This window comes from Engraulis encrasicolus, chromosome 5 (genome assembly GCF_034702125.1).
Source record: "Engraulis encrasicolus isolate BLACKSEA-1 chromosome 5, IST_EnEncr_1.0, whole genome shotgun sequence".
Classification (NCBI taxonomy): domain Eukaryota; kingdom Metazoa; phylum Chordata; class Actinopteri; order Clupeiformes; family Engraulidae; genus Engraulis; species Engraulis encrasicolus.
In genome coordinates, this window is record NC_085861.1 from 2424724 (window position 1) to 2568902 (window position 144179).

Genomic DNA, 144179 nt, shown 5'->3' on the forward strand with positions numbered 1-144179 from the left:
TAAGCACCGAGTACTAATAGTAATGCATTGGTGTACCGGTGTTCTCGTTGTCTAGTCTGTACTTGATGACTGATTGTGGCCATGTTCTGGGTTTAGCTCGCTCCGTTGCTGGTAGCTCGCTCCATGGCTGATCTCTCCCATTATGTGGTTCTTTGGTGAAAACTGGCTGGAATGTTACTGACTTTTGCTGAAGGTAGGCTGTTTCATTGGTGCTCTTGCATAAATGACCATTTTTGCATTAGTGACTGACATTGCCTTCACTCTTTTTAGTGGGCAGTTTGAGTTGGCCTTGTCGAGCAGTGAGCTCGCTACTCATTATCATCCTACAGTTGCAGTAAGTATGAGTTTCCATCCTCCGTCTCGATGATTTCCCAATGCCAATTAGTAATGGGTTATTGTATTACAGGTGGATTTATTCACAGTTCCACTGGTCAAGGGAGAGTCGCTGTTCTGCTGCAACTGGGTTAGCACCCGCCCATGCTCCATATGCTCTTTGCTATATGTGCTATGTGATTTAGATGGTAACCAGATGTGCTAAATGATGATTAGATGTGACAACTAGTATTTATCTGTGCTGTACAAGATTTTGGTCCAATAGTACGTAGGCTATCTTTGAGGGGAACCAATCCAGTGTGTGTGTGCAGTGTAAGAAGATTCTGTAAACACAGAAAAACAGCTTCAAAGGAACAGCAACTTTGTTTACTTTTTTTTTTCTTTTGTGAGTTGCATGTGCTTGTTTTATTCATTTCTTTTGTGATTGCTTGCTGTGTAGTACTCTTGCTTGCCCTCATTGAGGCCCTGTATTTGTACATTTGAAATTATTGCTATGTGCACAGATCATTGCATGGTTGCTAACTCATGTGCATGTCATGCATTTGCCATCTAAATGTAAAAATGAGATGCATTTCAAAAGAGAATACTGAAAATAAATACAAAGCACATGGGACTCCTTTTTTCTCTGTCTGTTCTTACCTGATCCTGAGTGGGGAACTTGGTTGAAATGTTTACTGAAAGGGCTGTCTCACCCTCAACAGAGACTGGCGTAGTCGTAAAACTAATTTCTGTAACACCACCCTGTTACATATGGAAGTTGTATTAGAAGTGAAGTTAAAAGTTCCTGACATGGCTTTGTTCTCCCAAAGACGTGTTAGTTTTGTCCTGCAACACGCTAGCATTCGGCTAATACCTGCTGGCTGAGGAATCTCTGCGACTATTCACGACCAGAGCTGACGAGAGACGTACTCTGACTGATCCTAGCAGACATCTACGGTCACACACACCTCAAAACCCCCCACCGCCGTCCAACATGTTAATTGAAGGTGCCCAAATTCTTAAGGATGAGCGCAGTCATTTCCTTTACCCCATGTACACATGCCGCTTTTCCACCACCTTAAATGCAATAAATAATAGGTGTCCGCAACAATCCTAACATAACTTTAAACACATCGACATCTGAAGTCAGACTTAAAACTACAAAACAAATGGCGTTGTGCCGTAAAGTCGATTGTCACGTGTTATGTCATTGCTATAGTTGAAAAAAAGGGTAATTTTCACGAATCTAACACTTGACAAGATGCAAACGTGTCGGCAAATGCTTTCACTTACTCATATCTATCGAACGCGACTCCATTGTTTCCAGGGAAAAAATCACACGGGCAGATAGTTCTATGAGAAGCGTACAGCCCCATTGGCACCCATTCATTATTTACTTGGCTGCGATAACATAGCTGCAGTGCCACTCCTGGCCACACCAGCTAGTGGTCGTTCTTGTACAATATTCCATTTTCTTTGGTAGTCTTTACTTGTCGCAAAATGGAGAAGCTAACTTTCACTTCCTTCTTTCACTTGCCTGACATGCCTTTCCCCCCAACACAGTTCTGACATGTCATTTTTTGTCTTTCTTTTTTGTTCTTTTTTTCTTTATTTTATTTTTGTAAGTTTTTGACTGAATGTTCAGTTGCAGCTATATTTATTATGGAACCAAAGGCTTACTGTACTGTTACCAGAAAGTAAGTGTGTGTGTGTCTGTGTGCGTGCATCCGTGCGTGTAGCCGTGCGTGTATCCAGTACAGAATGAGTTAAGGAGCTCATTAGCATGGCACAGGGAAGGCTCGGAAATATTCCAGTTCTTTTTTTTTTCTTAGAATGTTTCGTAGTCAGTCTTAGTTACAAAACGAATAGGTCCGACAGGATATTGTTGATAGGGCAGCAGTAATAAACTTGAAATTAAACTCTGCACTAATCTCTGCTGAAACACAACATGTAAATGTCATATCAGTTTTCCACCATCCACAGCACGTAAATGGTAGTGTTACACCGTCCACAGCATGTAAATGTCAGTGTTGCACCGTCCACAACCAGACACATACAGTTAGAGAAGGCTATCGAAGTAGGGGGGGAAAACAAAAACAAAAAAACCCTACACTTTCACAGACCATATCTTTCCATGAACAGTGGCTTTGAGTACCAAGAAAATATAAATCTATTACTATTATTATTACCAGGCCAAGCACAGTTCAATTTTCTTTTTTGACAGGGAAGAGGAAATAGAGCAACACACTGTGTTACACGGACCGTTGCAAATGACACAGAGCCAACAATCATACACATTTGCCAAGTGGGAAATTAAAATGGCAAGATTGCCAAAGACCCATAAAGTCTTTTGTTTCCAAACAAGTTAAGTCAAGTAAGATGTACTTACACAAAACGTTTTTTTAACTGCAGACTGTCGAAGGAAGCACAGCAGTGAAGTGATTGAAGTTCTTTACTCATCGCAAAATGGAGAACTTTCACTTCCTCCTTTCACTTCCTTGACGTGCCTTTTCCCCCAACATGTCAATTTTTGTCTTTCTTTTTTGTTCTTTTTTTCTTTATTTTATTTTTGTAAGTTTTTGACTGAAGGTTCAGTTGCAGCCATATTTATTATGGAACCAAAGGCTTACTGTACTGTTACCAGAAAGTAAGTGTGTGTGTGTGTGTGTGTGCGTGCGTGCGTGTTTGTTTGTGTGTGCGCGCGCACGAAAATTATGTTGGCATCACGGATGCATAGAAATCGAGCACTGCTCAATCATCCACATCTGCAAAAAGGTACAAAGGTGCAAACGTGTCAAAAACAACTAGCACATACGTACACATCCAGACAGAGAATTGTCTCCGGGTTGCCTAAGCCGGTCTCGTAGCAGGGCAACCGCGGCCCATCAGAGAGCGCCTATGATCAATCATTTCTGCAGCTCAGAATGGAATGATGAGAAATGAAATAAAACTCCAGTGAGCAATAATAGCTAGGCTATTTGTTTACCTTTCACTTGGGCGAAAATGCACAGCCTGCTTCCCAACAGTTTAGTAGCCTATTTTAACTTCCATTAGATGTGTAAAATAGCCTAAACTATGAACCAAAATTATTTTAAATACTACAATCATGTGCCGCCACTTCTTCACGCCTCTAACTTAAATCCTGGAGGTGCTCGAGCATACTGCACAGTTGGATTATCTGCTGAATCAGCGTGTGCTGGTGAATATCAACCTTATAAATTATATTAATCTTAATTATTATTAATAGCATTACCAGACGGCCAGTCTCCACCAGTAAAAAAAAAAAACCAACAACTTTACATTGACAGTTTCTATACAAAGTAGGCTATAAAGTGACAAAGTGACATCTATCATATTGTGGCCCTCACTAATTTTGTATGAGTAGTCTAATTGTAGAACGTATACAGTAGGTTACATGTAAACATGATTAGTCAGGCTACTTTCGTGTCTGTAGCTCTTTGAGTGCCATGGACTTGAAAACACGTCTTTTCAGAATGTATGGCAGAGTGCCAAAGACTTGATATCAAGTCAACTGCGTTTTTTTTTATGGGGGGTGGGGCCCAACACGTTGATCTGGTATGTTTGTTGTTGACATGAACAAAGAGCTCAATATTTTATGGCTCTTAAAAAAACACTCAGATGTTGAAAAAAGCCTGGCAACCCCCAAGTCTGATTTTGAAAATGGCTGGCACTCAATGAGTTAAGGATGGCACAGGGAAGGCTCTAAAATATTCCAGTTCTTTTTTTTTTCTTAGAATGTTTCGTAGTCAGTCTTAGTTACAAAACGAATAGGTCCGACAGGATATTGTTGATAGGGCAGCAGTAATAAACTTGAAATTAAACTCTGCACTAATCTCTGCTGAAACACAACATGTAAATGTCAGTGTTACACCGTCCACAGCATGTAAATGTCAGTGTTGCACCGTCCATAACACGTAAATGCCACCATCCACAGCACGTAAATGGTAGTGTTACACCGTCCACAGCATGTAAATGTCAGTGTTGCACCGTCCACAACCAGACACATACAGTTAGAGAAGGCTATCGAAGTAGGGGGGGAAAACAAAAACAAAAAAACCCTACACTTTCACAGACCATATCTTTCCATGAACAGTGGCTTTGAGTACCAAGACAATATAAATCCGATCTATTATTATTATTATTATTATTATTATTATTATTACCAGCCCAAGCAGATTTCTTTTTTGACAGGGTAGAGGAAATAGAGCAACACACTGTGTTACACGGACCGTTGCAAATGACACAGAGCCAACAATCATACACATTTAACAAGTCTGAAATTAAAAGGGGATGTGAACACTACAAGACTGTCAAAGACCCATAAACTCTTTTGTTTCCAAACAAGTTAAGTCAAGTAAGATGTACTTACACAAAACGTTTCTAAACTGCAGACTGTCGAAGGAAACACAGCAGTGAAGAGATAGGAGTTGGTAGTCTTAGCTCGTCTCAAAATGGAGAAATAGACTTTCACTTCCTTCTTTCACTTGCCTGACATGCCTTTCCCCCCAACATGTCATTTTTTGTCTTTCTTTTTTGTTCTTTTTTTCTTTATTTTATTTTTGTAAGTTTTTGACTGAAGGTTCAGTTGCAGCCATATTTATTATGGAACCAAAGGCTTACTGTACTGTTACCAGAAAGTAAGTGTGTGTGTGTCTGTGTTTGTGTGTGTGTGTGTGTGAGTGTGTGTGTGTGTGTGTGTGTGTGTGTGTGTGTGTGTGTGTGTGTGTGTGTGTGTGTGTGTGTGTGTGTGTGTGTGTGTGTGAGTGTGTGTGTGAAAGAGAGAGAGAGAGAGAGAGTAGGTGGGTTTGTGTAAGGGAGAGTGGTGAGGATACACACACACACACACACACACACACACACACACACACACACACACACACACACACACACACACACAGGGTATTTCTCAAAACCTAGTGGGCACACTTTCAAGTGTATCAGCCTAATTAATCATGCACAGTGATTGGGTACTCTTTGGTGAACTCTATGGAGCATCCAATCACTGGGTGTGAATAATTAGGCTGAATACACTTGAATACGCGTGCACTAGGTTTTGAGAAATGCCCACTGTGATGTCAGGAGGTGTGTGTGTGTGTGTGTGTGTGTGTGTGTGTGTGTGTGTGTGTGTGTGTGTGTGTGTGTGTGTGTGTGTGTGTGTGTGTGTGTGTGTGTGTGTGTGTGTGTGTGTGTGTGTGTGTGTGTGTGTGTGAGTGTGTGTGTGAGAGTGTGAGTGTGAGTGAAAGAGAGAGAGCGAGAGAGAGTAGGTGGTTTTGTGTAAGGTAGAGAGTGGAGAGGATACACACACACACACACACACATGTGATGTCAGGAGAGGCTGTGTCCTAGAGGGGCGCTACTTCCCCTTACTCCTATTAGCCTACGATTACGACATCCAGTACAGAAGATCCAGAGTGCAGTCCAATATGTTAGCCTACGATTACGACATCCAGTACAGAAGATCCAGAGTGCAGTCCAATATGTTAGCTTACGATTACGACATCCAGTACAGAAGATCCAGAGTGCAGTCCAATATGTTAGCTTACGATTACGACATCCAGTACAGAAGATCCAGAGTGGAGTCCAATATGTTAGCTTACGATTACGACATCCAGTACAGAAGATCCAGAGTGCAGTCCAATATGTTAGCTTACGATTACGACATCCAGTACAGAAAATCCAGAGTGGAGTCCAATATGTTAGCTTACGATTACGACATCCAGTACAGAAGATCCAGAGTGCAGTCCAATATGTTAGCTTACGATTACGACATCCAGTACAGAAGATCCAGAGTGCAGTCCAATATGTTAGCCTACGATTACGACATCCAGTACAGAAGATCCAGAGTGCAGTCCAATATGTTAGCCTACGATTACGACATCCAGTACAGAAGATCCAGAAGCTGTTATAATGTTCAGGTATTACTTCCTGGTACGAGGCCACAAGCACAAGTGGAGGATGCAAGGTCGCCTATTGGAATGCACTCTGGATCTTCTGTTATCGTTATGTTATGAGGATTTGAGAACTGCCTACGATTACGACATCTAGTACAGAAGATCCAGAGTGCATTCCAATAGACGACCTTGCGTCCTCCACTTGTGCTTGTGGTCTGACGTTTCGCTGATGCCCCGTGGAGAAAACAACTAAGTGTTCCCGCTGTCAGCCTAGCCAAAACAACTTCTGGGGAACTATTCTTCATTCACCATTCTCCAGTTTGCAAATGAGAAAAGGACTTTACAATTGAGGTTTTTCGAGAGCACAAGTGGAGGACTCAAGGTCGCATATTGGAACGCACTCACAGTCAACATGACAGCCATATGCTACAGTGATGCATTGACTTTCACTAGCTTAGCTACATAATCCCTCTTTTAACTTGTCTTAAAGCAAGACATTGCTTAACATGAAAATTAAGACACTTTACCACCTTTTATACACCCTGACCAACGATTTTAACTGTATTAAGCCTCAAAATAGTGGCATACCCCTTTAACAGACACCAACAATCAATGATTGGAGCAGCTGAGTAGTTTGAGCGAGTTAGAAACTCTTCCAGATCACCCTGGAGAGGAAGAGCATAACAGAGGAGTGTCTTCGGAGCAGAGAGTTGTGTGAGTTTGGAGAGAGTTCTACTCACCGCACCTGTGAATAATACTTACCTGAGGAACATTGACATGGAACTTTCCTCTCCAGTCAGAAGTGTGATGGAGAAAACGGACTGAACTTGTATGTGAGAAGTTTACTGAACTATTAACCTGGAAAATTAATTAGACTGAGGTCAACACACACACACACACACACACACACACACACACACACACACGTCTGTGTGTGTGTGTGTGTGTGTGTTTGTGTCTGTGTCTGTGTGTGCGTGCGTTTGTGCGTGCGTGCGTGTCTGTGGGCATGCATGTGTGTGTGTGCATGTGTGTGTGGGCATGCATGTGTGTGTGCGTGTGTGCATGCGTGTGTGTGTGTGTGTGCACATATCAAGTCAAGTCAAGTCAGCTTTTATTATCACTTTCTCCATATGCACAAGACATACAAGGAAAATGAAATTACGTTTTCGCTCTATACCATGCCAGGACATAGACATATACAAGTTTGATATTTTACAGACTGACATTAAGTGCAAGACATGACATATGGCTCCCCAAACCGTAAAATTACGTTTTTTTTTTTTTAATGGATTTTGAATCATTCTAATGCACTTTCTGTGTGATCTTCTTAATTATGTGATGAACAGAACTGACATAGATCATGAAAAGACCTACAAAGTCAAAACTCGTAGGATTAGGATATTTCATCATCTCTGCAATTTATTACACACAGTATTTTATAGCGAATCAAACCACTTCCTGATCACGTCACGTCACGTCTCCATTTACTTCATCAAAACACCTTGCTAGCCTGTTCCTAAACATAATTATGATGGAAGGGTAAGGAGTTTTGCTGTCATCAAGTTAGGTGTCAAAATGGAAGGTTGGAATGAAAAACAGCATAACACAGCATGAAGTAACCTAATTTTGGGTGAGTACTTTGACACATCTAGGCCTACTTTTATCTACAGAACAAAAACTGCCAGTCAAGTGACATTAGCTAGCTAGCATTTCAATAATAATAATAATAATAATAATACATGGGACTTGTATAGCGCTTTTCAAGACACCCAAAGCGCTTTACAGAGCAACATAAAAACAAAAACACATACATTCAGACATACAAAACTCGACAAAAGTACAACAGAAAGACACAACAAAAATAGACGGTATGGAGGGTTTTCTGTCCATGATGTAGGCCTATGGAAACGGTGGTGGAGAGTTGAGCAAAACCACGGTGGGAGTGGCGATTAAAGGTCGTGGGGATATGAAAATCCAGAAGCTCCTGTCGTGGAGGTGAATTTAGCCACGGGAGGTGGCCAAACAAGTCAGTGAAGTTTTATTGAGGGACGGCGAAAGGTTCCGTACGGAACCGCGGAGACGCTCGTTGAGGAAGGCGATGAACAGCAAGCAGCAGGAGGCATCGAGCTGCAAGACGCGACGGGCGATGCGACGACTACGAGACCGTGGACAGAGGTAGCACAATGTGTGGTGGCTGGCGAAGCCAACAGCCAGGCTGGATCACCAATAGTCAAAACCTCCAGGTGCAGCGATCGATGGAACGGGCGGCGGAAGCAGCAATGGAGGCCATCCCTCCCAGCCGCAGGTGTTGAGGAACGCAACCGCAGGTGTTGAGAGGAAAGCAGCCAGCCACATCAACGGGCCAGCGCACGTGTTGCTGAAAGGCCGTCCATGCTCGTCCACAACCAGACATCGGTGGCAAGTAGTTCATCCGACCGTCCAAATAAGTCACATTGTCCGAAGCTTTTGTAATTTTGAGTGGGTGGAAGAGTTTAAATGAGTGGAAGAGAACGAGCAGTGGCTGCTAAAACGTGCCAGCGTCCACTCGCCCTATTATAGGCCTATTTGTTGTCAGGTTGCCATCTCTAGTTGCTAGGCAGGTGTAATAGTGTTAGGAATAAAACCTTTCTTTCCGAGTGAACTTCACAAATAACCAATGGTGTGTTTGTCGACTTCACTTGGCAAGCGTTTTTTGAGTTGCTTCCGTGCAAAAAATATATAATTATTTGGACTACACAACAGAAGTCGCATGTCCGACGTGCAGCCACTTCAGTCGCGGTGCAGCGGCAGGGTTGGCTGTGCCTTGGTTCACATCAAATATATGAGGCGCACGTTGTAGTCTCTTACCCAGTTTTGCACAAAAACTAAAATAACCTTTCTTATGTGCCGAAAATGAGTGGTCTTACGGTGCAAATACAAACCTTTTAAATTCATTGCCATCATATAAGAAATCCGGAGCACATGCCAAACGGGATGAGGATTTAGCTTGACTCGCTCCATTAACTTAACCCTTTTACTTTCGTCGTCGCGAAATTGCGACAGGTCGCGGTATTGAAATAGGTGGGCTATCACGTCGAATAGAGTGTAAAATCTTGCCCATACTCCTTTCCACTGGGTGGCAGACATGTGGTACTTCAATCCTTTCTAAGAATTTCGACCCCTCTTAGTGCTTTTTTTTCCGAGTAATTTCCATCTGAAAACCCAGATGCGGAAGTGCGTTGCAAGTCACTATTTCAAAAAAAGGAGGATCGGATTGTGCACATAATTTCCTCTAATTCAAGCCCAAATACATTCCAAATGCAAATTGTCTTGGTGGTTTATGTTTAGTGACATTATATTTTCCCACAAGTTGATTGTATATGTGTAGACATTTATAATATGGCCTTAGGCAATGCGTCTCCTATTGCTAGCTTAGCCGTGGCTACAGAGAAGAACAGCCAATTCGAATAGGCAGTGAAATAGATCCCCTTGCCAAACACAGGGAAACATGGCGTCAGTTTTACATACATAAACAGTTTCATAAACATAACTGATCCTAACCACAACTCAATGGAAAGTTTCGGGATTGAGAGAAGTGGTTTGTTTGAAGACTTCATTACGAGTTCCCATTTGAACACACGCGACGCGAAGGCAAATTCCTGTTCCAGGCGAGCTGAACCCATGCGACTGGTTTCATTCACTGAATAAATCTGAAGCAAGTTGGCCTGCCCCCAGACGACAACTTGTCATGATGTTTTGTGTGCAATGCAATTGCGTATTTCGCCCCTCAAGTAATTGCAGCCATTATTATAAGAAAAAAGATGTTGCTGCTGAGATTGCAACACAGACGATCAATCGGCTGTTTAGGACCTCCCCTGTCAAACACAGAAACACGGTGTAGACCTAGGAAATCCTGAACACAAACTAATGATAATTTATCATAGTGTTGATCATATATCAATTTTCATCATAGATAAATTTCACAAAAAAATACAGAGGACATGACCTCTGTGTCCTCAATGGTAGTTACGGCCATGGCCTGGGGTAAGATGGCGCTGCTGAGTCTGATTTTCTGCTACTGCTTGGAAACGCCCACTGCCAGTCTAGTTTAATATAGGTCTGTGTTCCTCACACTTTGGAAGGCTTGGAGATGTGTTTATTTTTACTCTGTGTACTGAACTGGTAAATGTTGTCTATGCACTATATTGTTATTTTACTAGATTTTGATGGAAGTATATCCTGTAACNTTTTGTTTTCATTTTCGTTGTAAATGCCGTGGTAAATGTGCAAATTAGCAATATGAATGCCCACAATTGTTTTTCTAGTCTAGTGCGTACTAATGAGTGCTTGTAATATCACACAATTACGGCTTTATGAATTTAGCTGTCTTTTTGAGCAGTAGAAAAACTGTCACCCATTCTTTATATACTGACGGTGTGTAAGGTATGTCGGGCAACAAAAAAAACCCATTCCCTTGGTTTTGTTCACTCACTGAACGAGTAGCCTATACCATAAATGTGTGTGTGTGTGTGTGTGTGTGTGTGTGTGTGTGTGTGTGTGTGTGTGTGTGTGTGTGTGTGTGTGTGTGTGTGTATGTGTGTTTGAGCAAACAATGAGCACACAGTCAGTGATGACGTAACTTCTAACGGGGTCAATACAGTATCTGTGCAGCTAGATGGCACGCATGGCAGTGTTAAATGAGAATAAAGGACACCCTTGTTAGGTCGACCGTGCCTAGTCAACATGGACATCAGGCCGATCATCTACAATCAGAAAATGTGGAAATTGGAAACACTGAACATTATTACTGTGAAATGTGAAAACACTGACCATTATTACTGAACATTATTACTGTGAAATGTGGCAAGCTATGGAAAAGTAAAGAAAGCTCCCGCACACTGTTCACATTTGCATGGTTTAATGCAACGTTTCGGTCTACTGACCTTCTTCAAGCAATTCAAAAACCTGCGAGCTTTGGAAACAAAGTAGGAAAGTCACAATTAAGTCTGTAAATTAAACTTGCCTTACACACATCATTGTTTGGAACGGTGTCTCTTTCAAGAGAGCAAGACATTTAGGCAGGCAGACAAAATCTTAACACCAACTGGGCATAAAAAGTATATACCATACCAATCTAACATAGTATGGTATGGTATCCATAGTATGGTATCTACTTTTTAAACCCAGTTGGTGTTAGATTTTGTCTGTTTTCCAAAACCTTCTCCATTAAAAACAACTGAAGGATGAAAGCTCTGTTTTGTGTTTTAACTGACTCACTAGCAAAAATAAAATAAGATTGATTAAGTCGTAATTAAAAGGGTCAATCAGGATCAAATTTATTGTAGATAAAAAGGGATTAGAAAAATTATTGAAGAAAATAAAATTAATGAAAGTGAGAAAACTAAAAGAAATAAAAGTAAAATAAAAATAAAAGTTAAAAGAAAATGACAAATGTGACAAAGTCTCACAGCATCAAAAAATGACCAAACCATATCTGCTCAGGGGCAGCGTGTCTCTTTCCTTGACTCGACCACATGGCCACATGGCCAAAGGTTTTATACCCAAAGCCATACCACACCTCAGGAGATAAAGACTTAAAGGTGCACTTTGAAGGATGGTGGCCAGAGTAGGTGTTGCAACTATGCTGCTCATTGAAATTGAGCTGTCTATTGCCGAATCTGATCTTTTCATGAATATTAACTAAGTAATGAATAATATTCAATATTATGACCAAAGTAAAGCAAGATCTGCAGCTAAAAATATATATTTCTGGAAATTCAAAATGGCGGACATGGAGCTAACCCCCCTGTTCATGTATGAAAAGCTTCTGAAATACTTAGAATGTGGTGGTAGTAAGTATGTGTTAAAAGATAACATTTTTGAATGGGCAGCATGGATTCTGGAAATGAACTAAGCTACTAAAAATATTACACAGTGCACCTTTAAGTTACAAAATATGGAAAAATTAGATAGGCAGTATTGACTACAATGAAGACACATATCATGATTAGACCTATCATGTATGGATAGGCGGTATGGGCAGTTTGATCTCTGGAGGGTCAAAAGACTCTGGCACACAGCGTCCACATGTCCTTCAGAAACCCAGTGCAAAGACACACAGAGAGACACTAATCTCTGCGAATAGCATGTGGTCAAAAACAAGTAGGAAAAAAACACCCCCAATTTAACATTTGTCTCCATCATGAGAGCAGGTTCTGGCTGACTGCATCTGTCTTTATCTTGCAGCCCACAAATCGTCCACTAGGTGGGGCAGCTGTTCCTGTAGTATCGTGTAGAAGGCCAGTTTGCCCTGAACCCCAGCTGAGTGCAGGCCCTCAAACAGCAACCTCATTTTGTCCTGACTGGTGGCAGCAGCCTGGATGTTGGCGTAGGTCTCCTGGCCAATGACGCCCTTGGAGAGGAGTTGGTCTGCTATGGGCATCACCTCTGTGACCCTCTGTATGAGCTTCGGCCTCTTCTCCTCCAGAAAGGCAGCGGCCATCAGACTGCCCACCTGACCAGGTATCCTGCTGGGCTGTGGTGGCTCATCTTTGAAAAAAAGAGCACGAGGAGTTAAATGTCTTTCTAGACTGGTATGCAATATTCATTACTGTGGTTAAAATACAAACACTAATAAGGTCTTGTTTAGTTTCCACTGTGATAGTGTGTGTGGATCAATGGTGTGAGCATTTTTTTGTGTTCCATGATTGTTTTTTGGTAGAAAGCCTTTCAAATTGGACAAAACTTTTATCACTTACTTGGGCACTAAGCATCAGTAGGCAGTGGTGTAGTCTACGTAGAACGCAGGTATACAGAGTATACCCACTTCTAAATTTTAGGGGCTTCAGTATACCCACTTAAAATTGATTGATCCATTATTTAGAATAGCATAAGTATAGAGTATACCCAATTCAAAAATGCTCAAATATACAGTAAACCCACTTCAAAAAAGTAGACTACACCGCTGTCAGTAGGCACCCCGACAGTACCAGGCGCATGCAGCTGGGGTTTGCAGCTGCATGTGTAACACCCAGCTGCTGCTGCCAGCTAAGGGCCAGTGATTACAACCGCCCGCGGTCTCAATTAACAATCAATGAGCCCCGCGGCCAGAGAACCTCTAACAGGGAGAAGGCTCAGTCTCATTGGTTCCCATTGTAGCCAGTTAGCTTTGCATGCATAATGCAGTAACGAGCGTGGGCCAGTCCTTCATGTGGGAAAATGTATGGAATGGAAAGGGGAACCCATGCTAAATACATTGCTACTGCGATTTCCAGTCACAAATATCATCAACAAAACATTCCTGGTAAGCACTATGACTGTTGTTTAACAATAGGCTGTATTGACAAATCGCACAGGTGTGTAGTTTTACAGCAGGTTAGAAGATTTCAACCTGTACTCGCTAGCATCGCGCTAATGTTTATGGGTTTGGCCCCATAAAAATTGAGCTTTGTGACCCAGTATATAATAATCTAGTGGCGCAAAATAATCGAAACGCTACTCAAATGGGGTCTTATTATTTCTAGCTTCAAACTTAATATTAATATTTCAGGACAAAAAATTATAAAAAATCACAAAAATGATAATGGTAAAAAACTCCATTGACACCCATTCATTTTGCACTGTCCCGTGGTTGGGGTTAGCCAATTGTGGCTAACAGGAAGTTCCGTGAGTGAACAGCCCCTGCCGCGGCCGGGATGAGCACCATCCGCGGGTAATTAACAATCAATGAGCCCCGCGACCGGGATGAGCACCATCCGTGGGTTCCAATTACCAATCAATGAGCCCCGCGCCCGGGTTGGTGCAACATCCAATCAGCATGCAGTTCTGTACTGCACAGGTGCAGCTTGTTATTGAAGCTGAAGTGTAAAAGTGTACATGCTGTCCAATATTCGCCATTGGAACAAGTCGACTAATTTCTGCATAATGTCACAAAATCCTCGGAAAAGAATATGCAACACGGCTGAGGCGAGCGCTGAACCAACAGAGGAAGAAAGGGTAGAGGCAGAGGTGGAGGCAGAGGACGAGGAGTCGGCCGCCCGCCAGGAGGAAGGGGGAGAGACTTGCCGCAAACTGAAGATGGACGTGGATGGCAGGACACAGAGGTACAAGATGTAATTCCACAACAACCAGTGTTTAGACCAACTCGTACTCCTGGTCCGCAAGCTATTACTGGGGGAAATTATTCCATATTGGATCTCTTTCGCCTATTCATCTCCGATGCAGTTTTACAAAAGGTCCTCAGTAACACAAACAAATTTGGGAGACGGAGGCATGCACATCTTTGGGAAGAACTGACCATGGCAGACATGTTCAGCTATCTATCTCTGATCATTTACATGGGTCTTGTTCACGCCCCAGCTCTTACAGACTACTGGCGAAGGGCAGAATTGTATAGCTTTCCGTGGGCTGGGTCAACCATGTCTGGCCGTAAATTCAGACGAATCTCCACCAATATCCATATGCCTGACCCTGATGATGACGAGCTGAATGCAGCTTGAAGAGGCACCCCTGAGTTTGACCGCCTTCAGAAGATTAAACCCCTGTACACTGATATCCTGCATTTCCAACTTCCAGCCAGGCCAGAACATTGCTACTGACAAACGAATGGTCGCCTCCCGTGCCAGGATAGGAATCCGGCAATACTGCAAAGATAAGCCATCGAAATGAGGGTACAAATTCTTTGTGCTAGCAGACTCACATTCTGGGTACACCATCATTTTTCTGTGAGGGGAAAAGCAGGGTCTCCCCAGTTTTGGGGACTGGCTGCAAGCTCTTTGTGGACATTTTTTATACAAGCCCAATGCTGTTCCAGCAACTGCTGGATGAGAACAAGATATGGGCATGCGGTAACATTTGCAAACACAGGATCGGGTTCCCAAAAGACACATCCGATGCCATTAACAATTGCCACCCAAGGGGTACGATACGTTGGATACGGGAGGGAAATCTGCTGTTCATACAATGGAAAGACACTTGTCTAGTTCGGATGTGTTCCAGCATTCATTAAGCCCACAGCGAAGGCAGCACGATACAGGGGGGCGGGTGGTGTAGTCTCCGGGCTGTAGTCATTTATGATCGGAAAAAAAAAAAAATCACACGTGTCCACAGGGTGCCCCAGCGAAAAGCACATTGCCTGGGCTTGAAGAGTCACAACACGCACAATAGCTCCAGCTCTGATGACCGCTACAGCCAGGACCAGGTATTCGAGGACCGTCAGTCCGAAAATGTGTGCTATAGATCGGCCTTGTGATGTGACTGGTCTCGGTAGGATGCAAGACATCCACATTTTTGCTGTTTTTACGTGTTTTCAGTTGATCCTTTGTCCTGGACTTTTAATAAGACTTGAGGCAAGGGTTTTTTTCCTGTTTCATCGGGAGAACTGCTTTCAGAGTTACATTTATTTGGATTAACATTTGTTTTCTCCTTTTTTCAAGAAAAGTTGTGTTTTATTCCAAGTAGATTTGTAACAAAACATAAGAGTGCTCTTTTGACTATATAGTGACAAACAAGAGCACGGGTGTTAGTGTAGCACAAACAGGGATATGACTGCAACCCCTGGCGTAAAAGAAGCCAAAAATGTATAAAATGTGTGTGACGGTTAAGTGGTTAAGGCTGTTATTAAAGGGCACTGTGCAGGAAATGGTCAAAAAAAGTACTGCAACTATGCTGCTCATTGAAACTGGGCTGCCTATTGCCAAATTTGATCTTTACATGAAAGTTTGCTAAGTAATAAACAGATATGTTCTAGCATGGTCCAAGTAGAGTAATTTTTGCAGCTAAAAATGGCTGTTTTTGGAAATTCAAAATGGCGGACCAGGGAGAAGATCCCCCTTTTCATGTATGAAAAGTGTATATTTTCCAGTCATAATGAATACTTTGAATTTGACGGTGGTGGTAAGTATTCATGAAAAAGGTAACATTATTGAATGGGCAGCATGAATTCTGGAAATAGACAACTAAAAATCTCACACAGTGTCCCTTTAATGCACAGAGTTCGAAACATTTGTATTTACAAACTTAATATTTTGTTTTACAACCATGAGGGAAACACCTGAAGTGGTTAAGACACATTATGGTATAGATCTAATCATGGGTGCCGCTAGGGGGGGGAAAGGTGTTACAGATTTTAAGGGCCCAACAGCACTGGCAGGCCCCTGGAAGGATGCTGATAACACAATTTGTCATTTTGGGGGCCCAAAATTTGAATCTTTCATGGGGCCCAACATTTTTATCGGCGCCCCTGGATCTAATGACCCTTTATTGCCTAAGCAAAAAACAATATGAAAGAATTTACTTTTTCTACAAAATATTACAAAAACACCTGAAAGTGCTGAGAAAAATCAAACTGCTTGACAAACTGCTCTGATTTTGGAACCTAGTTAGTGCTAAATGTTTTTTCTCAGTTTATTTTGTAGTTAATTTGTTTTGAGTGAAACTTTTGTTTTAACTTTTTTAGTCCATATAGTGAAAAATGATGTAGTTGCATAGGTTAAATGTACATTAATATGTATATAACATCCTACAATAACATTTCCTTCTGTTTCTACATAAAAGAGTATCATATGAGTATATTAAGCCGTTTTTGGTGAATTTGTCAACTCCATACGATTTTATTATGGAGTTGACTTGTAAAATCTTATGGAGTTGACTCTTATGGAGTTGACAAAACAACCTACTTTTCATAGTAACTAGGGCTGGGCAACGTTAACGCGTTAACGGTGCGTTAACTATTGAAGTCAATATCGCCCGACAATTTTGTTAACGTTATAACGCAGCAGGGTTTTTTTTCGTGTTTTTTTTGCCTTTTATGACCGTCGTTCGTGGCTTTTATTTTGAAAGCGTCAGAGCGCTTGTTGCTGCTTCCAGTGACTGCTGACAGAGGAGAAGAATAATGTCTAGAAAAGTAGTCAAAACAAAACAAACAAACAAAACAATTAGCCTACAGAAGGACTTCAACTTCTGAATGAACATGTTCGGTACACAGTTCTGGTCCTCCTTGCACAACTCTCGAGCAGCATGTGGCTCGCCTTTGCAGCTCGCAAGGTTAGTCTATTGTACGGTCGGTCAGCATGAAAAGGGTAGCCTACTGTTGTGCTGGCTGTCTATCAGCTGTCAATAACGCCACGCGGACTTACTAAAGCCCTGATCAAAAAGCGAACCGCGAGATATTACATTCCTCACGCAACGTTTTGGTATCTATGGCGCTGCGCGTGCATAGTAGGCTGTATCAACATGGTAGGCTAACTTCGTCAGCATTTAAGATAGTGTTAGTCATGTCAACGTTATTGTTTTGAAAGATGTAATTGCTGTCAATGCCAACAGACAGTCAATTAGTTTCTAGTCGCTGAGACACCTTAAAAATAGCGACAGATAAGAGAGAAGGTGGGAGTCTTTGACAGTGAGAGAAGACGGGACATATCTCACAGACGCACGCCTATGGCAAGCCGTTTTAACATAGTTTTTTTAAGTGAAAGTTTTTTTTCTTTTTTTCTTGTAGGCCCATGTAGACCATCCTAATTTGAGTTAATAATTTCTAATATGTCAGTTTCAGTAGCATACAATCTTAAATAGCCCTAGTGTAATATTGTATGCAATAATTTGTTTCATTAGTAGGCCTACATTGGATAGGCATATAGCCTACTACATTTAGACTGATAGGTTGGCAAATAGCCTACATTTCCATTGTGGAATATTATATTAGACCTACATAGGTTATCTACACAGTACATATGCAAATTATTATTAATTATTTTATTTTATTAATTAAAACATATTTTTATTTTATTTATTATTTATTTTATTTATGATTTATTATTATTATTTTTGGGTTTCGCGCGCTATGCGATTAATCGCGATTAATCACAGAAAGTCATTGAGTTAATGCGATTAAAGATTTTCATGTTTGCCCACCCCTAATAATAACACATAATTTTCTAAAAGAAATCATCTGGTTCATCATCAGTCGCTTAAGGACTTGCCAATAAAGTTATTCTAAGCTTTTATTATACAAAATACTGAAATAACCCTTATTTTTATGCATTATGGTGTTGACACATTATGGTTGTGATAGGTGGTCTTCCTCAATAAGCATTGATAGAATCATATTTAACAGAACAGTCTCCCTATGGTATGTAAGGACCCAAAACGTAATAACTGCCCATAACGTAATAACTGCCCATAACGTAATAATTTGGGCCCATTTGAAACGTAATAAAACCCATAACGTAATAACTTGCGCATAACGTAATAACACTTCCCTATCCATAACGTAATAACGTTCTGCCCATAACGTAATAACTTATTACGTTATGAGCAGGTTATTACATAATGGGCCTTACTCTAAAAAAAAAGCGTTGATGATGTAATAACGATGCCCATAACGTAATAACTGCCAGTAATGTAGTAATTGGGCCGATTTGAAACATAATTTCTTTGTACAGGTAGATGTCATCCTGCTATGCTCTTGGCATGCCGCACCTCCGCCGGTGCCTATATTGCTAGCTGCAGGGTCATCAGCTGGGGACCACCTATCTTAGATGTTTCGCCCCTTATTCCAGAACATCTCCTGGTGGCGGGGCAGTGAACAGGGACGTCTCCCTGCCACTCCCTGCAGCTAGCATCCCTATGTTGTGCCTGCTCCCCACGCAACATCCCTCCGTCTCAGCCAGAGCCAGAAACTTGCTTTCTCTGCCTCCTCTGAGAGCCCCCTGGTTGCTCTCTGCAGACTGGTGCCTCGCAGGCCTAGGTCTCTCAGCAGTCGTGTCGTAGAGTCTGCCACAAACCCTCTTGCTCCTACCTCCACAGGGTATAGTCTCGCGCTCCACCCTGCTTCCCTGCACTCTGCCAGCAGGTCTACATACTTCGCCCTCTTCCGCTGATGGGCAGCCTCCAACCCCTCCTCCCAAGGCACAGTCAGCAGCGCCTTTTTCTCCACTGTGGTCCACAAGACCATGTCGGGGCGCAGGGTGGTACTGCAGATCTCTTTGGGGAAATGGAGTTGTCTGCCCACATCCACGCCCAGCCTCCACTCTGCACCTTGATTGAGGAGCTTAGGTGGTGGTCTCCTTCCTGTTCCAGCTGGCAGTTCCCCCTGCCTGAGGAATTGGATGTCTTGTTGGGATCCACCTGACTCTCCTCTGTTCGCCTCGCTCCTTGCTGTTTCAACAATCTCGGCCAGCTTGCGGAGGATCTGGTCGTGACGCCATCTCAATCTCCCTTGCGTTAGGGCAGTCTTGCATCCTGATAAGACATGTTGCAGTGAGGCGTTGCTGGTACCGCATAGGTTGCAGGCTTGTTCTGTTCCCAGCCACTGGTGTAGGTTGCGAGGGCAGGGTAGGGTGTCGTAGGTTGCTCGGATGAGGAAACTGAGGCGGGCCTGTGGAGTTTTCCACAGGTCCGCCCAGCTGACAGTTCTTGTTGTCATCCCCTCCCATGTTGTCCAGCGGCCCTGCTGGCCCTGAGCGATGGCTTTGACTTTGAGCTCCTCCTGCTCCGTCCTGGCCATCTCAGCCACCACCAGGTCCTTCCTTTCCTTTCCTTTCTTGCTCTGGACCACAGGCAGGGTGGATCCCTCCATCCAAGTCCTGCCCTCCCAAGCTGGACCATGCCCACCACTTCCTGGTGTTGAAGTCTGCTTGCTGCTCTCTGCACCTCCTCCTTCGCCTTCCACTTCCTCCCTGTCTTGATCCGTGCGTCTTGATCTTTCACCACTATGTCAGAGGACTCCCTCAACTCCATGACAGGTCTGGCCTTCTCCTGCCTATACCCAAGGGTAATGGACTTGAGGGGCAGTTGGAGCGCATTCCATCCATACAGGCCTGTTGACGAGAAGCACCTTGGGAGCCCCAGCCATTTACGGATGAAAGCATTGGCTTTTGCCTCCATCCGAGTTACCGCTGAGGAGGTGACTTCACACAGCTTCAATGGCCACATTACCCTTGGGTACAAGGTGAAATGATAGCACCACACCTTGTACTTTCCAGGCAACTGGCTGGCGTCGATCTTTTCCAGGCCTGCTGATAGTTGTTGGAGAATGGTCCTCCCCATTGCCTTGTCTGAGAGACTAGATGTATATTGTCTTCCTAGACTGCGGATTGGTTGGTCCGCAATGAGGGAGATGTCTTCTCCCCCTATGGTGAAGATAGCCCTGTCGTTCCGTTCTCCCTTGCGCATAGAGAGGCTCCTTGACTTGCCTGGTTTGAATTTCATCCTAGCCCAGCTGATCAGCTCGTCCAGCCTCCTGAGCAGTCTTGACACGCATGGAGCTTGACTCCTCCCACCACCTGCTTTGCTCCTGTTAGGATGACCTCAAACGCAGCCACTAAGAGGATGGGAGAGATGGAACACCCCATTGCAATTCCTACTTCCAGTTGCTGCCACTTGGTGGTGAAGTTCTGCAGCCTAACACAGATGTGCATATCCTGGAAGTAGTTGTCAATCATGTCCTTGATGTTCTTTGGGACGTAGAAGAAGTCCAATGCAAATGCTATGAGCTGGTGAGGCACTGACCCATATGCATTTGCTAGGTCTAGCCACACTACGTGCAGGTCCTTCTTCTCCCTCTTTGCAGTCTGGATTTGATCCCATATCATCGAAGCATGCTCAACGCACCCTGGGAATCCGGGAATCCCTGCCTTCTGACAGCTGGTGTCGATGTATCCATTGGACATGAGGTATGCAGTCATCCTTCTTGCCATCACTGAAAAGAAGATTTTGCCCTCCACATTCAGCAAGGCTATGCTTCGGAACTGTTCGAGAGTTCTGGAGTTTTGTTCTTTAGGGATAGGAACTGCTACTGCCCTCTGCCACTCAGCGGGGATGGTCTGCTTAGTCCAGGCAGTTTTCATTAGTGTCCACAGGATCTTCAGCACTGTTGGGCAGTTCCTGTAGAGCTTGTATGGAATTCCATTTGGCCCTGGTGCTGATGATGATCTTGCCTTGAGGACAACTTGCCTTACTTCGCTGAGTTTAGGGGGCAATACATCGAATTCTGCTGTTGGTTCAGCTGGCTTGGGCAGGTAGCCCAGGTAGCCCAGTTGTTCACTCCTGGCTGGGTCGCTATACTGGGCCTGGATGTGTTCTTCAAGGTCCTCCTCGGAGACTTCCAAGGAACCGATGGTTTTCTCCTCCAGAAGCCCTCTTGCATTAGTACAGCAATTACCTCAAACAATCTTTCACTTGGTGATACAAGCATCAAATTTGGTTCAGAGGTGCTTCAGAGCCTACTCTTTTAGAAAAGGTTGCTATCCAGGTGAAAAAATAAAATAGTGGCCATTTTCCAAGATGGCCGCCATGCAGCTATGAATTAGCAACTGAAACAACTGTTCAAATGGTGATACAAGCACTGGAATTGTCATAGATACTCCTTAGACACACTTCTTTTGAAAAGGCATGCAGGCCACTTGAAATCCAAGATGGCCGTCCATTTTCCTAGATGGCCACAATGCATATTATTGGAATCGGTTATGGGACAAAAAGGGCACTACTGTTACGGAGCTGACAAAAGCGTGAAACTTTGCACGATGCTTCCTTAGGACCCCCTCAATGATTTAAGCTTAGGAGCCCAAGTGAAATGCTCAATTTTCATATCAATCAAGTGAATAATACATGTACATATCATGTGTCAGCTTGGATTATCTACCTCTATAAGGTCATTACAAAATAAAATATATATATTGATTTGTGTTCAGATATGTATATCTCAAGTCCTAAGTGTACTGTGGAGTGATAGGGGCCTTTATGCTTGGGAAATTATGAATAATCAATGTGCAATACACCATACAGTATATTGACAAATACTTTATGTATTGTACGTATTAGCAAAATGGTTTTCTGGTCTACTTTGTGCTTAAACTTAGATGACATGTTGGCTACCTAACCACTTAATGTATTGATTGCTTGTTATTTTTTATTTGTGCGTGTGGTCCTTTGTTTAAAACATATCTGCCTGCCTTCCCTCTCTCACACACTCAAGTCTTTCAAAAACTTTAAACAACAGCATGTGGAAATGCCATTGGCTTTGGAGGGATACAGCTGTCAAAGTAGCCTACAAGTCATCAAGACTATACTGTACTGTTCTGTGGCGTAGTGTACTCTGCTATACTGTATTGTACTGTACTGTACTGTACTGTACTATAATGTACTGCACCGTACTATATGCTACTGTACTTTTACTTTACTATACTGCACCGTAGGCTACTGTTGTATGCTACTGTACTGTACTGTACTGCACCGTACTGTATGCTACTGTACTGTGCTGTACTGTAGTGTACTGTAATGTACTGTACTATACTCTACTGTATTGTAATGTACTTTACTATACTGCACCATACTGTATGTTACTGTACTGTGCTGTACTGTACTGTACTACACTCTACTGTACTGTATGCTACTGTACTTTACTGTACTGCACCATACTGTATGTTACTGTACTGTGCTGTACTGTACCGTACTGTATGCTACCTAACTTTACTGTACTGTACCGTACTGTATGCCACTGTACTGTGCTGTAGTGTACTATACTCTACTGTATTATACTCTACTGTACTGTACTTTGCTATACGGCACCATACTGTATGCTACTGTAAGTATATACCATATATAAAGTATATACTATATGAGAATTGTTTTTTAACATAGATATTTCTCTTAAAGGTGGCAAAGACCTACGGTAGGTAACATGTTGTCCATCAGCTGTCATTTTTGAAGTAGCAATTGAAATACTCAATGATTACTGAGTTTATTGTAATGCAACTTGTGACACAAGTACTAGGTGAGGACTTGTTTGCAAATTCAGGAGGAAAAAAAACAATTCGCACACCTCTGCCTACTTACTCAACACCTACTTAGAAATCATTCCCATTTGATTTGAACTGAAGATATAGCCTACATGTACTGTATATTGAGTGATCTGTAATGCCATTCTTAAAGACTGAAATGCAGTCACTATAGACATAATGCTACTTGTGAAAATTTAGAATTAGGTGATCTTATGGGTTATTCATACACATGGAGAGGTATTGTCCTTTACCCTCTCTCATACACATAAAAAATATCTGTTATGGAAATTAGAGGATGGCGAACCTGCTACCTTGGACATCATCTTGACACTTTCCAATTCAGATGCAGCTGAGCGAGCATTAGCAGCAGTCTATTCTCACCATAGTTTTAGTGTGGGAAATGCTCATTTTAATTCAGACCAAGAATCTTCTCAACATTTTCACAATGTTACATTTGCTGTCAAACATGTAAGCACAGACTCACCCATACTTTCACACTATGAACATTTTTGTAGTTGCAGCAATCTGGTCAAGCAGGCTACCCCTGCCCTTGCTTCATCTCTGCTGAGTTCGGGACTATATTAACATTGTCAGCTAAGTAAAATGTCATGTAATAACAAGGTAATGCATGACATATTGTATATGACATGGTAGAATGTTTTTCTTTTTCCAAGGGCTCCGAGGCTAGAATTACAGCATATACCCTAAAGAAACACCATGCAAAGTTTGGTGCTTTTGTCACTTCCGTAACGGTATCTGTATTATATCTGTATTGCGGCCATCTTGAAAAATGGCCGCCATCTTGTTTTTCCACCTGGATAGCGACCTTTTCTGGGAAAGTAGCTCCTGAAGCACCTGTGAACCAAATTTGGTGCTTGTATCACCAAGTGAAAGATTCTCATGGAATATTGACTTAACATCCTCCACTACATGGCGGAAAGGATTCTTGCAGAAGTTCGCCCTCTCCTTCTCCTTCCTTTTCCTCCGTCGGTGGATGCGCCCAACCCTCCGCAAGGCAGCCAGCCTCCTCCTGATGTCACCCCAGAGGGCCTTTAGCCCCTCCTTCTCAGCATCTTCTGCCTTCCTCCACTGCTTCAGGAGACGCCTTCTGTCTGCCACCAGGTCCTCGATTTCCTTCTCCCTCCTTCCTTTGGCCCTTTTGCCAGCTTTACGGCTGACGGCTTCACCAAGCCTGCTGTTGCATTCTTCATACACAATCTCACCAACCAGGTTCAGCCTTGATTCTACTGGTCCAGGTAGAGCCTTCTGAAGCAGCTCGCTCAGATGTTCATCAAGCCCTCTCCACTTCCCTGTCTCATTGGACCTTGGCCATTTTATCCTATTCTTCTGCGCTAGGGGTTTAAGACTTCTGGCTTGTGAGGATAGTCTTGTTCCTGGGCCGCTTGGGGGTGCTGATGGGATGGTTTCATGGGGACCATTGCTTTCCCACTCTTCCTCCTCCCTTCTCCTCTGGTGCTGCTCTTCCTCTGCGACACTGGGCCCAATAGCACTGTGGTTTTCGACCTGGCCTTGGATCCCACTTGTCTGACCTGCCTGAGCAGTGCAAGGTCGCTCGAGGCTCTCTCCTCTACACTTCTTCTTCCCCATGTGGATGTTAAGACCCCTAAGGGTTGTTACCTTTTCCCATCCGCACCTGCACTTCCTAAGGATCTTCGTCTCGTTTGTCTTCATGCTGTTGTCCGTAACCGTGTGATCCGTCCTGGTAGGCCCTTCTTCCATCCCGCCTCTTGGAGGGCCTTCGGGCTGTTTCTTCTTTCGTGTTTTCGTGGTATGTTTTGAGTGAAACATAAAAAAGCCAATAGCGTCAAATAGCAACAATGGTAAATGTGTAGCCAAGTGTTTTAACCCTATCCAGACCGGGCTTTTTTGGCATACCTGGGACCGGGGGGGGGCCTCTTTTGAGCCTCATAACTTAGGAACCAAATGGCGTATGACCACCAAACTTGGAGGGGATGATCTTCAGCCAAAGATCTATGAATGGCATCAGTTTGGTGTCATTATTGGATATTATGACGTCATTACGACATCATTTCCTGATTTTATTGCCCAAAATGTCACCTTAATGTATTTTCCATATAACTTGGGTAATGCATATCAATTTTCGTTATTATGTGCATCAGACCACTTCAGATGTTCACAAGGGTGTCTGATGCTAATGAAAATGTAAAGACTTAGATCAGTGATTTTTGGGCGGGTGTACCCGTCAGAAAACTGTTGCCACGGCAACAACAAAAATGATAGACCTAATCTGTTGGTATCACATTGTAGCCAACTTCATTTTAGGAAAAGTCACAAAGTTTCGTAGTCATAGCTTTAGTCATTCAAGAGTTACACAACATCAAACTTGGTGCGGGCACTTTTACCCCCCCCCCCGGTCTGGATAGGGTTAAGTTAACATTAGATAAGGTTGGTTGACAGGTATTGCTAACCATGCTAATAATACTAGATTGTTAACTATCTAAATTTTATTCAGTATATAAAATGTAACTAGAAGCACTCAGAGAGCGCAGACTTCCGCCAAGGATGCTGCTTGATACATTTGACCATGTTACACCCTAAGTCTTTCTGCCTTGTTTTAGTGCTGTTCTCGCAATTCAATTTCTGGTCACTAGGGGGCGTCTAGATAGTGAAGAATCTTTTGAAAAGTCCTGGTTCCGGTTCGTGATCCGGATCACCACTAGAATGTAATCACTTGTTCCTTGGGTCATTACTAACAGCTCCACAAAGTTTCGTCCAAATCAGTTGATTCGTTTTTGAGTTGTCCTGCTGACAGAATCTTTTAAAAAATCCTGATTCCGGTTCGTTATCCGGATCACCACCAGAATTTAGTCCAAAAGTTTTGTCCAAAAATGTTTAGATTTTGAGTTATCCTGCAGAAAGACAGACAAACAGACAGACAAACCAACGCGACCGAAAACATTACCTCCCTGGCGGAGGTAATTATATCCCCGAAACGTGGAGCGTCGGGATGTAATGGTTTTGCGTGCGCCGCCGCGTCCGCCGCCGCGTAAGGTCTTTCGTGTTAACGCGATAACTTTTGAACGGATGTTTGGATTTGTCCCAGATTTTTTGGGTGAATGCTCTAGGGCAGGTTCATGAACTGATTCGAGTTTGGAGGTCAACACTTTCAAGATGGCTGAATTCAAGATGGGCGAATTTTTGTTTGGCCCATAACTTCTGACTGGGTGGATGGATGTCTCCCAGATTTGGTGTGTTAATGCTCTAGGGTAGGTTCATGAACTTATTCGAGTTTGGAGGCCAACACTGTCAAGATGACTGAATTCAAGATGGCTGAATTTTGGTTTGGCCCATACCTTCTGACCAGTGGGATGGATTTGTCCCAGATTTGGTGTTTCAATGTTCTAGGGTAGATTCATGAACTGATTAGATTTTGGAGGCCAATAATTCCAAAATGCCGGAATTTTCATTTGGCACATAACTTCTGACTGGGTGGATTAATTTGCCCTGTAACACTTTATTTTAAAGGTTCACCCTTTCAGTGGATCTACCACATTAGGTACAGTGTAATAACCAGCGTAATGTATTTAATACCATGTAATAACAGTGTAATACCAGTGTAACAATATGCAATACCTGTTTTGCTCTCATGTATTTTGTTGGCTTTGTGAAGCACACAATGATGCGGTCCATTATCTATTGAAGGGTGTTCTATTACATAGGCCCTAGCATGGAGAAGAAATACAGTATGAATGTTGGGGGCTTTGAAGCATCGCGTTTCGCGGATATACCTTTAGCAGTCGAAGACGACTGCATAGGTCTAATTAGCTAATGTTGTTTTTATGCCCTGATGGAACAGATATCTAGGGGCTGTGCCAATGCAGTTTAATGATGATATTAAACTACCAATTATGGTAATATTGCTTATTATGTTATGTTAATGTGATATAATTAAATATATATTTTTATATTGTTTCTAAACTGAAGCAGGTTAGCTGATATGATTACTATACAAACTATCTTAAAAATGCTAATTATGGTACAAAATGAACTGATCAACTACGACTCTAGTCTTACTCAACAAAAGTAGGTTAACAAAGATACTAATAAGGTTAATTATTGAATGTGAAGATGTTTTCTTGGACTGTCTGTTAGGCTATTTCACTGTTTTCAATGCTATATGCAGTAGCTCAGAGTAGATGGTTTATGCTAACTATGCTAGCACTCAGCACACACAGCATTTTTAGCATTTTCTGTGGGAATGCAGTCTAGTTATAACTTGGGAAATTCCATGCTGCCTTGTCCAATCGTTCCAATGTGAAAGACCTCATGGAAACACTATACTTGTGAGCAGTTTGTACCATTTTACCAAATTAAATTAACTCATGACACCATCTGAACATCAAATATTATCTTATTGCGATGCATTGTAAAATACATTTCCTGTAGATTTATTTATTTGAAATAGGCCTATATTTTACATTTGAGATTGAAGTGGATTAAGAGAATAGATTCATTAGAATTGAGGGGGCTGTTTTCCAGCAGGGGCCATTTTACTATTTTGCTTGAAAATAAAAATAGAACACACTGAAAAGAGTCCTCACAGGAAGCACAAGAGTCCTCATAGGAAGCACAAGTCCCTTTTCAGTTTTTGTGGGTATATCAAACAGTTCGGTCCGGTCCGACGTATTCAGACCTAAAGGTCTTGGCCGGGGTTCCTGTCACTGTGATTGTTCTCATTGTTTTTGAAATGAGTGTTTCCTATTTCACCATTTGTCCAAGCTGATGGATGAAGAATGTTTATGCAGGTATTTTTTATATACTGTATACTGCTTTATCATTGCGTCATTGCGCCAGGAGATAGTGGCTGATCTATCTGTTCATCCACTACATATGGATTGGAAGGGGCACATCTCTCTGAGTTTATTGAGGAGACCTGGGAGGGATACCTACTGAGAATGGCACAAAACGGCAAATATGGGATCACTTAACTCTCCAGAGAGCATCCCAATTGTTTAACTCATTGGCTGCCAGCCATTTTCATAAAAGAGTACCTCGGAGTGCCAGAGATTTTTCAGCATTTTGGGCGTTTTTTGGAGGCTCAAAGAAAATTGAGTTCTGTGTCTATGTCAACACCATACCTATCAAAACACAGATTAGACGCTCATCTGTCATCAGAAAAAACGGTGTCTCTCTACCCCTTTCCGTTCTTTCATTATCATCTGTTGAAATTAAGTGGAATTCGCCAAAATGCTGCTTTCTAGCCAAAAAGCTGAGAAAACGCCATTTGAAGTAGAACTATAACTGCAAACGTTTTTGCCCATAATGGCATCGTCCTAACAACTCCAAACCTATCAGATGCTATTACAGAGTCTTCTGTCATCTGTAGCCTGAACAAAAGATCGTTTGTATGACCTTTTCAAACTAATATACTGAAATATAACGGGGGTGGACTCGAAAACAAGGGTGTTTTGGTTTAGTTGCTGGCGCGCAGAATGGATCATGACAGGTGCCCCTAACTCCGGGAACTCCCTCCCTCTCCCTCTCCCTCTGATTGTGCTCTCTCTCCCCTCGTTGGAGAACGAATCACAGCTGGTTTATTTCCTCCAGAAATAGTACCGTGTTGTGTCTTGTGGGGGAGGGAGGCAGGTAGGCAGGCAGCTCCGCTTAGCGTAGCTTACTGCAGCTTCTTTGGCAGAGCGGACAATTTGCAGATTGATGATTACTGTCATCATGGTTCTGCTATAGTGATCTTGTCATATATTGTTCAATGAATTTTCTTTTGATAAAGTACTGATCACATATCCAACATAGCCGATTGGAGTGGTGGAGGCTAGCTCTGAGGCTAAGTGCAATGCTTTCTCATGTGAGCTGACTGCATCTGACCAGACACAAAGGCTATTCTGTTCCAATAATCTGCAACCCCACTGTCTTTTTTGATGATACAGCAAGCTGATCATACTATACAGATCCATAAAAAATAACTGTAGAATGAGTAAAAATAGTTGACTTACCAAGGCTCCTTTATTTAGGCTTAGTTGTAAGTTGTTAGCGATTTCGTGCTAGCTAGCTAGCGTAGCTAAATTTATAACCAAGCATTCCCAACATCACCACTAGTCCCGTGCATTCTCCTGTTAGATGATATTTTGTAAGCATCATCCTGATGTTGTGTAGGCTGATCACATTATCCAAAATGAAAGGTTGCCACACAGATCATCTCATGGTGTATTTTGGGCAAGCTAGCTACAATGCCTTCTAGCTAGATAGCAACAAGGGGTTGTATTTTGGTCATGAGAGGAAGGGTTTTTTGGTCAGGCTCTGACACTAAACACAGTAGCCTACCTGTGTTAAAATCAGAGGGCAAGAAGGTAGACTACTGTCACAGGTGCTTTACTTTCAAAAATGATTTTGCTATGCTACTTTTGTGATTATAATAGTAAAAAAGGGGTGTTTTTGTCTTGACATTTCCTCCTGGTCTGAACTAATTTCCTTGACTGTTCCTAAGGACACTGCTGCCACCTACAGGAACAGTTAGAAAATGCCTAGAGGCTTGAAATTTATACAGAAGATAGGTCAGACCGTCCTCGAGGCCTGGCTGTAAAAAAACGCAATTATCGGCGAATGACGTCGAAGGCAGGGGGCGTCACTATTCAAAATGACGTCATTCGAGGCCCAAGGCAGCCAATGAGTTAATGTTAAATTTGTTATAGTGTTGAGTCTTGGTTTAGATGCCACCTCTGTAATATCACCATCTGGTATTTCTGTGAAGACTTGCCCAGTTTAACTCTTGGACATTTTGCTGAGGGACAGAGTGAGCATTATGTCAGTTTAGATGGTAGTATTCACCCTTATTCAGTCCTTCAGGACGCATAAATGCAAAGACTGAATGGTCAGCTGCCTTAAGGGCCGTACACACACGTCGCTACTAGTTACTCGCTCAGCGAATGAAGTCAATAGAATGTCCATGTGTTCCAGCGAGACTCGCAGGCAAGTACCGTACAAGCGATGCGATGTGGGCGGAAAAAATATTTTATCTTCGAGCGAGGCGAGTAACCAATTGGAATGCAGAGTTCGGTACTTCTCGCCTGTTCATTGGCAGTTAAAGCCGCGGGAACTTTCAGCGAACATTCCATGAAAGAGTGGCGAGTAGGCGAGCAAGCGAAAAGCTAGCTTTGTGTGTGTACGCCGCTTTATGTTCATGGTGCTGAAGCTGCCTCCTTGTCTGATGGTGACTCTGCCTATGTCTCTGATATTGATCCTGCCCCTGTCCCTGATGGTGACCCTGCCTCTGTCCCTGATGGTAACCCTGCCTCTGCCCCTGATGGTGACCCTGCCTCTGTTCCTGATGGTGACCCTGTCTCTGTCTCTGATGTTGATCCTGCCCCTGTCCCTGATGGTGACCCTATCTCTGTCTCTGATGTTGATGATGACTCTGCCCCTGGTGCTGAAAAACCCATTGTCATGGCGCTCCCTATTAACCTTCAGAGGTTTTACAGAAAAGTATTGGTTTTGTCCTTGAACAAGATATGGCCATGCTTGGGGCATTTAAAGTGATGGTTCGGAGTAGTTTTCTGCCTTGTCTGATGGTGACTCAGTCTATGTCCCTGATGTAGATCCTGCCTCTGCCCCTGATGGCGAAGCTTTAGCAGGACAGAATCTATTCAGCTTGAGTTGATAATAATAAACTCCTGCACTATTTCCAAACTTCCAAATGCTTAGTTTGGTGAATAGAGACCATATTTGTACTACTGTAGAAGTTTGGTGTCATGACATGTTAATTTTCTGAGGTAAGTTTGGAGATGTATGTGAATGCCCAATAGCACTTAAAGCGATGGTTCGGAGTAGAATCACCCTAATGCCATTTGAACCGTGACACCCATCCACCTTTACACCCGAAGTGTTTTCTGTCACAGGCTTACATCAACAGAGTTGCCGTGTTATTCAATGTTTATTCCGGATAGCTTGACTCAAGCGCATATGGATCCTGGGCACCGTCTCCAAACTTTCCCCACAAAAATAACATGTCATGACACCAAACTTCTACAGTATAACAAATGTGGTTTGTACTCACAAAAAGATGAATTTGAAACTTTGTACATAGTCCAGGAGTTTATTAGTAACAACACACGAGACGATTAGCTTTTCTGCTGCTAAACATCCGTCGACGTCACTTCCTCCAGCTGGGACTGTCCACAGCATGGCATAATATTGCCGGAAGCGATTGCCGACACATAGCCAGATAGCTAAGGACTGGACCATTTTTTGCTGCCATTAAAATACACAAGAATGGAAGAATACACTGTAAACGTGGTAAAATTTAAATCCGAAGTGGTTAATTTCTAGTTGTAGCGCAAGCTGTCTTTTTGAGTTTTCCGCCTTCCGGACTCACGTGTATTTGTTTCCATCAACAAAGTCCCAGCTGGAGGAAGTGACGTCGACGGATGTTTAGCAGCAGAAAAGCTAATCGTCTCGTGTGTTGTTACTAATAAACTCCTGGACTATGTACAAAGTTGGCATGTTGCGCGTGAACAACGCTAGTCTACAGGACTGTATCTTTCGTTTATTAAACCCCAACATCACCAATTGACTTGCATGAGTATGTCCGGCTTTCACATTGGCTGTGGCGGCTGTCATTTGCATAATATTCACGTGAATCCAACTACAAACTGTCGCTCAAATCACCTCTAGTCGCCCAAATGGCTTTTGTGACTTCTCTCACCAGCACTAGGGTTGCCACCTATCCCAGATTTTCCTGATTGTCCTGGATTTTTACGGTCTGTCCCGGAAAGAAAAAATAAAAGTCCGGGACACCGAATGTCCCGGAATTTGTACATAGGCCTAATGGGAAAAATCTGTATTTCAATCGTCAGTACTAAATTGCAGCGTGCATACGTCCATAAATGTATGCACCGATCTCATTGGCTCAAGTTCTAGACAAATTACGCAGCAAGCTCGTCTGGTGGGGCTGGCGCGCGGTTCATTCGGATTTCGGAGTGTTGATGATGAGGTGGAGAGACCGAGAGAATGTTGAACTCTGCGAGACAACGAAAGAATCCAGTGACTTAAAGCAGAAAGTTTTAATTAACGTGAAATGGGTAGAAAGACGATAGTTCTAGGAGGCGATGACTGTGACAGGCTAATGAAGGGGGGAAAAACGTAAAGGGTCGACGTGATGCAGGAGAAATATGCGATGGCTGTGACGTGATGTGAGTAAAAACATGCCCACTTTCTGCTAGCTGCTCCCTGTGCCCAGCAAAAATGTTCTATGAATGTCTGCTGTTGCGCAATTTTGCACTTTATATGTCTGTATGGGTATTGTATAGGTACTCTAGGTCTAATGTCTAGGTCTAATTGTCTATGTCCACACCTAGAGTCTATGTCTGTCTGCATGAGAAAGTAAGAAACGTAATTTCAATTCTTTGTATGACCAGCACATGTAAAGAAATTGACAATAAAACCGACTTGACTTGATTTAGCATAGCTTAGCATAATCACTGGAAGTAAATGGGAGCATTAGCATTAAGCCACAAATGATCACAGGACGGCATTAAATAGTTGTTCTGTCAGAACCATTTCAGTCAAGAAACACAAGAGAAGATTCTGAATGAATGAATATTTATTTGAAATTGTGAATTACATTTGGCGGTATAGCTCTGTTCGGAGGAACCCCCCTATTTCCATGAGCAGCATGGAAAAGCATTTAGTCAGGGGGCAGCTGCAGCTTAGGGAATTCTCACCCCAGCAGGACATGGCGAGAGATAACCCCACAGCCCTTATAAGAACAGCCTAGCCACTCGCTATTAAGCCCTATTGGACCAGTTGTTTGTATTAGTTTGTATTAGTTCTATGGTTCGGAGACCAGAATGAATGGGACCCAATGGAGCTAGATGCTAAAAATCTTAATTTTCACCCAGGTCTCATCAACAAAGCTCAGATTTGAATGTCGTTCTGGATTTACACTCAACAGTATAATAAAAAAGCACATATGTCCGTTTGATTTGTTACAGGAGGCGTTTTTGTTGCTCACTACTCGCTAGCATTTTGCTAAGGATGTGACATCATAGACACTTAAAAATCACTTTTTAAGCATATGCGTGGCTCAAAAGATCTAAAACTCAGCCATGGGTATTTTCTATATATAGTCTTTCGAAAGCAACATCCGAATTACACAAGGAAAAATCATATACTGAGATTAAGGCACCATGAGGGGTTTTGCTCCATAGGACTCCATTCATTCTGGTCTCCGGGCCACCACGTGGACAAGGGTGGAACTGCCCCTTCAGTTCTAAATCTGCCATAGAACTAATACAAACCTGCCTCGTTTCGGCAACCGGAAATACACCGTGAAATCAACCAGTGGGATATCTGGTCTTCCTAGAAAGTATCTGTGATAACCCCCCAAACAGACTATACCTGGTAATCCTCTCTCGAATACGATAAGAGGATGTCATGCTATAGAGATAAGCCCCCCAAACCAAATATCTAAAACTAAATTTGGAACTAAATTTAGTAAAGGCAGGGGGTGGCATAGGGGGAGCGTACCAATGTTCCCACGCCCCATTGGTCCCACAGCCCATTGGTCCCACGGCCCACTGGTCCCACAGCCCATTGGTCCCACAGCCCATTGGTCCCACAGCCCATTGGTCCCACATCACTAAGACTTTTTTTCATTTTTTAGGCCCATTGGTCCCACAGCCCATTGGTCCCACAGTCCATTGGTCCCACAGCCCATTGGTCCCACAGCCCATTGGTCCCACGTTGCTTTTTTATTTGAATTTCTAGGCCCATTGGTCCCACGGGACTCACTAGTTCAAGGCTCTTTCGGTACTTACCGCTTACGTCATACGACCCTAACCCTAACCTTAACCCTAAACCTAACCCTAACCTTAACCATAACCTTAACCCTAAACCTAACCCTAACCCTAAATCGCTTGTTTGAAATGTTTGATTATCATGTGAAGTACCGAGAGGGCATCAAACTAGTGGGTCCCTTGGTCCCACAGCCCATTGAAGTGTTTGTGATGTGGGACCAATGGACTGTGGGACCAATGGGCTGTGGGACCAACGGACCTAAAAATAAATTTAAAAATCTTAGTGATGTGGGACCAATGGGCTGTGGGACCAATGGGCTGTGGGACCATTGGGCCTAATTTTGAAAAAACGCAAAAGTCTTAGCAATGTGGGACCAATGGGCTGTGGGACCAATGGGCCGTGGGAACATTGGGCTGACCCCGGCATAGGAGCAGCAGATGGCAGCACAATGCATAGATGCAGACACTTAATGGTTACCACCAGGGGCAGCCGGGGACTAGCACTAGAACTACCACGGAGGGGTCAATTGACCTTTTTACCTAAAAGCCCCACAAGAGGGTCATTTGACCCTTTGGACCCCCTGCGGACACTCCTTTTGTTGTGGAAATGTGGCTGTTAGCACCTCACAGCTGTCACTTGAGACACAGTGTGTGTGTGTGTGTGTGTGTGTGTGTGTGTGTGTGTGCGTGTGTGGATCATTTCCAATGCCTGTTGAGTGCTGTATCTCTGCATCTTCGTTCCTTGGAGAGGAGCTTCTTTCACCACAAAATTCTTGAGGGAAGTGAAGCAGTAGTCCACATGCACTGGTATTTATCCATCTAACAATTGCCAGGTTGCATTCGCATGAGTCGTTATGGTCACATGGCATGGGAGATTCACACGTTACAGTTTTTCTCGATTGGTTTGCCTAATTTTTCGAAACTGAGATGACATTCTCAAAACAACACGGACAAATCCCCAAACCAACTTGCAATTTCCCTAAACAGAATGGCATTTTTCATTGCTTTCATCAGATATCAAATGCTTTGTACATGTCTCAAATGTTTAGTACATCTCTTCAGATGGATATGTACAAATACCCTTCAGTTGACACATTCAGCATAGATTCAGCACATTTTCCAAATAAATTGACCTTGCTTATCTAAACGAATTAGACAATTCTCAGTCTAATGGTTGCCCTCTCCAAAACACGTCAGCATTATTTCATTGTGAAAGTCATCATATGCAAAGTGGTCTACGCAATTCCCAAAACAGTCAAGGACATCATATTTTAAGAATTTCATTACATAGTAAATGTTCAACAGGTCAGATGGTATTGTAACTTTACTAGTTTGTAGAAAACAATTTTACAACCGTGTATACTACAGTTTCCTCAGTTATTTGGCTAATTTCATTACATTTTTTCAAACGACATTCTGTTTTGAACAATTGCTAGTTGCTTTGGCATTTGTCCATGTTATTTTGTGAATGTTATCTCTGTTTTGAGAAATGAGCCAAACCCATGAGAAACCTGTGATATATGGGCATTACTTTCTGTATATGAATTTACAGTAAAGAAAGTTACTGATAAATGTCCTTGGTAAATTATCTGTGTTGTCAAACTTCAATGGTTTCACTCACTTTTTCATTTTTATACGTAGTCGAAATCTGTTAGCTGAACATAGATAAAACACCTAACCGTTTTGACTGGCAGTGCTTACACAATGGCAAAGGGACCATTTATTTTGGGGGTACTGATGATATATGTGGGGAAGAAATTTAGTTTTTGGGGTGATATGAGCGAGTGATGAGGATCCATGTAGTTATGCTGAACCATCCAGTTTATTTTGACAGAAGGACTAAATGAATGCAAATGAGCCAAAGCAATTGAGAAGGATCTATGCCATTTTGATGGTATTGACTATTTATATGTGAGACGGTTTAGTGCTGATGCAAGAATGAGGTGTTTTGGGAGGTATATGACATTTTGCTAGTTATCTGAACTGTTGTGCAGAAGTGTAAGAATGTTTGGCCAAATGACCCAATGGTTATAGGAATGTCATCTCAGTTTCAAGAAATGAGCCAAACCAATCGAGAAAAATTGTAATTCAACCATTATCTGGTTGCAGTCATATGATACGTTCATTGATGACTTACTGTATATGAAGAAAATGTGCTGACATGTTTTCAGGACAACCATTACACTGAGAATCAACCAATTGGGATAGATCAGCAAGGTACATTCATTTGAAAATTCTACTACAGTTTTTCTCGATTGGTTTGGCTAATTTCTTGAAACCGAGATGACATTTCTATACATTTTGGGTCATTTGGCAAAACATTCTTACACTTCTGCACAACAGTTCAGATAACTAGCAAAATGTCATATACCTCCCAAAACAGCTCATTCTTGCATCAGCACTAAACCTTCTCCCACATAAATAGTCAGTACCATAAAAATTGCATATATCCTTCTCAATTGGTTTGGCGCATTTGCATTCATTTAGTCATTCTGTCAAAATAAACCGGATGGTTCAGCATAACACCATGGATCCTCATCACTTGCTCATATCACTCCAAAAACAGTTTACCCGTGTGTCGAAACTAAATTCCTTCCACAGAATGCTGTTTGAAAAAATGTCAAGAAATTAGCCAAATAACAGAGGAAACTGTAGTATACACGGTTGTAAAATTATTTTCTACAAACTAGTAAAGTTACAATACCATCTGGCCTGTTGAACACTGTCATGAATTTACTGTTTACAGTAAAGAAATTCTTAAAATATTATGTCCTTGACTGTTTTGACAATTGTGTAGACTACTTTGCATATGATGACTCACACAATGAAATCATGCTGACATGTTTTGGAGAGGGCAACCATTAGACTGAGAATTGTCTAATTCGTTTAGATAAGACAGGTGAATTTATTTGGAAAATGTGCTAAATGTATGCTCAATGTGTCAACTGTAGGGTACTTGTATATAGCCATCCACTGAGCTGTACTAAACATTTGAGACATGTACAAAGCATTTGAAATTTGATGAAAGCAATGAAAAATGCCATTCTGTTGTGGGAAATTGTAAGTTGGTTTGGAGATTCGTCCGTGTTGTTTTGAGAATGTCATCTCAGTTTTGAGAAATTAGCCAAACCAACCAAGAAAAACTGTAAATGTAAGCTGATTGTGTTAACTGTAGGATACTTGTACATAGCCATTTGCAAGGATGTACTAAATGATTGAGACATGTACAAAAGCATTTGAAATTTGATGAAAGCAATGATAAATGTCATTCTGTTGTGAGGAACTGCAAATTAGTTTTGGGATTTGTCCATGTTTTGAGAATGACATCTCAGTTTCAAGAAATGAGCCAAACTAATGGAGAAAAACTGTAACACACTGTCCGCCAAACTGTGCTATCTGTCTTTGCTGCTGATATCTTCATGCAAGTTGCTATTTACCTGTGGTGATTTTGGAGGCTGACAGCCCTTGGGAAGAAGCTGTCTGTCCCTGTTTGTCTTGGCTGTTAGCACTGTAAGGTGTGACCCCCTCACCCCTCACCCCACACTCGGCCCCTAACAGCCTCATTACCATAACAAAATGAGTGATTAGTGTATTAGGTAAAAGCTGCAGGGTCAAATGACCCCTCTCTGGTACTTCTAGGTAGGCAGAAAAATCCTGGTAGTTCTAGTGCTAGAGACCTGCAGCAGGACCCAACACAAATCTCGCGGGAGTGGGCGGTCTGGGCAAAGGCGGAGAATTCAAATAGAGTGGAGTTGTGCGGGCGGCACGGGACTCGACTCACTAGTTTCACGCCGTGTCGGCCGAGAGGACCACAGTCTACTTGCGCCTCATGTCATTCAGAATGACAATTGCCCCACGTTGCAGAAGATAGCTGGTAGGCCTACGTGTTTTCAGTTGAAGTACACCATCAAATTAACTTTAGTAGCCAAAACATATTAGTTATTTAAGCAACAAATTTAACACAAGTCATTTTGCAAACGACACCCTGATAAAGCCGGATTTATCTTGGCAAGTAGGCCTAATTGCACTGTTAAAGCTGGCATTTGGTCACCGCTTTCCAGTAGAAAAGGGGGCCGATATTGAAAAAAAAGTAGTCTATTGGCCTAGACCTGTTAGGCCTAGTTGTTAATTGAACCATTTATTTTACTCATGTCAAAATAATGCATACAAATAATGTAAACCACTGCAGAATTAGCCTATATATCGCAAATTCATTGCAATCTTGACTACACCCTTATTATAATAGCTCGCAGTGGTCAATGCTGGAGGCCGAGTTGGTCCCGTTATTGAGGCTATAAGAAGAAGTATATTGTTTATCCACATTATTTGGTAAATTGCAATGTAGGCTATCAGCATATTGCATATACCCTACCCTACCCCGATGGGTCCATGTAACGCTTTGCAGTGCTTAGATCCAATTTTTTAAATCCATTGTAAGTAGTGCCATATGTGTTCGCCAAATCGCGTGCCTTCAGGCATGTAGGCCTACTTAAATTAACACTAGCATCATATCCCGTATTGACGAAGTGTTCGTAGATATTTTGGCCTGCGTTTCAATCTGTGCTGCAAGTTCTATGGACGCGCAAGAATTGACAATAAGGTAAACGTTTTGCCATAGAGGGCGGATGGTGGCCACGTGCGTTAAGAGGCTATTTCCATCTGCCACATTGCGATAAACCGACATATTGCAGAACAGATGACGAATTTGAGACTCAGGCCAAAATAGTCTAGAGCACTTGGTCAATGTGATGCTGGTAGCCTAATTTAAATGCCTGGAGAGAAGTACCCTGTTGGAGAAACAAGTGCGCAACCAAGACGAACCACGACTGGCCATGGCTAATAGGCTATATTTTCACTCATCTAATGACATCAAACACAGTAGGTCTAAACAAACAGTGGCACATCTTATCTAATGACCCTAGCCTAGAAGTCTAGACGCCCCTAGCGACCGCAAATTGAATTTGTTCCCGGGGGCAGTCTAGCGGACCCCGGTTGTTTTGCGAGGCTGAAAGTTATCAGATGACAGGGCCAATCAAATCGCGAGGGGGGCCGGGCTACTTAGTAAACAGGAAACTTTCTAAGAAGAAGCATGGTGTCCGTCCGTGCTACGTACAGCACGAAAGTGTTCACTTAATTTAAAAAGCCTGGATGATAATACATTTCGTGTCTGACATGGATTGATGTAATAATACACCATGAACTTATCGGACACAAATAGATCACAACACATTACCATTTGATCATTCGATGTTTTAAACTAGCTCGGTAAGCTAAGTTGAGCATTTTACAGAACCAGATAGTCACACGCTATTATCAGACCACTACTGTAGGTGTAGAATGAAATTGCTGCCCCAATTTCTAATAAGACACATGCCATTAAAAACGAGACATTTGGGAGCTTTGAAAGTCTTTGAGTAGCTTACTAAATAGATGGGAATTACATAGTCTACCAAGCTAGTGGCTAGCTAACCTGTCGTCAATAACAGCCTTGTATTATATGCCTGCCCCAAATTCTAGTAAGATCCATGTCATTAAAAACGAGACATTTGGGAGCTTTGGAAGTCTGTAAGTCGCTTACTAAATAGATGGGAATGACACCTAGTCTACCGAGCTAGCGGCTAGCCAATCTGTCGTCAATTACACAGAGCTAGGTATCCGTGTATTAGTTATGGGTATACAGCTAGCTAGCTAACACCGAACATGCCATGTTGACAACAATCATAAATATAACCATTTAACAAGCCCCAAATGGCTCAACATTTCGCTGGTTGATCAAGGAGGGCCATGTGGTTGAAAACTAGGCATTTTTGAACTGTATAAGTGAAAACACGATTTATTGGGACACTTGTTTGTGGCTGTGGTCATCACACGCAGATTCCCTGATTGTCGCTCCCAACGTAGGACGCTCCCCGGTCGGCTGGGTATACAGCTAGCTAGCTAACACCGAACATGCCATGTTGACAACAATCATAAATATGACCATTTAACAAGCCCCAAATTGCTCAACATTTCGCTGGTTGATCAAGGAGGGCTGTGTGGTTGAAAACGAGGCATTTTTGAACTATGTAAGTGAAAACACGATTTATTAGGAAACTTGTTTGTGGCTGTGGTGATCACACGTATTCACTGCTACGACGCCTCGGAGTTGCCGCTTCACAAGACAGCTGTGACGTTACACAGAAGTGTGTGGGGATTGGTTGTTTGCCATCCAATTGCGTGGCGTTGAGTGCTGAAGCAACCGTTTATCCCGCCCACACTGCCGCCCAGCCCTCCTAGACCCTGGTACAGCTTTTTGCTGTACGGCGTCTAGATTTCTAGGCTATAATGACCCAACATTTGGACAATCATTTTCTAAACCCCGAGAGTTGCCTATGAAAGATAGAGTAGGCTACCCGACTCAGCAGACACATAGCCTACTCCACCCCCATAACTGGCTATGTAACCTCCCCTCAGGTATTTTCCCCTGCCGTAATTGTGTCAACTGCAACGCTATGAAAAGGCGAAACGTTCTCCCACCCTCGCACTGGCAAAGTTTCTTCAGTGAATGGAAGGATCACACGCTGATGCCGCACGTCTTCAGTTGTTTGTGTGCTGAAATGTCCCTGCGGCTGTGCTGCGTTAAACATGACAATATGAAATCACTGTACTGGGAAGTTTACCTGTTTTCTAAGTTAGGCTATCTGGAAAATTGAAGTTATGAACCCATCTTTTTCATAGGCCGATTAATTCCGAAAATGGAGCAAAGCACCAAAGCGTTAGGCTACACGGACCCGGTCGTCGCGATGATGCCAGATGTTGCCGACAGAATTTGTCACCTTTTTTTCAAGCAGAATAGGCCTACCTGCAAAATCTGAAGAATAATTGGGTTGGGCTGCCATGTGACTGCAAGTTTAGATTTTTGACGAAATCAAATTTGATTCCATTGGGTTGTCATGCATTGACATTGCCCTGTTTAAATATTTAATTAGCCTGCATTCGAAGAAAAATATAAAAAGCTGCAGTTATTTCGCTTGTGAAAATGAACGTAGCCTAAACAAAACAGAAGCGCGAAGCCTATTACAATGCACCAAGAGACCAGTATGCGGGAGAGGGAGTGGACAACACCGCAGGATTGGGTGGGCACGGTGCGCAAGCCCTGCGGTAGCAGCTGCGGTAGTAGTCTAATACTCAGCGGGAGCGGGCTGGAGAGAAATGAGAAATGAGAACCCGCCCAATGCAGTTCTCTACCGGGGACATGGCTTTCTGGGCATCGAGAATGGTGCATAGGCAGCAGAATTCCATCCTGGGTAATCCTCTCAAAGTCAGTTAAAAATTAGACATGCACAGGATTCAAGATCCGGTTCCGGATCCGGCAGGATAATAGGGTTTTTCAAACGATCCGGATCTGGCAGGATCTGAAGCAGTGGATTCGGTATCCGGCAGTTACCTAAAAATCAAGATCTGGGGCATCTCTACTTTTTACGTAGCCTAGGCCTTACAGTCAGTCTTTGACAACCCCAATCGCTGCATGGAGTGAAAGCCCTTCAGAAGCGGCCTTTGAAGGCAGTGTGGCAGTAAGCCCATGAGTCTTTAAAAATAGTTTGCGCCAACATAAATAAAAGGGCCCACGTTTCAACCCTTTCGTAGGATCCGGTATCCGGCAGTGAATCCGGTATCCGGCAGGATCCTAAAAATCAGGATCCGGTGTATCTCTAGTTAAAATGAGAGGATAGGTTGAGCAGTCAAATTTAGATATCCTCCCAAAACATCATGCATTGGTACCAAGTAAATCATGCATTGACGAGCGATCCCTCCGGGTTTTTACGTCAGTTTCGTCCACTTCTAATGCTATTAGCCATTCCCGTAATATGGCTGGTTTAGACAGTGGCAGTCGGTGAAAACGGTCGGGGTTCCAGCTTTTCATTTTACGGTCGCAGCCGGTGTAAGAACCGCGGACCATGTTTAGCCTACCTAGCCACCTGATTGAGTAGCCTGCAGCCGGGTCAGAGAGTTGCAACAGTGAGACACCTCTGAAAACACTGGCCAGTGAAAGACTGTGTGGTCCGATGACCGTCTCTGTGCCTCGGTTTGATTGACAAGACCTTTGTGATGAAGTGTGTAGCGTTTTTGAAGTTGTTTATAGCGGGGAAACATCAGAAAACAATAGACTTATATTTGGCCCCGCCGTGATGCATTGGCTGCGTTTTTCACCAAAAAGCTTAAAATTAGCTAACTCCATAACGGCGCGGCATTGCCCGGAATGGCTCATCATTAGGGGTCTTACACACCAAGGCGGTAAAGCATCGCGGAACGGCCACGTTTTTTACCGGCGTCTGTGAAAATACATGGAAACATATCTGTTCTTCCACACCAACTGGCGGTAGTAGGGCGCCAGCGGCGCGGGAGCCAGCGGCGCGGGAGCCAGCTCCGCTCCGTGCTGCATTTGAAAAATAGAACTCCAGCGGATTTTGGACAGCACCGACCGGCGATGTCCCATTCAAATGAATGGCAAAGTAGCATGTTAGCTTTTGGCTGTGGGGAGGGTTTTGAATAGGACTGGCCGCGCACGCCGACGCTGTCAGTGTGCAAGGCAGAGAAAAGCACGCCGGCCAAAACTAAGCAGAAAGACCGCGTCCGTCCTGCGACCGTTCCGTTCCGCCTTGGTATGTTTTGGCCCTTAGATACATTGTGTGGCATGGGAAAGCGATGGTGAAACTTTCATTTTACGCCGGAACTATCCTTTAATAAATAAATGGGCTAGGTGGGCGGGCAGCAGCAAAATGGGCTAGGTAGCGGGCAGCAACAAAATGGGCTAGGTAGACAGGCAGCAGCAGAAATGGACTAGGTCAGTGGTTCCCAAACTATGGTACGCGTACCCCTAGGGGTACGCAACGTCATTGCAAGGGGTACGGGAAAAGATTTGGAATTTAAAAGAAAAAAAATGCAGGAAGGAAAAAAAAATTAAATGGCAAAGAATAGTGGCAACGTAGGCCTAATACAATAAAAAGGTAATCTAGCAATCAGTCCCAGCACTTTACTGTGCATGTACAAAGTTGCAGGTGAGGGGGAAAAAACGAATAAATACGAATGTGGGAAACGCCGTGTTCTCATTGCGCGTCTGCTCGCATGGTCATAGGAGGGAAAATGTATGCCTAGTCTGGCATAACCAATAGGCCTACATTTTTTAAATGTGCTAGGCCTACATAAATATATAAATAACACTTCTGACAGTCATCTACATTGGTGACTTGTGCGCGTACAGAAGGCAACATTCTCCCTCCGAATTGAGATGCGGGAATGTCTTGTCCACAACAAAGGAGTAATTATATACCCGAAACGCGGAGCGTCGGGGATGTAATGGTTTTGCGTCCGCCGCCGCCGCGTCCGCCGCCGCCGCGTAAGGTCTTTCGTGTTAACGCGATAACTTTTGAACGGATGTTTGGATTTGTCCCAGATTTTTTGGGTGAATGCTCTAGGGCAGGTTCATGAACTGATTCGAGTTTGGAGGTCAACACTTTCAAGATGGCTGAATTCAAGATGGCCGAATTTTTGTTTGGTCCATAACTTCTGACCGGGTGGATGGATTTGTCCCAGATTTGGTGTGTGAATGCTCTAGGGTAGGTTCATGAACTGATTCGAGTTTGGAGGTCAACACTTTCAAGATGGCTGAATTCAAGATGGCCGAATTATTGTTTGGCCCATAACTACTGAACGGGTGGATGGATTTGTCCCAGATTTTGTGTGTGAATGCTCTAGGGTAGGTTCATGAACTGATTCCAGTTTGGAAGACAACACTTTCAAAATGGCGGAATTTTCATTTGGCCCATAACTTCTGACTGGGTGGATTGATTTGCCCGGTAACACCTTATTTTAATGGTTCACCATTTCAGTGAATCTACCATATTAGGTACAGTGTAATAATAACCAATGTAACAATATTTAATACCATGTAATACTAGTGTAATACCAGTGTAACAATATGCAATATCAGGTACAGTGTAATAACGAGTGTAACAGTATGCAATACCATGTAGCCTAATATAGTGTAATACCAGTGTAACAATATGCAATACCATATAATACCACTTGCGCACACACATGATGTAAGTAAAAAAAATTGGTGGTGTTACACTGGTATTACATTGTATTAAATATTGTTACACTGGTTATTACACTGTACCTAATGTGGTATATCCACTGAACCATTAAAACAGTATTACCATTTGCTCCATTTTTTGCTTCATTTTCACAATAGTCGTTTGGTTTTAAGCCTATGCACGTCATGTCACGTCTGTATGTATCATATACGTTTACGAAATGGTGGACGGGAGTGGTAGGAATGATGGGGGACTTGATGAGTCGCGTTTCGGGGATATACCTTAAGCAGTCGAAGGCGACTGCACAGGCAGTCTAGTTTCCATCCTTCATTGTGAATGCTGCGTACGTGCCTGGCCGCTATACTGGACTACAATTTCAGAACGCAGTATAATTCAAAATGGCAAACTGAGAAAAAAGGATTTAAAGTCTCCTTTCTGGCCACGCAACTGTGTTGGAGGTCAAGTGATGATGACACTTCCATATAATACTTTTTTATGGTGGAAATTTATGCAAGCAAAAAAACAACACTCTCATTACTTTTTAGCTGAAAAGTCATTATACTGTGTTCTGTTGTGGTATTACTGTCTACACCAAAATCACGGTGTCAATGGAGAAGTGCAGTATAATGCGCATTATAATGCGCGTTATACTGCGTTCTTGGCTAGCATGACGTAACCTCCTAAAACCAAAAAGCACAGTATAATCGTTTTGTATCGATTTTTTTCTGAAATGGAGTTGGACCAAAAAAAATTTAACACAAGAAAAAGAAGGTATTTTAAAACCAATTTCCGGTCTAAACCCATTGTCGACCATTTTCAAGATACTGCGTTCTGATATTGTAGGGCAGTATAGCTATAGTACTCTTTCGCGCAAATTGGGCTATGGCTGGATAAGAGCACTTGGTGACCGTGGTGAGTGACTGTGTCGTCAAATCACCTTCGTTTAACCTGGCCCGGTCAAATGGGCAAGGAACACTGAACATGAATAAAAGCAGAGCAGTCACGTTGGAAAGCTGTAGGACTAAGTTGGAAAACTACTTCTGTCTCTCCCCTTCCTTCTCTCTTCTTTGCGCGATTGACTGTATTGATTGACAGCTCAGCTGAGACCTCTGTTCTGCAGACGTGGTGTTTTATAGATAACAATCTCTTCGTCTTTTATATTCACAAGAGCACCAATATTAATATAATTTCTGAGCATTATTCAGCAAGCACCCTTCACAACAGGAAATCTGTGAAGTCCATCCTCGTTACATTGAATGCTGATCATCAGCCGTTAATATTAAAGCCGGCTGACGGCGTAGGAGGGAGAAAAAAAAAAATATTTCGAAAGCGACCCCTCCCTCTGCTTTTATTTGTGTTGCTTTTGACAAGCTTGAAAATTAAACGCAGACACAGGCAGGCTATGTGTAGCAGACGACTCACATTAACCAGGATTTCAGTCACAAGAGTTCCTGTCACGCACCCTCTTCAACTGGATGGATGAAGTGCTCCAAGGGGTACGTCATTTGAAAAAGTTTGGGAAGCACTGGACTAGGCGGCCGGGAGGCAGCTAATAGGCGCATCAACAGTGGTTAAATAGACTTGTCCGAGCGTCATTAGGATTAAGTAAACTAGACCGGGGCTAGTATGGCAAAATAAAGAAATAAATAAAAACGGTGAATGGGCTAAGTGGACAGGAAGCAGCAAAATGGGCTAGGCGGGCAGCAGCAAAATGGACTAGGCGGACAGGCAACAGCGAAATGGAGTAGGAGAGATGATTGGATAAGTAACAGCGCAGCTCAGCAAGCAATTGGCTCTCGTTTCCGGACAGGTGGGAGGGACGCCGGCAAGCGCCGTGTTCGCGTAGCCAAATGCTCTCGTTCATTCCCATGGAAGGTTTTTTGAGTGTTCCGTCTATTATACAGGCTGTCTCTGGTAGCGGGCAGCAGCAAATAGACTAGGCACACAAGCAGCATCAAAAATTGACTACGTGGACGGGCAGCAGCAAATGGGCTGATTCTTTAGGATCAGTGCCGCTCTCCAGGGCCCAAAACAGCAGCTGAATGACAAGGACTGTAGAATATGCAGTTGGCAGCACAAGGTGACAGCGAAATCACTACATCATCTATACACGTCAACATAGAGAACACAGCCAACATGGCCTGAACACCAACACGGCCTGCACCAGCCAACAATAACGAGGCCCGAATGTGCCAATAAGAACAGACCACTGACTTACAGACAGCTAAACTACACCAGCATGACACATGAATGGTATAATACAAGAAGCATTACAGTGTAGGCTACGGAGCTAGCCTAGTACTTGGTCAAATAGGCAGTCAAGGACTACTATTAATAATCCCTTATCGCGCAGTCACATCGCCGACATTGAACACGAGGAAAGATGCAGAAGTAATTGACTTTGTATGGGAGAGCAGGCGGCAGAAGCATTAAAAGCCGCAAAGCCTGTCTTAAGTCAAAAGCGTCAAAAGCCGAGGGCGTCAAAAGTTGAACTTCATCTAAAAATATGTAGCCTAATGAGCTCGGCGGTGGCAGGCATCAGCCAATGGAATGTTCACATTTTTACCTTCGCCAGAAGGTTATGTTTTGCCCGCCGTGTATTTATTTATTTATTTGTGAATATGTTTGTTTGTTTGTACTTCGTATAACTCAGTCAGAACTGAGCCGATTTTTATGAAATTTAGTGGGATGATTGGTCATGACCCAAGGAACAATCGATTAGTTTTTGGGAGTGATTGGGTCAAAGGTCAAAGGTCAAGGTCAAAATGTTTGTTTGTACTTTGTATAACTCAAACAGAACTGAGCTGATTTTTATGAAATTTAGTGGGATGATTGGTCATGACCCAAGGAACAATCGATTTGTTTTTTGGGAGTGATTGGGTCAAAGGTCAAGGTCACGAAAAGGTCAAAAAACGTAAATTGAGCCGATTTTTATGAAATTTAGTGGGATGATTGGTCATGACCCAAGGAACAATCGATTACTTTTTGGGAGTGATTGGGTCAAAGGTCAAAGGTCAAGGTCAAGGTCACGAAAAGGTCAAAAATGTAAATTGAGCCGATTTTTCTGCAATTTAGTGGGATGATTGGTCATGACCCAAGGAACAATCGATTACTTTTTGGGAATGATTGGGTCAAATGTCAGGGTCAAGGTCACGAAAAGGTCAAAAACGTACATTGAGGCGATTTTTATGAAATTTACTGGGATGATTGGTCATGACCCAAGGAACAATCGATTACTTTTTGGGAGTGATTGGGTCAAAGGTCAAGGTCACGAAAAGGTCAAAAACGTTTTTCTTTGCCAAGCACTACGGTATATGCCAGAACAACGTGTGCATGCTGAATTGAATAAGAGGTCAAGACTGGGCCAAAAATGTAATATTACGATATTCCGGTCCGATTTAAATGAAACTAACACCAAAATTTGGAGAATGTTATGCCCCACACTCTTAAGATGGCCAGAAAAAAATAAGTGGCGTAGGCGAAGGTTTGCGCTCTACCGAGTGCCCATTCTAGTTATAAACGTGAGCTTCAGTTGGTCAAACGCTTAAGGTTGAATCTTTTGCCTCGTCCAACTCCCCTGACCTGTGCTTTCCAGGCAGAAGTCAGCAGCGTTTTAGCTTTTTCAACGCCGTTGGTGTGACAGCAGCAACTCAGTGACAACTCAGAACTATGATAATTGCAATGCCCCAAAAACTAACAGATGAATAGCCAGGAAATAGCAGTTACAAGGAGCATGTCGATCTAGGCTATAGAGCTAGCAAACTTGGCCAAACAGGCCATCTAGAACTAGGCATACTACCAACAATCTACTACTAGGCCTATGACTACTACCACCACCCCCCCCCCCCCCCCCCCCCCCCCCGCCTCCCAAACCGAGATGATTGGTGCCTACGAAAAGCAAGTAGGCTAGGCCTACATAGTGTAGTCTACCATTGAAAATGCTGGGCCCGTCATTGCAGCCTATGCCCGACAACTGTCTGCAAGAGAATGTGCGTGGCAAAAATCCAGTTGAAATGGTCGCAGGGGGTGCAAGGGAAATGCGTTGAACACCAAGAATATCAAAAACAAGACAGATAAGCAGCAGTCACCAGCATATAAACAGCTAGAGTCACAGAATAAAAAGAATGCAAAAAAATTAATAACCACAGGTCCCGAAAGCACGGTTTCCAGCAACAATCAATTCACGTCAGCCCGATTAAAGATACACCTGTGGTTTTGTTACAACGTGTCAGGTGACCGGCGAGGACGGTGGAGCAGACATATTACTGTAATTAAAAATTCACATCGTGTGACGCCTCCCTTACGTGACATGTGACAAGGGAAGCATAGGCTATTAAGTCCAACCATTTCAGAGCACGAGGCACAAACGCACAGGCTCGCCAGATTTCTATAGGCTACACTGTACTGTCATGCGACTCAAAGCGCAAAATAGACATGGCCTACTCCATGCGACAACCTTCACGTGAATGTTAAATGAATATGGATTTATCATCCCACGGCAAAGGTCAATTAAGCACCTACACCAAACGCCTGCAGACGGCAAATGCGACAAGTTAACCATCAAATCTTCAACCTCCGCTGAGAACTATGAATTCATATTGTAAGCAACTGAAACGTGTGGTGAAAAAGCAGCAAGCCAAAATACGTTTTAACATCAAGGTGGACAATGACAAGAAACCAAAAGCGATTCAAAAACGGTGTGCGAGGTATTTAAACACTGATTCTTGAGAAAGTGGCTAAACAGGTTGTAATCTTGAAAGAAACATTACATTACATCTTGAAAGATTACAAAATAATATGATATATCGTCGTAGACAAGGGTCTTGGCTTTTCAGAAATGCACAAGGTCAATCTCCCCATTTTGATTTTTTTTTCAGAAATCAGGTTTTTCTCCGATCATACCTTGTTTTTTGTCAACACCGTCAGACACAATTAAAAGCAATAAAAAGTGTATTGATTTGGTTGCATATGTATCTTGAGTTGACGCCGCTGACGCTCGACTACCGCTGGTTGGTGTGTAAGGACAAATATGTTTCAATGTATTTTCACCGACGACGGTAAAAAAACGCGGCCATTCCGCGACACTTTACCGCCCTGGTGTGGAAGACCCCTAAAGGGGCGTAAGGCATATTTAGGAGTAAAGTACCCGGATGGCCGTTCATGAGTATGGCCTGCTAGAACTGACGTTAGTACTTTAATTTTTGCACTCTGGTGAATTTCACATTTCTGAGTAGTTTAGAAGTACAGACTAGGGACGGGAAGATTCACCGATACGTATCGGAAAATCGATACGACCTGTACGGTACGGTTGCATCGATTTGCAAACGTCTGCATCGGTAAGAAACGCAAATAAAATCGAGATACATCGTACCTTGACTGTCCGCATCGGTACAAATCGGAAAATATCTCTTAAAACTTTTTAGAAACTGTCAATTTCAGGATTTGTTCTCGTGCGCAACGCACATCATCTTGCTCTGATTCAGACCGCCTTTCCATCTCTATTGCGAGGAGGCGTGACCAAGCAATCAGTATTTTCCTTTGAGTCAAAGCGGCGGGTTACCAGCAATGTGGAGCACATTTTGTTGTTACATACAGCGAGTTTTCTGATCATCCGGTGACTTTTTAAATGAAAGTTTCTAGCGACCATCTTCTGCGAGTCTGGAAGACGTGTGGAGAGAGTACTCGCTTCACTATTTGAGATGATAGGGTAGTCTACCGTGCGGCACAAACAACAAGAGAAAGTTGTCTGCCAACATGCTGCAGTTTCCGAATGACAGCAGCATAAGCATAGTCAGCGCACGAGATACAAAAAAACATAACCGTGTTGGGAAACGTTACAGAGCCTGTGCATTCGTGTTAAGTCCATTGTTCATGCAGTAAAAAAGAAGTGAAGTCGCTAAGTTGGCATCATTGCTTAGGAGCCTGTTATATTTAGCTCTCGTGCTGGACACACACAGTCTGATTTGCTGCTCGTGTAGATTGTCTATGAAGTTTAAAAAGTCCCGTTGAAAAGTAGGCTACACTATTCCAACACCTCAGTCCAGTACGCACGTTATTTCCCCCTCCTGATATTAACCCCATTCCCAACATCTACTTAGTAAATTGTTCTAATTTGGATCAATTGTGGTTGATAAGTTGTTCAGAGCTTACCTGTAAATGTAGTTAGCCTATAACATGTCCAGGTCAATATTCCAACATGATCAGAAGCTCTGTGGTTTTCTCATTTTTATTTAAAAAAGAGATATAGCCTACTGTAATTGGCATGGTATTCATTGTATTGTGTATTTTTTTTCATTTTCTCTGCTCAAAGCAATGTGCCCAAGCCAAAATGAGTTCTCACTGCTCTCTGTATGTTTTCCAGTATAGGCTATTTCAAAAGTAATATGCACAGCCAGGGCCGCTGCTAAGGTTTTGTGGGCCTAGGCATAACTGGTTAGGAGGCCCCCTCATAAGTAAATACTACTACTGCTACTAATAATAATGCTAATTACTGTATTCACAATTACAGTTTGTCTGAAAAATGATGGCCCTTTTGATAACTAACAAAAATGTTTTCAAATGTAATGAAATTTTCCATGATGTTTTTAGTCAGTCTCAATTTAGGAGGTCACAATTTTGGGGGCAAAGTGGTTGAGGTTCTAAAAGCGCTCTGTTTACTCTGCTTATGCCTAACGGCAGCCTTGTGCACAGCCTTTAATATCAATTTGATATTTTAATCTGTTCTGTATCGCATCGTATCGTACCGAATCGCACTGCATCGCATGGCATTATAATTGTATCGCGCCATATCGAACTGCATCGCAGTAGGTAGGAGAATCGTATCGTATCTTACCACTGGTAATTTCATGAATCGTGAATGTATCGTATCGTTGCCATGTGTATCGAGATGCATATCGTATCGCTTTGATGATGAAGATTCCCATCCCTAGTACAAACCCCAACTCCGGTGAAGTTGGGACGTTTGGTAAACAGTGAATAAAATCAAAATGCTATCAACCCACCAACTTATTTGAGACGTGTTGGATTTATCAAATTAGAAATGAGTACATATGTCCCCCAAAACAATATTTTTTCTCGGTTTTAACACTTAATATGTTGTCTTTTCACTATTCTCCATCTAATGAATAGATTGGATGTTTTGAAAATGATAGCATTTTGATTTTATTCACTGTTTACCAAACGTCCCAACTTCACCGGAGTTGGGGTTTGTACATTTGATGATATTTTGTTTGCTCCCATAGACTTGCATCGGTACGCTTAATTTAGCTTTACTGTTAAACTAGGCAATGCAAACACAAAGACGAAAACTCATATGTATTCTCATATTTGAATGGGACTTAACCAGAGGCGATTCCTTTATACATAATGAGTACTCCCTTGTACTCATGAGTACAAGGGAGGCGGAGCCTCCTGTACGAAACCACGGTGAACAGTGTTATTTTTGAGTAATGCTTTAGCCAACTTCATAACATTGCTATTTCATATCCGGCTCCATAGATATACATGTGCTCAACTTCATAAAACCAGGCAGTAATACGATTCTGCGGTTCATCTAACGTCTGCTTGAAGTTTTCCCCCTCATGACAATGGTAGTGAGTGGAGTCTCACTGGACTTCAATGGCATGTGTGAATATGTGCTTAGTCGATGGCAAAATGCTAAACGCTCATTGCTTATTGTCCAGATATTTTTTTGATTTGGAGGACTGAGCCTCGGTGGGAATGAAGGGAGAGCGTGAGAGCGATCGAGACAGGAGACTGAAGCTCCGACTTGTGATTGGGTGAACCCTGAAAAAAAAAATCTGCGTCAATAGTTGACATGCGGATATGTTATTAATTTGACTGAGAAGTCTCGTCGTGGTAAACAGTGAGGAAGCTATTCATTGCGGTATATTCCAGTTTTGTGTATAAACGTAGTCTTGTAAACATAGTGTTGCGAATAAAGTCTTAATAGTGGCACGCCCGTATTCTTTTTAATCTCCCAATTCCAAAATTTGAGGTTGCCTACTTTTCAAGGGGGCTAGGTTGCAAGAAAGCTAGAGAGCTATGCAAAATGCCAAGCATTGTGGACTAAATCCTGGCGAATTCCAGACGTCCTTATGAGGAGAAAATGAATATCAAGGAGCAGAGCAGAGCAATGCCTAATATTGACTTGGTGAAAAAGGTAGGGAAGAACAACCATTTCTTTTGAGCTTTCGTGGTATTAGTGTCTGATCAACTGGTTAACCGCAAAGTCCCGTGAGTGACGAGTCCTTGCCTACATGGCAATGTTAAATAATTAAAGATTTGGCACCCCTTAGTGGTAAACTGTGCAGTGTGCACCCAGTAATGAACAAAGACAACAAAGACAAACTCAAATCACATCATCATTACATTTTTTAAAGCATTTCCATATGAATATAAGAGGGGTACTGATTAATTGAATTAGATAATGTGATAGTAGCACCAGCTCTCTGTTAGAATCCCACAGGTCAGTTCCCATATTTATTCCAGAACAGACTGCATGCAAGATTTCTCACAAAGAGCTACACTCAGATAATTAAGAACAATATGTGTAGTAAAATAACACCAGCTTTCCGACAAATTTGTTTCAACAAGAGTCCTTTAGTATGTGGGTCCATTTGTTGATCGAAACCAATGTAAGATGTGTGTAAACCCCCCCCCCCCACCCCTTTTTTTTGCGCTCTGGACATATTGTAATTGACCAGCCTCCCCTGTTTGACAGACTGCCAGCTGCCACTGGACTTAACTACATGATAAGAGTAGTTAGAAATGTGTGTTACCACTAGTTGCCTCTAGATAGAAGTAGTGATTGAGATTTAGTTAAGTACTGTGTGTTCGAAGGTAATTCACATTAGGCACGTTCAGGAGACAATTCATGCGTTTTTTTGTTGATGGATCCTCACCTTTTCAGACCGCAGTTTTAGGTCTCAAGAATGAAGATAAGTAACTAGTTTCAGTCTATAAGCATTTATTGAGCCTTTTTGAAGAAGTTTTTCACAAGCACACTTTGACACGGTGAGGTTGAAAATAAATTACAAATATTTCACCTTTTAGTTCCATTGTACCATTTGACATTATCAGGGCCAACCGGTTTTACATTTTCTGTTAAAATGCTATTTCAAGTTAGTCTGGCAAGCCAGCCTAAATGTGAGATTAAATATGAATATTTAATCTGGCCCCGATCAATGAGACATCAGAAGATTGTTGATGGGAACAACCCGTTGTTTCTCAAACCATGTCTGTGCCTATTGACCAACGCTTTGTCATCATTCCGTCAAAACTCTGTCTGCTTTGCATGCAAAGATTCAAAACAGATGACCTGCGTTGTGATTGGTCCGTCAGTTTCAGGGCCTGTGGCATTGTCCGAGGCTCGACCCACTCGCAGGCAAAAATAATTTTGTCGCTAATGGGTGGGGCTAGTTTACTACGCAAATTTGAGGTTGCATGAAACGCACAGAAATCCAAAATGTAAATTTCTGCAAACCGGAAGAAAGTTTTTATAGTAACATATTGAAACATTTTATAATTCCTCATTGTGCTGACTTGTATTCGTCACTGATATTTGTAGGTAGAGCTACAAATACACACACACACACAGATACAATCATACCTGTGTTGGACTCTGTGACGTGCGCTGTGTCAGCGGGCTCTTGTGTCCTGTAGTAGTCAATTCCCTGCCTCAGCACTGCTTCCCAAACGGTGTGCTTCTCCACAGTCTTGATCTCCATCTTGAAGTCCGGCAGTGAGTTCCCTAGATACACCTCGAAGAAGGTTGGAGGATTTCTGTACGAAAGGGTTACCTCTGAGGGCGTGACCTCAAGGGAATCTGAGGAGGTGTGCAGCTGGACTGTGGAGCCAACCAAGATGGCATGGTCGGGGGAAGGCTTGATGATGCCCCTGCCCCTCCACCTCTCCTTTACCTTCTGCCTGGCTGAGGAAGGCAAGGGCAGGAGGAAGGTGTGCAGGACCAGTGGTCGGGGACAGTGCTCGTAGATCAGAACCTCGCAGTGGCTCTTCACCGGGAAGCCCAACTTCACAGCCAACTGCCAAAGAGAGAAGTGCGGCGCCAAGAGCCTGCAGTGAAAGCGACTCAACTTGCAAGTCTCCAGGGAAACGCCGCTGTCGTTGCCATGCAGGGCCCTGACTGCATCACCTAGCACAGCCGGGTCAGAACCACCGAGGCAGAGGGCGTGGGGCAGGTGCACCTCCTCCAGCTCTCCTGACAGGAGCTTGAGTTCCATCAGAGGACCTGCAGGTTGGTACCGTAACATCTTCATCTGGGCCCAGAAGAGCTCCTCCTTGCTGATGAGGTACTGCAGGGTGACTGGAACAGCACACGACCAGCGAAGACCAGACTCTGAGCACTCATAGCTCCCTGCAGCAGAACTTACAGTATACTGACACCCTCCATTTTCCAATGAGATGAAGGGCTGTAACACACACCAGTCGCCAGGTTCCTGGATGTGGGCACAGGTTTGACAGCTTCGCCTATTTGCGCACACACACACACACACACACACACACACTGGGTGTGAATTCCATGTGTATTCCTGCACAAATACCAATACCAATATGGGACACTCATAGGGTTGCCACATCTGAGTTCTGAGACAATGCTACGTGGCCACAGCTGTGCACTGGCGCTACGACGATATCAAACCCAAGTGTTTGATTATCACATCTGCATGACTCACCTACATTGATAGAGGTTGCAAAGATAACAAATAACTGTCCTCCTGGCAAACCACTTCATTTAATCCTTTCGATGGATAATGGTTGGCATTGCTGTATGTTCTTTCGCGCTAATGTTTGAACTTTGAAGTTCAGTCCCTCCGGTCAATCAAAAAAATAAGCAGAGCTTTTGCTCCCCCATAAACTTTCATGTGTGCCCCGCCTTCCAGCGGCACTCTGCATGGAACACTGAAGCAGCGTTCTCTGGTCGAAGTCAGCGAAAGCAAAGGCGACCAGAGCCTAACCTGGCTTTCAGAATGCCAGGCAAAGGTTGCATATGTGCCCACGGCAGCCTGGCTTACTTTGCGTCTGTCTGCTACGCTTAGCAAAATAATTTGGAGAGACCAGTTGACTTACATAATGGGAAATAATGTGAGGAAGTAAAAAACCGGGACAAAACGTGTCCCGGATAGGTTATTCCATTTTCCTGGACAGACCACAAAAAAACGACACTCAGCAGTAGGTGTGTGTGTGCATGTGTGATATCTAGACTCACCTGACTCAAGTGCCCAGAGAGAGCAGCTGTGCTCCTGTATGATGCTGGCTGCTTTGTTTGACATGCAACTCTGCAGGGTCTGAAGAAAGAGAGCTGCTAGCGGAGGCTAAGGTATCTGCAGCTGTGTGTGTGAGAGAGCTGCTAGTGGAGGCTAAGGTATCTGCAGCTGTGTGTGTGAGAGAGCTGCTAGTGGAGGCTAACTTTTGAATAGATGGATAGATTTGTCCCAGATTCAGTGTATTAATGCTCTAGGTTAGGTACATGAACTGATTAGATTTTGGAGGCCACTTTCAAGATGGCTGAATTCAAGATGGCCGAATTTTTGTTTGGCCCATAACTTCTGACCGGGTGTATGGATTTGTCCCAGATTCGGTGTGTTAATGCTAGGGTAGGTACATGAGCTGATTAGATTTTGGAGACCAATATCAAGATGGCTGAATTCAAGATGGTCGATTTTTTGTTTGGCGCATAACTTCTGATTGGGTGGATGGATTAGGTTTCCACAGTGATATCCAGTAAAGGGTACCAGTGACTCCTGGAGCTTTACTTGGGTATTTAGGCATAATAATTCCCAGAGCACATGAATGCACCATTAAACCTCAAGGGTGCCAATACTAATAGGCGGGGCTGTACATGGCAGGTGGAAATCCTGCAATTTAACCACACAAAACAGCACACGTCCTCCTTTAATCATTTTATTAGAAAAAAAAGAAAAGCAAAAATGACTCTGTACAATGGCCAGGGGATGCCAGCTGTGCCTCATAGGAAAATACATTCAGACAAAGAATAAAAAACCTCAGCAACTCAGCACTGTGGTATGTCATTGAGTCAAAAACAAAAGTAAGAAAAAGAAACACACCAACAACTTGTCTAAGTAGACCAGAAAACTTGTGTACTTGTCTTACAATTCGTTGGGACTGCGCTGGTTGGATCAGGTTTGTAGTGAGTTCTTGTTAGGTTTTTAGTGTTTTTGAGTAACAACACAGTGTACCTTAAGTACAGTAATATAACAGCCATGTAATACATGTGCTATCGCTTTACATACCACTGATTCTTGAAAGTTTGGCAAAAACATGTTACAGCAATAAACATGCTAATTCTGTTGAAAATCAACAAAATTTTCATCAACAAAATGAATTCAGGTAATGACCAAGGGGTCTGTTACACAAATGCACAGTTGTTTGAGATATGTAAGAGTAATTTTAGTACTTTTCATGGCTCCAAGCCTGCCCACACCCTGTAACAATGGCTGTAAAAATGGCTGATCCCTTTTCAAACCTTTAGCTCTACTGTATACTTCACCATCACTGAAGCTGGTACTGTGGTACTGTCCCAATCATAAACTATCAACACAGTCGTTTTTTTATAGTATTATATTAAATTAATGTTAATTAATATAAACTTTCTCAGAGGAGGTATGAAGCACCTAAGAAACAATGAAAATAAATGGCTAATGTGAACAAACAATGCATAATATTTGAAAGAGGTTTTTTGGTCTCTCACCGTCAGATGTCACCACCGTCAGATTTTGTTCCGCTCGTCACATTGTTCCATATTTTACCAAATTTAGCTGGTTAATGAAACATTACCAGACATGTTAGTAATAATGGTGATACAAAATTAGACTCTAGCCTCCTCTGAGGTGCATTTGGAGGTTTTTTTTTTGCAACAAAACCTGACGGTGGTGACATCTGATGGAGGTCACAAAAAACATGTGTTTTACGTATTTTTGATACGTTTTACGGAAGTGCTTTAAAGTATCTACAATTGTGTTGAATTGTTGAAGTAATGCTTCACTTTAATACAGTAAACATAGGCTATCTTTTTACTTCTGATTCTGTCTGACTCTGTTGACAAAACCAAATAAGAGCTTTTTTTATGCAAAATGTAAAACGTGTTGAGTTTGGCCAATACGTTCGCTGCACATCCAAAGCCTTTGTCTATGATAATACACCTCTATATTTTGGATTTCAACAACTTAGAACCTGTTTTTGTCACATTCTCAAGAATCAGTGACCTACTTCCCAGAGAATCTAACTGATGAAGAAAAAACACACACACAAACATACTGTACACACACATAAATAAAGTGTTCATGCAAGATGCCATTGACCAGTGAGAGTGCTATTTATTTTGTTAAATGTAGGTAATAATGAGGCCACTGTCACCACCCTCAGATTACTGCCACCATTGTCAATTCTTAAGTCACCACCGTAAGGACTTTTGGATATTTTAAATGAATGTGCTTACACAATTGTCCTTAGGAGTTGTTGAATTATTAAAGTAATAGCAAATTTAAGCCTACATGAATATTTGTGAAATATAAAAAAAAAAAAGTTTGGTCTACAGGTATTTAGGCATTAAGTAAGCACTGTACGATGGAATATATTTTAAAATTAGTCCTCATGAAACAGTATTAGAATAGAACAAAAGTGATTTTTTTAAACATCTAACGACAATCATTTTTCCTGTCATTGAAAGGGGAGATATAGATATATATATTGTACTTCTGGCTTCTAAATTGAAAAGAAATGGCAAATGTCACTGCTGTCTGGACTGCTTCTAATTGTCATCACACACAAAAAAACAACACCCACAGCTCTCTCTCTTTACATCTAACAAGAGCAAAGACAAACACTTATGCATCCCATTTGTACAGTCACAGACACAATACAGAAATCAAATTAAGTTGCTATTAAAGCTTCTGATACATAGTTGCCAAATACAGTATTGTATTTTCTGGCACACTTACAGAGGTCCATGGAATGGAGAAGCTGCTGTAGCTTCAGATGCTCACTGAATAATACAACCTAATCTAATGTAATATGAAATCTTGGCTGTAACTTAAGATCTTAGCTGGCATTTTTTCTGGCATGCCAAACTAAAACATTCTAAAACTATTAATTCTTAAATCTCTTACTGTTGTTTATAATAGCATATGCAGATTAGTCTTGAGGTGCCCATTCTTGACCCATCACTGGTGATATGCATCAGGAAATGAATATTTTATCTCCATGGGTCGACGGTTTCACTGGTTTCAGTTCCTTTATAAATGTATCTTTTTCAATTATCCCCTTTTTTTTAAAACAGTATTTAAGACACCATGATCATGTTTTCTTTTCTGTTCCAAGAATATCAAAAGAGATTGGACAGCATGCTTTTACTGTACGTTTAAGGCCCCTTCTGATTGGAACAGCCTACCATGTTCTTTAACCCATTGTGTCCTGGAGACACATATACGCTGCATTTCGGGTTCTTAAGATTTGAACTGTTTCATACAAATGTGGGTAAGCTGAATGAACACATTCTCAGGCAAAACGAGGGTCCTTGCTTTTAAATGCAACTCAATTCACGTTTGTATGTGCTTCGGAGGCTGAGATATTTAGGACTTAAAAGGACCACTTCAGTCAATTTCAATATGCTTTTGTATTGCTCACGCTACCCTTGTCAGTACCCGGTGATGCCACATTTTTCGGCTCAGCCCTTTCCGAGATATGAGCTATTCTAATGGGGGTAGCATATGTTTACATTTATAAAAAAAGAACATAGCCCTATTCCAAATATTTTCCCAAAAGGTACCACTATTTGCTGGTTGTCTGCTGATGTTGTATAACCTTTTGGATGTTTTTGGGAATAAATAAAAATGTTTGTTTTTTTAAATGTAAACAAAGCGCTGCCCCCATTACCTTATGTTTTATCTTAATGTTTTAAATGTTCTTTGACTCTAATTTATTTATTTATTTCTTCCCTGTTTCCTTTCTTTTTGCATTTGTTAACTTTGTGAAGCACATTGAGTTGCACCTGTGTATGAAATGCGCTATACAAATAAACTTGCCTTGCCTTGTTCTTTCGCATCACGTTTGCAGATCAGTAAAAAGCACCTTGAAATTACGGTCAGTAGCCTACAATCATAAAAATCGCAAACTTACAGCTGTCACGCAAACTTAAAGCTGTTGGAGAGGCATTCAAATGTGTGGATGACTCAGGTTTGCTACACGGTGAATGGATTTGATGAGTGAGAAAGTACTTCACTAATAGCCTACTTTTATTGATTGATTTATTTATGGATTTATGATTACAGTGTTTGTTTTTATATTGATATGAATAGGCCTGTGTGTGTGTGTGTGTGTGTGTGTGTGTGTGTGTGTGTGTGTGTGTGTGTGTGTGTGTGTGTGTGTGTGTGTGTGTGTGTGTGTGTGCACATAGCCTATATATATTGTATAATATCTATACATAGGCCTTTATATACGTATATAGACCTATAATATACAAACCCCAACTCCGGTGAAGTTGGGACGTTTGGTTAACAGTGAATAAAATCAAAATGCTATCATTTTCAAAACATTCAATCTATTCATTAGATGGAGAATAGTGAAAAGACAACATATTAAGTGTTGTTTTGAGGGACATATGTACTAATTTCTAATTTGATAAATCCAACACGTCTCAAATAAGTTGGGACGGGGATCAGTGAAATTTAGTAAACATCCAAATAAGATAAAATAACAAAGAAGAACATTTCAAAATGAATTGTACTGACGGACAATATAGGTGTCCAGGTATGAGATCATCACAGAGAGGCTGAGTCACTCAGAATTAAAGATGCAAAGGGAATAATTACCATAGTTATTACATACATTTTTGAATTCCCTTTGATTTATTGAGTGTATATAATACATATTTTTGTTACTAAAATCATTGTATAGGTTCATGACATCATGAAATATATATTGGCTGTAGTCTCACTCTAGCACTCCAGGAATTAGAGCTATTGAAAATTGACCATATTAAGAATGCTTAATGCGTGCAATGATACAGGGGTGATACAGGGGTGTAACATTCTCCTAAGCACCTGAGCTCACTTGAAATAGACCCAGAAGACATGGGAAACTGTCCTTTGCTTACAGAAGTCAGCAGAAGTTGTAGAAGTCCATTCTTTTTGACAATAATAGAGCATTGAACATCCTGTGCTACAGTGAAAATGGACCATCCAACTTGTGTTAGTGCTAACTTCAAAAGTCAGCCTCCAGGGGGTCATTTCTCGACAGTGCCTTTGCTAACGACGTTCTTAAGACCAACGTTGTAACCAAGGTCTTAAGTCGCTCGTAAGACAGTCTTCTGACTTGGTCTTGAGTTGGTCTTAAGTTGTTCTTAAGTTGGTCTTGCTCCTGACATTTCAGCGTCTTGGGGCAGGTTCAGGCAGAGTTCAAGTGACAGTGATTGATTACTGCCACCAAGTGCACAAGCGTCTAACTTTTACCACACAAAATGTCCAATGATTAGACAATTTTAAATATATTTGGTTGTGTATGCCGTCTTCCTGCCAGCAAGTCCTTACGTCCAACGTAGGCCACAAGAAAAATAATTGCCATTAAGAGCATTGTGCCTGAAGATGTGCAGGAAGATTGAAAGGTGCGTCAAACACAGTAGGCTACACATGACATCTTTATGAAAGTCGTTAAATACCTGTGAAGACAATCATGCCCCCAAAATCCACCCCAATAACCAAATGTCGCTGTACATATCACTGCACAATAAAATCTCGCCAAATAACTTCGCAATGGCGTCAGCCACACGGTCCACTGTCACTGCGCACGAGGGAGAGGAGGCAGAGAGTTGCGAATATGCCCGAATTGCGCACGCGCCAGCCTGGATGAGCGCGCGCGCGCACACACACACACACACACACACACACACACACACACACACACACACACACACACACACACACACACACACACACAGAGAGAGAGAGAGAGAGAGAGAGAGAGAGAGAGAGAGAGAGAGAGAGATGAGTGGAAGTGGATATACTGGATATACTGTTATGCAGATAAGGCACCTGCGCTTAATTTAAAATTCAGCTGAAATGGATATGTTACCAGTTACCACCAGCAAGTGAGAATTAGGATAGTATACATGCCATCACGCTTTCACCGGCCATTTCTGTGTAGTTATTTGGAGTGATTAAGCTACAGTGTAGACCGACATTTGGTTATTGGGGATGGATTTCGGTGACATGATTGCGTTGACAAGTATTTAACGACTTTCATGGAGATGTCATGTGTACTGTGTTTGACGGACCCTCCGTGCATCATCCCTTCCTGCACATCTTTACGCGTAAAGGTCATAATGGCAATTCTTTTTCTTGTAGCCTATTTTGCGCGTAACGGCGTGCAGGCAGGAAGACGACATAAACAACCAAATATATATTTTAGAATGATCGATTCCTTTCAGTTATCATTTCAAACATCATTGAACTGTCCACTCTGCGTGGGGAAGGACCTCGCTGTTGTCTCGCACTTAGAGTTCTTCTACATGCGTTCGGGTGTTGGCAGTGTCAGAGGCCAGCCCGAAGGCATCCCTTGGGGTTTACAGAGTTTAAGCTTAAAAAAATAGCCTACATCTGATCAACTACAGTAAGACTGAGCTTTCTCCAGCAAGCGCCTTGAGTCTCTTCAAGTTAGAGATATGGGTAACAACGGTTAGACATATATTTGACCCACAACAGAGACCCAAAGACAGCGCGACGCGTGTGCGTGTGTGCGCGCGCGTGTGGGTGTGTCCATATTCTCAACCCTCTGCCTCCCGCAGAGTAACCAGGTGGCCGCGTAAAGTAGGCTAAATGTGCAAAGTAAAATGATCCCAATGTGATGTCGCATGCCTTTCAGAGTAGGCTATCCTCACATTATTTCATTAAGCTGCATTTTTTTTCCCAGGGTTGCGATGGGTTGGAGTTCGTGTAGCGTAGTCTATAGACAACAATGACATAGTAGAAATGTTCACAATGTGTGCGCAATCCGACCACGTTGTGCGCGCGTGGGTATTTGTTTCCCACTGCGACAACATATTGTGAAAATTAGAACTCAAGCGGACTCAGAGGAGAATATTATGGATGTTAGAGATTTAAAAGTCCATGCATACATTTATCCCTTCGGGTCTAGAATCATTGCTATTACCCACCGGTTTCTGAGAGAAGTTACTGAAGACTTATCGTAAATTGATTTAGCAAAACCGGAATAAAATATAAGACATTGTGACATGTAATGCATTATTTGGTTTCTGCTGTCGAAGAGGGATGGTTTTGAGGGCACGGTTGTGTTGACAAAGATTTGTGGACTTTGATAGCGTTGTAATTATTGTATCTGACAGCCACGTGAATCATGACGCCGTCACTACTTTGATTGCGACCAATGCAGCCGAGCTGAGGCGAGACACTCCGAGCATGTCCGAAGACTTCCTCGTGTCTGAGAACGTACGTACGTACGTCCAAAGGTTGATCGCGTCTTGCGTCTAAAGACCAACTGAAGACCAACTTAAGATCAACTCAAGAGCAACTTAAGACCAACTCAAGAGCAACTTACGACCAACTCAAGACCGACTTAAGACGGTTAGCAACGACAAGAATCGAGAAACGGAGTCCAGGGGGTCGTTTCTCGACAGTGCCTTTGCTAACGACGTTAGCCATTTTGTTCGTTCTTAAGACCAACGTTGTAACCAAGGTCTTGAGTTGGTCTTAAGTTGTTCTTAAGTTGTTCTTAAGTTGGTCTTGCGTCTAAAGACCAACTTAAGACCAACTCAAGAGCAACTTACGACCAACTCAAGACCGACTTAAGACGGTTAGCAACGACAAGAATCGAGAAACGGAGTCCATGATGGCATGCGGGTGCAGTAGTGCATTGGTTAAGTTGTTCTCACTCATCTGCAGACTTAAATACAGTGCCATTAAATGAATGGGTTTTAAACAGCACGAAAAGCCACTCATGCATTGTATTTTGAAAGGATATCTTCAATTACTGCCACATAGTAAGGGCAAATTGTATTCTCTACTATGTTTTAACAGTTTGGCTCCATCATAAGGACCAGCAGGTGATAAAATGGTGGGCTTTTGGTCAAGACCTGTCACACTGTAAGCACTACAGAAAGGAAAATGTTGCAAAAAATGACAAGGAATACACCCACCATTTAAGCTGGTGAAATCATGTCCAAGATAGGAATTAACACTGTTTTTTATATAAAATCATCTCATCGGTTAATTTATTTAACTGTTAAGTGTTGTCTTTTGTTTTGTTTTTAGTCTTCCTCGACATTTGCTGCCATGTATTGTCCCCGTCCCAACTCTTTTGAGACGTGTTGGATTTATCAAATTAGAAATGAGTACATATGTCCCCCAAAACAATATTTTTTCTCGGTTTCAACACTTAATATGTTGTCTTTTCACTATTCTCCATCTAATGAATAGATTGAATGTTTTGAAAATGATAGCATTTTGATTTTATTCACTGTTTACCAAACGTCCCAACTTCACCGGAGTTGGGGTTTGTATATTATTAGGCCTACATTATATTATGATAATAAAGAATATATACATGGGTAATATGTAGCCTAATGTGCCCCGGGACACTCTGCCCTGAAAAAAAATTGACCTCTACTTCAAAAAGGTAGTGGACGAGGCCTGTGGCGTTTCGGGATGTGTGTATGTGTACATAAATTGCATAAATGTGTACATAAATTGCTATTACCATCCTTTTTTATATCTTTAGGCTACTTATGTTAGCTTCATCTTTTACCATGTATTGATATTGTTACCAGTGTTGCAACTGCACACTGCGCCTAGATGTCTTGTTTATTATCCAAAATGCGTTGTTACCTTCTTATTATTAAATGTTGCATCTTTTTAGCTTGTGTTGGACAATGCTGTCAGTGTTGCAACTGCACACTACACCTTGATGTCTTTGTTTACTTTTTGCCACTTTTAATGCATCTTATTCTTTGCTACGTCACCTTCTTTACTCTGTATAGGACAATGCTATCAGTGTTGCAACTGTACACTGTGCCTTACCCTGTTCTTGCTTAAATTTGTCCTTGTAAGTCGCTTTGGCCAAAGGTGTGCTAAATGATATGTAATGTAATGTAATATAATGTAATGTAATGTAATGAATGTTGTTGTTTTTCAAGGGGTGTTTGTGTGTGCATTTCCATCCTAAAAAGCATTACATGGAAGTGTCACCAACACTTTACCTACAACACAGTTGTGTGGCCAGAGAAGAAACTTTAAAGCCCTTTTTTGTCAGTTTACCAGGAAATGGTGTTACTGCTTTCTTGTTTGGTACAGCAGAGTTGCTCAGATAACGCCTTCATCCTCTTGATTTGACTCTCGACATCTGTAATCAAAGAATGCGCCACATTTAAAAACAATTACTAAGAATGTCTTAGACCCAGTTAAAAAATGAGACCAGATAATAGTCAAGTGAGTGTAACACATTGGATGCCAGGTTTTTTTTGTACTCATGTGTCGAGTGCCAACCGGTAATCATGTTTTTTTGCTGGGGTTTTTGTCTTATTCTACTAAATTTCAAGACCAGACACTCTAAATGCACCTTGTGTGTGATTTTAGTAACTCTGTGATGAACAGATTATGATCAAAAACTTGATGTCATGATTTGGATATTTCACTTCGACATTTTATCAAAACGTGTCATGTGAAGTTTCACCAAAACCATTTGACATACAGAAGGACTAGGGAACTTTACTGCCATAAAAAGTGAAAGTTGAAGTAAAAAAAGAAAAAGGCTGAAAAGACGAATGTGCTTTAGGCACCAGCTTTGGGTGAGTGAGTCAACTTTCTACTTAGAAAGACAAATGGTCCATCAGGGGAGACTATCACATATTCAGAGGATATGGAGCCATGGAGAACAGCACTGATCAAGGTGTTTTCATTTAAATGGTTTACTTGGAAGCACCTGGACATCTTGGGGCATGAAAACACTTAGTTCCTCAAATTGAACTCGGAAAATCAAACAGTGTATATACTGTATAACTAAAGCAGACAGATCTCCATTTCTAGGAAACAACTTGTGGCACTCTACCACAAAAAATCCACAACACAGCAGTGCTGTAAGATCAGAGGGTTGCTGGTTCAAATCCCATGCTTACTCTCCCTACACCTCAAGTGTCCTTGAGCAAGGCACCTAACTCCACACTGCTTCAGGGACTGTAACCAATACCGTGTATCTAAATAATGTGCTTGTGTATCTTAATAATATGTGTGTGGCTTTGGAAGAAACTTATTTTTCAGAATTGATGTGATATGCAGTGTACTACAGATGCAGATTTGTAGAGATCCCAACTTACTTATGCTGAATGTGAATGGGGATTCTTTCAGGGCGTGTCTCACAGCTTCCTCCAGTGTGTTTTTGAAATCTGCCTCAATCCGGTCCTAATGAAATAAATAAAATGTTAGGCTCATATTGATTCATAATATAATTGTTATTTTCACTAAGTAACACTAACACCTCAAGCCATAATCTTTTACAAACCATAAGGCCTGTGAATTTCTCCAACATCTTGTCCTTTGCACGATCAAACATTTGATTTGCTGCTGATGATGCATGCTCCACCAAAATGGTCCTCTTCTTCTCCATAGACCCTTTTCCAGATACCTTGTCAGCCTCTGCAGTAAGATAAGTTACATTGACATCAGCAGGAGCACAAGTGACATCTTCCTGGGATGATTATCTATGCCATTAGACTTACTTTCATAGCCAGGAGTCATCTGTTGTTTGATGGTTTCTCTGATTGATGCGTACATAGCTTTCTTAGTATCCATTATGTCTGTGTGTGCCTTCTCCTTCAGCTTGGCTTCCTGTATGCATATAATTAACAACATTTTAAAACCAATAGAAATTATTTTAAAATTCTGCAGCAATGGGAAGCCCAAGGAGAGCAGCAAGCACAGGATTTTGCTATTTAGTTGAGAGGTAAGCTGCTATCTTAATTTTAGTTGGAACAGACGTCTGCATATAGTACAAGGCCCTGCAGAAGTCTGACCTGATGTCTGATTAAATTAATTAATGAACAATAAGTTGATGTTTTACACTTTAAAATCAAACCTGTATTTAAATGACTTACACCACACTCATAATTAAAAGGTGTCAAACAAAAACAAAAACTAGACTGCCTGTGCAGTCGCCTTCGACTGCTTAAGGTACATCCCCGAAACGCAACGCTTCCAGTCCCCCACCATTCCTACCACTCCCGTCCACCTTTTCATAAACGTATGTGATGAATACAACATATTAAAGAAATATAGGCTTAAAACCAAATGACTATTGTGAAAATGAAGCAAAAAATGGGGCAAATGGTACCACCAAAGAAAGTAGATCTAAGAAGAAGCGTCATTTTGTTTCTTTTCCGGTATCCACTTTATGTCGGATGAACGCCCCTTTAGGAGACCTTCGGTTAGGAGACCTTCGGAGTCCTGAGGTTGAGAATCAATGAAGTCCCCTTAGCGCTGTAGATGGCGGTAGCGCCCGTCGTGTGCAAACACCACGAAAAGAGAAGAAGAAGGAGGGACAACGCCCCCTTAGGAGACCGACTTTTGAGCACTCGCTTTTGCATTGAGTGGGCGTGTTTCGAGTCCTCTTTATTAAATATCCAACCTCTTTGGCAGGGATTAAAGTTTTCCGTCGCTACGACGGAATTCCGTCAACTGGATTTTCGTTTGGACGGATTTCCGTCCGTATAATTTATGTCAATTAATTTACAATTTTTACTTTCCAAATGAACTCAAATCGAGAGCACTCCTGGTCATGAGAAGGGGACGAGAGGTGTGTTTGATGTACGGATGTAGTTATACACTCCACCATTGGCGGTGTGATACAACATTCACTCATCAGTAGCCTAGTTTTGGGTCATCCCCTGTTCTTCCGTGTTCCAAAAAAAAGTAGGCCTACACGAGCGGTCAACATTTCTGTGGCAGCGCAGCGCAAGAAAAAAAAAAAATAGCCAAAATTGTTGCTGATGGCAGAAAAGAAAATAATTGTAATACAATGTATAAAGTGCAGTGACGTTTCCATATCATTGCACCTGCCGTGGCAGATATTTAGAAAAAAAAAATGAATAGCCTAGTTTACTTCGACTGCGTATGATGTCCTTTTCATGAAGGGTTTGCCTTTTAAGCATTGTGACTCTTACTAGCATTATTCATAGCCCCAATGGGACGACTATGGCAGCTAACTAGGATAGCCTACCATGCGTTTCATCCTCAAAGTTTAGCGCGTTTGACTGGCTGCGTGTAGAGCTAGTTGTCTTTTTGACAACGGATAATTCACAGTCTCATCTATACTCATAACAGATTAACTTTGTTGTTGCCGATATATATATTCAAGAAATAAGTTAAAAATGGGTTGCATTTGGGTCACGGATAGGCTATCCCTGGCAGAGCCAATTTATGCCACGTCTTGTTCTGGGAAGCAGTGTTCTGATGGGTGGACTCATGGTCGATAAATGCCGTTTCGACGTTTGTTTCACTTTCAAGGCTTGTTACTGTGTGACGCTATTTCTGCTAACTGGAATAGTGTGCAGCAGCAACAGTTGTGTGTGCGCTTGTTTTTGAGTGGCTCAACGTCTGTGCCCATCTTCTCGTTCTCGGACTATGCGTTTCGTTTGAGTTCAGTTAGCCTATTTGCGCACTGCGCACTCAGGACTGATGGGTGGGTGATTTGCCTTGATTCGAGTGGAAAGCTGCGCGACAAGCTTGGGAAAGTGTGTTACTTTTGTAGACGATAGACATAGGTCTGTGACTGTCGTGTCTGCTGCGTCCTGTCGGCTTGTAGAACACGTGCGCATAGGAAGAATCGGGGACGTTTTTTAAATCAATGGTAAGCTGTGCTTGGCACCGCACATCGAGAAGCAAAAAAGTAGCCAGTAGTTTTCAAAACGGTAGAACACAGAGGTAGACATACCGCACCGCGCACCCTGTTTGTAAACGTCTACAAGTTATTTGTAACAGGATGAATACTGAAAAAGGCCGAAGGGTGAAAAACATACAAATAATTAAAGCTAGTTTTCTCCCTCTGATTGCTATGATCAGGGCTTTTTAAATGTCAGAAATACAACTGCAAGCAATGCGCACCAGTGCTTTCACCAGAACAGTGTTTGCCCATTCTAATGTGAAAGACAAAATATAGCCTACTACTACAACAAAATACCCCATAATGGGATCACTCACTGTATCAACACATTGCAATTCCAAGTCAATAATTCTGTGAGATCAGCTACCATTTTGAAGCAGCATTCATTGTGAATCCATTCTGCATGATGTTGTGACAATTCATAAACAATGGGTAGAAATAAGAGGAAATAACCAAAACATGCCCCAAATTTCAGTTCAATCTTTGCAGTCTGATATAGTATCCATTATCCCTCCATTCTCGGCCAGTTCTAGTCAATCTGGTGAGCAGCCTAGGCCTGCCCGCCCTCTTTCCTTTTTTTGTATTTAGAAATTGGCATCTGTAAACATAGCATTGTAGGCCTACATCTGATTGAGCACATCTGATCTAGTACCTACAGGTACACTCAGGTATACTGAGTCTATATAGGTCTACTGAATGTATAATGAATATTCATTGTTCATGTGAAGTGTAAAGACTTATGTTGGTTGAAGTTCTGATTTTGTGGCACTTTTTGGCCCTCAAGACATAGGCCTATTCTGCTCTAGGCGACTGCTCCGTCTGCCTATGCCACTGGCTCTGGCACCATTCCTTGCATGTATGTTTCGTCATGAGGGCAGAGCCTGGCTACATTGGTTTTCGTAGGGTTACGGAGTGATACTCGATCGGGTGCCTAACCGGTAAAAAAGTTCAGTCAGATTACTTTTTTTTGCTTTAATCCCTGCTTTGGTAACACTGTTTTAATGGCCTTATTATTTAAGCCTTATTAATGGTTCACTATTATATTGGATATACCACATTAGGTAAAGCGTAATAACCAGTGTAACAATATGTAATACCATGTAATACCAGTGTAACACCATGTACCAATTTTGTACTACATCATGTATTTTTGTGTAAGTGGTATGGTATTGCATATGGTTACACTGGTATTACACTAGTATTACATGGTATGAATGAAATATTGTTACACTGTACCTAATATGGTAGATGAAATGGTGAACTGTTAAAATAAGGTAGTACCGGGCAAATCAATCCACCCAGTCAGAAGTTCTGGGCCAAATAAAAATTCCGCCATTTTGAAACTGTTGACCTTCAAATCAGTTCATGAACCTACCCTTGAGCATTAACACACCAAATCTGGGACAAATCCATCCGACTGGTCAGAAGTTATGAGCCAAAAAAATTCGGCCATCTTGAATTCAGCCATCTTGAAAGTGTTGGCCTCCAAACTCGAGTAGGTTCATGAACCTACCCTAGAGCATTAACACACCAAATCTGGGAGAAATCCATCCACCCAGTCAGAAGTTATGGGCCAAACAAAAATTCGGCCATCTTGAATTCAGCCATCTTGAAAGTGTTGACCTCCAAACTCGAATCAGTTCATGAACCTGCCCTAGAGCATTCACCCCAAAAATATGGGACAAATCCAAACATCCGTTCAAAAGTTATCGCGTTAGCACGAAAGACCTTACGCGGCGGCGGCAGACGCAAAACCATTACATCCCCGACGCTCCGCGTTTCGGGGATATAAAAACCATTACATTATTACATTACATTACATTACATTACATTACATTGCATTTGGCAGACGCTTTATAACCAAAGCGACTTTCAGAAGAGGACATAATCAAGCCAACATCACAAGCAAATACAAAGTGCACAGGAGATATACAGAACAACAAGTGCAATTACAAAGAGGGGTTAGTTTTTTTTTTTTTTTTTTTTTAATAAAGAGGAAATAACGAGAACACACACACACAAACACACACTCACAAACTAAACTAAACTAAACATAATGTCAGGATTCTGCCCTGGGGCAAGGCCAGTTCAATCATTAGTCTAGTAGATTCTCTCGAAAGAGGAATGTCTTAAGTTGTTTCTTGAAGGCTGCAAGAGAGGTGCTTAGTCTTGCTGCCTCTGGGAGACTGTTCCACCACTTGGGAACCACAACAGAGAACAATCTTGACTGGGAGTACCTAGAGCGACTGGATGGCAGAGCCAGACGGCTTGTGCTGGATGAGCGCAGATCTCTTCCAGTAACATAAGGCGTTAGTAGGTCCTTCAGATAAGCTGGGGCCGTTCCTGTGATGGTTTTGTAGGCGAGGGTCAATGCCTTGTGCTTGATCCGGGCGGCGATCGGTAACCAGTGCAGCTCAATAAATAGAGGAGTAACATGGGTCCTTTTGGGTTGATTGAAGATCAACCGTGCCGCCGCATTCTGGATCATCTGCAGAGGCTTTAGCGCACAAGCAGGTAGACCTGTCATGAGTGAGTTGCAGTAGTCAACGCGGGACAGGACCGTGGCCTGGACCAGTCGTTGTGTAGAATATTGTGTCAGCACAGGTCTGATATTCCGTACGTTGGACATCTGGATTCGACAGGTCCGGGTGACCGAGTTGATGTAGTTGGAGCATGACAGCTCATCATCAATCATGACGCCAAGGTTTTTGGCGACTTTGCTTGGGGTCACGATGGTGGAGTCTATCTTGAGGTTGATGTTGTGACTGAGCGGCTCTTTAGCTGGGATCACCAGGAGCTCTGTCTTGGCCAGGTTCAGCTGTAGGTGGTGGTCCTTCATCCATGTTGACAAGTCGGTGAGGCAGGCAGAGATGCGTTCCGAAACCGTGGTGTCCTCTGGACGGAACGACAGGTACATCTGGGTGTCATCAGCATAGCAGTGGTAGGAGAACCCATGTGTTTGAATGACACGTCCCAGGGAGGACGTGTATATTGCAAACAGAAGGGGTCCCAGCACTGATCCTTGGGTACGCCTGTGGAGAGGTTGTGAGTCGTAGACAGCTTCCCTTGCCATGACACACTGAAGGTGCGTCCAGAGAGGTAGGAGTTGAACCATGAGTGGACAACGCCTGTGATTCCCATGGCTGTGAGTATCCTCAGGAGGATCTTGTGGTTGACTGTGTCAAAGGCTGCAGATAGGTCTAGTAGTATGAGGACCGAGGATAGTCCTTCCGTTCTTGCAGTCCTTAGAGCTTCAGTCACTGAGAGTAACGCAGTTTCAGTTGAATGTCCACTTCTGAAACCAGATTGTTTTGGGTCAAGTAATCCGTTCTGGTTTAGGAAGTTGGTGACTTGCTTTGCAACTGCCCTTTCTAGCGTCTTGGATAGGAAGGGAAGCAGTGAGACAGGTCTGTAGTTTTCGACATGAGCTCCGCGTTTCGGGGATATAAAAACCATTACATCCCAGACGCTCCGCGTTTCGGGGATATAAAAACCATTACATCCCCGACGCTCCGCGTTTCGGGGATATAACTATAAAAGAAAAATGTCTGCACACTTAAAGGTGCACCGTGTAAAATGGTGACGCAGGGTGGCCAGAGTAGGTATTGCAACTATGCAACTCATTGGAACTGTGCTGCCTATTGCCAAATTTGATCTTATCATGAATATTTACTGAATAATAAACCAATATGTACTAGCATGACCAAAGCACAGTAAGTTTTGCAGCTAAAAATGTCTATTTCTGGAAATTCAAAATGGCTGACCATGTAGACGATTACCCTTTTGATGTATGAAAAGTGCAATTTTCCCAGTCATATTGAATACTTAGAATTTGATGGTGGGTGGTAAGTATGTGTTAAAAAGGTAACATTTGTGAATGGACAGCATAGATTCTGGAGATGAACTACTAAAGGTATTACACGTTAAATCCATTTTATCATCCATTTAAGAGAGGATTTAAGTGTGCATTTTTCTTTCACACCTTTGAAAACTAAAACAGGTGAGGGCTTGACATTAACTTTTTCGCTTGCCGGCCACTGTGGCTAGTGGTTATCCCGAGTCACTAGCCATCCAGCTATTCTACTAGCCACTTTTTGTTTTTATTTGTATCATGACGCTGTACATATAACCTCAGAAGATGAGGTGTTTAAAGCAAGAGTGCATGGATTTCTACATGGAAATAAAACAATCAAATAGAACTGAGTACCGTAACTGAGCCAAAGTCTGTTCCCATAAGTCCCATCACTCGGCGGCCATCTTGGCTACGCCTCAAACTGACTATTTGAGATTAGTCAGTGATGGGGTATATAAGAATGAATGGGGGAAATAATGTTGTGTGACAGTGGGACAACACAGCGATACACAACTCATATGGTTGGAATCACAATGAAAAACTGGGTTTAACCCTTTTTAGCCCTTTCTTGTCTATTTGAAAACTAAAAGTGGCGTCCGAGTTAAAGGTCTGCGCGGGACACATTTTCCAGTCCCGCTCCCGCAGTGTTCAGTCCCGCTCCCGCCCGCTCCCGCAAAGAATTATGATTTTCAGTCCCGCTCCCGCCCCGCACCTGTAATAGTTTGTCCCTCTCCCGCCCGCGATTCCCCCATGATTCCGACGTTGGCCTACTGCTCAAGGCAATTAGTGTCATTAGTTTGAGAAATTACACACGCACATTACTGGCCTATTCTCAACTGTATAGTGCATGGTGCATGGTAGGTGGTACGAGCTGCAACGCCATTCAGGGACTGTGTTTTGTTGTAACATAATGCTGGGTTAGCCAAATGTTTTGCTGAAAAACAAATATATATTTTTTTATATTATAAAATTCTAGTTTTCTATTTGACATGCAAGGCTGCCCACGTTTTAGGCAATGTTCTCTTTTTCTTCATACAAAGCTGTATGGAGAAATTTTTAGTTTCATGTTAGTTTTCTGAACCTTATACTATTACTATATTATATTGTCATTTTATTTCTTATGATTTGGCTGGGGAAGTCCCCATATAGTGACATATTCTTGTGTGTAAGCTTTTCTGTAATGGGTCACGGGACACTCAACATTATTGGAAACATGTGCATCTACTTGGTGTGGCTGCTGAACAACAAATATGAAACTGCATATGCTGGACAACAAGACAATGGACAGTGGGCATCTGGCCATGCGGGACCCCACGTGCACAGAAGAAGCTGACAACATGGACTGGGGGAGGGAAATGGTTAAATAGGGTGGTCTTCTGCTTCCACCCCAGAGCTTACTGGATGGAAGACTTTGTGTGTTCCATGTGATAACCTCTCCGGCCGTTATCAATAAAATCTGCAGTGCTTACCACCTGAGTTGCTTGTCTGCCGATATTAAAATTATTACTACATTTGGTGTCAGAAGTGGGATGGATATCTCAGGTAACGCAGGAGAGGACATTCAGCTGGACTTCAATTGACCTGGCCAAGCGGAGTCCCATTGTGACTCATCCACTGGAGGACTTCTCCTGTGTGCCCTGATACTCCACCCAGTATCTGCGGCCACAGGCAACTCAGCGGTGAGTTAAATTCTTCCTGAAATGTTTGCATGTTTTATGACAATTGTATATACTAGTTTGGCTGATATGCTGCTGATGAAATTATATCAGAGAGCAAAAGCTTGTAAAGTGGCAAGCTAGCTACAGTTGTCCTAGAGTTACTCTATTTCAGAGGAATATGTTAAACCAGAGGCACGATGCTCTGGTTAGCAGTGCACAAAATGCATGTATAGCTTTCATAAGGATACATGTAAGAGCTCTGAAACCAGCTGAAGTCTAGACACAACAGGTGACATCATAAGTTCACGGTGGTTTGTAAGCGGAAGGACACAGCTAATGGATGCATTCAAAATGATCCTTGTGTATTAGAACGGAAATCAAATTCAATCAGAAAGCCTGCTTATAGATGCATTTGGTTGGGGTGCTGAGATTTCAAAACTGTGTGAACCCAAAGAAGCTACTTTTCACAGAGAGTATTTGTGGCCCCATATTGACACGGTTTCACCAATGACACTCTGCAAGAGTCGTTAGAGACTTAATACTATACTACAACGAAAGTACAGAGAGCCTTTCATTAATATATCACGACTAGTTTATTGACATTCTGGCAAACGCAAATTTATAACAATGGCTTTGAGTTAAAGTCAAAATATTTAACTAAAAGTGGGGGAACCACATATCTCTGCTGTTTAGGGTTACAGTTTAAGCTGGCAGACACAGTTTGAGGAACTGGGGTCGACAGGTACATCCAGGCAAGAAAAGTCTGGTCAGTGCCTATAGCGCTAAGTGTCCAAGCACTAACTAGGGTGTCAGAGGCACCAGGACAGTCCATTGGTGAGAGGTCACCAACCCGTGGTGAAGGCCACTGGGCCCTATATGTTTGTAAAAGGCCTAACGTTACGATAGTCTCTTTTTGATGGTTTGTGCAAGTAGGGTATTGGTTGAGGTTGAAAGGTTTAAACAGGTGTAATTTAATTGTGGAATCTGGGTTCACCAGATTTTCCCCGTCTGTATTAAACATTGGGAAAGTAAAACTGAACGTAAAGAAAGCTGAAGCAGGTTGGATTGAAGAGACTTTGAAGGCTATTTGTTTGTATTTGTGATACTTGTTGTTTGTGCATTAATGCTATTGTTTTAGCGTCTGTTGTGTGGTGCTGAGAGATTAGTAATTGAGCAAGGAAGGAAATCATTGGAATAACATCATAATGGAGAGTAAAAATAAATCTGTACAACTTTCTAGGGGTGTACATAACCCTGACTATGTGCAAGGAATGTATGAAAAGTATGGAGCAGACTGTGTTAATGAGAAGGAAATGAATGACAAGGAGTGGAGAATGAGGCAGGAACAAAAAGCAATAAAGGCATGTGATGTTGACACTGACAAGGTGACTGATCGTACAAAAACTACACATATGCACAGCAGTGGTCAGATACAACCACCAACTTATGTGGATACCCCGCAATATGTCTTTCAGGCACCAATCATCCAAATGCCTGGTCCACAAGGAAATGCAATTAATGTTGGGAGAGCATGGTTTTTTGATGAGTTAATGTCAGTCGCTGCAGAATTACCCAAGCCGGAAGAAGGCATTACAAGCATGGGACAAGGTGGTACTGGAAGGTCTTTACATACGAATACTTTTAGGTGTTGGAGATGCAGAGAATTGGGACATATTGCACGCAACTGTAAGGTTAATAGGGGACCACATACGAGTCATCAGTGACAACAGATGCAGGACTAACTGCTCACATGAACACAACACGCTATCACTGACAAAGACATGATACACACAGGGAAACAAGGGATGTTCCCTGTCAACATATTCACTGTGAACACAATTTTAAACATATCTCTTTGGAAAAATTATATGAGCTGCAGTTAATAGTTGGACCTCACACTTCTAGAATATAAATGTATGCAGCAATAGTTATAACCATAGGATAAGGAGAAAGATTTTTTTTTAACAGAAAACCCGTAAGCATAAAGTACCTGGTGTCTGTTTAAAATATCAGATATTTACATTCATACATTCACATAATGTGAAGGATGTTCATTGTCATTGAAGGACTGACCACAAAGTAATCACAGCCATTCAATGATGCATACACGCTACATAGCCTGAGGCTACATTTTCCATAGTTGGCTATAGACATACACATAAGGCCATTTTGTGAACAAAAAGCAAGCATTGATGGTGTAACATGACATAAGTTCCAGTTAAATACAACCTGGCATAATTTACATTTTTTGGAACATTACATTTAAAGGATGTGAGTAAATTTACAAATTAGAAGATATGGTAATTTTATTTAGGGAATTTGAGAGCACATTGATATAGTTTTAAAAAGCACACATAGTCAAAGCCTTAATTAGGGATACCAGAAAAAGCACAACCTACATGTATTATTTGGCATTGATTAGTACATGTGACCTGGTGATATTTGGTGAAATTACAGAAATTGTGATTCTGAAGAAAGGGCATGTAACATCATCGGCGACATGGTCATGGTGAATAGACAATGGTGTTGTGTAAGGGTATTTGCCCCATAGGGGTATGTTTCAAACCAGTTGCAACTTAGTCACTTGAGAGTTATGTATTGGATTACATGCTCTACTCTGGCATACTGGATCCTTGATACATTAAGTATTACGGCAATCACTGCTAAATCTGTGACCCAAAATATGGCCGGTTTTGGGTTTGGTTTTAGGAGATCTGAACCAATGTTGACTGACTGAAACGACTTGGACTGACTTTGTTTCTGTATGAATGAGTGAATGATATGAAGTAAAAGAATGAAATTGGAGACAATATGAAATATGAAAGATTTTACAAAATCTGAAAGATATGTTATCCATTTCAACAGTTGGAGCCAGAATGCATGGTGCAAATCCTATTGCATGAAAACTGTTTGTCTGAAATCCCCATCCTAACTCTGAATCCCCATTCTTGTTTAACCCAGACTAACTCTAAACACCCTCCCCACTGACTTGACAAGATGTTGTCTAATATAACACCAGTATGTCTTATGAATACCCTGGCTATATGGCTTCCAACTGTAGAAATGGGGATTGAAAATTAAAGAAATCAGGGTTCCTACAGAGTCTTCAAAAAACTGAGTTAATGAATTCGGAAAGAATAACGTAATCTGACTTGGATGTCTGAGCCTCAAATGATGAGCAGCGCTACCCAAGGCAATACTACAAGAATGTCTTTGAGAAGATATATACAATCTTTGGTGCATATGACTGGTGTCAACTTGAGTGCACACAAATTGTATGCACAATAATTTGTTTTAAAATTGTCTTAAATTGGTCATGAATTGAGCTTGGAGAAAGCTGGAGGAACCCTGTAGATAGAGTTAGACAACACAAAGGTTTTCTTATTTGCGTCTGTCAAACATCGTACTTCCTACAACCAGAGCAGTTGTGAATGGGCTTGTTCACAAGCCAGAGCCATAGGCCACTGGACAGGCCAGGGTTTAAACAAGAGTTGACGGAGTCTTTCACGGCTGCATGGTGCATTAGCCGTGAAAGGGGGAGTAAAGGGGACGAAAGAAAATGGGAATTAAAAACAAAAATATCAAGCATTGAACTAGAAATGGTTAACATTGGTAAGCTCTAAGAATCCAGAATATTATACAAGGCTGCAAATTCTGAAAATGCTGGGGGATACATGAAGCATAATTCAAGTTTTAGCTTATTTGGTTTACTTGGACAGGGACTATGTGCAAAGTAATAAACACACGTACAAACCATAATGATCACTTACAGTGATTTTCACTTTGTGTGAGAAATTGTTTCGATGAGTGGGAGAGTACTCCAACTTGAGAAACTACAGTTTCCCTTGGTGGCTCTGTCAATGTGTTCAGAGAAGGGTTGGCTAAAGGTTTTCAAAGATGGTGAAGTAATGTCGTAAATAATTTTGTGCATGAGTCATATATCAGAATAAAGGATGAGGTTATCAAAACTGAGCAAGTTATACATGTCTATTATAGCACAGTGGTAAAATTAAGGATGTTTGTGCAAGACTTAAGCTGTGTCTTAGCAACAACAATTAGGAAATTGTGAATACTTTCACAATGTTACGCAGGTTTTCTTCTTATGCATCTCAGTGTGGAGTGAAAAGTCACTCCCAAATGTTTAAATTTAATAATGACTTTAAACTGTTTTTTTTTAACATACAGTATATGTATTTGTCAACCTTGTGAAGATGACTGACTGAATTTGAGCTGTTGATGACAGTGTTATACAATATGCAACTGTAAAAGGACAAAGATTAAATGGCCGAAATGAGGTAAAGATAACAATCTAGTCACTCTTGTACATCAAACCAAATTGCCAAGTCTAAAAGAGTAATAATGTGATTAACGTGAAGACGAAATTGTTTTACACTGGTATCAAATATAGGACAGTGTTTTTCCCAAGAATGGATACTGCTGGGTTTTTCTCCATTTTGTGTCTCCACAGAACTCTGAGAGCATCACAAACCCCCAACATCCAGGACAATCCAGGCCTGTGTTGGTACCTAAGGACTGGAGGAACACAGTAGCAGTAAGGGGGTGAAGAGGACATGTCCCATTCATCAACTGGCAGAGGAGAAGACCATGGGCCAGTTACCAGGAATGACAAGGAAATTATGCATGGGGCCATCTACAGTGATCATGTGACCATCCTCAGTTTGACCACAGAAAGCGTTGGGTGCAGTTTACGGCTAGATGGAAGGGCCTAGGCCTTGACCGATCTCTGGATGACCTCTGTTGTCTGTTGACTGGGTTGTAAATTAGCAGATTATCCAAGGGGGGCATTAGGCCTCAGCAAGGGAGAACTGTGACAATGGCACCATAGTCACCACTATGACAATTACCAATAATCTGCAAGCAACGGAACTGGTCACATAAAAAGTAATAAAGGTTATGGTCCCATTCAATGAATGTTTATCACATGGCACACAGACAAGGACATGCTACAACAACTGGTGAAGAGGTAGCCGAAGAAGGCAGTGTTTCTCAAGAAATTAGTTTTTCATTCTGGTTCTTAGTCTTAGGTCATTTAATATTTTTCTAACATTATATTTTTACTTATTACTTATTTAACATTATATTTCAACTTTTCTTTTATGACACAAAGTTGTGAATGAGTGTTTTACCTTATTATGTTACTCATTAGTAATTAATTATACCTATAGGTGGGATGTTTTATTTTACACATGACCATGTCTTATTTAGTTTTTTATATACATATCCACATATTGTTTTGTGACTGGAGTTTACTCTCAGCAGACAAAGTCGGGTTGCAGCTTTAGCTGGGCCGTTGGAGAATTTTGCCCAAATTAGTCCAAATTGGTCAGTATTTTTCACTGCTCATTGGCGGGTAGTGTTTTTTGACTGAGCTATTGGGTTTTTGCTCCAACCTGAGAGTATTACTCTGTATTTGTTCAAATTAAAGAAGACCAGATGATACTTTGTGATGACAATGCATCATATGGCTTAGTTGGTACTTGGTGAATGATGGACTAGTTGTGGTGGACATTTGGAGTGTTGGTGGATGAATGCGGACAACCAGGTTGTCAGCCATGCAACGGACAGCTAGCTACTGTGGACACAGCTAAACCACAGCACTACTCTCCATGGGGCAGGGGAGAGAAATCACAAGGGGCAGGCAAAAACAATATGACATGGTGTGTCTGGCTTGTCTGCTGGCGTTTCTGGGTGTCTGTCCATGATTGGTCTGTTGCTCTTCTACGTGCCAATTGGGTTATGTGTGGTGTCTAGTAGGTTACCAAACAAATTTAGAAAGAAATGTTTGATTACAAGTCAAGAGTGTATTCAGTAGTTACTTTTATAATGTGAGTATGAACTCCCAAAGGGGGGAGAATGTGGAGAAATTTTTAGTTTCATGTTATTTCTTATGATTTGGCTGGGGAAGTCCCCATATAGTGACATATTCTTGTGTGTAAGCTTTTCTGTAATGGGTCACGGGACACTCAACATTATTGGAAACATGTGCATCTACTTGGTGTGGCTGCTGAACAACAAATATGAAACTGCATATGCTGGACAACAAGACAATGGACAGTGGGCATCTGGCCATGCGGGACCCCACGTGCACAGAAGAAGCTGACAACATGGACTGGGGGAGGGAAATGGTTAAATAGGGTGGTCTTCTGCTTCCACCCCAGAGCTTACTGGATGGAAGACTTTGTGTGTTCCATGTGATAACCTCTCCGGCCGTTATCAATAAAATCTGCAGTGCTTACCACCTGAGTTGTTTGTCTGCCGATATTAAAATTATTACTACAGCTGCGCACGCTGGGGACTCAAGCCCAACTAGTTTTGAAATATGTAGACGTTGAAATATTGATGGCTATGTAGGCAACTGTTGATTTTTTTTGTTATAGGCCTATGAGGAGCGTCCTTCAACGCCATTCAGGACCGTGTTTTGTTATAACATAATGCTGGGTTAGCCAAATGTTTTCCTGAAAAATAAATATAAAATTTCCACTTGTTCTTAAATGCTTGTCTACTATTTTCTCCTTCAAATGGTTATCTCATCATTATCATTAATATTACTAGTAGGCTAATACTTATACTGCTACTACTATTATTATTCAATTATTAGACTATATCATATTGTTATTATTATACACATTGGCAAAGGCAACAACCACTTTCTCCTACTGCTTAAAACGACGGAAAAGGTTCAGTAGCGCATTCCATCGCTCCTTTTATTCAGGAGATGCACCACGGGGGACAGGCCATGGCTAGCCCACTTAAATAATAATAATTATTAGGATTACATGTTACATTTTCAATATTCTGGATTCAGAAAAGGCAGGCTAATATTTTTTCCATTTCACTTGTTTGCATTTAAATCAATTGTAACATGAGCTGTCGATTGCTATTATGGTCAAAATGCACTGGTGGGGTGGGGCTCCATCATACAGTGCTTAAAATGATTAATTTTAGCCTATTATATTTTTATTTCATATGTGAACGTGATGATGAGTGGCATATAAGATTATGCACAATGTATTATTCTTAATATCCTCAGTAGATTTTGGTAGGTTAGTTGGGTATTGCTGTGATGGACCTGTAGCCTATTGCAGCTCGAAATCAAACGAAATCAATGCATTTCTCCACCGTCTTTTCCTTCAAAGCCTCTGACACTTTTGCTTTGTTCCCTCTGAATTCCAACAATTGTTGTCCTTTTAAAACAGTATAGACATGACGATTGTGAGAACCAAATTTTGGCACTTGTCACAACAGGCAAAGGGCAGCTGATTTCCTTCTGCGTCATACACGAGTGAGAATGACTTCCAAATATCTGATTTCAAAACTTTCGATTTTTTCACGGTGAATGTTCCTCTCTTTAGACCAGCACTTACTTCTGAAGCATTATGTGTTGTTTCACTAGAGGAGCTCTGCTCTTCTGCCATGATCGGAGAGCAAAGCGGAAGAGCCAGAACACGGAAGAGCAGAACAGAATCGGATATGCGAGATTACACATCCGCAAATATATTCCAAAATGTTTTTATTAATAGAAAGGCTACCAAACACAATATCCAGCACATTGTGATATATATAAATGATAGACATAGACTGATAATTTATGACTTTATTTTACATTTTAAAACACGTTTTTAGTTCGCGGGACTGCCGCTCATCACCGCTCCCGCCCGCACCCGCACTGTGTGCTCTCCCTCCCGCACCCGCGATTAGCTTTCAATATGTGTCCCACGCCGCACTGCTTTGGGTCCCGTGAGTCCCACGGGACTCCCGCGGGAGTGCAGGTCTCTAGTGTACAGTGTTATGTCCTGTAATGTTGTTGTGGTCAATGCAGGATAAAGTCATGAGTCGTCATGGCAGATGGTCTGATGCTAGCAGCGAGGCCCACTCAATGTTTTGATGGTTTCCTCAGTTAGATTGCGCAACATTTCCTGGATGTCATCGCGAAAAACAGTAGGGCACGTGTGACAACAAGCAGGGTAGAGAAAGAGACAGCGCATTTGTTGTTGTTTTAAGTTATTCTCTTCTTTCGTGCATTGGGCTGGGCTGATGGGGATATGGATGAATTTGCATTACGTGAAAACTCTGACTATTCTGTGACGCTTGTCTGTTAGGCTACAAAAGGTCTCCGGTTTTGTGGTGACGGACTTGCACTGGAATGGTTGGTAGCCAAAATCTAAAAGCATATCCGAGGTTTTAGACTATGCAACCTGTCCCTTCTCTAGTGACCTCTTGCATTGTGCATATCTCAAAACAATTTGGGAAACTTTTTGTAGAGCAAACATGACTTGTGTCCCTTTTACTTACACGTTTCACTTGCTGCAAACCTCATGGCCTATTAAATAGAGCTACTGCAAGAACTGAAATCCATGCATATCGACACCTCTTATTATGATGACATCACCTGCGCTATTTTGTATGTGTGCTTCCCCACTCAAATTTCCAACGCACCGCTACTGCCACACATTGCAGCATTCATGCATCATTCCACGCATACACCCACATTCACCCTCACACAAAGGAATCCACATGCCCTCCCAAAACCCCATCCCACCCCCTCTTTCCTCGCCCTTAATTCTATTAGTTATTTTTTCCATATTTCTAATTTCCTCTAGTCTATACTTTCCAACCAAACTAATATGCTTAACGTAAAACTCTATGCTTCGGAGCATCGGAGATATAATGGTTTTGCGTGCACTGCCGCCGCCTCCGCCTCTGCCACCGCGTCTGGTCTTTCGTGTTATAACTTTTGAACGGATGGCTGGATATGTCCCAGATTGGGTATGTGAATGTTTTAGGGTAGATTAATGAACTGAACTGATTAGTGTTTGGAGGTCAACACTTTTAAGATGGCATAACTTCTGACCGGGTGGATGGATTTTCAAGATAGCCGAATTCAAGATGGCCGAATTTTTGTTTGGCCCACAACGTCTGAACTGTTGGATGGATTTGTCCCATATTTGGTGTGCTAATGCTCTAGGGTAGGTTCATGAACTGATTTGAGTTTGGAGGTCAACACTTTCAGAATGGCAGAATTTTTATTTGGCACATACTTTCTGACTGGGTGGATTGATTTCCCCGGTAACACCTTATTTTAATGGTTCACCATTTCAGTGAATCTACCATATTAGGTACAGTGTAATAACCAGTGTAGCAATATTTAATATCATGTGATACTAGTGTAATACCAGTGTAACAATATGCAATACCATGTAATACCACTTGCACACAAATCAGTCCCACCAGGAAATCGCGGGCATTTTCTCAAAAAATCGCGGACGGAATTGCCAGATGGTGCACAAGGATTTCCAGAAAATTGCGATAAAAGTTGTGCAGCTTCTTACTGTGTTGTTGCGATTTTGTTGCGGCATGAAGTGAAATGTGCGATTTTTGTTGCGATTTTTAACCCGTGTGTTTACCCACGCTTGAAAGTAAAGGACATATTCCAGTCCTCTGGTGTTTTTATATTATTTTCAGTGGTCATTTTGGTAGGCTATTTTTGAGGTAGGCTTGGTTGCCTAGGTAGTAACCTCAAGCTGCGTAAATAAGCTGTCTAAATATTTAGCTTAATGGTGATGGACATTGATTGTTGAACATTAGGCTATTTAAGCAGTTGAAATAAAAAAGCACACACTGCTGACAACAACCGAACCACAGGACTTAATCTATTATTTTATACCATAAAAGCCTCCAAAGACTATGCCTATTTAATCTTCTCAGTCTAGAAAGAATAGTCTATCGGTAACATTCTTTGCATTGACCACCATCGGTTGAGTTTTACAATCAATACAAAAAAGACACGTTTATAGCCTACATTGTTTTGTCATCCAGCATGCAATCGAAAATAGGCGAGTGGCTACTTCATCCCCAAACCTTAGTTAGGCCATTAGCAGAGAACTGTTGGTCTTGCATTAATCAAAGGAGCTCTACTGAGTGGTTGCCTACTTCATGCTGGTGAATGGTTCGAAAGGAAAATAATTTACGTTCATGTCTGTTCAGGACAGTCTTGTTAAGAGACAACCGACTATGTCGAATAATTGGTCAAGGCCCGAGATGAGGAATACTTCAGGGCTATTGGAAAAAAATGAATAAACTAAAGCGCAAGCACTGCTGCCCGCGTCGCTTGCGCAGGCTATAAACAAGCTATGCGCCCCGAACATCACTGCTTGTTGTTCGATGACTTGAATCGAAACATTTATAAGGACATCAGGGCTATCTTATTGATTCCTGGAATACCGCCTCAGCCAGCTAAAAGCAGAGTAGCAGTGTCCCATGTGTCAAATGGTAAGATAATGCCATTCCTGTCTTCATTTAACGTAAAACTCAGCCTTCCCTTGACACACTAATGTCTGCGACATCATATCAGCTCAAACGCAATCTTTAATGCAGCCTATCGTGAAGTTTAAATGTTATGCGAGAGGTTGCAAGGGTGTCCGTAGGTCTTGATTGATACCTGGTGTTGGAGGCAGGGCCTAATCAATTGGCCTACATAAATGTGTTGTAGTCTATTCCTTAGTTTTAGTTGAATAGCCTAGGCCTATTTGTATTCCCGAGTGTTAAAAGCAGGAGAGCCTGCAACCTCGGCTGTAGAGGTATTCGCTTTCGCTATCGTTGTCACTTTTCCATACTAAAATGCAATTTAACTCCAAGTATTTCTTTAATAACAATTGGCTATAGGCCTACAATTCTGTGAAAGTAGTCATCTTTCCATGGGAATAGCAAAGTCCAACACGCACGCTTATTTCTCTCCTTCCATTGACAATCCACAAGCTCCAGCAAGGGGAGGGAAAAACAGTGCTGTCCATGCGCTTCCTAACAGGTGGCGACCCCACCACTAGTCTCACAGCCACCCTTAATGCCTTAGGCCTATTTGTTTCAGCAAACCATGTTCTTTCACAAGGACCATTCCCAGATAGTAACATGTTCATGGCAACACGTTACGGACATGGATTGGTTCAAAGTTGCGTTCCACTTACTGAAGAGGGTATCTTCCGGTTGTAAAATACTGAAATCTTGTTTTCAGACTTGTTTTAGAAATTGCCCTAATTCACTGTAAAATATTGGGTAACCACATGAAAGTGATCTCTTGTATTACATATTTTGGAGATCAAAAACTAAACAAACGTGTGTTCTCACTGCATCCACTCATGTTATCCTTATGGGGTCGTGATTTCAGATTGTAAACAGGTATGAAGAGAGTTTGTCCATGTGATGAGGAAGTTATCATAGTATGGCAGTTGATTTTAGTGTTTTGAGTGACAGTGTGTTAGGTGAGTGATTCTACGATTCCCCTACGCTTTTAAGTCCGTGGATTTTATTTGCCAATTCCACTAACTATTAACTGCATCCAATGATGTTTTGGACATTAGAAAACATTTATCTTTCATATAATACAGAAAGTGTATGCGTCCTGTTTTCCAAATGTCAGACTCAGTCTTCATATTAGCATGTAAAGAAACTTGTTTTGCCCAAGACGATTGCAAATGTTGATTCACAGTAATCATCACAATATGACAAAACTGTCAGAAAGACCACTGTCCTTTCCATTATGCATGAAATTTGCCATTTTGTGTGTGTCCACGAAAACTGTGTTAACCGTGTCACGGTCTGAAACCCCCTCCATAAATCAGTAATGGTTTGGTCTTAGGCCATACGAATAACATCACGTGATGTCATAACCTCTTTGGCAGGATATGGGAAGACTTTTTGGTAAGTTTTGAGCTCCATCCTTCCATAATTTAATCCATTCTTTTTCATGTTCTCATAGCGGGAAAATTGCCTGTCAACTGTGTTATCAACATATTCATAAGAATCTGAATTACAAATCACATGTAGAAAAACACAGATAAAGCATACAGATACATGAATTGATTAAGGTGTTGTGGTGGAACTTCTGAGGTCCTCAGTTAGCACAACACCATAAAAATGGCTGAAATGTCAACGGTGTTACCGTCAATGGTGTTACAATTAGCCAATTATGACAGTCAGGGTTGCCAGATGAGGCTGATGATTTCCAGCCCAAAATTTTTTCGAAACCCGCCTAGAAGCACAAAATCCCGCCCAATTCTATTGATTTCTATGGCAAAAAGTGGGCGGGTTTTTCTGATGAATGCCATTTTTACCCGCACACGGCCATCCTAAGCAGCCCAATTGGGCGGGAACCAGCCCAATCTGGCAACACTGATGACACTGGAGGAGGAGTATGTTTTTGCCAATTTATCTCCATATTGACAGACAAACAAACAAAATAATTTGTTTTCTAGGGAGATGGGTTCGTCTGCTCTGTTTTTTTTTCCTAAAAAAGTGCCGACTTATTCCCCTGCACTGTTGACCGTAACACAGTTGAGTAACACGGTTGACTGTTTTGAAAGTGTTTTTCAGCTATTGATCCCTTATGTGTTGGAAAAATCCTATGAACAGACACTAGGGATTATCTCTGGAGAAGGAAGTCTTGTGTAAGGAGGGTGACTAAATTCAAATCAGACGTTACAGGGATTTATAATAAAAAAATGTGTCAGTCTGTATCACAGTGAATCATAAAATCCTACTTATGAAGCTCAACAATCACATTTTCTATATCAGTTGCACGGATTAATGACAACATTATTGCTAAGGGACATAAGCACTTTCAAACGTATGTTGTTTCAACTCTGTAGTACTTTTATATATGTTTGAAATGACATAGTATTTGTCCATAACACTGTTGACAAAATAATCAAGCAAATGTTCGCTTTCATTAGAGTATTTATCAAATGATTTAAGATTAAGCTTGGCAATTTGTTTGTTTGGAAACTTAAATATATACACTATGTAAACATCTAGGTCATTTACTTGAAAAAAATACTGATAATTGATATTTTGCTTTTGCCAAAAGCGTAGGCGAATCGTAGAATCACTCACATGCGAAAACCAGGAATTGTCTTCATGAAAATTGTGTCTAATCCAGAGAATTGCAGTATTTTGAAAAGAGTGTGTTTTAAAATTGAAATGTGAGTGTAAGGAAGTAATTGTGCTTATTAAGTGACATAGGGGAGTTGGGAAATGGGTGAGATGTTTCGAGAATTGTGTGTGAAGTACCAGAAATTGTGTGGAAACAATCAAGAAAAATTTTAACAGTTCACAATGGGTAGTTTTGGCATGTGTGTGGTTTGCCATATCATCATACACATAAGAGGAACTTACCTTGCCTTTAAGGAACTTCAGAATATGAAGCACTGCTTCAGGCTCTTTGTAACCCTGATTGACATTGATGGAGCAGATGGTGAATTCATCAATCCTTTCCTGTATGGATTGTCCTGTTTTCTTCAATCCTTTCCCATACTGATTGTCCTGTTCTCCCTTCATTTCTGTGCACATTAAGTGTGAAGTCTTACAAAAAAGTTATGGATAAATTAGTGTTCTCCTCAGCCTCCCAGGGGTCGTTATAGAGCCCCCAAGGAGGTGTTGAGAGCACAACAGGTGAGATGGGGGCACTCGCAACATCATACGCAAACTTAAATCACTGTCTGTTGCTCCCATCTCCTTTTGCTACAAGAAAATGTTTTGTTCCCTTAGCTGTTACTGCATTGAACAATCCCCCCAAGCGATATACATTTTAAAGGAACAGACCACCCTTTTTTGATTTTCACATATTTGCAGTATTTCCCAACATTATTCATGAATGTGCATATCATTTTCGTCTCAGTGTTTTCAGTACTTAGATTTATTGGATCAGAATTATTAGCATAGCTTAGCATAATCACTGGAAGTAACTGGTATCTTTAGCATCAAGCCACAAGTGGTCACTGGACGGAATTAAATTGCCGTTTTACACTCCAGTGAATTTTACATTCATTTTCAAATGGCTTATAAGTACATTTGATTGTGTTTTATTTTGTACCATAGACTTGCATTGCTATGCCTAATGTGGCTATACTGTTAAACGGGGCAATGCAAACACATAGACGAAAATTATATGCACATTCATAAATAATGCTTGGAAATACTGCAAATATGTGAAAATCAAAAAAGGGTGGTCTGTTCCTTTAAAGCAGTAAAGGCAGACTGGAAAGAGTGAATCTTAAAACTAATGCTGGCCATGCCACCAGCTGCTTTACTAGATAATAATCATAATGACAATAATCCATAATGCAATAATGATTATTATAAAATGCACTGTTATTATTATTTATTACGAAATGGGTAAATTATTATATAATGCGGAAATTGTCAGCTGTGCTGTTTTTATAATCTTTACAACCATGATATTGTGCATTGACAGGCTTAAGTCGAGGAGAAGGGGGGCATTTCTTCAAAAAAGGTTGAGAACCATTGAGATAAATTATACTTTGCATACTTACGGGAAAAGTCTATTGAACTCTTCGTCAATGCTGTTTTGCATAGCTTGAGCCAAAGCCTGGTTCACATCTCTTGTTTCTCCTCTTGACCTGAAGTAGCCATTACTTCTGCACAAGGCTGACAAGGTCCGATGGAATCCTCCTCCTTTTCCTCGCTTTATGATTATTTCAATTATTTAATTAGTGAGGTAGGCTATGTTGTATCTGAATCAAGTCTGCATATAATATTTAAATGTTGAAAATGTGCAATACTTACTGGTGCACTCAGTTGATTTTGTAGAACTTTATCCCGGCTCTCCTTTGCCTTCTGAACTCCTTCGAAAAGTTTTTGTTTCAGCTGGTCATAGCGTGTCTGTAAGGTCCTTCTCAACGAATCCAATTCCACTCTCAGGATCTTAAGAAGTTCAGTGTGCAGCTTAGATCTGTCTTTATTCTGTAACAGAAGTGATTGAGTTGATTAGGGTATTAACAGAAAACCCTATCAGCTATGTTCTGTTGAAATGTACCATTGCTCCGGCTTGAATGAGGTGCAGGATCCCGCTGGCACTTGACACAAACTGTTTTCTGTTGTTGAATCTGTCTAGCTCCTCTTTTAGAAGGGGTATCTCTAAAAGAAAGAAAGACAGAAATGTACTAAATATACAGTGTGCTCCTTAATTCACTCAATGCTACCGATTTAAAGGAGGATTCAGGCCAATTTCAATTGCTTACACTACTATTGACATACTGTATCAGTACCCAGAGAGGTGTCACATTTTGATTCACCCCTTTCCAAGATCCTGGACAACTAATGGGATCATGGATTTGTAATGATTGAATGTCTCTCCAAATGTCATCCAACACATGCTATCCAACATCAGCAGACACCAACAAACCAGTACTATATTTTGAGATGGTATTTGGATGAGACATTTTAATAAATATGTAAATGAACCCCTGCCTCTATTAGCTAGCCAAGATACCAGAAAGGGGTGAATAAAAGAAATGTCTGAGATCTTTAGATACTGCCAAGTCAAGGGTAGAGTGAACATGCAATACAGTGAGTGAGTGAGTGAGTGAGTGCAATACAGTGAGTGAATTTGGCTGGAATTCTAATTTTAGCGTCTATGTCTGGTGGTGTTTTACCTGTGTCTTTTTCTTCCAGGTGTTTCTGTGAGTCAAACTCATGTGAGCTCACAGTAAAGACTGAAATGTCGACGTTGATGTCATGCGTCTGAAACAGGTACAGGGTGTTACAAAAATTACAAATTAAATTCCAAAAAAGTAGCAAGCACATATCATCAAGGAGAGTAGAACAGAATACCTGCATCATCTTATCTGCTTTTTTTTTTACTTTGTCCTTGGCCTTTTTATTCCTGTGAAGTATACACGCCCGTTCTCTCTCTGAATCCTATAAACAGCACATAATGTAATGCACAATGTATACACAATGCACAATGTAATATGTAACGTATACACACCCTACATATCCAATACAATCCAGTTTTCAAAAATTGATTAATAGTACTTGGACTATTCCCAAACAAATATATTGTTGCTTGTATTCATTTCACTTCATCATTTATAATTTGTATTGTCATTGTCATTTTTTTTTTCTAAAATTGTTTTCTAAAATCGTTTTTTTCTCTTCTCCAAAAAGCTAGATCTCCATTTTCAAAAATATTTAAAAATGATGTGCTTTCGTGATGCTGCTCAGTTACTATCAGCAATGCCATTGTTTTTTGTTTGAATTTTGGTAAAGAAAATCAGATTAAATGAATCCAGTTAGCACTGTCCCGGTACTGTTAAAATAATTTACAAAAGATGCATGGAACAATTCTTTAATTGGCTTTATAGCATTTTGGAATAAAACTCTCCCCAACATTTCATTTCACAACTTTTTCTGCACTGTACAATTTCTGTCCTTCGTCACTTACACTGGTGATTCCAGGTAGATCTTCATCTTTCAGTTTCTCATTCCTAAAGACAAAATGTTGTTATTGTATAAATGTCTTTGAAATGCAATTAATAGCACAGTGATAATGAAATTGAAAACATGCCAAAATAAGGATAAAGATGTTAAACATTGTATACCTCATGTAAGACGTTGCGTCTATATCATCAGTTTTAGTGCAGATGAATGCGATGCTGGTGCATTCTCCTCCCTGCACCATGTCGTTCCTATTGGTTTCAAAAATCTCCCAGGCACAATTGTCAGATGCAGGTCGAGTGATAGCACTTACAATCCAGACAACTCTACACTGGCTCAGCATCTAGAAAAAGAAGCAAAGAGGTGGAAAAAAGAGATACAATGTGTGATTTCAACCTCAGTCACATGTCTCAGAGCAAAACTCAACAACCAAGTTTTTTTTCTTCATTTTTTTGTGATTTTCTTTTTTTTCTTTCTTTCTTTTTAAGAAGATACAGTATGTGCAGATATTGAAAAAGCTACTCAATGCTTCAGAAAACATTTTTGGTTATGGAAAAAAAAAAAAAAAAAATTCTTTAAAAGGGTTAACTGTATGTGTTTTTATTGGAGACATAACTTTCAGTGCATTTTCTACTAAAAGCAACACTCAGGTATTTTTGACATTGAATCCTATTTCCTAGTTAGCCAGAGCCTTGTAGACATGTTGAGATATGTTCCTTTCAATCCCAAGCAGTCTTTGTAATTCCAGAGGTTGCTGGTGCTACGGCGCAAGTGAACCATGTTTTACAAGCCTCTGACTAAAATCGGAGATACCGGACTTTCCCATTTGTGAATGACTGGGCAGACTAGGTGGAGTGTGTTACACTTTGACCAGAAAGGGAGCAGGTTCCATAAGGCATAAGGCAGGCCAGACGAGCACGTTTTTAATGAACAGCACATCATCACAGACATGCTGACCCAGATCTCAAGAGGCCGCAAGCGTCAGGCAGAACCACAGAGCACAAGATGGGCAAAGTAGTGTTTCTCAAACTTCTGCACTTTTAGACCACATCTATTTGAGGAGCCATGTCTCAGAAACTAAGTAAGACACGAAGCGAAAATGTTGGATTTCGTCGAAAGGGACATGGGAGGAATTTTTGACCCAAAATCAGGAGACTGATAAGGAATAGCCTTTAGTTTCGGTTTTGAAAGGGAAGTTAGAGTATTATACCTTTTTCCACATCTCATCTCTGCTCTGGTTATGGTCTCCATTTCCCGGAAGATCGACAAGCACAATGTTTTCTGGAAGGTGCTTCCATTTGGGCACTTCAATTTTCACAGTTTTCACAATTGGCCAAAAGAGCTGCCCAGACTCATCAGCCATAATGTAAGGTTGGATTTCATCAGACAGAGCTGTGGCCTGTTAAAATGTATATATTTATCACATACCATCACAAATAAGACCATACATAAAGTAGATTTGTTTACTGGGGCCCTATTATGCTATTTCCTTGTTAATATTTTGCTTTACTGTGTGTAGTGGAATTCATTTCCAGTGACCAAGTGTTTTCAAGTCCATTCTTTTATCATTGTGTACATGCACAGTAGCCTACGTCCCCTGTCTGAAACACATGGAAGTGCAAACATTTAGACCGTCAATGTTCTGAAATCTTGTCGCAGCAACCATGTAGCCTACTAAAGTTGAAAGCCGAAGAGAGCACCCGATGTTCACAATTAATCTGAAAAGGAAGCATGATAAGTCCCATGTTATTTTATTAACCCTTACTTTTGAGCGCCGCTGTGTCATTTGCTGAAGCGCATTCCTTTTCCAATACGAGTCCTCCGTGCGGGTGGTGGACTGCTTGCACAATGGGCAGTCCTCGATGGATTGGTTTCATACTGGGTCTTATAATAACACCTCGGCTAGGCCTAGTCTCTGCTACTTTTTATGTTCACATTTATCAACAGGACAGGAGGTTTTTTTTTACAATATCAGTTTCGGTTTCATTTACATTAATGACATGCTGCCCGACGCGACCATTCTGTCACCACATTTACCTGGCAAACGTCGAAATGCTCATCCTATTGCCAATGTTAGCTAAACACAAGACCTTATACAAAGTACAAATTAGTCACAATTGTCTTATATGTGTCAGCAGGGCCGCTGATAGCTTTTCCTGGGCCCAGGACAAAGACATCTGAAAGGGCCCCCTACCCAATACATACAATGTTATGAGGACCCAATTCTGGGGACCCTATCTCACTGGGCCCGGGACAACATTCCCCTTTGTCCCCCCTGTCGGCGGGCCTGAGTGTCAGACAGTAACAAACAGTGAAGCTCCAGATCACACATTCACAATCAAGGGACTCAGGTCCAGGCCCGTTGCGTTAAGGTAAGCAACGTAGGCAGTTGCCTAGGGCCCCCGAGTAGGAGGGGCCCCCAAGGATGACAGGTTATGTATTCAACAGCAATGACGATTTTAAAATGCTCTATAACAGGGCACAGTAATCTGTATGAAGGGCTCTGCTGCCAGGGCATCAATGCCTCCTTAATACCCCCAGCTTGAGTGGGCCCCCCTTCCAATTGGTTTGGTTTGCATCAGCGACAGCGTCAAGTCAAGTGCCGAAAGTTATAGCGCAACGACAGTCAAAGTACCCCCAGCTGGAGCCTATATTTCGGATAACATGAGTCAACACAAGTGAGCTGAGTGGGATAGATAAATTGTACAACAATCCCTTTCTTGCTTTCAGCTATAATGTGGATTACAAGCTGGAACTTGGGAACATTATTGTGGAGAAACGTGTGGATTACAGTGAGAGGTTGGGATACATTCTGCGGTCAAGACAACGCAAGGTAGGGTACTGAGATATTTGTAGCCTGTGATTGTAACCACGGAGTAAGTAACGCAGGTGGTTGTTCTTGGTCGCTACAGTTACAGTAGTCTGTCTATTCGTGGCCACGTTTGATTTCATTTCTATTACCTGGTCCATAAGAACTAGGGATGGGCATAATTAACCGATGATTGATCATTAAACATTTAGTCGAGGAAATTAATTTTCGCCGACGAACCGTTAAAAAAAAAAAAACTTGAATGTAGGTCATTAGTGCACGTCCTCAATGCAATGCATTTCGCTGTTACACCTACACAATTTGGGCAGCAGGGGGCAATATCTCACCATCACCGTACCCTGGCTTGACTTATTACCTTCGCCAGAAGGTTATGTTTTGACGGCCGTGTATTTATTTGTGAATATGTCTGTCTGTTTGTCTGTTTGTTTGTTTGTTTGTAGTTCGCATAACTCAGTCAGAACTGAGCCAATTTTAATGAAATTTGGTGGGATGATTGGTCATGATCCAATGAACAATCGATTAGTTTTTGGGAGTGATTGGGTCAAAGGTCAAAGGTCAAGGTCAAAATGTTTGTTTGTACTTCGTATAACTCAGACAGAACTGAGCCGATTTTTGTGAAATTTAGTGGGATGATTGGTCATGACCCAAGGAACAATCGATTACTTTTTGGGAGTGATTGGGTCAAAGGTCAAGGTCAAGGTCACGAAAAGGTCAAAAACGTAAATTGAGCCGATTTTTATGAAATTTACTGGGATGATTGGTCATGACCTAAGGAACAATAGATTACTTTTTGGGAGTGATTGGGTCAAAGGTCAAGGTCACGAAAAGGTCAAAAATGTTTTTCTTTGCCAAGCACTATATGCCAGAACAACGTGTGCATGCTGAATTGAATAAGAGGTCAAGACTGGGCCAAAAATGTAATATTACGATTAGTGGTGGGCCGTTATCGGCGTTAACGTGCTGCGATAATGTGACACTCTTACCGCACGATAAAGAAAATATCGCACGTTAATCTATTTTCAAAATATGGGTTTGGATTTTGGGTATGCGCGTCATCATAGCATTTGATTGACAGACGCTCAGACTGCGCTCCAGTCGCTTCTCCTCTCCACCTGTTGTTTCAGCAGACCTACTAAATATGAACAGTGTTTGCATGCTGAAAACATTAATCTCTCTGCCGTGGTAGGTGTTGTCTGAGTGCTTTTTCATAAGTGGTGACTAGAGAGACGTTATTGTTTCAGGTGAAGCATAACGAGACATTATTGTGTGAGTAGCCTACCAGCCCGACATAGCCTACATTTCCTCACTCATTGCATGGAACACATAGGCCTAAACAACTTCCAGAAATCTTACCTGTGCCATAATTGCAAAATAGTCCGTGTGATATGCATTTTGAAGATTGTCAAATTGAAACTGTCAATATCTACTCTAGCTGAATGTTTGCAATTGTATTACGATCGCGCATTTGCGACTCAGTGAGATGTCCGACGGTAATAAATCTCGCGCTTGTCGCGCTTGATATATTTTTTTGCTAACCGAATTCATTTCGAGTTGTAGCCTAGCCTAACTCCTCTGGCATTCTAACTACAATGTAGTTAGCCAGGTTTGGGCCAAATCGCCGTGGGCCAGTGCTGTATGTTCTAGATATCTAGTAGCCTGGCTCTTCTGTGTGCACTTTGCCTGCTGCGCGAAGATCCTCCCTCTTTTAAAGGAGCGCGCAGCTCTTTTTAAGTCAGTGGCAGATTCTCTCTCTCTCCCTCTCCCTCTCTCTCTCTCTCAAATGCTGAATTGTTGAGGTCATTTTGTTTAAATAGCCTAAATGTTTGATAGATTTATCTGTAGGCCTTGTCTCTACAACTTATAGTGCCGCTGTTCATTTTGAAATGTCAGTATCTTATGACTGTATGCTTCCTGACATATTCGACACTCTTTACACATATTGCAGTGATTTTTTTCATCACCTAGTATCAACATGACCGTTCTTAAAAATGGTCTTAAGAAACCTTAAAAAACCCCAAGGTTTTTTTTGTTTTTTTTTCGTCATTATTTCGCTAGCGTGTCTATTCTGAATGAGCCATTTTGACATAGATTAATCTAGATTAATTTCAAAATCACAGTGAGATTAATCTACGATATTCCGGTCCGATTCCAATGAAACTAACACCAAAATTTGAAGAATGTTATGCCTCACACTCTGAAGATGGCCAGAAAAAAAATAAGTGGCGTAGGCGAAGGTTTGCGCTCTATCGAGTGCCATTCTAGTTTGTTACATGCAAGCTTCTGTATAGCGGTCTTTGCCTAACCATGAAGAGGTCACGGCGAAGTGTGGCGTGGGACCATTTTCGGTTAGAAAATGACAAAGTGTACTGTAATTACTGCAATGTAAATTACAAATGCAGTTCATCGACAACGCTCATGATGTATCACTTGAACACCGCGCATCCAAGCCTTGAAAAAGACGGCAGTGATTCATCTCAACCTAGCGTCACCTCGATGTCTGCACCGTTAGTGCCTCAGTTGTTGGCTCGCAACTTGAAGCCTCACTCGTTTGCGCATTGCGCACCAATTCAGGTTTAACTTTTCTTGTTTATCACTTGACACTTGTGTTGTTAATAAAAACAAATCCTCAAAGAAAAACATGATGTTTTTGATGTATTTTTTGTGATACAAGAGTATAGGGCAAGACGGGCCTAAATGTGTGCTGTTTTTAATATAAAAATGTTAATGGTTAACCGATTGTTAATCATTAATTCTCCCGACGATCGCCGAAGAAATTTTCACCGTATGCCCATCCCTAATAAGCACACACCCCTTCTGGAATGACGACTGTGGTGCAGTGATGTGTTAGTCCAGAGCCATACAGAGAACAGAGTCAGGCAATCTCCACTGTGTGCTAGGGCCGACTTCCTCATTAGCAAAATTAGCTGTTTTAGCTTCTCAGTACTGCTCAGCGTTGCGAATGTTAGTGCCTAGTAGTGGGCGTAGCACACAGCAAATGCAATGCGATGCAATGCAGGGAATATGACAAGACTTGCTGTTCGTAGTAATAACTTCAGATAAACATCACAGGTGGTAAAACTGTTGTGATTATCACCACCGAGACAGTTGATAGTTTACATATTCGTGGTGATTACCCCGCAGTATAGTTCGTTAGTCCTTATTTTTGGCTGTTAATGTGGTGGTTCTATGTTGAGTCTATGGGAAGACAGCCACTTTAGGCACGACCTCATCTCGCCGAAAGGCGGGGCTGCAATTTAATTCCTGGTCCCCCAATCGCGCAACTCTGTTCTCTGTATGGCTCTGTGTTAGTCTATTGTTTAATGCATTAAATGTGAATTGTTGCTGTAAGCGGAAGGCTATTACAACTTTTGTGTTGTGTTTGGATGGTATTACAGTTTTTCTCGATTGGTTTGGCTAATTTCTCGAAACTGAGATGACATTCTCAAAACAACACGGACAAATCCCCAAACCAACTTGCAATTTCCCAAAACAGAATGGCATTTGTCATTGCTTTCATCAGATATCAAATGCTTTGTACATGTCTCAAATGTTTAGTACATCTCTGCAGATTGATATGTACAAATACCCTTCAGTTGACACATTCAGCATAGATTTAGCACATTTTCCAAATAAATTGACCTTGCTTATCTAAACGAATTAGACAATTCTCAGTCTAATGGTTGCCCTCTCCAAAACACGTCAGCATTATTTCATTGTGTAAGTCATCATATGCAAAGTGGTCTACGCAATTCCCAAAACAGTCAAGGACATCATATTTTAAGAATTTCATTACATAGTAAATGTTCAACAGGTCAGATGGTATTGTAACTTTTCTAGTTAGTAGAAAATAATTTTACAACCGTGTATACTACAGTTTCCTCTGTTATTTGGCTAATTTCATGACATTTTTTCAAACAACATTCTGTTTTGAACAATTGCTAGTTGCTTTGGCATTTGTCCATGTTATTTTGTGAATGTTATCTCTGTTTTGAGAAATGAGCCAAACCCATGAGAAACCTGTGATATATGGACATTACTTTCTGTATATGAATTTACAGTAAAGAAAGTTACTGATAAATGTCCTTGGTAAATTATCTGTGTTGTCAAACTTCAATGTTTCCACTCACTTTTTCATTTTTATACATAGTCGAAATCTGTTAGCTGAACGTAGATAAAACACCTAACCATTTTGACTGGCAGTGCTTACACAATGGCAAAGGGATCATTTATTTTGGGGGTACTGATGATATATGTGGGGAAGAAATTTAGTTTTGACACATGGGTAAACTGTTTTTGGGGTGATATGAGCGAGTGATGAGGATCCAAGTAGTTATGCTGAACCATCCAGTTTATTTTGACAGAAGGACTAAATGAATGCAAATGAGCCAAAGCAATTGAGAAAGATCTATGCCATTTTGATGGTACTGACTATTTATATGTGAGACGGTTTAGTGTTGATGCTAGAATGAGGTGTTTTGGGAGGTATATGACATTTTGCTAGTTATCTGAACTGTTGTGCAGAAGTGTAAGAATGTTTGGCCAAATGACCCAATGGTTATAGGAATGTCATCTCAGTTTCAAGAAATGAGCCAAACCAATCGAGAAAAACTGTATTATCAAGTGCGTGGTGGACAGTGTGATGAAGCCGTCTGCACACTGTGTATTAACTCCAAAGTGCGTGGTGGATGCAATACGAAACGCAGCGTGGAAGAAAAATCACTGAGTAGTAGCAAGGAGGTTGTCTGCTTAACACTAGAACTACCACGTCAATTGACCTTTTTACCTAAAAGACCCACAAGAGGGTCATTTGACCCTTTGGACCCCCTGCGGACACTCCTTTTGTTGTGGAAATGTGGCTGTTAGCAGCTCACAGCTGTCACTTGAGTCACAGAGTCAGAGACAAGCAATTTGCCGTGCAGTTGGCAGCGTTTCGATGGAAGTGCATTAGATTATTAGAGTACTTGCAGGCCCGGGCCCGTCGGCCAAGGAAGGGGCGAACTCGGGCCCCCTCACGGCAGTTGTCCCCCCAGCCCCCCCATAGGCCTGCCCCTGCCTCTAGCGCTAGAAGTCTCTCAAAAAGAGATGAATAAAGTAAAACAAAAACAATCATGTAGATGGGTCATATAGTCACAGCAATGCTGCTCAATATGTTCTTCACACAGTCAATACGACCCACTGTGGTTCCAATCCTAGAGTGCACGCATATGCAGATTTTTTGGGGTAGTTTTTGATACAAAGAGAACAGGCACATAATGTTGATTATGTTCTGTTCCTGTTCAGCAAAATGCTTTGGTCATACACTGTATTGTAAAGCTGGATTCCAAATGTAAAGAGGAGGATACTGACACCCTCAGAATTGGAAACCCAGTCTGCACAGTGTTGGCTACTTATACGTTACAAAATGATAAACAATGAATAAATGACTTACCTGCACATACTGGTGCTACAGCTCGTACTCTGCCAGTATTCCTATCAACTGATACTCTGTATATTTGTTTCATAGCGATTCGTTTCTGGATTGGATTGGTCAAATAGATTAGTCACCTGCAATGTGGAACTCTCCTCATTTGTTACAGGCAAAAATGATGTTACTTATTATATACTAACCTGATTATCATAATTTTGATATGACATCTTCCAATACGTTCCAAAATATTTTATCCCAATTCCCTAACACTATCTTGAAAATTGAGCAGACTATTCTGCATATGATGACATATGAAGAAAATGTGCTGACATGTTTTCAGGACAACCATTACACTGAGAATCAACCAATTGAGATAGATCAGCAAGGTACATTCATTTGAAAATTCTACTAAATGTAAGCTGATTGTGTTAACTGTAGGATACTTGTACATAGCCATTTGCAAGGATGTACTAAATGATTGAGACATGTACAAAAGCATTTGAAATTTGACGAAAGCAATGATAAATGCCATTCTGTTGTGAGGAACTGCAAATTAGGTTTGGGATTTGTCCATGTTTTGAGAATGACATCTCAGTTTCAAGAAATGAGCCAAACCAATGGAGAAAAACTGTAACACACTGTCCGCCAAACTGTACTATCTGTCTTTGCTGCTGATATCTTCATGCAAGTTGCTGGTGATTTTGGAGGCTGACAGCCCTTGGGAAGAAGCTGTCCCCTCACCCCACACACGGCCCCTAACAGCCTCATTACCATAACAAAATGAGTGATTAGTGTATTAGGTAAAAGCTGCCGGTGTTCTGTCGAGATGTGTTGCCTCGTCGAGATGAGCGACCGGTCGCCCTATTCGATAGTGGTGTTCTATCGATTTGCGATGCCTCATCTAAATGAGCGACCTTGACTTTCCGCGGAAGGCGTTTCAATCGGTCCACGTAGGACTGTTTTAATAACCATTACTTTGTTTATTTCACGGACAGGGGTGTGCAATCGTTCGTGCGGAGTTTAATAAGAACGTGCGGCTGCTGACCACTAAAAAAAACGTGAGCCTCTCATGGTGTTCCAATAAAATTTGTAATGTATGCTCTAAGAAAATATATTACTATAATTGCTTTGTTTATTGTAATTTTATTCTTTTCGTTTAATTTGCTTTTACTCTTATTGTGATTACATTTTTTCTGTACAGAGGCTTTGCCCATTTTGAATGGCACTTGACCTGCATTATCATCTATTATCTATTCATTCTATTCTCTACATTTGGTGAAAAATAGGTGTGTATTTCACCAAATATATTGCCAAAATCAGCTTATCAAGTCCCCCCCTTGATATGGACTGGAATTGTGAACCTGGCAGGCATTTTATAAAAGTCACTAGTGACTTCAGCATCCTCCAAAACCCCCAAAACCACACCAGGATTGAGTAGATTGGCCAAACTGATCATGTAATAAGGCCATAAGGGTATATTATGCTAATAAAAATACACATGCAATAGTGCCCCCCCTCCAAAAAACCAAGTGATTCTCAAACTAAAATACCTAACCGAAGTTAGCACAAACCATGAAATGTTTCATATATGATTGAATGAAATAAACTCCTGAAAATAAGGACCTCACTCACTTTCCACATCCGCTGTACTACAGCACCTCAAGTCTCTACCTTAATTCTATGTCTTTGGCAATAGATGTAGCTCATCTACTTCATATAGTAGGGCCATGGGTAGAAATAATTGAAATAAGTAAGGTTTATGGTATGTAAATTACCCAAAAACGTTGCCAAAATCAGCTGATAAAGGCATAAAATGTGTCTACCCTTGACATTAAGAGGCATTTTGAATCTGACAGGCATTTAAAAATGTCACAAATGAATTCAGCATCCTCCAAAACCCCCAAAACCACACCAAGATTGTGTAGATTGGTCAAACTGATCCTGTAATAAGGCCATAAAGGCGATTATGTTAATTTATGCTAATTATGCTAATAAAAAAATTGCTCAACATTTACAAAGTAGCATCCGGCAGTTTCTATGTACTGGGGACCTATACTATACATTTCCATCAAAAAACTTTGGGGTACCAAACATTTCCGGGTCCCCTATCCTGGCAAGTAGACTACATGCCTGTTCTGACACTTTGCACATTGTAGTCTTTTTTGCATATGACATATTTTTATTGTGTGTGTGTGTGTGTGTGTGTGTGTGTGTGTGTGTGTGTGTGTGTGTGTGTGTGTGTGGCAGGGGTTGTATGCCTGAGTGGCTACTCTCATTTTACTGGATTGTATGTTTTCTTACCTGCCCAGGGACTGCAGATGGAAATTAGCTATTCGCTATAATCTGGTGCAGGTCATCTTTTTACTATGTAACTAATGTACTTTGCACATGGTCCCTGATGAAATAAACCAATAAACTAAACTAAACTTTTTATTTCTTTAAGGTAGGGGTAGGCTATTCAATTAAATGTCAATGAGTTTTCAAAATTCCTCTCAGTAAAGGGGCCGAACTACACATATGTATTGTGGTTGCAGACTGTCAATGAAAAAAACATAGGAGACCTCATTGAAGTGGGGGGTCTGGGGGTCCTCCCCCAGAAAGTTTTGCATTTCTTAGCATTTCTGAAAAACGATTCTGTATTTCACTTGTGTGGGGCCAGAACCTTGCTGTCCAAGGGCCGCATCTGGCCCCAGGGCCGCCATTTGAATAGCCCTGGTCTAGGCTCATTTGACGAATGAAGATGCATAATCCCCTGCTGGGATGCGTACAGTTGTTAGCCAATTATTTAGGCCTACCAATAACCATAGACAGGCAGCTATTTAAAATAATGATAGTAATAATAATAGAAAGGGGGGGCGCACCTTGCATCAATTTCCTTTATTTTTTTGTGCACAGACGCGTTTCGGCGTGTGCCTTCCTCAGTGTGCAACCCGAAAGCCGAAACACGTCTGTGCACAAAAAAATAAAGAAAAAAATTGATGCAAGGTGCGCCCCCCCTTTCTTTGATTCTAAGTATTCATTTGGGACAGCACCCTTAAAAGTTATCAAGAAACCTGAGTGAAGCCTGCTACCTACTTGATAGTAATAATAATAGTAATGACAATAACAACAACAAAAAGCATTTAATTTTAAAAGTTTTAAACTGCGATGTAATGTGTTTGGAAATTAGATGTTCTGTGACGTCATCAAAATTCCAGCCCATAAGCAGTAATAGCCTTATTCGATTTTTCATCAACGCCTGCATGCGCATGCAGACAGCAATGCACTCTGGATGAAAATGCTGCATGATGGTTAAGCTTAGATTTCCTGTCTATCGCGGGATGAATGTGACTGCAGTCGGATCTTGGAACCCCTGCAGTTGCTTATCCCTGTCGATGCTCNTCTGCAGACTGACTCCGAAGTCACGCTCCCATGAACTGGTTGGTCAACAACTCACTCACGTGTATATGGGGCACCTAAGTCATGCCCTTCTACTTCCGATCCATGGGGCTGGAGCTTGTATATTTTTGCACGAACACAACTCAAAAATCGCTTGCCAAGTGAAGTCAACAAGCACACCATTGGTTGTTATTAATTTTGAGGCACAGCATATGTGTGATCGACTGGGAAATGCGAGGTGGATCGAAAAATAGCTTTGATCAGTCCTTTACGGCCCAGTCAAAAGTGTTTGCGTTCCCAGCCCCATGAGCCGCCCGGAAGGGGTGGACTTAGGTGCAACCTACGAGTCTTGTATCACACCCCTACACAAGTTTGCACTGCTCCCCACTTCAGGTCCTCCTCCTAACCTGTCCCCCCACACCTCTCACGTGGTGTGTTAATAGATCAAACTGGTGCGAGCTCATCGTCTCGTGCATATTTGAGGCCGGCTTTAAATGTGCTGTATTTAATACCACCCACATCGTGACAACAAGTTCTCGCTCACTTGCCTTCGCAACATCGGCGCTTGCAACAAACTCGTCCACTAGTACGGGACAATTTCCCCCTATGAATTCAAACAATCTGATTATAGTGAAAAAATATTATCTGCACTTGACAGTAGACCGATATTCTTCTGTAAGCTTCCATTATAACGTGCGTTGCAAACTTTCTCACCAAATGAAATGACGCGCTCGAGCTACAGGCACTGCAAATTCATGTCGCTTGCTTTGTTAGACACGTGTAGGCTACATTTCATGCCTCGTCTGTCTTTTTTTGGTGAAATATCACGAGAATGTCTCAAATATGATGCTTAGACATAGTCTAGTATCCACTCATGGATCACTAGCCTATTTTGCAGTGGTGGGGCCAACTGGGGAATGAGATAATGCGGATGCTGGCAGAGGAAAAAAAGATATAGCCTACGCGTAAAATAAACAATGTGCAACGTTTAGGCCTATGCCTTATGTCAATTTAGACAGGGTGTAGTCAGAGTAGAGTAGTCATCGTGGAGCTAGGAGCCAATGGTAGGCTTACAGAAAAGACAGCGTGAGGATTGCCCAAAGCGACTGTGCATAATGTGCTGTGATTTGGTGTTGGAAAGTGCACTGGAGTCATAGGCATATAGCCTATTTCAGTAGGCGCGTATGAGTTTGTTGCGAGCGTCGATGTTGCGAAATGCACGTGAGCGAGAACTTGTTGTCACAATGTGGGTGTTAATACATACAGCGCATTTACAGTCGGCCACAAATATGAACAAGACTATGAGCTCGCACCAGTTTGCTCTACTAACACACCACGTGTGAGGAGTGGGGGGACAGGCAGTGAGGAGGAGCTGAAGTGGGGACCTGCGCAAACTTGTGTAGAGGTGTGAGACAAGACTCATATACAGACGTGAGTGAGTTGTTGACCAACCAGTTCATGGGCGCGTGACCTCGGAGGCAGTCCGCCGACGAGCGTTGAAGGGGATAAGCAACTGCAGAGGTTGCAAGATCTGACTGCAGTCGCATGCATCCCGCGATAGTTTGACACCATGTGACATGTCACCTCGTCAACGCAACATCGACGAAATTTCGAAGTTTGACAGGAAATCTAACCGTCATGCAGCATTTTCATCCAGGGTGCATTGCTGTCTACATGCGCATTGCGCATGCATGCGTTGACGGCATCTCGATCCCACCTAGGGTTTCCCAACCACTGTGCCGCGGCACACTAGTGTGCCGTGAGAGATCGTCAGGTGTGCCGTGGAAAATTCTTGGGGATTATTTTTTTGGTGGAATTCATCGTTATTATCAACAAATAGGCCTAATGCCTATGTCATTTTCTAGTAGCCTAGTGTCTGCTGTTGACTGGCGTCCTAAGCATGAAATAATTCCTTATCACTAGGTGGCAGCAGGTAGCGAATTGCATTGATGTATCTTCAGTAGCCCTAACAAAAAACGTCCATCCATACCTGCCAACCTTTAAAACATTTTTTGAGTAGCAACTTATCGCGGCGCGGCAATTCACGGCGCAACAACTTGGCATGACAAAGCAACGGGGTCGCCGGCGGGCCCATCTGAGAGGCTACTTTGTTTTGCATAGTCTGCTCTACACCTAGGGTTGCCAAATGTCAAGGGAGAAGATATGGGACACTTCATTCAGGCAGGGGGTGTAGGGGTCCTCCCCCAGAAAAATGTGCTTTTCTTAGATGCAATTTCCTGCATTTTAATGCATTTTAGCCTAACATCCTGTGTATCTGGCAAATAGTTTATCTTGCTCTTCACAGTACTTTGAACTACCATAATTTATTAAACTTTCATGGAAGATGTTTTTTTTTTGTTTCACACCATAACACCAATAAAATGCTATGATATAGTGTGCTGGAATTCAGGCCTCTAAATTAACTTTATTGATCACCAGCCAATATGGCTGTTAATCTTACTAGTCAAACATACCACCAGTCTGGCTAGTAAGTGGCTATTAAAGGGACAGTTTGGTCAATTTCAACATGCAGTTATATTGCTCACGCTACCCTTGACTTGTCAGTACCTGGTGATGCCACATTTTTCGGCTCAGCCCTTTCCGAGATATGAGCAATTCTAATGGGGGCAGCGTTTGTTTACATTTTTAAAAAATGAAACATAGGCCAACTCCAAATATTTTCCCAAAAGGTACTGCTGTTTGCTAGTTGTCTGCTGATGTTTTATAACCTTTTGGATGTTTTTGGGAATAAATAAAAATGTTTTTTTGAAATGTAAACAAAGAGCTGCCCCCATTACAATGACCAGGATCTCGGAAACGGCTGAAGAAGAAGAAAAAAAAATCTCAGGCACTGACAAGTCCAGGGTAGTGTGAGCATTACAACTGCATGTTGAAATTGACCAAACTGTCCCTTTAAGTTATCATTTGTACCAGCCAAACAGAGCATTTGGTCACTTGGGGGTGTTAAGGAGCTGGAATTGAATATGAAACTGAAGCATTTTCTGATTATTTTTTTGTCTGTAGAAGGTACATGTAGGAAAATGTATAATTTGATTATAAAATACTGAGGCATTTCAGTAATTTTTATGAACAAAAAGTTGAATTGTAATGATTCTTACATCATCTCCCCCAATATTAATAAATGGTGATGTTGTCACCTACTGTGAAGAAGCATCAGCAGTAGAGAAAAAGATAAAGACAAGTGTTATGTAAGCTAGGATAATATCAGGTTAATAATATCAAGATAATATCAGGTTAACTGGTAAGCATAATTAGCCCGGTTTTAGGGAAAGGGGAAAGCAATCACCTCCTGTTACCTCGCGGGGAAACTTGTGGGGAAACCTTTGTCACAAACACCCCAGGCACAATTTCCAATCCGTTTTTAATAATAATAATATGACTGTAATATATTGCCTTTGAAAACATGAGATTTCCGCTTTGAGTTCATGGAGCGCTGTCAAACTGTCCGACTTCTTCTGACCGACCTCGTCCTTTTGCAGCGCTGTAATTGTTGTCAAACAGCATTTTAGGGCGGGCCTTAGCCAAAGGTGAAAGACGCATAGGTTTCACATTAAGATTAAGTGAGTAAAATATACAGAGATTGATATTTGTACGTATGCATCTTCAGTGAAATATTTCCCAAATGTTGCTACTCTCAGAATAAGCATTATTTTCTGTATTCCTGCTAATAGAATGCTTTTGGACAGAATAACAATTTGTAAATTGTAGGCATACTTTGAAGTTTATAGCTTCTTTAAGAAGTGAATATTAAGTGCACTTTTTATTTAAAAGAGGAAATGTAAAATATGACAGTTATGTGTTTATTTGATTGCTATTCAAGACACTTTGTAGCCGCCTATTTTAACAATATAGTCATTCTTATCAGAGAATAATTTGTTTTCATTATTTTTGGTTGGTGGTGTGCCGCAGGATTTTTTCAATGGAAAAAGTGTGCCTTGGCACGAAAAAGGTTGGGAAACACTGGCCTATTTGCGTGACCATCAGCACACCAAGCATTCAATTTTATGCAAACAAAAAAATCCTTACTAGGACACTTTATTTAACTAAAAACAACAGGCAACGCATGTCAGCGCAGGTCACGGGAAGTTGTTCGACTTGTCCGACTGTTCAGCCTTCAAACACTGGGAACACTTATGATGGGCTAGACCCGAAACCTTTGCATCCCACTTTTTGTTTTGGCTTCTCTTTATTTTCAGCTTTTAATACAGTTTCACTGAACAGCATCAAGCTGTGCGACTCCTTTTTCTTCACACTGCATTTTTGGTTTGGAATTACGCACCGAGCGAAACTTCTCAAGTAAGACAAAGGCGCGGACGCCATCTCTACCTTCACCCATCAAACAAATCATCATTGTCCACTCAAGGTGTGTCTGATGAATAAAAACTGACTACACACTGTAGACTACTCTTAATATGACCTTGTATAGATTCAAATATTAAGGTGTAGGCCTAAACGTTGTGGATACAGGGCTTTTTCTAGGAATTTTTGGCATGAGGGAGCATCATGGCAGGTTGCGGGGGGTGAAGGGGGGAATTTATTAGGGGCGCTCAAAAAAGTAATTTTTATATATATATATATATATATATATATATATATATATATATAAAAGAAGTATGAGGGTGCACCCGCGGAGGTACAGTGGCGCTCATATGTTTACATACCCCAGCAGAATATACGCTTTCTCTGCGATTTCTCACCAAATATGAAGGATTACACAAAACCTTTTTTTTGACTCGTTGCTAGTGACTGGCTTAAGATATTTATTAGCAATTTTTTGTGTTTACTTTTTCAAAAGCATGATCACAACCCAAACTACCCAAATGACCCTGTTCAAAAGTTTACATACCCTAGTTTCTGATGCTGAATATGGTCCTGTTTAACATCAGGGACCGCTCTAAATTGTTTGTGGTAGTTGTGGATAAGGCTCTTAATGTTCTCAGATGACAAAACAGCACATTCTTCCTGGCAGAATGGTTATTTCCTATAATATATTTGGGTGTCTTGCTGGAACCTCACATTTGAGGTTTCCCCTGAGTGGCTCAATGATGTTGAGATCAGGAGAGTGAGATGGTCGCTCAAAAACCTTCATTTTATTCTATCTGAAGCTAATGACGGGTTGATTTGGCTTTCTGTGTCGAAATATTGTCATGTTGGCACTGTTGGAATTTCAATTCAGAAATGCAATATGAGGGGGTTTGATTGGAATCAAGCCATTGGGCAAGGGAATCGTTGCATAGCAATGATCATTGCAAGGGGAATTGTTCAGGAGGCATAGGAAAACCAAAAAATAACTTCAGGTGAAATATAGGACAACATGAAAAAATGTTTTAAAGTGTACAGCAAAGAGGCCCTTGAGGAAAGATGGGCTGTTGGGGGTTGCCAGGAGAAAGCCATTACTACAAAAATGCAAACATGTTATTTTGCATATGATACACCAAATAGCACAGTGAGAAGCATCAGAATGCCTGTGACAAAGTCATTTGGATAAATTAGATCAATATGGAACTTTTTTCAGCCACTATTAACAGTACCATTTGGAGAACAGTCAACGGAGCCTATGATGAAAGTTACACCATGCCCTTCTGTGAAACATGGTCATGGACCACTGATGTCATGGGGACATTTGAGTTACAAATGCACTATACTTTTGGTCCATACTCGCAGAATGATGAATACATTGCCCTGTGGAAAATACTGGAGGAAACTTGACACTCATCAGCCTTGAAACTGCACATGGTCCATTGTTTGGACATGCCAACATGACAATATTTCAACACAGAAAGCCAAATCAACCCGTCATTAGCTTCAGAAAGAATAAAATGAAGTTTTTGAGTGACCGGCTTACTCTCCTGATCTCAACATCATTGAGCCATTCAGGGGAAACCTCAAATGTGAGGTTCCAGCAAGACACCCAACAATTTTATAGAAAACAACCATTCTGCCAGGAAGAATGTGCTGTTTTGTCATCTGAGAACATTAAGAGCCTTATCCACAGCTACCACAAACAATTTAGAGCGGTCCCTGATGTTAAACAGGGCCATATTCAGCATCAGAAACTAGGGTATGTAAACTTTTGAACAGGGTCATTTGGGTAGTTTGGGTTGTGATCATACTTTTGTAAAAGTAAACACAAAAAAATGCTAATAGATATCTTAAGCCAGTTACTAGCAATGAGTGAAAAAAAAGGTTTTGTGTAATCCTTCATATTTTGTGAGAAATTGCCAAGAAAGCGTATATTCTGCTGGGGTATGTAAACATATGAGCACCACATGTATGAGGGTGGAGCGCCCCTATTTCCCCGTTCAGAAAAAGCCCTGGATAGGCTATATTTTTCCCATGATCACATTTCTCAGTTGTCGCCACCACTGCAAAGTCTAGAGTCTGTGAGGCCATCTAATTGCTATCCTTATTTTAATGACTAGGACATTAATATGAACATTGTAACATTATCTTGACATTTCACCAAAAAATAAGACCACATTGAAATGTAGGCTATACACTGGTCTAAGCAAGCGACATGGATTTGCAGTGCCTACAGCTCGAGTGCGTCAATTCAGTTCAGTGGTCCTTTGGTGAGAACGTTTGAAGCATAATGGAAGTCTACAGAGGAATATCGGTAGGCCTACTGTCAAGTTCAGATAGGCCTACTGTTTTTTTTTTCAAGAATCTGATTATTTTAATCCCTACAATTTCAGAACGCAGTATAATTCAAAATGGCAAACTGAGAAAAAAGGCTTTAAAGTTTCCTTTCTGTCCACGCAACTGTGTTGGAGGTAAAGCGGTGATGACACTTTCATATAATACTTTTTTATGGTGAAAATTTATGCACACAAGAAAAAAGCAAAAAAACAACATTCTCATTACTTTTTAGCTGAAAAATCATTATACTGCGCTCTGTTGTGGTATTACTGTCTACACCAAAACCACGGTGTCAATGGAGAAGTGCAGTATAATTCGCATTATACTGCGTTCTTGGCTAGTACGACGTAACCTCCTAAAACCAAAAAGCGCAGTATAATCAGTTTTTTGCGTTTTTTTCCGAAACGGGACCAAGTTGGGCCAAAAAATTTTAACACAAGAAAAAGAAGGTATTTTAAAGCCAATTTCCGGTCTAAACCCATTTTCGACCATTTTCAAGATAATGCGTTCTGATATTGTAGGGCAGTATAGTCCTATTTAATTTTATAACCTTATAATGCTCTGCAATGTGTTAAGTCTTTGTTTTGGTTAATTTGGTCAGGCTACTACATTGTTTAGATTCTATGTGTGCCAGCTTAGCGATTTCTTTTTTTTTTTTTACTTCATGTACTGGACTTAACACGGCTGCATGGATTTTGTAACATATTTCCAGCACTGTTGTTCTCTGTCTCGTGCACAAACTTTGCCAGCAGACAGCTTTCTCTTGTTGTTGGTGCTGCGCGGCGCATTTTAACTTAAATAGTGAAGCTAGAGCACTCAAGCTGGGCTTACACTGTGCGACTTTTGCCCCGATTTGGCACTCACACAACTTTTAGGGAGTCGGCCTGATTTCTTGCTCAATCGCTGGTCAATCGTGAGTCTCGCATCGTGCTGTGTACATGCGGTAACGTCAAGAGATTTCGCCTCACGATCGTGCAATCGCAGGGTGGCAGGAAAATCAAAGCTGTTTGAAATCCTGGTCGCGCCTCCTGACTAATTGGCACAGTTAAAGCAGTGCTACGGCCCAATTTGTCAAGTTAATAGGCCCGTACGATTCGCTCTTGATCACGTCCTCATCTCCACCTCAGATGCACATGTTCTCTCCTCTGCAGCCCCGGGAAACATGCGTGTCGTGTCAAACAGTCGGACCATTCTGCTCGCATACGACCATCGGCTCGTATAGTGTGAGGGCGTGAGTCGTGAGATATGAACTTTTAAATCGCGAAGCTTAATACCCATGACTGAAAAAATTGCACAGTGTATGCCCGGCTTTATTCCAGACGCCCAAAAGATGGTCGCTAGAAGTGTTTCTCTAAAAAATCACCGGGAAGTCAGAAAACTCACTGTATGACAACACTACTGGTTGGTTGCTGGCAGCTCTGATTTTAAGTATTCCTGCTGTTTGCTTGGTTCTGCCTCTTAAACGCTGTCAAAGAGAATGGATAAGACATAATACTAGACTCTCTGACAATTTTAAGTCGGGGTTTCTGCAGGAATATTAATGAAATATTCGGAATGAACGACACAGCGTGTGTCGTTCACAGGCACCAGAATAAACGCGTTCATAGTTCGTTCATGATCTAGTAGGCTAAATACTGTGTACGTTCAATTCACTCAAAATATGAACGCGTTCATGAGTGATCATTCATTTAACTCGTTCGGGTAAAACACTGGGTCGTGGACATGGAAAAGCATACTAGGGCCCCTTTATTATAAACAGTTAACGACCAATAAAACCCAAATATTGAAATAAAAATGACAAAAGTTACTTTATAAGACTGTACTTTCCCCCTGACCATTAAGTCACTTTTCAGACCAAGACATTTGATTTGGAATAAAGTGGAATATTTACACATTTTAGTTTAATTGATCGTTTACATCATAGTGTCAAGGTAACTGTTTGGATCCTGACAACAGCTAAAACTTACCTCAGAATATGAGAAACATTTAGTGCCTTCTGTGAGCAAATCATTTATATGTGAATAACTGCTACCCACTAATTCATCAAAGCTTTTGCTGGTGGCATCACTGCCATACAGTGCACTGACTTTGTCCTCTGCCATTTGGCTAATGGATGAAGTCCTGTCTTCTTCAAGGTCTTCTAATAGACCTTTTAGCTCCTTATGCCATTCCTACAGATAAGCAGAAATATTTTGTTGTACTATAAGATAGAGTACATCTGATACACTATGGGTGCATTCCAATATGCAACCTTGCGTCCTCCACTTGTGCTTGTGGCCTCGCCCCGCCTGCTGTCCCCTCCTCCGTGGAGAAAACAATTACGTTTCCCAGCTGTCAGCCTAGCCACAAGAACTTTTGGGGGACTATTCTTCATTCACCATCCAGTTTGCAAATGAGGCAATGACTTTACAACTGAGCTTTTGCAAGATATTGAAATATAATGCTGTTGTCAGTGTTGTCATCACAACGTATTACTTCCTGGTACGAGGCCACATGCACAAGTGGAGGACGCAAGTTTGTATATTGGAATGCAGCCTCTGCCATGCAATTGCAAGTGAGCTGTAGCTATATTTAAATGGCAAATACCTCTTCTGAGATGAAATCAATAGTTGCTTTGTAGTTGTTATCCTCAGACTTGGCCTCCACCTGTATAATGACTGATGTACAGGCTTCCAATTGCCCCGTAGGTAACAGGTCAGGTTCTCCCAGGAGAGTATTTAGTAGGGAGCTTTTTCCACAACCTGTTTGTCCAAACAGTCCAATGGTAGTTGTCTGCGTTGGTGTCTTTAGCAAGTCCTGAATACTGGTGCTGCACAAAAGTAAGGGGGTTGAGTTGCTTTAAATGTAACAGTAAATGTAAATGTAACAGTAATGTAGGGCAGTCATGGGTGAACGGTTAGGGCGTCAGACTTGCATCCCAGAGGTTGCCGGTTCGACTCCCGACCCGCCAGGTTGGTGGGGGGAGTAATCAACCAGTGCTCTCCCCCATCCTCTTCCATGACTGAGGTACCCTGAGCATGGTACCGTCCCAACGCACTGCTCCCCATGGGGCGCCACTGAGGGCTGCCCCCTTGCACGGGTGAGGCATAAATGCAATTTTGTTGTGTGCAGTGTTCACTTGTGTGCTGTGGAGTGCTGTGTCACAATGACAATGGCAATGGGAGTTGGAGGGAGGAGGAGGAGAGTCCAACTAGCAGAGTGTGGTGTGGAACGTTAGTAAACCTCCCTCTCAAAGCCTCAATACATTGCGGTTTGGCAATCGGACCGGCCCTTCAGCTCATAGTGTGGTATGAAGTGTCATTCCGTAGGATTTTTGTGCTAAAATTGATTTTTTTGCATAATTTGCTTTGTTTGGGGTCCTACTACTGAAAAATGATGGGTGTCGAATTTTCTGACCCCGTTATACCCCTCCTCTAGGGGGCGCTTTCTCGCCCTGGCCAGTATAGCTACCGAACCCATATCTATACTAATAATGATCACATTTTCACAATCTTGATGTCAATTTCAGGGTTATCGATGATGCTGAGTCCATTTATGACAGCTTCATTATGATCAGAAGTTGCTATTAGACATATTTTGTAGATTTAAAGGCTATTTTGTCCACCTACAAGCCTGCTGTGGGAGATATGACTACCATGGCATCCGTCTCATTGGATCTGTGCACATCATATACATAATAAAGATTTACATTTTATTAGGGTCAGTACTGTGAGAAAATAATGGGTTTCAAATTGATTACGCCTCCAGGGGGTGCAGCAATAAAGATAAGAATTGTCTACTTGTGTGTGTAGACCAAAGGTTTCCAACGCTACCAGAGCAACTAAAGTCATTATTTCTCTATGGAGGGTCGGGGAATAAAGTAACCAAAGTGAGTAATTTGTATTGGCAGTGACTACCAAAGAATAATTGGACTCGAAAAGCGAATAGGACAAGGTGTTCTGAAATGCAAGAACAAGTCGGGTGGGTTTTGTTTACCTGATTTTGTTTAAAGTAATTGTAGAGTAAATGTTTGGTTTGCCATTTACTGTACAATTTTCTCCTTGGAGCAGGCGTCACTCTTAATTGTTTGAACCTCTGAGGGTGCTGGCCCAAATATTAAATTCAATGTTTCAAGAAGGAGGCCGCACCTTGCATAGCAGTGTTTTTTATTGCACAACGTGTTTCGGTGTGTGCCTTCTTCAGTGTGCAACCATTTACTGTACAACCTTAAACTCCTAGAAAACACCCCACGGGACAGAACACCTTCCATGGCACAGTGCTTGTAATGAATCAAAGAGATGAAGATTTAGATGCCGTCAACCAACTCCTTGTCATCCCTGAGAAGCTCCCCACATCTCAGGTTTGATTTCAAACACTTGCAGCTACCAACCATAAGGACTAGGCCAGTTCAATGTACAACTTTCAAACAAAGAAGTGAAAGTGAAAGCCCATTGGGAAACTCCAACTCCCATTGTCATTGTGACACAGCACTCCACAGCACACAAGTGAACACTGCACACTGGACACAACGAAATTGCATTTATGCCTCACCCGTGCAAGGGGGCAGCCCTCAGTGGCGGTGGGACGGTACCATGCTCAGGGTACCTCAGTCATGGAGGAGGATGGAGGAGAGCACTGGTTGATTACTCCCCCCACCAACCTGGCGGGTCGGGAGTCGAACCGGCAACCTCTGGGATGCAAGTCTGACGCCCTAACCGCTCACCCATGCCTGCCTGAAATGTAGACAACACTGTTTCCAACACAGTCATCAAAGATCTGGAACTCCTATGCACAGCCAGGTTCCAGGTGCTGGTGAAGTGCAGTTATCAGTAATCCATAGTAAAAAAAGAAGGATCACCGCACACTGGTGGACTTAGTTTTTGCTGTTTTTATTTAGGTGAACAACGCGTTTCGCATTGCGCTTCGTCAGGTTCACTTTGACATTCGCATACCTCCCACAGGTGAAATAGGTGATTACCGGGTCACATGACCTCACCAGAATACCGTGACAGATCACAATAAAAATAGTAATATAAATAGAAATTCACATTTCATAACACTACAGCCACTATCTTTGAGGATACATTTGTTACATTAATTCCCATTTAGCCTGGCAAGCAAATTATTTTAGAAATATACAACATTTATCAGAAGGGCTTCAAATTTGTGGGGTCTGAAGAAGAACTGACGAAGTTTAATGACTACATAAATGGAACTTACCCCTCACTGAAATTTACCATGGAATATAATTCTGAGAAAATCCATTTTCTGGACTTACTCATATCAGTGAATGCTGAAAAAAGGTTGGAAACCTCTATCTACAGAAAGGACACAGATAGGAACACGATTTTACATGCATCTAGCTTCCACCCTGACCATACTATTAAAAATATTCCTTATGGACAGTTTGTCAGGCTCAGAAGAATATGCAGCAACGAAAACGATTTTGATACCAAAGCTAATGAAATGGCCCAACGTTTTCAACAAAGAGGGTATGACCCAACACTCATTGATGAAGCCATTGAAAAAGCCCATGGCAGAGACAGAATGTCACTACTTGATCCTAGACCCAAACATGGTAACGACAGAATTACATTTGTGACTGAATATTCCACGGCATCAAAACAAGTCAAAAACATTATCAAAAAACATTGGACTATTTTACAGTGTGATCCTAGCTTACAACACCTCTCATCATCACCACCAAGGTTCTGCTTTAAAAGAGGCCAGAACACAAGAGACATTGTGGTCAGCTCTACATACATGGAAAACCCTTAAAACAACTTGGCTTGATAGAGGACTGAATGGCAATTTCAGATGTGGGAAATGCGCATGTTGCTCTCACACCTTTGACACCAAAGTTTTTAGTCATCCCCACTCTGGCAAAAAATACCATATAAAAGAATTTATCAATTGCCAGTCCACACATGTTGTGTACATGTTGAAGTGTCCATGTGGATTACTGTATGTAGGTCAAACAAAACGCAACCTAAAAATGAGAATTGCTGAGCACAAAGGGGCGATAAGAAATGGCAATATGGACTACGCCATAGCCAGACATTATAAAGCTATGAACCATGGATCAGCCTCTACTTTAAGATTCATTGGCCTTGAACGGGTACAACCTAGCCCACGAGGGGGCAACCTAATTAAACAGCTTTTACAGAGAGAGGCCTTCTGGATAAATGAACTTAACACTGTGGAACCACATGGCCTGAATGAACTACAAGATTTAAGTGCATTTTTGTGATTCTGTTGACTTTGTGATTCTGTTGACTTTTTAATATAGGCCCCTACTGATGATGATTATGGATCTTGACTGTTTTGATGATCCTATAGATTGAGATTAAGGGATACAACATGAATTGTTAATGTATAGATTTTAATGTATATATGTATATATTTATTACACACTGCATCTTTGCACATTGGGTTTTGCACTATGCACTTTTACACAGAGGTTATTAAGAGCAACATGACCCTAAATGAACAATTTGAAGCCCTTCTGATGAATGTTGTATGTTTCTAAAATGATTTTCTTGCCAGGCTAAATGGGAATTAATGTAACAAATGTATCTTCAAAGATAGTGGCTGTAGTGTTATGAAATGTGAATTTCTATTTATATTACTATTTTTATTGTGATCTGTCACGGTATTCTGGTGAGGTCATGTGACCCGGTAATCACCTATTTCACCTGTGGGAGGTATGCGAATGTCAAAGTGAACCTGACGAAGCGCAATGCGAAACGCGTTGTTCACCTAAATAAAAACAGCAAAAACTAAGTCCACCAGTGTGCGGTGATCCTTCTTTTTTTTACTGTTTCCAACGCCTTCACTCTTACATGGGCACTTGCCAATTATTTAGCAACAGATGCGACCAACAGTACAGCAGCACTGCTGCAGAATGTACAGAATAGGAAACTGACCGTGATTATCTCATTCTGTCCATAGATGAACAAACACCCAAACATCCATAGTTGAACAGCCACTAAATCTCTACTGATATCCCTGTAATCTGAGACGTATAGCCTGACAAACTCAGAGATCATCGCTCCACTTTCAAGACCTACCCTAAATTATGCAACCCATTTTCTGTTCTGATGTTGACACAGGGATTCACTGCTGTTTTAGTAGGTCCTGAGAGGAGAACTCTCATCAGTATGTAGTGTTTTGCTGCAATGCATGGTCTTGGCAAAACAACTGATGCAAGTGGCATTGACACATGCTCAATTGAAAGTGATTCATACTCTTCAGCAGATCTCCATGGAGTCTTTGGTGGGAAGCATACAAGTGGGCCCTTGAATATCACATCACAACTAGTCTGGCTATTATGATGACAAGATTTGATGCCATTTCCTCTGCTCATCCCCTTGAATCTATTCAAGTCCAAGTGTGTGGATTTCAATGAGGCTCTGCATCTGCACAGTCCAGATGCATTGCAATTGTACAGTAACACCCAGTCCTATTTGGAAACCTCTTCAAGTGCTTGTCGTCCAGTGGACTGGGCATGTTATCTGGCTGCCTTGGGGAACCTTATCAAGTACTTCTTTGCATATGATCTCCTGAGATATGCCCGCCTCTTGGCAGTCCATAAACTCCTTAATGGTGAGGAGGGCCAAGTTTTTTCATTGCCACCATCGAAGGGCCATATAACCACGGATCGGACTGCAATTCGTGTGAGGTGCAGTTGGTTGCTGGCTGAGGCTGACTGCCCATATTGTTTGGAAGGAATAGAATACTCCATACTCAGTACTCTGTTATGCAACATATAATGACAACAGATTGATTCAGTAGTCATTTAACAAAAAACATGATCTTTTTTTTAACTAGGCCTACTATTTTATCTACGGGCCGCATTGAGTGAGGACGCGGGCCGCATGTGGCCCCCGGGCCTCCAGTTTCCCATCCCTGCTCTAGAGCATAAAGGAAAATGAAGGAACTTCATGGCGGCAAAGTAGGACTGAGTCAGGATGCCGCTGTCCATGTCTTGTCACCACAACAACACCACATCTTGCTCATATTGTGATGCACTATTTGGTCAGCTTCCCTCAACCCAGCAAGTCTGTGCGAAATGAACACTACCAGCTTACGGTAGATGTTGCCATCAAAGTCAAAAGCTGTGAAGATGCAAAATTCAATTGAGCTCTACAGGACTGGCAATCCATTAATGTCTCCCTCCATATCATAACTGATGAAGCTAGCCTCATGCATGCTGTTGAAAGAGTACAGGTGAAATGCTGGTGTCCATTCGAATGACTGAACCAGGAATAGTTCTAATTGTTGATGCTATGTCTGACACTGGAGTTACATCTGATCATATCTTGAAGTGATACAGTGTATTTCCTTGAGCCTAAGTGCACCTGTTTAGGAGGAAAAAAATGAAGCAGCAATGCTTAATGACCAGCACTCCTCGGTGAACAGTTGTTTTTTGGTGTCTGCGCAGTTCTTCCTTAGATAGAAAGAAGTGGTTGGGTTTAAAATTGTGCTTGCTTGCTTCTCTTGTGCAGAGCAGTACAAATAGAAAATGGGTCTCCTTCTAGGCCTTTCGAGATAGAGACACCGTTCCAACACTAAAACGACCGGCTCGGCTTGGAGATCATTTGTTGTGCTATAGCGTGTCCGTGTCTCTTGTCGTTTTTCCATTTTTGGCGATTTTGTGCAAGTTTGAGCAAGTTCCCCATTGAAAACAATGGTAGAACTTTCAGAGACAGAGTTCCGTCCCACTCTACAGATCAGAGTGTAGGAGGCTTTTTCGTTCATAAAACATCAACACTTTCACCTAGAAGTTTAGTTGACGCGTTGTTAGTGAGCTCTAGAAGATGACTCCACACGGTGAAAATATCATGTCCCAACTCCCATTACTTTTTAAATGGCGGGTGTGTAAAAACGGAAGGGCTGGCCCCATTGCTTTTCCCATTGACTCTTGAAACGCCTTTCTGAAGAGGTCAGCATATCTTCCACGAGAGGTCCATTTGTGACTGAACCGTTTAACCTATAAACTTCATTCAAAGACTGTTAGAAAGATCACACACATGACTCCAATCTGTATGCAGGACATTTGCCAATTCATATTAGTTTTTTTACAACGATAAGCTTAAGACCTAGAAACTGTTATTGATTCTGCAGTCTGCCTTAGAGCACCATACCAACTGCTATACAGACAATCACAAAAGGTGCTACCAATAAAGGGTTCAGGTAACACTTCCAAATGAGGGGCCATACTTATCAGTAAAGTTGCTATAACCTAATACTTAAGTAAGGGTAAATAATCATTACTNAACCCTTTAACGCATATCATGGGTCTAAATAGACCCGGCTGAGTTTAAAATTTCTATATCTTTGTAAGAATACATTTTTCTTACTCAGCACTCCATGAATTCCTCAATTGACTTGTTTTTGTCCCTTAGATGACTTAATTTATTTTTATGCATCATAACTTTTTGCGTGAAAACACTTTTTTGGTTACTACCCCTTTAACGCATAACATGGGTCTAAATAGACCCGCATTCATTTCCTATGTAATTTCATCACAAGCTTAATGTCTCTTAGCCATATTGGAAAAGGATTTTGATTCTTTTACTAAAAGTCCAACTTTTTATCATTTATGGATTATTAACTTCCAACATCAATACTTACTTTAAATTCTTTATCGTTATTCTTTGATATAGAAGTCATTTTATATAACTATATGATATTTAGACACATGGGTCTAAATAGACCCGCATTCATTTCCTATGTAATTTCATCACAAGCTTAATGTCTCTTAGCCATATTGGAAAAGGATTTTGATTCTTTCACAAAAAATTCAACTTTTTGTCATTTATGGAGTATTAACTCCCAACATTAATACTTAATTCAAATACTTCATGGTTATTCTTTGAAATAGACATCTTTTTTATACAATTATATGATATTGACACACATGGGTCAAAAATGATCCGCATTCATTTTTTATATACAGAATTATTAGGCAAACATGTTTTTTGACCATATTGTCTTTGTTATGCTTATTTTCCAACAGGAATCTATATGAACTTGAAAACCTATCGGATTTAAGTATCCCAGGCCATGCATATTTGTATAAAAATATGGCGATGTGGTCGAAGGTGCCCAACACCTTATATCAGGTGTGCATAATTATTAGGCAACTTTGTTGTCTTCTTGGAAAATGGGCCACAAAATAGATGTAATAAACTCTGAAAAGTCGTTTAACAATTTTGAAGTCTTCTAGAGGGATGTGGCTGTCGTGGAATTGGCAAGACGTTGGTCACTTTACCACAGAATTATGAAATGCATCATTACAAAGTCATCAGTCTCGTAAGGAATGTCACAGCCAAAAATTGAGAAGAATTTAAGGTGGAGCTACAAAAAAGTATTACCCTGCAGTCCTATAATACAGTGCCCTCCATAATTATTGGCACCCCTGGTTGAGATGTGTTAAAAGCCTTAAAATAAATTCAGTGTTTATTGCAGAAGAATACTGTCACACTGAAAATTGTAGGAAAATGTAGCCTTCAACTCAAATGAATTGTAAGAAAATAAAAAAATCCCTGACTAAAAAATAATTATTTTTCATTAAATCACCTGTTCCACAATTATTGGCACCCTTAACAATTCCCAGGAAATAAATATAATTGAAGCATTTCTGTCATTTCTACAGTAGTTTACAAAGTTTACCAGAGTATGTAGTAACATTTAATTAGTAATTCATCACTTCCTGTTTCCCTGGGTCATAAATATGACGTGACACCGAGTCCATTTCTCTTATCCTCTCTTAAACATGGGAAAGACAAAGGAACACAGCATACAAGTGAGGCAGATGTGCGTCGACCTTCACAGGTCAGGCAGAGGCTACAAGAAGATTGCCACTCAACTGCAGCTGCCCATATCCACTGTGAGAGGAATAATTAAGAAGTTCAAAACAACTGGAACAGTGGTAAACAAGCCTGGACGAGGACCCAAGTTTATTTTGCCACCACGCACAGTGAGGAGGATGGTAAGAGAAATCAAAAGATCTCCAAAGCTCACTGTTACAGAATTACAACAAATGGTAGCATCCTGGGGTCACAAAGTCTCCAAATCAACCATCAGGCGCTGTCTACACGCCAACAAGCTGTTTGGGAGGCATGCACGGAGAAAACCTTTCCTCACTCACAATCATAAACGCAAGCATCTGGAGTTCGCCAAGCGGTATTGGGGCTTCAACTGGGACCGTGTGCTTTGGTCAGATGAGACCAAGATTGAGCTTTTTGGCAACAAACACTCTAAGTGGGTCTGGCGTACCACGAAAGATGCGCATGCTGAAAAGCACCTCATACCCACTGTGAAGTATGGGGGTGGGTCAGTGATGCTGTGGGGCTGTTTCGCTTCCAAAGGCCCTGGGAACCTTGTTAGGGTGCATGGCATCATGAATGCTTTGAAATACCAGGACATTTTAAATCAAAATCTGTTGCCCTCTGCCCGAAAGCTGAAGCTGGGTCGTCACTGGGTCTTTCAGCAAGACAATGACCCTAAACATATGGCCAAATCTACACAGAAATGGTTCACCAGACACAAAATCAAGCTCCTCCCATGGCCATCTCAGTCCCCTGACCTCAACCCCATTGAGAACCTGTGGGGTGAGCTGAAGAGGAGAGTACAGAGGAGAGGACCCAGGTCTCTGGATGATTTAGAGAGATTCTGCAAAGAGGAATGGCTGAAGATCCCTCTTTCTGTCTTTTCACATCTTGTGAAACATTATAGGAGAAGATTAGGTGCTGTTTTGTTGGCAAAAGGGGGTTGTACAAAATATTAACACCAGGGGTGCTAATAATTGTGACGCACATTATTTGATGTCAAATAATTATTTCTTTATGTGGGATTTTTTCCCCACTGAATAAATGTACTTGTATTGAAGGTTGGATTTTTCTCTTTTTTTCCATTAAGGTCCCATATTATTTAGAAAAAAAATAAAATAATTGGAAGCTAAAAAACACATCTCAACCAGGGGTGCCAATAATTATGGAGGGCACTGTATTATACAACAGAAACCTACACTGAGTGCTCAATGCCCTGTTCTTCTGGACACTCAGAGATATGGCCAAGGTAAGAAGGGATGACACTAGACAAGTTAATTAAGTCAAGACTGGGTCAAAAATTCCTGGGGACAGAGTTTTCAAAGTTAGATCTATATGGACTTGGGAAAGTGACTCTTGACAGACACGGTGGATGGGCCCATGGCTGGATCATTGAGAGGAATATATTTGCATTTTTTGAAGACCATGGTATTTATGCAGTACTTTGCTGGCATTTGAGTGGAACTCAGGAACTCATGTAAGTGTGCACATTGCTGATCTAGCCATAGACTCATCTACCTGGTCCATTAACAGTTATCTTCACTAGTTCATAAAACCATTGACAAAAACTGTCTGTAGACATTTCTTGACCCAGTCTTGACTTAAGTTTCTTGTTGAGTGGTCTTCAGGTTTCCGCCTGTTTTACCTTGGGCATGTCTCTGAGTGCTGAATACAATGTTCTTGTGGACACTCAATGTAGGTTTCAGTTCTGGAATATAACATCACTGTAGGTAATACTTTTGTGGTAGTTTCATCTTCAATTCTTCTAAATCTGGTAGTGACTTTGTGAGCTCATGTCATGTGACACTGATGGCTTTGTAACAGTGCTTTAGACGGATGTGACCAATATTTCAAGACAGCCACACCCCTCTGGAAGACATCAAAATTGTTTATAGTATTTTTGGAGTTTTTTAGAGGTATTTTGTGGCATATTTTCCCATAGGAAAGCAAAGTTGCCTAATAATTATGCACATTAATTATGCCCTGATATAGGCTATTGGGCTCCTCCGATCACACCGTCTCTTATTACACAAATATGCATGACTTGGAATGCTTAAATCCAATAGGTCAGCAGTGGTCAACAGTGGTCAAAAACAGTTTACTTGTTCCTGACTGGAATCCTTTTAAATATATTTTAGTTCCTAACGTGAAACACTTCAGACTTAGGCTATATCTGCAATAATGGGGGAAATTATTTGTGTGTTTATTTATATAAGATACAAAAAATAACACCCATTTTGTGCAATAAAAACAGCCTAAATCACAACCTTTAATCCACTAGTTATTTCAGTATAAGAAGAAGACAATCCGCACACTTCAGGTCTATTTTTGTGCAGAGAAAACAAGAACAAGTCCATGCTTTGCAGACATCAGGCATTAACCATCATAAAGCAGAGCACAAACAGTTCAAAATTAAATCCATATTTCTTAATTATATAAACACACTCATGTCAAAATCCTCGTTTAAACCTGATGGTTGCAATGCATTTAAAGTATATATCCAAAAAAGTTCTCTTTGGCATAATTTCCTGTCGATGTCACCTCCTCTGTGTAGAGTTACTTGCTCTATACCTTGAAATCTAAGCATAGCAAAGCATGGACTTGTTCTTGTTTTCTCTGTTTATGTTTCATGTTTGTCTTTCACTACATTTCCCAGAATGCTTCACTGACTCAGAGTGCTGCACCACAGGTGCCAATAATGATGTATATTAACCACGAGCACTGTTTGTATGCACTCTGCCTGATGAAGGTCTAAGGACCGAAAGCTTGCAAGTCAAGTAAAGCTTCTTTGCACAAAAATAGACCTGAAGTGTGCGGATTGTCTTCTTCTTATACTGAAATTTCTACTGAATCCTGCACCTTCTAAACAGATGAGCGGTGGCCTATCACAACTTAAATCCATCAACTATTAAAATACATTAATTGTGGAAGTTATTATAGTGAAAGATTTAGACTTCCATTAGAAATGAATGCGGGCCATTTTCGGTCCACGTCTAGAAATGAGTGATTTAATTCCAAATTCATGTTTTTTTGTAAAATAAAAATATAAGAACATTTTAAAAAATACTTTTTTGAATTAAGGACCACCTATGTAATTACTTTTAGAAGAATTATGGGATAAAATGTATTGGTTTTAGAAGTTGTGTGAGAGAATACATGATTAATGCTCAGAAATACATTGGAAATGAATGCGGGTCTATTTAGACCCATGTTATGCGTTAGTGTGAGTCCAATGGCTTATGCATTAAAGGGTTAATGCCACATTAGACACATATTAATTGTTATTAATGCATATGTTGAACATTAGTAAGCAGTTACTTAAATATTATATAACTATTATCTTGTGTTACAAGTTAATAGCATATTATTATTTAACTAATAGATAAGTAAGGGCACAGTTCAGTAGCTATCAGACAAAGGCGGCGAAGGTTATGTTTTGACCGCTGTGTACTTATTTATTTGTGAATATGTTTGTACTTCGTATAATTCAGACAGAACTGAGACGATTTTTATGAAATTTAGTGGGATGATTGGTCATGACCCAAGGAACAATCGATTACTTTTTGGGAGTGATTGGGTCAAAGGTCAAGGTCACGAAAAGGTCAAAAACGTAAATTGAGCCGATTTTTATGAAATTTAGTGGGATGATTGGTCATGACCCAAGGAACAATCGATTACTTTTTGGGAGTGATTGGGTCAAAGGTCAAGGTCAAGGTCACGAAAAGGTCAAAAAGTAAATTGAGCCCATTTTTATGAAATTTAGTGGGATGATTGGTCATGACCCAAGGAACAATCGATTACTTTTTGGGAGTGATTGGGTCAAAGGTCAAGGTCACGAAAAGGTCAAAAACGTAAATTGAGCCGATTTTTATGAAATTTAGTGGGATGATTGGTCATGACCCAAGGAACAGTCCGTTACTTTTTGGGAGTGATTGGGTCAAAGGTCAAGGTCAAGGTCACGAAAAGGTCAAAAACGTTTTTCTTTGCCAAGCACTATATGCCAGAATAACGTGTGCATGCTGAATTGAATAAGAGGTCAAGACTGGGCCAAACATGTAATATTACGATATTCCGGTCCGATTCAAATTAAACTAACACCAACATTTGGAGAATGTTATGCCCTACACTCTGAAGATGGCCGTAAAAAAATAAGTGGCGTAGGCGAAGGTTTGCGCTCTACCGAGTGCCCATTCTAGTTAACCCTCTGAGGTCTAAGGCCTTTCAGAGGCTTTTAGGCTGCTTGCACCACCCTGACATTTTCAAGTATTTTCAACTAACAGTAAGCATCTATGCAAAAGTGAAATATATGGTTGCATTCTGAAAAGCCTGACAATAAATAATCTGAAAGAAAATTGGGTGTCATACAAACATGTTTTATTTAAATTGAGTATAAACACAACTGTAAAAAAAAACAGGTTTCAGAGGTCTTCAAAAAGTGCAAGAAAACACACAATAAATATATCTAGCCAAGACTTTTGAAGTTTGAATCTTGTAAACAAATGTGTTGGCTGCATAAAAGTAAAAAGGGCATTTAGAAATGTTTTGTTGTTTTCATACAAAATGCAAAAAAGAAAGACTATGTCATGCCACTGCCTGTCTCATTTGAATACTAATGAGATAGGTGTGAAAAAACTCTAATGGCCCACACCCCCCTGTCAATCTCCATGTGCTCTGATAGCACACCCCCCTGTCACTCTCTTTGTCCTGTGGCAGGACACTGTGTTTTGCCTAGCTGAAAGGGGCGTGTTGTCACCTCTGAATAGCCACTCAAGCACTGGTACTTTACATGTGAATAGCTATAGGTGTGGCTGCTACAGGCAGAGAGTACAGAATATTCGAAGATTTCTTTTCACTTTCTTTAAATTGGGCCAGCTATATAATTTATTTCATATATATATATTTGAAATCTGGAAGGTCTGAGGTTTCTAATGGTGTGACTTAAATGTTTCAATGACAAAAACTCATGACTAACTCTTTACTGAACATGTGTATGATGTGATATTTCTAATAGGTTACTATATTGTATAATGTATTTATGGTGTGTAATCAGATTATAATGATCAAAATATGTTTTTTCTTTTTGAAAACTGACTTATGAAGAGCTATGTCTATAACCTTTGAAATTATGAAGTGTATATATTGTAAATAACTATTTGGGAAAGGTGCCCTCTGGTACCCACTGTGTATATAGGCCCTACCCTTCACTTTTAATGAGACACCCCCACCCCCCCTCCACCCTACCCCCACCCCTCACAGGTATTTAAACCACACCCTGTACACCTGTTCGTTGTTGCACTTGAAAAAGGACGAAGGTCCGAAACGTCGTGCAAATAAATCACTGGGAGCATTAACAGTGTTGCGGACTTCTATCATTTATTTCAGTTACTCTATTTTGTCCAGCACCTGTGCCACTGATGTGCGCGCATTCTCCACCTTCTTGAACTGTTTTGTTGCGCCGCACTCAATTGTTTGACTCCCCGCCTGAGAAACGCAAAGATGGCTGAACTGAGCTCCATTCCAGAGGACCTCACCAACTCCTTTGAATTCACCACGGAAGATTATGAGAGGATTATGCTCACGGATTCACTCTTTGATGACACAGACACTGACTTTGCTACTGACACAGAGGCCGTGGTGAGATCACTCAAGAACCTCACCATTCGAGAGACTAAACAATACCTACACGCCGTGACGCTGAGTGACTATTTACGAAAGAAAATGATACCACGGGGTCTAAGAATTCAAAAGTCACCGGCGTTGGGCCTCAACAATCCCAAATTCCATGACCGATGGTGCGAGATAGTGAACAAGTGTTCATATGATCTAATGGCGCTGGTGATCAAAGAGACCTCTGACCAACTTGCCAAGACAAAAGAGGAGATATCAGAACTGAGCAACAAATTGGACAATGAGCTGACTGACAAAGCAAAACTAGGCGAAATAAAGAAAGAGCTTGAGCAGCTGAAAGAAAAGTGGCACACTCTATGCGTTTACATGAGACACTTAAGTCCGATTTAACTCACTTTAAATCTGATTAAAACTTAATTCCACTCTAAAAATATCATGTAAACACTTACCGAACATGATTTAAGTTTATTCCGATTTCAACTTAAGTCCGATTAAAGTGGGTGGTTTAATCATCTTTTAAATCCGATTAAACGCGTTCCTCTGTCATGTAACCTTTTATTCGGAATTACAATAAGGCCAGTCGTTCCACGCATGCTCGTTGACCACATGATGGCGCAGAGAGACCGTGCTCTTTGCCAGTGAGAAAAACATGGCGGCACTTCCTGTTGATTTTCACATGAGAGTTTTGCTTAATTTAACCCTATCCAGACCGGGCTTTTTTGGCATTCCTGGGACGGGGGGGGGGGGGGAGGGGAGCTCTTTTGACCCCCCCCTCATAACTTTGGAACCGAATGGCGTATGACCACCAAACTTGGAGGGGATGATCTTCAGCCAAAGAACTATGAATGACATCAGTTTGGTGTCATTATTGGATATTATGACATCATTATGACGTCACTTCCTGATTTTATTGCCCAAAATGTCACCTTAATGTATTTTCAATCTAACTTGGGTAATGCACATAAATGTTGGTTATTATGTGCATCAGACCACTTCAAATGTTCACAAGGGTGTCTGATGCCAATGAAAATGTAAAAAAAATGTGAAAAGTGATGATGAGGTCAGTGATTTTTGGTCAGGCATACCTGTCAGAAAACTGCTGCCATGGCAACAACAAAAATGATAAACCTAATCTTTATCTGGTATCACATTGTAGCCAACTTCATTTTAGGAAAAGTCACAAAGTTTCGTAGTCATAGCTTTAGTCATTCAGGAGTTATACGACATCAAAGTTGGTGCGGGCACTTTTTTCGTGGGGAAGATGACCTGCATCTCGGTGGCATTGGACCACGCCCCCGTGCCTTATATGGCTCGCTCAGCACGTGCGTCCTCAGTCCCAGGGCCGGTTTTAAGCATAGGCCGGCTAGGCGGTCGCCTAGAGCGCAATGTGAAGAAGGAGCGCCGAAATGGCGCTCTCCGATGCGTAATTTTGCGATATGTTTTTTTTTTTTATGAAGTCGCAATCAACAAAGCGTGGCGAAAGCGCTCCTCATGGCAAAGCGCCGCTCAGCCAATAGTAATATCGCTTTCAACTGTCTCTGGGAAGTCTGTGAACCAATAAACAGACAGTCCTGAGAAAGGGGGCGGGACGAATGACAGCGTGCGATATATTTTGAATTTTGGAGACTCACTCGAGAGACAGAGAGGGCAAGCGCCAACAGCAGTGTTGCTCTGCTGGGTGGAGAATTGTTATGTTCTCATTAAACCAGTCAGTAAGCCCATACGACTTTGTTGCTGACGACCAACGTTGACGGAAGCACGTGAGCGAGAACTTGTTGTCACGATGTGGGTGTTATTAAATACAGCACATTTAAGCCTCTGAGGTCTAAGGCCTTTCAGAGGCTTTTAGGCTGCTTGCACCACCCTGACATTTTCAAGTATTTTCAGCTAACAGTAAGCATCTATGCAAAAGTGGAATATATGGTTGTATTGTGAAAAGCCTGACAAGAAATAATCTGAAAAAAAATTGGATGTCATACAAACATGTTTTATTTAAATTGAGTATAAACACAACTGTACAAAAAAACAGGGTTCAGACGTCTTCAAAAAGTTCAAGAAAACACACAATAAATATATCTAGCCAAGACTTTTGAAGTTTGAATCTTGTAAACAAATGTGTTGGCAGCATTAAAGTGAAAAGGGCATTTAGAAATGTTTTGTTGTTTTCATACAAAATGCAAAAAATAATGACTATGTCACTGCCACTGCCTGTCTCATTTGAATACTAATGAGATAGGTGTGAAAAACCTCTAATGGCCCACACCCCCCTGTCAATCCCCATGTGCTCTGATAGCCCCAACCCCCTGTCACTCTACGTCTGCTGTGTTTACCCTACCTGAAAGGGGCGTGTTGTCACCTCTGAATAGCCACTCAAGCACTGGTACTTTACATGTGAATAGCTATAGGTGTGGCTGCTACAGGTAGAGTACAGAATGTTCAAAGATTTCTTTTCACTTTCTTTAAATTGGGTCAGCTATATAATTTATTTAATATATATATATTTGAAATCTGGAAGGTCTGAGGTTTCTAATGGTGTAACTTATGTGTTTCAATGACAAAAACTCACAGAGTTACAGATTTGTTTTTAGAGACATGTCAAATTGCCCTCTCAAGGGCACTTAGACCTCAATGGGTTAAAGTCGGCCACAAATATGAACGAGACGATGAGCTCGCAGCAGTTTGCTCTACTAACACACCACGTGTGAGGAGTGGGGGGACAGGCAGTGAGGAGGAGCTGAAGTTGGGACCTGCGCAAACTTGTGGAGGGGTGTGAGACAAGACCCATATACACACGTGAGTGAGTTGTTGACCAACCAGTTCATGGGCGCGTGACCTCGGAGGCAGTCCGCCGACGAGCGTTGAAGGGGATAAGCAACTGCAGAGGTTGCAAGATCTGACTGCAGCCGCATTCATCCCGCGATAGTTTTACACCATGTGACATGTCACCTCGTCAACGCAACGTCAACGAAATTTCGAAGTTTGACAGGAAATCTAACCGTCATGCAGCATTTTCATCCAGGATGCATTGCTGTCTGCATGTGCATGTCTGCGTTGATGGCATGTCGAATGTACAAGTACTTATTGCATGATGCAGGAGTTGCAGAGGGTGTTTTGGAACTATGTGATTTAATCAGCAACCGTTTGTGATAATGGAAAGCCTAATAGTTATGAGGTTACTGTTTGGAATTAGAGGGAAAAAGAGCTTTGCTTTTGATCTGAGAAATCGCTAGTTAGCATGCTAAAATTAGCCAAGTATGCCAAGCAATGAAATCCAGTAAAGTAGCTGTTAGTAGCCTACTCACTAACACCCACCTGACATCATAATACTTGCTTAGGTTGACAAGCAATGTAAAGTAAGACTGGTGCCATGTTTAAAACAATTTTAGCTGCCATATCTCCTTCCATCCACTTGAATGAATTACCTGCTTGTTGTAAGCTTAAAAAAACATTGTTTCCAGACCAGAATGACATAGGCCTTCATTAATCATGTAACAGAACCATGCACAGCATGTTTTCATGCTGAGTGATGTAGTATTGCAGACAAGTGAGGCTACTATATTTTGTATATTATGAAATTCAAAAGCGTGACAGCTCTTCTCCCTTTCTCTCACCCTGTCCCTCCAGTTCAAACACATAGATAGCCCCCTTCTCATTCTCCTACTCACAAATGCACCACTATTTCCAGTCCAGAAATGAAATTGGTTTGGAATCATAGACAGCACAAATGTGTATCTTATTAAAATTGTTATGCTGCCATGCTTTGTGATGCTGTAGTGTAGATAGGCTATCAATGCAGACCTCCTTGGTAGGCCTATTGTCTACACATGCATTTTACATGCAAATGTACTGTATCACTCTCCTGGCATTTCAATTCCATTTTACAATTCAAACACATTGATAACCTCCCTCTCATCTGGGGTTGGGGGCACCGCCACCATTACATCCAAGACACCACACAGTGAAGGTACTTTCATGCGACTCAATCTGATGTGTTGGTCGGCTGTCCAAAAGAACCAGAAATCCATTTGATGCAAAACAGTTATTGTTCTTGATGCTATTTAGTTAAGCTTACTACCGGTATTACTCTTTTTTATACCTTACAGAACACAAGAGTTTTTTTTTTTCTTTCAAAAGGTTGGGGGGGGGGGGTGGGGGGGGGGGGGTGAGGGGGGGGGGGGGGAGGGGGGGGGGGGGGGGGGGGGGGGGGCGCAGAACTCAAACTCGCCTAGGGCGCCAAATAAGCCAGAACCGGCCCTGCTCAGTCCAATCGCAATGCTTTATTTTCCCCAGACGTTTAATCGCATTTAAGTGAAAGTGCCATGTATACACATCGCAAAATAACTCTTAATCCGATCTATTTAAATCGCATTTATTAAATCGGACTTAAAAAATGAATTTGTAGCAACCGTGATGAAGTGTCTTGCCATTTTGGGGTTCCAGATCTTGGAAAGTATGTATGCTTTGGGAGTTATAATTTATTTTCCATCATATTTGGGAACTGTACAGTGTATTCCAGAAAACTTAGGGCACTCAGACTTTTAATGATGGAATAGGAGGGACTCAAAAACAGCTTTGAGACTAAATGACCTTACGGTACCCTCTACTTCAGGCCTCAAATTAACCATGTGGGCACTTGATATCTGGAACACCCTTTTAACCCCATGTACAGTAGCACTGTATCAATCATTCAAGATTGGAAAAACTTTGTTTTTCAAAGTTCTTCATATTAATCTTGGCCTTCAAAGTATATGTTTTTGTCTATGTCTTATCACAGTGTCTGTTTTGTCTGCTTCCCTCTGCTGGTCAAAGAACGTAACAACAGCGCAATGTAAGAAAACAAAAGGGGCTGAAAAATCTTGCCCATAATTTACCAATAAAGTAGCCTAGAAATCTAGACGCCCCTAGGGGTTAAGCTCTCTAGGCTACCAATAAAACACTTAAATTCTATAGTATATTGCTATATATTAATTATGATTTCAACAAGCATTATGCAGAATGCTCAATCATGATTACATTTCTACCAGGACTCACCCATCCCCATGTCTGGTAGAAATTTAGTGCAGGGTTGAGGCCATCTTGGGACTGGCATCATGATTGAGCATTTAAGGATTTATCCGGAGTTGGAACAAGTCTGCCTGATTTTTGCATGTTTGGGATGAAATACAGTCACTCTAGAGCAAAATCAAGGCAAAAGGATGCGTTTTGAGAAAGTTTTGCGTTTTTGGACACTTCGGTTTATGTGTGGATACCCTCAACATATTATGAGGTACGTGTGACGTTGTTTTGAGCTGTGCAAGACTTTAAAATGTTGTGTTTTTGAAATGTGTGTAACCGCCGAAAAACGATGCCCGCAATCTATCATATTGCATAGCTGATATGGCTAACGAGGCTAACGTGATATTATCAAACTTTCTCAAAACGCATCCTTTTGCCTTGATTTTGCTCTAGAGTGACTGTATTTCATCCCAAACATGCAAAAACTTGCAAACTTGTTCCAACTCCGGATAAATCCTTTAAGCAGTCACACTTAGGAAATTATTTAAACTAGAAATATTCATCATGCTTGTTAAAATCATAATTAATATATAGCAATATACTGTATAATTACAGTGCTTTATTGGTAAATTATGGGCAAGATTTTCCAGCCCCTTTTGTTACTTTTTTAGACCAGCAGATGACAGCAGATAAAACAGACACTGTGATAAGATATAGAGAAAAACATATACTTTGAAGGCCAAGATTAATATGAAGAACTTTGAAAAACAAAGTTTTTCCAAGCTTGAATGTTTGATACAGTGCTACTGTACATGGGGTGAAAAGGGCGTTCCAGTCATCAAGTGCCCACATGGTTAATTTGAGGCCTGAAGTAGAGGGTACCGTAAGGTCATTTTGTCCAAAAGCTGTTTTTGAGTCCCTCCTATTCCATCATTAAAAGTCTGAGCGCCCCAATTTTTTTGGAATACACTGTACAGTTCCCAAATATGATGGAAAATAAATTATAACTCCCAAAACATACATGCTTTCCAAGATCTGGAACCCCAAAATGGCAAGACACTGTATCACGGTTTTCACAAATTCAATTTTTAAGGCTTAATATAGCCAAAAATAATGAAGGCATGCTATTTGTAAGTACATCATCTGGTAGACAGGATCATATTGAGGGGCCATGGTGATTTTTAGGCCTGTATCTTCCTTCAAACTAAAACCAGAGGTGTCAAAATCTGCTTGTAAATTTTGTATGCAATTCACAGGCTTGAAAAGTGGGCATGGCACCCCAACTTTGGAGGGCTTCATCTCTGCAACCGTTGGACGTAGGGTGCTAATACTTGGTATTCTTTCAATTGACATCAAAAGGTACCTGTATGTGAGATATCGGGTAAATCGGAGAGGGTCATGTGGGGAGATTCTAGGGAATCATGTGAATTGACATGGAATGACCCTATAGACATAATGCTACTTGTGAAAATTTAGAATTAGGTGATCTTATGGGTTCTTCATACATATGGAGAGGTCCTGTCCTTTACCCTCTCTCATACAAATAAAAAATATCTGTTATGGAAATTAGAGGATGGAGAACCTGCTACCTTGGACATCATCTTGCACTGACACTTCCCCATTCAGATGCAGCTGAGCAAGCATTAGCAGCAGTCTATTCTCACCATAGTTTTAGTGTGGGAAATGCTCATTTTAATTCAGACCAAGAATCTTCTCAACTCGTTCACAATGTTACATTTGCTGTCAAGCATTTGCTGTCAAGCACAGACTCACCCATACTTTCACACTATGTACATTTTTGTAGTTTCATCAATCTGGTCAAGCAGGCTACCACTGCCCTTGCTTCATCTCTGCTGAGTTCGGGACTATATTAACATTGTCAGCTAAGTATAATGTCATGTAATAACAATGTAATGCATTACACAACATGACATATTGTATATGACTTCGTAGAATGTTTTATTTTCCTGAGGGCTCCTAGGCTAGAATTACAGCATATACCCTAAAGAAACACCATGCAAAGTTTGGTGCTTTTGTCAGTTCCGTAACGGTAAAACCCTTAACAGACTCCACTATTGTATGTCCTGCAGTATTCCTGCATGCTTAATCAAAAGTGGTAACTTACATCTGAGGAGTATATGCGCCAAGTTTGGTGTTTGTTTCACCATTTGAACAATTGTTTCAGTTGCCACTTTATATCTGTATGGCGGCCATCTTGGAAAATGGGCAACCATCTTAAATTTGAAGTGGCCCGCATACTTTTTGGAAATAGTAACAGAGCTCTCAAGTCTCACGCACTGAGCAGGTGACACACTCTTCAGAGTGTTTTCACACACTCACACGCCACACATGCGTTTTCACACGCCCGTCAATAAAACTCACCAGAGTCAATTTTTCACCAGGCTGTTGTGTAGGCTTTGCTAAGGGTAGAGGTGAACCCCTGCAGGCCTTAACGAGCATGACACGTGCGAGGTCTAAGCTGGATGCATCAACCTACAGGTGTTGTGCGCCAGCTTGCATAACTATGGTGACAACTCTTTAAAATATAAAATAAACCCATCCACCCCAACATCGCGATCATAAAATGTTCACAATAATATCCCCAGTATATTTACACCCCCAGTACATTAAACATTCACAAACACACTTTAAAACCCAAAACAGCAATAAGCATAACCCACTCCCAGCGTGCTCAGTTTCAGGAAGTAACAGGCACAGCACTGTCGTTGAGCCAATCAGAATAATAGATCGCTATGTTGTTGCGCAGACCTAGTCAAAGAGGGTGGAGTTTCCGCTAGGGTGTCAGCTAAGCGCGCGAACAACTGTCAGATTCAAAAAATTTCTGACTTGAAAACACATGCGTTTCTGAGCTACTGTGGAGAACGGCACATCACTGGGGGAACAGCTGTGACAGACGAGGAAATTGGATTGGCCTTCCCAAGACTTCGGACCGGCAGGTAAAAAAATCATCTTACAAATATATTCCATTGCTTAGGCTGTAGTGTTACTCGTGGTGAGTGACCAACATTAAGCATACACATTACCGTTTCAAGTTACTGTTAGTTTAGGAATTAATAGCAAGCTATAAGCTATTAAAAACAGGCTATGCTGGCGATGTTTTAGTGTTCGTTTAGTTCTTTAGTCAGTTTAGTACTTTTTCTGAGTATTATAGAGTAGAGTCACCTTAGAGCTGTCATGGACATGTATAGGCATACGTTTTTTTTTCTACACGTTTGTAACAGGCTGTTTAGTTACAATGTCAGGGAAGAAACAGAAGATCCTTCTTTCCTTCTGGGAAAAGGCTCAGAAACCAAAGAGTCTATAGTGAATGAGAGAGAAGAGGAGAGAACGGAAGAAGAAGAAGAAGAAAGAGTAGAGGTGCCTGTGCACTCATATTCTTGCTTTGGCACCTCATGTTCTGAGGTTAGATGTAGTAACCACAAGTCACAATGGCCAGCAAGCGGAAAAGTTAATGTCAAGACCTGACACGCACACAAGGGCGCCGACAGGCGGGGGAAAGTGGTACTGATTCTAACGGCCCAGACCAACGCAACGGCCCGTCCGCGGATGGCAATTAATAGCCTAATAAAATATTAGAACTAATATTCTTGCCTTTTAAAAAAAAGTCTATTTACAATGAAATGGTACCTAATTGGAAATGAACGTAGGCCCACACACAACTATCGATTTCCATAAAGTTTTCGTCAGTTCTTTAGGACCCTTCCCCCCTTAGCTCTTGCGAAATGGTGCGGTCCAATCTGGCGGCGCGCGAGGCGTTGAATCGCACAGCGTCCGAAATGCTGGCAGCAGGAGTACAGAGCGACTTGAGGTCTTCTTAACCCATAGAATGTTAGTAATATAGGCTACAGTAGGCTACAATCTATGTCTTAACCACATGATGGTGAGCTGGTGGTGACAGAGTAATGTAGTCAGGTTGGCAAAAACTCAAGAAAAGACGGCAGAAAGAAGAGAGGGTCAGAAGCAGGCAACTGGTCACTCAATTTTTCTCCAAGAAAGAAGGTATGCTCACTCAATGACATTGCGTTTGCAAACGCAATCAAATGATAGGCCTAACTAATCCTTGGATTAACTTCCAAGAGAGCACGTTAGCATGGCTCCTATTTAAAAATTCCACCTTTATTGTCACCGCGAGCAAACGGCAAAAGTGATAAACTACTTAGCCTCCAAACATAATAGCCTACTTTCCCGACTACCATAGCCTACTGCTGAAGCGATTGCAGGGCTGACAGAATCGCTTGCTTCGTGGGTATTAAGTGCCAAAATAATGTTTTTTTATATAACTAAATGGTTCGGCCATTATCCTGCATAGCAATGGCACAACACTCATGATGGAGGGGTTGTTGTTTTGTCCATATCAAATTTGTAGATTATATCCGCGTTTCGTGATGAATGTTGCACGTCTATCAACTGTCAATGTCAGCGCGGTGTGGACCAACAGCGCAAGGGGGGAACACAACACTCGTTGACCTGCTTTTGTTTGTGTTCGGTTTTGACCCTCTCATCAGTAAAGTTTTGGTTCTCTCTGGTCACCCAACAGCATCAGTTGAAACTTAAGTGAGGGGAATGAAGGCTGATTTGACAACAACTTGTAGCCTAAGTTTTGGATGCTCTCATCAGCCATTTAATTATCATGTTTGCGCAGGAGAGCGGTGCCTTTGACAAGCGGTGGCTATTTTTACAGTCATTCCTCACAACAATGTAACAACACGGAGTAGGCTAACCTAATGGCTAGGGCAAGAGATTTTCTTGTTTTCATGAATGTTACAAAGAGTTTTACCCTTGGCATGAAATAGGCTAAATGCTTATCGGATGTCTAAATTAGACTAATGTCATCGTGGTGCTGATGGACAGCGCACCATGTTCAGTTTCAGTCCGACAGAAAACTTGGATGCAGAAAATGAACAGCGATTTGACGAGACAGCTGCAGGTTAGATAGTGCTATTGCCGTTAGTCACCAAATCATTTTGGATAATCTGCGCACACGGCACAGCCTATGTCTAATACCAGACTGACGCGGACTACCAATAAGCTCTGTGAGTGTAACCCTATGGAATTTCGTCCCGTAGGCTACCCAGGCGGCTAACCACACGGGGTAGGCGCAAAGAAAGGATAATTGTCTCTATGTTGAGTAGCTATCTGCGCTATTTTAATTAAGAGTTTATGGAAATGATATTGGGAAATCTGTCTTATTTGAATATGGAAAAACAAAAGCCTCAGCTTTTCCGACCATAATGCTTTATGCCCTTCATGCCCCCCTCCGCTCCCCCGAATAACAATAATAATAATTTAAAAAGAAAAAAAAGAAGGGGGGGGGTAGGCCCAAAATTAGAATCTTTCATAGGGCCCAAAATTCCTGGCGGCGCCCCTGCACACACACACACACACACACACACACACACACACACACACACACACACACACACACACACACACACACACACACACACACACACACACACAGCTGTGGTTGGTGAATAAGAGTGGTTCATCTCATGTGCCATAAGCAAAGAGCAGCCAAAATGGATGTTTTTATTATTATTATTATTATTATTATTATTATTATTATTATTATTATTATTATTATTATTATTATTATTATTATTATTATTCTTTGTTTGATCTATGCATTTCCTGAAAATAACCTTTGACATTTAGTTTATTAAAAAAGAAAGAATTCACTTCTTTGTCCGTGTGTTCATATATCTGTATGTCGTGCAGTATTTCACTGGAAATATAATAATTAATGAGGAAATGTCAGTGCCAGCACCCATCTTTTGCATGGGCCTTTGGGTTTCTTTGGTTGTTTTGAAAGGCAATATGTAAAATTATTATTATTATTATTATTATTATTATTATTATTATTATAACACACACAAAATATTCAACATATTTTAGTTTTCTTTACTAGATGAAACAAATGACTAGGCCTATTAGTGCTACTTATGTGTTATTGTTGTTGTAATAACCAGCCGATGGATGGGCCGTTGGGCCGTTGGGCCGAAGGTTCGGTCCCCCCACCCACCCAATCTCACTCCCAACAAAATTCAAAACTTGAGAGCCCTGTAGTAATGTATAAGGAGTATCTGTACCGATTTTGGCGCTTGACCTTGTATCACAAACTGAAGTATCGGGTCACCTATCTCCCTACCCTAGTTGTTCCTTTATGTTCAGCCCTGGGTCTGACGGAACTGCCGGCCGTCGCGTAGAGAATGCTGCTGGGCCAGGGGTGGGGCCCACACACTCTCTCTCTCGCACACACACACACACACACACACACACACACACACACACACACACACACACACACACACACACACACACACACACACACACACACACACACACACACATACACACACACGGTCCTGGTAGGGTATCATGTTGCATACACACACTCACAAAAGTAAAAAATAAAAAATGAACATGTTCAGTAACAACATAACAAAAGCCAAAGTAAAACACAGTATAGAGAAGGCATAGAGTCTGTAGCTGAACAGGCTCCTCTGGTTAGCCAGGCATGGGTGCAGGGGGTGTCTGTTCAAGTATGGAGTACAGTCTGTACAGTCAGTATCCTCTTCTCGGCTGTTGTAGTGAGATCCTCCAGTTCCATGCCCACCACAGACCTAGCATTCCTAACCAGTCTGTCAAGGAGTCCAGCGTCCCTCTTACTAATCCTACCACCCCAACAGGTAATAGCATAGGTCAGGATGCTAGCCATGACAGGTTGATAAACCATCAGCAGGAGTCTGTTGCAGACATTGAAGGATCTCAGCTTCTTAAGGAAGTAGAGCCTGCTCTGCCCCTTTCCTGTAGAGAGCATCTGAATTAGCAGCCCAGTCAGGATTGTTGTCCAGGTCTTCCCCTAGGTACTTATAGGGGCCAACCACTGTCTCTTTTGTTTTGGTGGCATTAAGCTGCAGCTGATTGTCCCGGCACCATCTGACGAAGTTCTCCAGTTCCCTGTTCCAGTTTACTGTCCTTCCTGTCCATCTTTGATGCACGCCAGAATAGCAGTGTCATCAGGGAACTTCTGCATATGACAGGTTTCTGTGTTGTAGCTGAAGTCAGAGGTGCACAGGGTGAACAACACCGAGGTTTGAGTCCCCGGGGCGGTGGAGCCGTTGAGGGGCAAGGTAAGAGACTCATGTCGTCCGCTTTGGCGGCGTCATCATGGTGGGGGCTGGAGGTGATGTCAAGTGCTAGCATTTAGCTTCAGACACTCCGGACACGCATCGTCACTGACTCCCTCGACTCTCTAGGTCGTCTTCAGACGAGCTTTCCATCATTGCTTCCAGTCATGGAAGTCATGGTTTTCCATACATCTTTTCAGTTCACTGGTACTCTGGGTTCCTGCATCCTTTATGAGTATCACATATGTTAGTGTAGGACGTCCTCTTAACCGGCACCCACGCAACGGTTCCCACAGCACCAGTTTGCTGGCTGGCAGTTCTGGGTGCCTTTGGAAATGTTCTACAAGCCTCATTTTCCTTACAGCAATCTTCTCGCTCACCGTTGGTATTCCCTCATACAGGATTTTGTTGGTTACATGTGCACTGCACGCAGCATCCTGGTGTAGGCCTAGCACCCATCAAGAGATTTCTCTAGGGTTGGCTTCAGGGTCCAGCATTCACTGCGTTAGAGGAGAACGGACTCTACTGTCGCACATAAGAAGCTAAGCTTGATTAGGGGGAGATTGGAGTTCCATTCACTGGCCATACCGTTCAGGGCCCTCCAGTTACACTGTGCAGGAAATGGTCAAAAAAGGTACTGCAACTATGCTGCTTATTGAAACTGGGTTGCCTATTGCCAAATTTGATCTTTACATGAAAGTTTACTAAGTAATAAACACATATTTTCTAGTATGGTCCAAGTAGAGTCATTTTTGCAGCTAAAAATGGCAATTTTTGGAAATTCAAAATGGCGGACCATGGAGAAGATCCCCCTTTTCATGTATGAAAAGTGCAATTTTTCCAGTGATAATGAATACTTAGAATTTGATGCTAGTGGTAAGTATTCATGAAAAAGGTAACATTAGTGAATGGGCAGCATGAATTCTGGAAATAAACAACTAAAAATCTCACACAGTGTCCCTTTAAGATCTTGCTCCGTTGAGTTGACCCATGAGCCCAGGTATTTGAAGTCACTGACTTCTGTCAGCACAGTGCCTCCTGCTGTAGTCAGAGGTTGATGTTCTGGTGGAATGTTGTAGGTGATGACCTCAGTATTCTTGGCGTTTAACCTGAGACCGACCTTGGCACACTCTAGCTCTACCCTGTTCAGTAGAGTTTGTGCTTGTTCCACGTTGTCGGAGAGCAAACTGATGTCATCTGCATAGTCAAGGTCTGTGAGGACCACTGCAGGGTATCGACTTGACCTCCTTGGAGATAGTGTGAAGCCAAGTTCCTGCTCTCTCCCACTGATTGCCTTCCTGAGCTCATAATCAAGAGGAAGGGGGCTAGTGTGTCCCCCTGCATAACTCCAGCCAGGATGCCAAACACCTCACTGTTACTGTTGAAGGAGTTCTGTACTGATACGGAACTACTGAGATGCCCAAACGCGGATGGTGGTTATGGCTGACGCGCTAGATGTTACCAAAAGCTAGTGGCTATGCTACACTGTTGACTTACTGTGAACCAAAACAAAAACGCCTGTAAACAGTCTTCAAGTTGAATCAAGGCGATCCATTTATTCCAACGAGTCCAATACATCAGCAGGTACAGTAGTCTCAGGCAGCTAGAGTGGCCTCAGCGGTCAAAACCCTTTGCCCTTCCGGGTAGGACACCTGACCAACAACACAATAGTTCCTACCTTTATACCTGACGAAAGTAATGAACATACGCCACCCAGTGGAAAACAAAAACATAACTCAAAAGACACCATACATTTTGGCTCCTACAGTTACAGTCTGTGGTCACCACCCTGGCCCTTGTTCCTGCGTACATGGAGTCTATTGATCGGAGTGGGTTGGGGGAATACTGTATGCCTTCAGGATCTTCACCACCATGCCTCGGTGCATAGAGTCAAATGCCTTCTTGAAGTCTATGAAGCATAGTGCTGCTTTCAGGTTGTTTTTCCTCACCTCCTCAATCATTCTCCTTAGCGCCAAGATCGAGAGCAAGCATACATGTATATCTAAGACAAACAGTACAGACATAGTCTGAGTTTCGTGTAGCAATGTTGATTCCTTCGTTGGCGCTGGCCCACACCACCCAGTCCCAGACTACCTTGCCAACCGATCTACAAAGTGTAAGGGTATATTAAATAATTATTTTATATCCAGCTGAGTCATCTAGTTTACTCTTGTCCATAACAAGGTAAGGAAGGAAACAGAAGCCTGTATATAGCAAGGATTGAACGTACACTTGTCAATGGCGGTGGGTTGGTGAGATGTAATTTTTTTCATGTACCACTGAGTTTTAATTGTAAAAAAACCCAAAATAAATGCAGAACATTAGAATAATAGTTTTGAAGCAAAACTAAACTATTATTTTGTGATAATTAAGTTAATGTTTGAGAACATTAGCTTCAAGAAGTGCAGTGCATGATGGGTACACAATAGCTCCTCCCCTCACTCGTGAAATTTAGTTGCTATCCAAACAATTTGCCATGTACGTAACAACAGAAATATTATCATTGCTGCATTGGCCATGCATTGCATTTCTGACTAAGGGCGTACCCATCATGCACTGCACTTCTTGGAGCTAAGTTTCTCAAACATTAACTTATTTATCACAAAGGAATAGCTTAGTTTTGCTTCCAAACTATTACTCATCGTTATTGTATTATTATTGTAGGGTTTTTACAATTAAAACTATTTGGTGTATGAAAAAAATGACATCTCACCACCCACCGTCATTGAGAAGTTTACGTCCAATCCTTGCTATATAATGCTTCCAATTACTCACCCATATATTAAGTAGAATAAGTGAGATCTACATATCCAATGAGACAAATGTAAAATCAGAAATGTTCTTACACTTTGCTTCCCGGGGGGGGGGGGGGGGGGGGGGGGGGGGGGGTTAAAGTCGGGGACCTAGGTAGTGCGGGGTCCCTAATCTGGGCTGAGCAATAGAATAGGGACCCTCATTCCACATCTATTTTCACACTGTTCAGGGTTTGTTCACACAGTGTACCAGGAGCTACACATTGTATTCTGGCACTTACTGCTTACTCATAAATAACTAGGTCTACTAGGTCCTTACTAAGGTTATATTGGTAATAAATCCCTTATTGTGCATGAACAAGACATTTGCGAATAAATGTCTAACAACTGTCTGATTTTGCTTAGTACATGTCTTACAAGTTACTTACTAAGGCATTAATATTGTATGTATTAGTGCTAATAGATGTATCCCTAAAATAAAGTGTTACCGTCTTTATTTCTCCCGCTGACACATGGGCACCGGAGGAGGTGCGACAGGCAGCAATGCCCAGCAGGTATTAACAGCTACCTCTATAATCCCATGGCAATTTTTAAGATTGATCAAAAGAGTGTAGTCAGAAGAAGCAGTGTTTTATAATTACACATAGGCCTATTCTGTTGACAGCCTATATGCTCAACTTAACACCGGCAAGCAGTTAAGCCTACACACACACACACTTCATTCATAGCTGCACTAAGTGTAGACAGACAGAAAGGCACATACCTAATGTAGTCTGAAAGTTTGCTGGAGGACCCATGAGACACAAGTTGATGTTGAACCTGCTTCATAATTCCTTGTGCTTCCTCTACAATCTTTGTCTCTGTAAGAAGTTAAATAAGAATGTATTCTTGTTAATGGAAACAAGTAATAATTATTCTACTCTAACATCTTCAATTATTTACTTCACAATGGCTTCTCGAAGGAATGCCACAGCAAATGTGCACCAAAACTGAAGTCTAACATGTTGGAGTGTTGTTTTGGAGAGGACATTTTTGGACTGGAAGTGTAGTATGAAAGGATCAATATTTTACAAGCGTGAATGCAACTTAAGTTTTATTTTATTTTATTTTATTTTTTTACTCAAATAAGTGGATCTGTGTCACAATTGAAATTTGATCAATTTAAATCTGTTCTGGCTTGGCAAACATTTTGACACACAGTATTCACATTATTCAACAGAATGTTACTACATAGTTAACACTCAGAGGTCTAATGCCCTCCAGAGGGCAATTTGACATGTCTCCAAAAATAAATCTGTAACTCTGTGAGTTTTTGTCATTGAAACATATATATCTAGATATATTTATTGTGTGTTTTCTTGCACTTTTTGAAGACCTCTGACCTCTGTTTTTTTTTTGTATAGTTGTGTTTACACTCAATTTAAATAAAACATGTTAGTATGACACTGTGATATATTGGTTTGATAACCAGGAATGTAAAGTGTATTAATAAATCACGGAGACCGATCGTAGCATGACTGTATGTTTATAGTAGTCTTCAACATAATACAGGTTCACTTGTACTGTAGTACTAGACCTATGTATTCACTAACGTGGAGGCCACCCTGTGGTAAGGAGGTGAACTACAACTAAATACACAATACATCACAACATCCAATTTTCTTTCAGATTATTTCTTGTCAGGCTTTTCAGAATACAACCATATATTTCACTTTTGCATAGATGCTTACTGTTAGTTGAAAATACTTGAAAATGTCAGGGTGGTGCAAGCAGCCTAAAAGCCTCTGAAAGGCCTTAGACCTCAGAGGGTTAATACTATAAGCACATTAGTCATGTGACTGTATGGGAACCAATGCCTTCAGCCTTTGGACCCATAACATAGTATTTACTAAACTTGGGTACTCACCATTTCGTTTCTTCTTCTTCCTTTCTTCGTCTTCAGTTACATCATCCTCTCTTGGTCTTTTGGACCCTGCCTGACGTGAGGTCTCTGGCATGACTTCAGTTCACAGTTGAGATGACTCCCCCCATTTTTCTGCACCATACTGCATGAAAGATACTCAGCTTAGAGAAACAACTTTTATGGGGTTTTTTTTAAGTTTGATCAGAAGAGTGTAGACCGAAGTGAAAAACAATCTAACCATGGTTTTACCACGGTTTACAGATATTCATCAACTTACACTTAGCTGACGCTTTAAAAAAAATTCTTCAGTACGTATTGGTGACAGTCCTTGAAGCAATGGGCTCGTTCGTGATGAAGCAGTGCTGCTTTTGCTAAGCAGCGAGCATGCACACTTTGCCAGTTTGATGCATTCTGGTTAGAAAATTCAAACCAGAATGCATCAAACTGGCAAAGTGTGCATGCTCGCTGCTTAGCAAAAGCAGCACTGCTTCGTCACGAACGAGACTAATGTTGAGTTAGGTGCTTTGCCCAAGGGCACTTCAGCAATGAATGGAGGTGTAGGGCAAGATTCAAACCTGGAACTCTGTGATCTTCAGTCGAACTCCCTCAGGGCCGGTTCTGGCTTATTTGGCGCCCTAGGCGAGTTTGAGTTCTGGCGCCCCCCCACCAGTCTTACTTTACATTGCTTGTCAACCTAAGCAAGTATTATGATGTCAGGTGGATGTTAGTGAGTTGGCTACTAACAGCTACTTTAGGCTACTGGATTTCATTGCTTGGCATACTTGGCTAATGTTAGCATGCTAACTAGCGATTTCTCAGATCAAAAGCAAAGCTCTTTTTCCCTCTAATTCCAAACAGTAGCCTCATAACTATTAGGCTTTCCATTATCACAAACAGTTGCTGATTAAATCACATAATTCCAAAACACCCTCTGCAACTCCTGCATCATGCAATGACTGGTTTAATGAGAACATAACACTTCCCCACCCAGCAGAGCAGCAATGCTGTTCGCGCTTGCCCTCTCTGTCTCTCGAGTGAGTCTCCAAATTCAAAATAGATCGCACGCTGTCACTCGTCCCGCCCCCTTTCTCAGGACTGTCTGTTTATTGGTTCACAGACTTCCCAGAGACAGTTGAAAGCGATATTACTATTGGCTGAGGGGCGTTTTGCCGTGAGGAGCGCTTTCGCCACACTTTGTTGATTGCGACTTCATAAAAAAACCTCCATATCGCAAAATTATGCATCGGAGAGCGCCATTTCGGCGCTCCTTCTTCACATGGCGCTCTAGGCGACCGCCTAGCCGGCCTATGCTTAAAACCGGCCCTGAACTCCCTAACCATTACCACGGCTACCCACAAGCTTTTTTGACTTTTTAGGTAACCATGAAATCCTCAATTAACCATGTTTTTTTGAGCATGGTTTGTGACTATGGCTAAACCATGAAACCATGAATAACTATGATCCATGGTTAGTTGTCATAGTAAAACTATGGTTAAACCATANTCAGGAACCATGGTTTTCATGGTTACAAAAAAAGTGATGGATAAGCCATAGTAATACCAAAGAGGGTAGATTAAAGAAAGAGGATTCAAACTCTGCCCACCCAATGCAAAAGAGTGTGCTCAAGTTTGATCTCCATTTCCCCTCTTTTAGTGGTGTTTGGTGGTGATATGTGCTATCGCTATCTACAGTGCTATTGGGGACTCCATTGATTTGCAATCATTCAAATGGTCGAGGTGTGTATAAGTACAGTACAGAACATATAGACAGGGTAGACAAGACTTAAAAGACCAGATAAATAAGTAAAACAATATGTAAACATTTTACAAAATGTTTGATTGCACCCAATTACTGTACTAGCTGTTTTAATAATCCTTTGCAATTTATCCTGATCTTGTTTACACAGACCAGACCAAAGGACAAGATACTCTGAAGTACAGACTTACAGTAAAATAGCTCTAAAATGTGGGCGTCAACATTAAAACTACGCAATTTCCTTAGGAAAAGCATTCTTTGTTGGAACTTTTCCACCTTAGAAGCGGCCTATTTGTCAAATTTCAACTTGTCATCAATTTCAACCCCTAAGTATTTGTAGATGTAACTCTCTCTACTAGGGATGGAACAAACCGCACCGAAAACCGAAACCGTACAATTCACACACATACCGAACCGAACCGTGCAATCCGTGGCAAACCGCAGTTCATGTACTGCACAAAAGAATATGTAAAACATATCTTATCTTATCAGTATCTTATCCAGTCTCTCTGATTAAAACATTAGCATATCATACCAATGAGAGGATGACACAATTAAAATCACACCATTTTCACATTATAAGTCTACACAAAAACATTTGTAGGATATTTAGTGATAAGTCTGATTCTATTAGCCAATTGAAAGAGGGCATTTGGAACGACAGCTTAGGTGCAAGCGCAGGTTAGCATAAGAGGTGGTTCTCAGACAAATGCAGAAGGTCAAATTCAATCACTTCATAATTGCAATAGTTTAAATATGGTTTNATATTCCCAGTGCATAATTTATTATGCATAAAAAAGCAACACAAAAAAACGAGAACCGTAGAGAACCGAAAACCGTGACCTTCATACCGTGATATGGACCGAACCGCAATTTTTTTTAACCGTACCACCCCTACTCGCTACTGATGTGTTGTTGACAACAGTGTTTGGTACTACTTCTACACTACCTCTAAAGTCAATTACCATTTCTTTTTCTTTTTTTACTTGCATTAACATTAAAGGGTCACTGTGCAGGAAATTGACAAAAAGGTACTGCAACTATGCTGTCCATTGAAACTGGGCTGCCTATTGCCAAATTTGATCTTTACATGAAAGTTTACTAAGTAATAAACACATATTTCCTAGTATGGTCCAAGTAGAGTCATTTTTGCAGCTAAAAATGGCTATTTTTGGAAATTCAAAATGGCGGACCATGGAGAAGATCCCCTTTTTCATGTATGAAAAGTCCACTTTTCCCAATCATAATGAATACTTCGAATTTGATGATGGTGGTACGTATTCATAAAAAAGATAACATTTTTGAATGGGCAGCATGAATTCTGGAAATAAACAACTAAAAATCTCACACAGTGTCCCTTTAAGGAAATTGTCAGAG

At 41.5% G+C, this 144179-nt stretch overlaps 1 protein-coding gene across 1 annotated transcript; it reads right to left on the reverse strand.

Moving 5' to 3' along the window:
* Positions 1 to 12219: 12219 nt before the first annotated feature.
* On the reverse strand, positions 12220 to 120399 carry LOC134448748 (nuclear GTPase SLIP-GC-like; the record flags this gene model as incomplete). Its single annotated transcript, XM_063198403.1, has 21 exons — positions 12220 to 12295; positions 12455 to 12752; positions 53458 to 54335; positions 64151 to 64235; positions 65206 to 65290; positions 65391 to 65524; positions 65608 to 65716; positions 86466 to 86629; positions 87350 to 87378; positions 87623 to 87774; positions 87876 to 88052; positions 88126 to 88226; positions 88745 to 88832; positions 88953 to 89009; positions 89536 to 89578; positions 89693 to 89871; positions 90739 to 90927; positions 109840 to 109974; positions 110390 to 110612; positions 113003 to 113100; positions 120358 to 120399. Coding segments are annotated over 21 exons (3342 nt in total), but the record flags the coding sequence as incomplete, so codon positions are not given.
* Between the last annotated feature and the right edge of the window lie 23780 nt (positions 120400 to 144179).